This window comes from Buteo buteo, chromosome 10, assembly GCF_964188355.1.
Source record: "Buteo buteo chromosome 10, bButBut1.hap1.1, whole genome shotgun sequence".
Classification (NCBI taxonomy): domain Eukaryota; kingdom Metazoa; phylum Chordata; class Aves; order Accipitriformes; family Accipitridae; genus Buteo; species Buteo buteo.
Genome location: NC_134180.1, coordinates 14,147,569 through 14,291,747, shown reverse-complemented (window position 1 = coordinate 14,291,747; position 144,179 = coordinate 14,147,569). Strand labels below are relative to the sequence as shown.

Below are 144,179 nucleotides of genomic sequence, written 5' to 3'. Positions count from 1 at the left end.
CTAAGAAATGCAAGTTTCCAAACTCAGACACAAACAAAATATGACATTACTATGACATGTACTCAACTATAGTGACAGACTAAGTTCAGGGTTTATTATTCAGTTTAAGGAACTAGTAGGAGAGATTTGAAAATGTGTGTAAGGAAATATTTGGACATCAATTCAACTATAGCTGGTGAGGTAAATACAGTCAGAAGAAATTTATTAGTCAATAAGGTAAAAAATCTGAACGTGGGGAGGACACAGTGAAGCAAGGTAGAGAAGGCAGCCTCAGCAAGGTGCAGATAACTTAAGTAACAGCAATTGATACATCCTTTCTTTCCTGCCATGATTTGAACGCTTCACTGAAGCTAACCTGAAAAAAAAAAAACAAACCAAAACAAAACAAAACAAAACAAAAAAAACAACAAAAAACCAAAAACCAACAAGGGAAAAGCTTGTACTGGTTGCCATGCATTGATACTGAAGATTCCCATTCTCCTAGGTATACCTCCATATTACTAAAAATTGAGACTTAGGTGCTAGTGAGATCTTCAGACAGAACAAACTTTCATTTTCTTCTTACAGTGCGGAAAAAGGGGTGAGATGAAGGTTTTCCCCATCTTCACAGAAAAAGAAAATCTCTTCTTCCTTACATGGATTTTTGTTAGTCATTTTAAAAACATTTATGGGAAATAAGCCACCAAGTGAAAGATTACTAAATGTATATACAATTTATTGTAACTTCTGAAATACATTATTGCCTCCTGAATTGTTGAACTTACAGGCAACAAGAAGAAAAACAGAAAAAAGGAGAAAGAAAAACCACCAAGAAAAACACAGTCTGTTTTAAGATATTAGGATGGAATAAATTGAACAGCCCCTGGTTATAAAAAGAATGTAGGTTTTGCACTGCTGTTACAGTCCTGCCACTTCTGTAGAAAAAATGCTTCTCTGTACCAAAAGCTCAGAAGGTGCTCAGCACATTGATAAAGTAGCTATAAAACAGCAGCAAATTGCAGCTGCCCAGGCCTCTGGGGAATACACATGCAGTCAGTTTGTTACAATTTGGCAATTACTTCTGTGGCCAAGCAGTTTGTTATTAGGGATGTAGGAAAGTGCTTTTTCAGAGAACAGGAAAGACATTAACAAAACCAGCACCGTGAAGCTGCAGGAACAGCACTTTCCTACACCGCTTACCGTAAAAACAGGAAGAAAGCTCCTGATTGTGAGTGGCTATGAAGCCCTCTGTGATTAGAAAGTGAAAGACCTCTGTTGGGAATGGAAGTCACGTGAGTGTTGCATGTAAATAACTGTACAGGCGACCGGTGCCGACCTTTGGCAGTGATTGCACAGGGAGCGCAGGCAGCCCATGGCCAGGAGCTGCTCCCCTTCGCCTCCCAGCCCCAGGGGACTGGATGGGGGCAGAGAGGGGCAGAGGTACGCACTGCTGGGCTGGGGAAGGGTCTTTTTCAGCCACAGCACCCTGAGAAAACATGTACCGCGGGTGTTAGGAGAAAGAAAATTAGATATGCAGTAGTGGTGTTGCCTGTGATACTCTGGGAGAATTGGGAGCACAGGCTTTGTCACTGCAACAGACGATTCCCTTGCTTTTTCAGGCGAAATAACAAAATATTTTGTCGGATTAGGTTCACATAAACATATTGCTAACTATACACAAAGACACCGGGTCTAGCTTAATAAACACTGGTGCTCTAATTGGCAGTTTCCAAAATACAAAAACCCAATAGTGGCCACTGGAGGGCTCAAACACATCTTAAGAAATATTATCCCAGCCCATAGACTGTGCTTGGCCACCAAGAAAGGATGAGACCTAAATGTCATTGCACAACTAAGAGTGAATATTTGAGGATCTAAATATCAAGCATTGTGGCTAGTGAGATGTAATTATGAGGTGGATATTAAGTTGTCCTGAAATTTAATTTGCATATTCCTCTTTCCAGCTACCTTTTGCTAAAGAATGTTAGCAGAAGGAGGATCTTCTGTTCCTAATGGCCACCATTATTATGCTCAGTGCTTTAGACATACAGTATTATTTCTTGAAAGACTCACAATAAAAATCTTTTCCTTTATACGAAGGCCAAACTTGTGCAAATAAAAATAAAGGCAACTATATAGTAATTCTACTATTTGCACATTGCAGCAGGTTAAAGTGTAGTAATCAGAGAAGTATGATTTCTGCTAAACTAGATCATTACAAATTAACATTTTATTCATTTATTTCTGAAGAATTGTCAGAAAGTTTGGACAAACTCTGGATAAAGAGGAAGAGGTTAATGAACTAGATGTTGTATAGACTTATGACATGAAGGAGATATGTCTTGCCTAACTGTTAAAGTAATTTCTCATGTATTTTTACTTGAAAAGAAGCGAAAGATCTTCACAGATTTTTCTGGGAATTACTGTCACCTGTGGGTTATTAATCATCTTTAAAATGCAGCACTTCAGATAAGTGTTTGGATGAAGTTAAACAAGATTTAGAAAGCACATCGACAGTATCAGTTAATAATATTGTAAACTACAGAGGCTGGTAATATCGTCAGTGCAAACTAGGTTATATTTAACACTGTGGAAACTAGAAGACCCTCACTCTGATGGGAATCCACCACATCAAAAAGATACATTAATGTGTAGTATGAGAGGGACGAAACTCTCCATGCCATGTTGAAATTTTAAATGGACTCCATTATAAGCAAAAAGAGTTAAGATGGAGTGCAATTATCACTATTTTTCAGGCGAGTAAAAGAGACACACGTTAAGATTCATAGTACGCACAGGCCATATTTTCAAAAGGGAACAGATTTTGAGTGATCTCAGCATGATCAATTCCTGTTAAGATATCATTAAGGGTGCCAGAATTGATAGATCTCCTGAAACTCTGATCCATAAGAAAACTCACTAAAAACCCATGAACATGCACCTGGTTTTTAGTACACATTTACTGGCTTGACTAGGTGAAGCTGGACCATCCAGCTGAAATAGCTGAGCACACAAATGGGTTGGTTCTCAAACACTTCTTGACATTGTCAGAAGCACTGACGGATGGATTTCCATTTCCATTTGCCCCCCTGGACCACAAACATGTTCAAGGTGGTCCATGTCCCCCCACCCTCTGTGGCACATTCCCTACTCTCTTCAACTCACTCCAGCCCAGACAAGTCAGAATTTGTTCAGTAAACTTGTAAAGCGCTGATTCCAAGCCTGCATTTTCTTTAATTTTCTTTCTATTCACATTCAAACTTTTATCATGACCTTCATCATCGTTAAGTAATTTTTATTCATGCACTTTTACAAATATATGCTTATATGTAAAACAGAGATATAAATCTGTATCCATATAAGTAAAAATATTTTCTATTTATACACATTTGTAACCTTTTTAATATATAAATATATATGTATAAAGAGAGAAAAAGAGATGTTCAAGAGTCCTCTTTATGTGGGGTCCTTGAGGTACTTCTGGGCTAAAGAAGGTGGCAGGGCTTCAGCAGCCAACCAGTCCCAGGGAGTTTTGTGATCACCTGCGGCACAGCCATGGCAAATAGCAGGACTGGGCCAAACAGTGGCTTCCTTGGGGTTGCCACTGTCTTCTGTCTGTTTCATTTTCATGTTATTAAGCAGTACGGATATTCTCTTTCTCAGCCTTTCATTTGTGCCTGCAGCCAACAATGAAAGTCAGGACAAATTAATCAAATGAGATGTTTAACAGACTTCTATGCTTCTTATTCCAATTAGAAACTAATTGGCCAGATACTTCTTTAAAGAGCAAGATCAAAGATGCTGAGTACTACATTCATGAAATCCATTCAATCAGCACAACTGACAAAGAGCCAAGGTGTTCCTTACCATACCAATCACACACTCACCCCCCTCAAACCAACCTATCCAAAGAAACAAACAGGAAAAAACCAAACCAAAACAAAATGCAACCAAACCAGAATTTGGCTATATAAAATATTGCAAAGGATTAATTTGATAGGAATCTTTCTGAAAACAAACAAAACAACAGTAGCAAAATGTCAATTGCTCAACAGCAAAAAAATTATCAAGGAAGGAAAAATAGAAAAGGTCTTCAGGAATAAGTTTATTTAGATACCCACACTAAATGCATGGCCATGGTATATCTTTTAGTGCATACTAAAATAAAGGAACCTTGTCCTCATAAAAGCCCGTTTGTTCCTGCTCCGTGAGCTGGTATCCTGCTTACCTGTAAAAGTTTCCCCAGAGAAGCTGTATGAATAACCTTTTATTTGAGTATAAATGTAAGCTGCAGGGTGATCCTATATCTCAAACCCATTACTGAGGGGGAATTGCAGAGGAATTCTCTCCTTTGGACATTTCTGAATCTCATTATCACTAAACTTCAAAATTAAAATTTATGACTTCTAAGGCAATTGCCACTTGAAGGAAACATTTGTCAGCTATCTCTTCACTGTGGAATAGCCTGTTTCTCTTGAATTCAAGAAGAAACAAAAAGTGGGAGGTAGTTTCTTTGACTAGCACTGGATACTGAATAAACTATTTCTGGTCTCAGTTTTTTGTATGGCAGTACAGGTACAGTCTTTTTTGGTTGTTTTGTTCTTCATTCTTCTTTAGCTGTATTTTTCATGGTTCTCCAAAATGAAAACCTACATTTTATCTACATTTTCCCCAAAACAAAGTTCTTTCATTTAAAATGTTAGAGCAGCCTCACACTTGTTTTGAGATAGTGACACATAACTTTTTCCTGCATCTATCTTAAATGAAAAACAGTGGTTAAATCAACCACAGCTGTATCTATGAAAAAAAGTCACATTTTCAAATATGCTTCAGTGTATAGTCAAAAAGCTAACAATAGTATACTCATAGTATCTGGTACTAGATAAAGGTATATTTGAAATTATTATTTGGCTAAAGATTATAGCAAGATTAGTATAAATGGTTGTTCTTTATCCTGTATTTTGTTGGTCATATATCAGGAAGTTCCTGATAGCTACAGGTTTCCACAAATTAAGTTATAGAAAATGTCTCAGTTTGGCAATTTTCTTGTTTCACTATCAAACTTGAATTGTATCATTTCCTACACAATATGTATATGAAACACTACCTTGAAGTGTATTACTAAATCAAAGTTGATGCATAATTAAAACAAGTATTAACAACTGCTGCCACATAACTCAGACTATTACATTCTTTCCCAGAAAGAAAATAAAACTCATGTCATGCATTGCTTATCCTTGAAAGTGAAAAATTTATTATACTTCCCTTGTAATAGGTTTCAGAGCAAATCACTTTATTTTCATCTCAATTTTGTAGTAGTCTTCAGTAGACAATGCTGGAAACTGAAGTTCCATATGTATTTACAATAATAGTAATATCAATATCTTGAGGCCTTCTTGCTAGTCCTGTTTAGTGGTGTAGCACTACTTGGAGTTTAAATGAGTATGCCCAGTTTAGAATCAACTTAAAGTGGATAAATAAAGTACCAAGTTTCTAAGAAAAAAATTGTTTCTGGCTTAAGTAACTACTCTCTGTTGTAATTTGAGAGCTAAAATGGGAAGAAAAGAATAACTTTCATTCTCACATACAGAAACCTTGTACCATTCACTATTAGGTAACTTTTTTGTATTACATTAACTACACAACATATTAAAAGGAATGCTTGCACTCTCCCCCCAAACCCTGGATACATTTCTTTCTTTCTTTCTTTCTTTCTTTCTTTCTTTCTTTCTTTCTCTCTTTCTCTCTTTCTCTCTTTCTCTCTTTCTTTCTTTCTTTCTTTCTTTCTTTCTTTCTTTCTTTCTTTCTTTCTCCTATAAAGTTTAATTAGGGTATTTAATCCTGAGGATTTTACCTTTCAATTTTAAAATATAGTTTAAAAACATATTAATAGCATTGTATTCACTAATAAAATTACATACTGGCTTTTTGTTTTCTGCTGAGACCACTTGTTAGGATAGTTGGGTGAGGAACTAGAACAGCAGTTTTTCAGGCCTGTGGTTCTCAGTTTTTGATTATGCTTCTGGAAAAATGAGGAGATGCTGAAAAATTATCTTGATTTTGCATAGAATTAATTCCCATATAAACCAATTCTTCTGAAATCCCAAGATGGAGTCTCCCGTCAGGGGACAAGGAAGAAACTGTTTCTGAAAGGAATCTCTATTGAACTGTGGATACATTAAACGTCAACAAAGCACAAGCTTTTGTATCCCTGCTCATTTTGGACTTAGGTTCTCACTACAAAATTCAAATATTACTTGTTTCTTATTATTTTATTGTTGAGCTAGGGTTTTTTAATGATATTTAATATATTTAATATTCATTATCTGTATCATCCTCCACCGTCTACTTTGTTTGAAAAACAAGTAGCCATTTCCTGAAATACAGCTATGTGAAGACTCTTCTGGCCATCATACACTTAGAAGTGTCACATGTTGAATTTGAAAAGGCAATCTTCAGCAAGAAATGTGAACATGTATGAGCTTCCAAAAGCCAAATGAACATGGTTCTGGTACTGCTGTCCACAAACATATTTTTAAAATGCAGAGTGACTTCTCAAGTACAAAATGAGAACTTAAAAACTGGCAGGTAACAAATGAATGCTTAAATGCTGTAAAAGGTAATGCTGTTTTCCCTCAGTTAAATCATCATCTTCTGGCTGTATTCACAGCAGCCAAGTCAAAGAAAATAGCACTCACCCTATCCACGGGCCAAGAACATCTTGTGTTTAAGCTCAGTGAAAACTGTGCTGACCTTGACTAATGGGCTTTATCCTATCATAAAATACAAAATTAAAAAGAGAAAAAAATAGTCAGAGCAGCAATTTTTCGAAGTCAGAAAAACTCTGACTGGAACTCCTAAAAAAGCCTTATAATAATGTCCTCCAGTGTTTGAAATCAAAGAAAAAAAGATGTACAGAAGGAGTTGAATTTTAAATGGATTGTATGAAAGACATACTAGCTATCTTAAAGCCACACAAATGCAAAAGAGCCAAACAGTTAGGGCTTAGGAAAGAAGCAGCAGTGAAATCCATGTGCATGCCAGCATCTGAGTATTGCAGAAGGAGTAGGACAATGTAAAGGCATGAAAAAAGCAATAGCTATCTTTCTTCTAGGTATTTGTTCACAGCAGCTTTAGAGGTTTTAGGTCTTTCTATTCTATTAGCATTTTAGAAGCTATATGGAGTTGGTACAAATGGAAAGGTGAGAGGGAAAGCACTAGGTTAAATAATGAAAAACTAAATTAAATTTGTGTACAAAGACTTTGGTGGAACATTCTTTTCATTGTTGATTTGCCTTCCTTCACAATCTGGATGACTGTTCCCCAGTCAATTACAGATCATCAAATGAATTACCTAACTCATTTGCAGTTAAGGAACACTGAAAGGAAAAAAAATGAAACAATCTCCTGCCGGACACTATTTCCTACTCAGTTAAAGACCCAGAAGAGGACATACACAGAATAAAGTCTTCCAAGTTTAAAAAAGCACTCCTGAAAATCTCCACATGGCTTCTCCTTAATCAGTCACCTAAAGAAATAAATACATTGCTTATGGACACTGTATTTTTTAGTTCTCCTTCATTAAACATGTATTTCTCCATTTCCATCTGGTGTGTTTCAGAGTGATTGGTAGCTTGATGTGTGCCTTGTAAACATAGTACAGCAAGGGGTACTCTGGTGCTGTTTCCCCCCAGGACCGTGTATGCATACTGGGTGATAAATGTTTCAACCTATGATAAACTTCATCGAGCAGCCTGAAATTGGAAGCTGCTAGATTCCTTCTTTTCTGAATTTCCACATTCCCACTTACTTGCTGTCTTTCCCACTCTGACCCAGTAACTCTGACATTGATTTCTACGTAATGAACAGTCCAAAGTTTGTTATATGAACTGTCAAGACTGACAAAATTTGCTCCTACTCGAGAATAATTTATAGCCTGTCTCTTGGTCACTCCTCTTGAGGATTGTAGGTTGATCTCCTCAGGCAAGGGAAGATATGAACATAGTTTCCAGGAAAGCTACTGCAAATGAGTGAAATGGCTTCACTGTCTGAATTTCCTTCAGTCATATTAAATAAGAACAATATTTTTCTAGTCTTTTTAAAAACAAGCAGAGTCCTAACCGCAGGCTGTGGATACCAAGTCAGCAATAGCCTTCTTGTTATCTTTTCACAGGTTGCAGGATGCTTTTAAGTTATAACTGTGATACAAGAATGAATTTCAGGTTTGTGCTATAGTTATGACTGTGGTCTGCATACACACGTAACGCACTTAGTCACCAGTTCCCTGGGTGGTCCAGGGACTCCCCAGTGAGTCTTTGCATAAATGAGACCATGGGCTGATTTGAGACAACCAACAGATTTGACAGCATGGACAGCTTTGAGACAATGAACCGGTTTGAGACCAAGTGCTTGGCTGAACTCTTGCCACCCTCACAACAAAGCATTTGAGTAAAAGTCCCAGGATCCCTCCAGGTTGGACTTTCAGAAAGTCCCAGAAGTTCTCCTGCCAGGTCCTGTACTACAGGGGTAGACTGATAGGCAATGTTTGTATGCTTAAATACACTGATTTACACCCTGGATGAAAAATTGCACAGGCCCAGTGACTCCCCCAGGCAGTTCCAGCTGTAGAATTGACCATGCTGAACAAAAATAGATAATATTTTTGTCAGTCAGTAGAGACCTTTATTTGAGTCCACACACTCTTTTATCTTATTGCAAACTAACAGTTTTTTAATTTACTTTTTGGAAGTTGCAGCAAAACAATCCATGCATTTTTTTATTGTGGAAAAACTAAGAGTTAGCGTTTCTTCAGTTAAGCCATTGAATTGATCAAAAGTGCTTTAAGCAAAAACATTATATCTGGTAAGTATTCTGTTAGCTTCACATTGCAAGAAATATGATACTGAAAGCATTTTGGATGACTTGAAAATTTATTATATGTTACTTCATCCAATGCTGAAGGTAACTATAATAGCTTCTCATATTCACCCTCACTAGAAACTCAGCTACATTCTGTACGTCAGAGCATGACTCATTCTTTTGAAATTAAAAGAGACTTTTACTGATTATTTTCACATTAAAAAGTACAGCATTACTTTTCCCCATCTAATATTATTTCTAAAAATATTCTACTTCATGTAGCCCACTGATCAGGCTTTTTCCTCAGCAGACTACATAAAACACAGGACAGAAATTAACAGCACTTTCAGCTATCTATTAGTAGAGAGGAACTAAAAAGTCCCTAAGCATAGACTAATAGAATTAAAAGGGTTATTTTTCAAATTTTCACCATGACAAAGACTGAGACATTTGTGTCAACAGCAGCACAAAATAATTCTGTAAACATACTAAAGAATCACTTGCCAAATTTTCAGAATATTGGGTGCAAAGATATTTGGGAGACTTTTTTTTAACAAGTTATTTTGTGCAGGAGAGTTTGGGACAATACAGGGAGACTGTAAAAACCATGACTCTGCTTTTCTAATTTCATTTCAGCTGCCCTAAAGACAGCAGGACACAGATGCTTAGTTTCCTTAGTCTCCCCGGCACTTTCTAAACTCCCACAAGGCAGCTACTCAAAATCATATGGAAGACTGTAACATGAGTCAGATCTTCTGAACTCAAACCTCAGAAGACAACATTGAAAACACAGAGAGGCAAGCATTTTCAATAGCGATTTTGCTAAACAAACAATCTCAATACAATTCCTCTAGGAGTCCATCCTTATTTATTTTTTAGAGTTGTATACTGGAGTGTGAAATTAATTCAGGATTTAATCATGACAAGTATGGAGTAGACACTCTTTTGAAATGGCAAGACTATTGAATAGCAAGAAATAGCAAAAGCCTGTGATGGATTTACAGCTGGTGGCAACGCATATGACATGGCAAGGTCCTTTTCACTACCTCTCTCCACACTAGTCTGCAATGAGTGGGATAAAGTAAAAATTGCCTTCCTCTGGATAGCAGGGCTGGGACTGACTGGCTGTTTTTGTTTGATAATCAGAATATGTGTATATTGCATCTTTTTTTATCATGAGTAATAGCAATGTAACTAAGGTAGGTCTTCCCTTTGGAGAGCATGGGATGTGTGCCATTTTTTTAGACTGACTCATGTAAACCAGTGACTTTTTTGGAACTCTCTTATGAACTCTTGGACAGAACAGCTGTTTAATCCCAATGATGCATCATTGCTCCTATCAATGTAGCGACTCCTTGAGGCAGCAAAGGAACATCTACCATCCTTTAATCTGCTGAATCATATTTTTAATTTCTGTTTCTTTTAGGAGGCCAGGACATGGTGGAGTTTGTTTCTGTTTTTGTTTTAGTCTTACCAGAACATAATTAAAGATTGTGAGGAAAAAACCTAGTTTTCTCCAAAATACCATTTGCCACCTTGATTATGACTTGCATTTTTTTTTTCTTGGAAGAAAAAATCTTGACTTATATTAGCTGATGAGAATTTTATCCATTTTCCTTGACAAAACACATGTGAAGAAAACAAAAGGAAACACTCATGTCCAAGAAGTAAAAAGGAGATCCAGCTAACTACAGGCTGCTGTCCCTTTCCTTAGTTTCCTGGGAAGTTAGGAAAAAAACCCTTCTGGGGTGGGGGGGACAGCTTTCCCTTCTACCCAGTCTCTGGCAGAGGCACTGTCCAGTCCCTGTACCTGGAGACCCACAGGGCCACGTTCCCACCCAGATCTGTGCCCGAGCCAAGGCCACCGATGTGCTGGTGAGGTTTCTCCTCACCAGTCTGGGGACCATGCCCTGTAGCATATCACCACCAGTTGCCAGCAGCTTCTAACAGTCCTTTAATTCAGACCAGAGCATCAGATCTTGATCTCTTTCAACATACAGAGTAAATACTTTTCATGCAGAAAGAGGTATCGGAGTGCTTTGTTTATGTGTGTATGACTGCAAAAAATTACATAACATTTAAAACCCTTTTCAAATCATTGAAGTGTAGTTACTTGGAGAAAGGATTCTTTCAGTAATCCCTCCCATCAAATATCTCATTGTTGTTTAAATAATTCAATTTGCATAATTCAGGTACAGTGAGGACCAGCTGCTGAACCTTGAACCATCAAATGACTTACTGATTTAATAATTGCCCCTTAGGCCCTTGTTCTTCAGTGTCAGGTTTTCAACATTCTGTGAACTACCTGTGAATCTCATAAAGAATGGTTCAAGATATTGACTACGCTTAATCCCTAATTTCAGACTTTATACAGAAAATTAATTAAATCCATAATTGAAGGCTCTCCCAAAGAAACAGTTGTACACAGGAAAGAGATATCTTAACGGTCATTTAATGGACAATTTCTTGAGAAATTTTGCATCAGTAAATAAAAAGCGCAGACTAAAAATTGATCAAGTACTTAAGAGCAAAATGATGACAAAAGAGACTAAAACTGATCTAATTTTACAAGGATTTCTCAGTTAAAAACATCAACCCAAATTTACTGAAAGACTTCTGAACTAAGATCTTGAATGCTTAAGTCAAGTAGCATACCTCTTCCGTCTGTATCTCCAGGAACTTCAAGAGGAACATGGCACTCACAATTATGGATGCAAAATGAACACAAATAAAGGAAGGAAATAAGGTCCTTGCCTTAAAAATGCATCATGGTGCCAACTCAGCCAGATGAAAACTAAATGAAGTAAAGTACTATAGGAAATAGCACATGGTGCTGTTAATGTAAAATGAGTAAAAGAAAGCACAAGGGTACGCATCATTTATCATCCATTATTGAGAAAAAAAGATCAACTTACAATAATTAATTTATCTAAGAAAGTGCCTTCAGAAACCATTTAACATAAAGCCTCAGAGGAAATCCTTGTGGTTTTGTTAACATACAGGCATAGACATTCATAACATCCCCTCAGCTCTCTTGGCTTGCAGGATAGGTCAGTCTTCAGACTCAGTTTGCTATTCTCAAGTAAATTAAATTTTTAAATAAGCTTGCAAACAATTTCCTGGTTTTCAGTCTTAAGGTCCAAAGATCCAGCACAATGACATTTTTACAAGGAATGCATAGAGTCCCATATAGAAACTAATAAAAATCCCAAATGCTGAAGTCCAATATAAAGCCTTCATTCTTACTCTGCTTGCTCTCTGGATACAACCCAGTGATGTTTCTGACATACCTAATTTCATGATGATTTGAATATGTAAGATCTTATCTTCTTTGTATCTGTGTACAACGGATGCTTCCTTGCTGTGAAGGCTACCTGAGACAATTCTCTGAGTTTAGACTTTATGGAGGATTTATACTCAATACCCAGCTTAACTGCAATGCAATTCATTCCATTTGCTTTCCTTTGAAACAATACTAGTCACAAATTTCACAGCTACTCTGTACAGAAAGATAGTTTTGTGACATCAGTTGGTTTTCTGCACTTTCTGCCTTCTGTTTTTCCACTACTTTTGATGTCCTCTTTTCTTCATATGAACAGAGACCTTCTCTCAAAGCAGCAGCTAGTTGTCCTTTCATCCTCTGCTGTATTTCATACCGTACAGTTTGCAGACCAATAAAAGTTGAGCCTGAAGTAGAGGATATGTCTGGCCTTATTTATTACTGAATTTATCTTTTCTTGTTACTTTTGCAGTGAGGTTTCTCCTACAGGTAAATAAGCACTGGGAGTAATTTGGGGAAATAAGACTTTAGGCAGATGAAGATGAAACACATGAAATAAATGGCAAACTCTAGTGACACCTAAGTGTAAGATAAATTACATCCTGGGACAGCAAAATGAGTTCCCTGACTATGCCGTCCATTCGCCATTATTAGCCACTCTGTATAAGCAGGACTATTCACAGAATAAAAAAAGAGTGGGTGAGGATAAATTGAAAGTCTATAAAGCAGTAGGGAGTGCCAGAGCTCAGAAATAAGACACATTGGGGATCATCTATTTAATACTAAAATTCTAAAATATTAAAGGAATCTGACTTAAAGTTTATATTTATCATCTTAGAATCAGACATTGCCAATTATTCTCATGTGCTGTATTGAATTATTCCTCTATTAACATGACAAAGAACGCTGAGTAAGGTGAACAAATTTTCACTTCCAAATTTCCATAAGGAACATTCGTTATTGCCACATCCCACAGGACTATAATGCAAGTTTTCTTCTCTTAAATGCGTTTTGTGATAACAAGAAAACAACAACAGAACTAATCCTTACACAGCTAATTGAAATAAAGATACTGGGAAAATAAAAAAGACATATCAAGAGCAAGAGTACATGTGCTAAGCTACACATTTAGAGCAAATTTCATAGTTTCATAGAGTTTACATTCAGCATTTTTAGGCTTCTGTAAAAGACTATATCTTAATAACTATGGATCATTTTCCTATATAACAGACATCTTCTCAAATTTTATTAAACCTTCTCTCCACTAACAAAACCCTTTTTTTTGCCTAAAGAAAAAAGGAAATTAGTAAAATTAAGCTTTTTCTATAATAATACAAAATTATATATTAATGAGAAAATGTTATTATAATAACCATTTATGAAATTAAGTAATATACATTTGTTTGTAAGTTTCATTAACGTTTCGATGGTTGAATGAAATGCAAAAATTAGTGTAAGTTATAATATATTTATATTGGTTATTTGAAATGTATGCAATATCAGCAGCAACAAAGTACTTTGAAGACAGAGAAAAAAAATCCACTATAAATAATAGAAGGTAAGTCACTCTCCCTAATCCCTAAAAATTTAGGTAACTTGCAGTGTCCTACAGAAAGATGCACATTGAGTATATTGTACATTACTGTACATCACATGCTGTGATGACAATTGTGATCCACTATGAGGGAGTGCAACTTAAGCAATTTCCCTACTCTTTTGAAAGGTAAGTATGAGCAAGCATTGAACCACCCACCAGGTAAGTCATTCCAAAAGGATTATGGCAAGCGTATCTCAAAATATTGAAAGCAAAGGCAGAGGAAAAAAATGCCATAAATTCCTTGCAGATGGTAAGATTTTATTTGGCAGTCCTCTATTAATTTTTTTTTTTTTAAAGTGATTTTAGGAAGAAAATAATTTTATTCCAATTAAAGTCTTAAATTGTCATCTTAGATTTTTTTGTTATTATTAAATATTATACATTAAATATGCTACATCAAGCACATTTGCAAAGTGGGAAAGATATGCATGCATCTGTCTACAAAACTAGAATAATCCCTCTCTGGACATACTTACATGAATGTGCATTTTGCTTGAAGCACCAGCATTTTGAAAGCTATAGTTTTGCAATCTACTGTAATAAGGAATTTTAAAACAGGTAGCATAATGACTGTGGACCTGTCTATGAAATAAAATATTTCTTCTTATTGTTGGGACTGCTGACTGTGTTTTTAGGCTGCAAATTTTGAAGTCTGAAGTTAGTGACATTGGAAGTCCTTCCGTGTCAAAAAGTCAGTCTAAATGGATATCAGTCTGTGAGGCCAGTGACCTCCCAGAAAAGGTACTCAAATCTGATATCCCCATAAACTTTTGAGAGGAGTTCCCAGAGTGAAGCCATCCAGATTATAATCTCCAACAAATGCTCAGCATGTGAATTTCCTGGTTCACTCGGGTGCAATTGATACTGCTGTGGCCATTGGTTACCCAAATAATGTTATAATGAGTCCTTTAAACAGGTCTTACCAAATTCTATTCTTCCAGTTTCTCCTAGAAGTAGATATCCAGCTGTTGGCATGCAACACTGAAGATACATTATCAAATAAATAATCTGTAGCTAGACACCCACCAAATCTATTAGCAGCAAAGATGGTAGCCATTAAAGCCACATAATAATATTATCTGTATATCTTTCTAAAATATAGACATTGTTCTTTACTTGTCAGGCTTTACTAGTAAAAAATTCTGTGTACTTAATATTTTTTTTAATTTAACCTTTGTTATTGGTTAATAGGTAGCAGCTATTGCTTGTGAAGAAAATCCACAGAATTTTTTAGTCTACTGTTTTGCGATAGGTCTTCAAATGCCTAAAAAGCTTTTAATGGTAAGCAACCCTGAAACACTTAAGAAAAGTAAAATCTCATGTATAAACCCATATTTCACAGAAAGTGAATTGAAGACTTAATCCTAAAAATTCATTTGAGTATTGAATGGTATATTTCTGGAGTTAAATATTTATTTATAATGCAAAAAGCAACATGATTGCTTTGTTAAATACTTTGGAGTTGGAAAATTATCTTCCATTCTTATAAAAACCAAAGAGTATTTCAGTGTATTTTGTCACCTGTAAGAAGGCTAAGAACATGATTTTCCTCTGGTCTGTAATTGCTGAGAAAGAAAATGTCCTTTAATATTTTTGCCACAAAACCTGCTCTGTAGATTATGCTTGTAAATCCTGGAAAATATCCATATGAAATGGCTGAGCAGCCATGAACAGATTTAACATCTTTAAATCTATGTCAAATGCTGTTCTTTGGAGGCCTTCAGGACTGATGCTTTTCTCAGCTCTTCTGGGTGTATCTTCCTGACACTACCTCTTCTGGATTGCAAACCTATTACTTATTCCCTCTTATAAAATACAGAAGTACTTTGTCTAGGTTTTAAGAAATAGGAACTGCTGGAGATCAGAAACATCAAATCCTCTGGGGAAAAAAAAAAAGCTGTTAACACAAATTTTAAAAGTACCTTTGGTCCAGATTACAGGATTTTATCCCATGATAAGGAGAGCACAAGGGTCAAGCCCTTAAATTTGCTGAAATTGGTCTGCCTTAGAGGTTACTTTCAGACACTAGTCCCATGTCTGACATGAGTAACCTCTTCCACATTCACATCTCAGTTACCCAGCAACAAGGCTGGTCTATTAACAGAGCATGCAACCTAATTCTTGCAAGAATAATAATATTCTAGTAAGTATTATTAAGTAGCAAGATCTTTTCTGAATCTACCTTCTTCTGTGAAGCTATTCTTAACAGCAGTGTATCCTTTTGTCTTTATGTTTTGAGACATAAACAATATGACACATGATTCTTTAGGATGTGCTGAATAAGTAAAAATAAAATGCAGCAGATGATTTTCATATAATGAAGCATGAGGATGTATTCCAGACACAGATGCTGCAGGTCAGCCCAAAGAAGCAGAGGTTAACCATCTCTAAATCCAGTACAAAGCCTTTCTCAAAGTCTAAAGGAGGACATTTCATTCTGAAATGAAACAACTACTTTAACCAGTTATTTGCTACACCATTGCGATAAAAAAAGTAGGATTAGTAGAGGTATTAAGGGTTGTTACCACATGAACAACAGGTGTAGAAAGGAGATATAATATCTTTATGTAGATGCTTAACCAAATTTCTGGTATCAAGAGGACAAAAATGTTAGCTTCCCAAGCTAAACTTAAAATGAGGAAATCATGTATTGAACTCAGAGCACATCTAACAGGAATAGGATTGAAGGCAATGAGAGATCTTGCATAAGAAGGCATTAGCACTTCACAGTTAATCTGCAGTTCAACTTGATAGACTTGAGATCATGTAAAATTCTATTGTACTAGCAATCTCCACACACATCAGTAAGGAAATACTAGCAAAAACCATATTTTCATATAATTTGTTTCTCTTGCCCCCACACTAGATTGTTTTTTATAACAGCTTCATAATCAAAATACTTTACAATTGTTACGGTCTGACACATTATAGTCAATGTCTCAAACATTCATTAAAGAACTTCGGTGGAGAAGATGGTCTCTGTAAAAATGCTGGAGTTTTGTGAACAGGACAATGTGGCCAGAGGAGAGGACCTCACAGAGGGTGGGACTACTGTTCTATCTTAAGCGGTCATGCCAGCAGGGAGAGAGGCAACTCCCCAATGAACACACCCCAAAACTCACTGGCTGATTCCAGAGAACCCCAGGAACATGAACTGCACGTTGAGACCATCAACTAACACACTATAAAAGAAGGGAGAACGAGCTCTCAACACGCACCCTCTGAAACTGGATGTCTAAGCTGGCTGGACCAACATTGGACCCAAGGCTGGTGAAACCCCTTTCTTCTCTCTTTCTCTCTTTCTTTCCTTTCTCTTTCTTTCTTTCTTTCTTCCTTCCTCTCTCTCTCCCCCCTCCCTCTTTTTCTTCTCTCTTTTCCACATCCCCTATACCTCATCCTTTTAAACATAAACCATTGACCAAGTCTGAGACTAGGAGTGGATCCAGCTGCCCCTGGGCTCCTCATTGAGAGGGAGTCTAGAAAGCAAGGGGGTCTGCTCTGAACCTCATGACTTAATAGGAGGGCTCTCCTTCTGACACAGTTTCATGTTCATTTTTCCATCTCTTTTTCTACACCTCCCTTCTCTTTTCAAACAGGGGCTTAATGACATGATGCAAGGTTCATATTGATAAGTGCACTTGTACTTGGGCAAGGTTAGCTACGTTGAATCAATGTTGATTGTTGTTTGAACTCCCCTGGTGTGTCGTTTCACCTTAATTCTGACAAAGGAAATCCACAAACCTGAGTCACTGCAACTTTGGGACGCGACAACAATACTTGAGGCTGAAATTTTTGGAAATATATTCCAAAATACTCCTACCATTTTGAAGCCAATGTATATACTGATGACATGGATTGATAGACTGGTTATCATAAGATACTGCAATATGGTATTGTTAAAAGGTTTTCTCATGCCTAGAGGTACTTTATATTTTATTTTTAACTTTTTAATTATTATTTTTTTAGAATTGAAATAAAATTTCAGTGTGCAGATGTGCAGAAAAGTATTATGAGAAATTGTGTAATATATTGAAATCTGTAACCAGAAAGGAATTTGCTTATTTGTTTATTTTACTGTGATATTTTATAAAACATTGCACAAATATAATACGTTAAGCTTTGTTCAAAAACACATTTGCAAGCTGATTTTGCCTGGAGATTTATAGTGTTCATCTCTTCTGGTGTTCAGTGATTGTGATGGAAAGCAGAATAAACATATTCTAAGTAATGCTATAGCTTAGGTGAATTGCCTCCTCTCCATCTGTGAAGAGTAAAGAAAAGACTAAGTTATATTTTAACTCAGAAATGACATACCTAATGTATATGCATTCATATACATAACATATGAACAGGTCTGTACATAGGCACAAACAACTGCATTATAAGACAGGACAGACCTATCCGTATTGATTATATTAAGTGATGTAGTAATAAATACACACCAGTGTTCTGCTTTCAGAATCTTCCATGGGCCTTTCAGTCCCCCCTCTTCAAAAAGTTACTGCTGCTTTTCCATTAATGTATTTTTAAAAGAAACCTGGCAAAAAAAGAACCTTCACTGTTCTCCTATGTCAACATGTTTTGGTCTTAAGGATTACAATGAACGGTGATAACCATCAGATGTAAAACACATTAAAGATCCAAGAACATGTGACCTTATTTTAAATGCAAACCAGGGCTGGAGAAACTTGCATGGAGCTTGGCATTTTAGGTGTGGAAAATACAAATGTTCATATGCTGGTCCAGATAATCAGAACTGCTGTGCATGGTAGCTGAGAAACATTAATATAAATTCCAATAAGCTATGACCTTATTTAGCCTATTTTCTTAGTCCTTAAATTGTCTCCCGAGATCAGTCTCTATAGGGTGTAAAGAAACTTGTACAGGTGGGCACAGCTTTGTCCAGCAGTGGGTCCGTTGTGGAGCTGGTTGGAACCAGCTGGGTCTGGCATGGGGGCAGCCCCTTGTCTCTTCTCACAGAGTCCAGCCCAGCAGCCCATCCCCATCCCACTACCAAAACCTTGCCACATAAACCAGACAGTTTAACTTCAAATGGGATGCAAGAGTCAGCTGCACCACGAGCATCCTCCCCACTCATCAATCTGCCCATGTTCTGTTATTCATCAGTTTTGGAGAAAGCTGGAAAAACTCCATTATTTGCTGTACACTCAGTAATAACTTACATTGATGATTTTTTTTTTCCCCCAATGGCCACCTTCATCTATGAAAAGCACAAGGAGTCATTTTCAACCTACTTTCACTGACAGTCCCTGAGTGTCTGATCTGCCTGTGATTAGATACAACATGTATTCATCGAAGTTAAATTTAATCTTTTTTTACTATAAAATTAATATATTGTAGCCATAAATATAAAACCTTGATCACAAAGTTTGAAGAACAATATGTTTGCCAAATATTACATTCTGTAATCCTACAAACATCAAAATCAACACCACCTAGTATTTTAAATTACAATAAAGACTTCTAAATACACCTATCATATTGTGGAAAATCCTAATAATACCTAAAATCTTTCAGGTATGTAGGAACTAAAAAAATCAACTGCAAAATTGTTAAACACATTTTGGTGTATCACTGTAAACTAAGCTTTTTCAATCTCTTCTGGAAACAGTAACAAGTGATATAAGTCCATCTTAAGAACTTTCTTCTTTCTTAATGCAGGACTCTACTCTGCTGCTCCAATTTACTTCTCTAATAGTTCGAGGGAATACAAAGTCTACATTTCACACAAGGACCACAACAGAAAGTAGTTGTTCAAATCAGTTTTATCATCCATTTGGACAACTGTTTCTATGGAAAAGAGACTTTACCCAGTATGCAGGATGATTTAGTCTACAGTAAAGGGAAATCTAAAATTTCTCTTTTATTCAAGATCCTGGATTTGGAAGAGTACTGAAGTTACTCGATGCCAACTCTTACAGGCTGTCATCATGTAGTCATTTAAGCCAACTACTAGATTATACCAGAATCGGCTTCACAGGTCAATAAAAGAATAGGCAAACTAGTGATCTGAAAGGATTATAATCACAGTACTTCTGAAAAACATTCTGGGCATGGTATACTTAGTGTGGAGACCACTGCTCCCTGCAATCTACCTCCCAAAGACTGTTGCTTCTAGTAATGACATCTACACAGCCTTTGTAAAGACTCAAGCAAAACATCAACATATGCTTTGATTAGAAAGTAAGAATATTTATGTAAGGAATTACCTTTTTCTGTAATTAGTATATATGATTATTCTATCCTGCAACTGAATTAGCTCCAATTAGATGATTTTAAAATATTAAAACTTTCATATGAAAAAAAAGACAACTAAAAATAAGTTTGTGAGGTTTTTAATCTTTTATGCATCAAGCCTAATTTGTTAGTGCCACAAGAAGAAATACAAGTGGTTTATTACATTCATTACAGAATTAAGGTGGATAAGACTAATAACCAGCCAAAAATAATTCTTCAAGTAATAGTGATAACTGAATATGGCAATAGCTCACAGTTGTCATGGAAGAGCATGATTTCCATGATTTAGGACTGTAACAAATAAAATCCTGCTCTTACAGCTATGCCAGAATTAACCTGCAATATCAAGCTACTAGACAACTAAAGAGCCCGTGAGAATGGTCAGACTTCGAGCAATTTGGAGTTTCTTGTCCATCTAAGACTCATTTACACATTTGTGCAAGATAAATGCAAGCTATTGTGTTTATATTGTGAAATATGACCAGTTTTGCTGAAGTAAGCCGAATGGGCCAGATTCGTCATACCATTTCAAATCTTGCTGAAAACAAGTCTTCAGTGAGCCTTTAATCAGCAGACAAGTCTTAAAGACTCTCACAAGAACAAGCTGCTGGTTTTTATTTCCAGCTAACTAGGGAAAACATCCCTGTTAGACAAGTAGAAAATGTCTCTACCAGAAATGAATCTGTTGATGCAAAAGGCATACTTTAACCATACTCATAGTTGAATATATTATAGAAGATTTGTTAAAAAAATAATTTCCTTGTCATTTGATTTAATGTAGTTACTCTTGGTAAACAAAACTTCAGGTGGGATTATTTCAGGCTTTTACTCTGCTCCCTCAGCATCCTCTGGGTGTTAGGTAGTCAGGAAGTCAATGGCTGTACTAATATAAATACTGCCTTGCATTGTAAGTTCTGTATCCATGGGAGACTTATTTCAAGGTAGCATTTCAAATGACCTGCTGTACATTATTCTGCCTACCATGAGCATCACTTGAAGGGTATTTTCTAGTGAAGTTTTATGGTCTGATTGAAACTCTTTCAGCATGATTTCTAAAACTGAACCAAGGACATGGCTTGCAACAATGTGCTCAATAAGGTCAGATTTTTTGAATGGGACAAGGGTTAAATTGACTGGTTGGAGCTCTTCCAGCACAATCTGCTATTTTCTAACTTCTGTGCAACACACCAGGTAGCAAGACTTACGTTCACCTTTTGTATTGCATCTTGTAACTAGGGAAGAAGGCTTTATTTTTAACTGTGCACTGCAACAATATGTCAGCTGCACAGCCCAATCAGTAACTCACTCAGACACAGAAGACTCAAATATACATAATTTATTTCTCAAGTCCCTTGTTTATGCATGTGTTTATAGACGTGCAGATATTTTTGCCTCCTGTTTCTGAAGTGTCCTGTCATAATCTAATCAGAGCTTCATCTTTAAAAGCACTCACTGCTGTTTCTCCCCATAAAAACTGCAACAAGCAAAATCATCTATCTCCAATAGTAGCCATAGACAAAAGAGACAATACTTGGCCTAGAAATGCTGAAATTCAGTTTGAGTTGCCAGGTCTATTTCTGACAAGAGCTGAGATTTGATTTTATGAGTTTCAAAATTAATCTCTCCTTAACCTTTTTATGAAGTCTCAGATGGGATTTATGACTTCAGTATTGTGCTTCTTTTTTGTCCTATATAAATCACAGTTATGGAAAAAAAAATATGTTGTATACAGACATGCTTACCTTACAACACTTTTTTCTTACAATTAGTTAAAGTCATTAATCTCTAACGCCAACTGTCAAAATCCAGACTATTTTTTTAGGCTGGGCCTTGACTAGTTATTCTGAAATTTTTGCAGGTATTTTTATAAAGTGCAGCAAGCCTAAGCAGCTAATGGATGCCAAAGGATCAGCAGAAACAGAGGGCAGAAACTCTGCTGAAGGCAGCGTGGGACTGCTCAGCAACAGCGGTGAAGTGCCACAGGGCATGCTTCCCAGTACCCACAGGAGTAACAAACCCCGCACATCAGAGACCTCCACTAAGGCAGAGCCCTGGGTAGAGACACGGCCCCAAGGGTCTGCAATTACAGAGACTGCCTGGTGCCTCTGCCAGAGACAGAGGAACAGGAGGTGGTGTCCTCTGAGAAGCTGGGTGAAGGAGCTGCAGGTTGAGGTGAGCAGAATGTGCAGCTTTCATGAGGTGTTTCTTCCAGGAGGCATTTCTACACTTCCACAAGAATCAACAGGGTCTTCACAGAGACACTGCAGAGATGAATACCCGAATCTTGCTTTGCACCAAAAGAGGGAAAGCCAGAGGTTATGCCTGATCATGAGGCAGATGGAGGAAATTATCAATTATCAAAGCCAGTCAATCAGTTCCAGCCCTGCTATCCAGAGAAAGACAATTTTGACTTTACCCCATTCACTACAGACTAATGCAGAGAGGGGTAGTAGAAAGGACCCTGGCATAATGCATATATTGCCAGCAGCTACAAGTCCTTCACACAGGATTTTGCTTGGTCTTGCTAGTTCAAACGAGTGTCCACTCCATACTTGTTATGGTTAAATCCCACGTTAATTTCACACTCCAACATACAGCTCAAAAAGACAGTACGTATGGATTCCTTTGTGAATTGTACTTTGGTTAAACAAGTAAAAACGATAGTTAAGGAAATGAGAAGGATTGCTTAGGTCTTAATCCTCTTTATAAATGTTAATTTTGTAAACATTTGAATAAGTCAATAGAAGTATTTATGCTAAAATTTAAGCACAAAGGGAGGTATTTCTACACTTGCAAGAGGGATAGGAGAGGTTAAACACCAGATATGTTGTTATTTAGGAACTTTATAATATTTCTAGACACCAGTTCTTCTCTTCCTCATGTCTGTTTTCTTTGCTGTTGACATCAAAGCCCTACATAGTTACTCAATGAATTTATGCTCTGAGAGCAGTAAAACCACAGAAAACCATGTGGTGTGGAACCTAGTAGTCGGGTTTTTGCAAGGATGATGCAAGGCACTTCAGGAGATTCTTCTTACCCTCTAAACCCACTGGCTGGGGAGCAGGGGTCATCAGGGAACAGCTGCTGGCTGTGTTTAATCTTTTGCTTTCTTGTATGAATGTAATGGACTCTGAAAATGAGATGCTCTTCTTTCATAAAACATTATTTTCTTGATGTAGTAGGAACAGCCAAGGGTACCTTCATTCTGTTTCCCTGAAGTTCTCAAGACAGCTTGCTGTTACCTGACAAAGAGGAGCTTAATAAAGCACTCAGCACAGCTGCAATGTTCAGTGAGTTGAAATCCAAAAGGAGCGTATCATCATTTAGGATCAGCCAGCTACCTCACAGACTACACTTATGTGCCCTATTAAAAAAACTACAGTGGAGCACTACTGACTTTTCTGGAATCCTCAAGCTCATTAAAGACCATTATCCATTGAAAAACTTGTCCAAAGTTCGAAGTCAAGGCTTGCATTAAAGACTAATTAACAAAATGAATGCCCATTTGGACCACCTTGCAAAATAAAATCTACCTAAGAATTTGCCCTCTAAAGAAAGCATTGTCTAATTGATGTGCATTGTTTGTGTACCAACTTGATGCAAACTAATGAGTAGCCTGACTTTACACTTCTGCCCAACTTTACTACTCTTTCAGGTGATATTTTAGAAGAAAATAATAGACTTGAATAAATTTAGTCTGAAGTCTTTACTTTACTATGCACATAACTGGAAAACAAAGAAGATTATTAAGGGAAAGCCCCAACTCAGTGGAGTGTAAGAGTCAAAGGATTTCTCCCTTTGTTCTGCTAGATGCATCTGCTGCCATTCCTCTTTGTACTAGCCAGTAGTGAGGCCAAGTGCAAATCCAAAAGATTCAGGTACACACAGCTGTGCATAGCCAGCCACTGATACCAACACAATTCCCCCTTTGTCTCCATTTGTCCATGCTTGTTCTTCCCTCTTCCACATCAATCCCTCTCTTCTTCTGCCCTTGTCTCCTCCCAGATGAACAACCTGCCTCTAATTACTTCACCCCCCAAAAGTGGGACCACTTTTACTACATCTGTAGCCAGGGTGGGTAGTTCTCATAAGGTTACCTAAGTACTGTTGGCCTGGCAAGATGACCCCCAATACTCCCCATCAAATATCTGCAAGGTCTAGCTATTTCTCACACATCTCCTTCAGCAACTGTGAAACCCAGCCATCCCTCATGGTGCTGCCTCTAACTTCTACTGCTCTCCCCCTGTCATTTCCTAGATCCAGAAGTTTCTCATGTCACATCCAGTAGTTTCTCCTATTCAGCTAGCTAAACCACAGATCAGGGTCTAACCATCTAGCTGCATACCTTAACAAAGACAACTTGTTTTAAAGCATAATAAGCATTCTAATGTATTATTTTCAAAGTTTTTATTAATGTAACTATAGCCACTTTGACTTCTCCTTTTTCTTAGTGTTAAGGTAAGAATAAGGAGTTGAAAGTAAAAAAAAAAAAACCCTACCTCATTTGTTATTTTTACATTATTTTTCCAGACTACAAGGAGAATTTACATTTAAATCATTCCATTATCCCTGAACTTCATGTTGTGCAGTGCAACAGACCAAAATTATATCTCCAGACTTTTTTATTTCCAGAAAGAGTGAATTCTCTATACTGTTGTACTACTGTGAATGTAGGAAGAATGAATTTACAGTGTTTTAAAAGAACCTATAATCACTTTGCCAGTAGAGCTGGGTTCCCAGTATAATGCTGAATTTTTGAAACCATGGTGTCACAGAAACGCTAGGCTGACAGCAATATGTTTCAAAAGTCAATTTTCTGTAATGATATCAAAATGCAGTGGTTAAATTGAACAGGAACGTTATGTGCTATTGAAATACAACAGCCAGAGTGAACAGGAATACTGGGTTGCAAACGCTACGACAAACACAACTTACTGACGGGTTCCGGACGTCACCTGGGACGTACCCCTACAGGACCCGTAACCCGACCTAAGCTTACAACGACGACTCCGAACGCGCCGCTCGCTCGCCCCTCAGGCGAGGCACTCGAGCCCGCGGCCTTTCCTGAGGCGCCGAGCCGCGCCCAGCGTCTCCCGCCGCAGACCCGCTGCTCCGAGGGGCACCAGCCCCGCGCCGTCTCCCGGCGGCTCCACCTGTATGTACGCGGGGTCGGGCCGGGTCGCGGCTGGCGGTCACACACGGCCGGGGGGCTGGAGACTTCTCGCGGGCTGAGGCGTTTCGGCGAGCCCCGCTCGCTGCCTGGCGCGGGGCACCCTGCGCACGTGACGCCGGCCACCGCACGGGTCGGGCGGCTCGCCCCCCGTCCCCCCCCCCCCCCCCCCAACGGTGGGTGATGGTTTAACCCTCTCCTGCCGGCGGGCGAGGAGATTCGGTCCGCACCGGGGAGGGCGCACCTGCCACGGCGGGGGGGGGGGGGAACAACTAAGTGCAAAAAATATTTGACAACTTAGAACCACGTCATATTCTGATGGCACTGTTTAAGATACTAGTTATAGGCTCTCATTTATTCCAGAGAGTATATTTCTCCTTTAAAAAGGCCATTTCACTAAAACTACAAGGCCTCATGGTAAAGTGAGGTATTTTATGAATTTCTCCTTTTTTTTTGTTTGTTTGGTTTTTTTTGTTTGAACACCAGTATTGACCAATCTAAAACTGTCAGAATATCACATTTGGAAGTTTTAAAGGTGAAAACTAAGTTTGGGGTTGGTTTTTCGTTTTTGTTTTTTTTTGTTGTTGTTGTTCGTTGGTTGGTTTTGTTTGTTTGTTTGTTTGTTTTTAAATAGGATAAAGAATGTGCTAGAAAGTTAAACTATCGTATGCAAAGCAAGAGCTCTAAAGAGGGTGGGGACAGGAGGGATTTAATATAAATGCACTGCTTGATCTTTTTCCATAGAAAATTAAGAAAACCAAAAAAAGTTATGCAAGATTTTATCACTTAAAATAATCAGATTGTACACTCAACATCACCAACACAATGTACAGTTAATAAATGATCTCATACTAGATCCTTAGTTGTTATTCTTATTGAAACAAGGCCATTCCTCTACGAATACATAAACTTCCATTACTCTGTGTTTAAAACTGACTGATCTACCAAAATAAATACATTTCTGAACTAGCCAAGCAGGAGGAATGCCCTGTGTAGTAATCCATTCAAGCATTCAGATAACATCCATTACTTGATAGCAGTTTCTGGAACATTTCCCCAAAGAGAAAGCATGTACTAACAAGATAAATAAAGTACAAAATCACTAGCATTAATTCCCTAGAAAAAAAATGTTTGAAATAAAAAGCTAATTTTCCTAAAGGTGACAAAAATAAGATTGCACCTTGTAATTCTGCAGAGATTCATGGCCACGACAGGAGAGTGTCAAGAGAAAAGAATGTGAAATCCTACAAATAACCTGCAAATTCAGTTCTTTATCTAATCTAAATTACACAGTTTTGGTTCCTGATTTTGCCTGTAGGTATCTGTTAGTTTAAAATTCTTACATCTATTGCATTTTCTGTTCTACTGGAACCAAAACAATTAAAATTAAAACCTACAGTATCATACACAAGAAGTAATTATACTGCACAAGAAAACTGAAGTGCAGTATGCTTTGTAACAGATAATGTGGAAATGATCACCACAGGACAGCCTGAAAACTGTCAAATCTAGACCGATCACCTACATATTGTTATAAATCACCACGTTGTAAACTACATACTGCTGAATCAGATATTTACAAAATCCTAATGGCTGTTAAACCTCTTGGATTTTAGAAATGGTATCTCTGGGTATTATAAATGCCTGTAAATATCCTAATTACAAAACTATTAATGAAATATGCACGTCTGTTGCATATCAGCATATGTAATGAGCTAAATGTGGTTAGCTATGAGTGCTGTCACCAGTTATCAGTAACAAATAGAACAATAATGGGATTTTCTGAGTGTCGCACATCTCCCCAAATACCTCTTTTAGATTAAACAAGCCAAGTTATTTTCTTCAATAACTCAAGCACATCTTCATTCAATGAGTCTCTTTTGTGTTCTCACTTCTGCTGAAGGAATTTTGGGAAGGGAAAACATTTAATGATTTCAAGGTGCAGAAGATGAATAGTTTTATTACATATTGATTTAACACATATCTATGAACTATTTAAGTGTTAATTTTGTTACTATGAAATTAGTAAAAGCTCAGCAAATACTCCTTGCAAGATACTTACTGGTGCAGAAAATGCCAATACCTGCAAAGAATTACATAGATACTATATTTTTTATATTTGTATGGGTACACAAGGGGATAAGGAATTTATGATCTCAGTTCAACTATTTTCCTTGGTCTAATGTAAGTTCTACTGTCTGAGGAGCAAATTCATGTTTTTCTTAAAACATGTGCTAACTATGGGCAGTAAAGAATGTCTTTTACAAAATCTAAGCATTCCATAAGAACAACTTCAAATATCCACATGGAAAATAAAAATGAGGGTACCTTGCCAGTAATGAGATTATCCTTATAGACAAAATGAATCCCCCCCCTTCAAAGTGTAGAAAATGCCTCACATGGAAAAAATGAACTTTTTCTATTTTATTTGCCATGATGAAAGTTGTTTGAAAATCTAATCTACAGAGGCCTTATCTCCATTTTCTCTCACTTCAGGAAGAAATATATACAGCTGACCCTAGAGTCAAAGACACAGAAGCCAATCGTTAAAAAAAAAAAAAAAAAGAAGATATTTTCTCCATAACTATACAAATTTAAAAAATTTGAGATCCCTCCCTTTGAGGGACAGGTCTTCAAAATGTCTAAGACATACCTCTAGCATACCACAGTCCTTTATGTCCCACTGTCTCTGGGCCACCAGCAGAAAGTCTTGCATTGAAGCCCAAGGAGAAGCAATGTGATTAGATCAGGACAATGTCCTTAAATATCTGGTCTTTTCCAACAAGAGGGTCCTCCACTGCTTTTCAAACACCACTGCCTTTTCCAGCTGCAGATCCAGCAGTATCTGCAATGTTGAGACTGCACTCAAGAAACAAAACCTCACAATGTCAGAAAGGCTTTGTGTTGATGTGGCAAGTGCAAAGTCTCAGGATTTGGGTGGGCTTGCCTTGGCCTGAACTGTTTTGAGAACTTTCTAGTGTTCAAATGCCACTTGTCTAAACTCTCTTACCTTAAACTCTGGGAACAACGTATAGACAAATCACCACATAACATGAGCCCTTGATGTCAATGAAGGGTGGAGAGGCTAGTTTTCAGTGGGGAAACAATGAGAAGGAAGTACACTGTGCTGAGAGAATTTATAAAAATAATTTTGAGTGTACTCGAGAAGGAAACTCCTCTATAATGAACGTTGCATTCTTCTTCTCAGAAATATTGGGATGATGGTAAAGACTGACAACCTACTCTATCACATTTTTCTGGAGGAAGATTGAAGTGTAAACCTTAGGACAGAGAAAAGTGTGAGCATAACAACAAAAAAAAAGGTTTTTATATAGGAAGGCTTCTTATGTAATGATTTTCACTGTTACTAATGAGACTTTTCAGTACTGATTAGATCATTTGGACTATTAAAACATTTAGACTATTAAAACATTATTAGACTGTTAAAACATTAATCAGAGTAACCATAAATTTTTCACTCCATAGTGTGCCTATGGTGTGTTCCTTTTGCCTGTAATAAGATTTTGAGTGCAAGAGGATTTTAATTCACCATGAACTTGGGAGAAAACAACAGAGCTGCTGCTATCAAAGTTTCTGTGTTTTTATAAATCACAAACAAGTCTTTCCCAAGGATAAGTAACTGTGTGGACCTTTGAAGGTCCAAGTCAGTTACTAGAACAAAACCACAGCAGGTCTCCAGGGGAGTGGCAAGTCTGCATCCTTTATTATGTCTGTTTTCAGTGGCTGTTACCTTCACAGGTAATGTTACACAGAAAGCTGGGACAAAGCCCAGCTCAGAGTAATCTCTACTTCTGTTTGAAAAAAATGCTGAGGAATAGGGAGAGACTGCTGAATTCAATTCCTAAGATAATAAAAACCTGTAAGATTTTAGTGTGACACCTCCAATTTCAACGCAGAGTTTATTTCTGATGTATCCAACTCACAGAAAAATACATCTCCCATAAAGCATTTGCCATAAATGTTTATGAATCACTGGGACCTTTACAATGTTAAAGCTGGCATAAATATCTCAACAAAATCATTTTTTGTGCCTTGATGTTTTCTACATAAGCTCAGGAAGAATAAACAATATAGAAAAATAGGGAAAGTGTTGAAGTCTCCTTAAGATACTGCAATGTTGAGAATAGTAAAGACCATGGCCAGTTGTGAAGAACTGCAGGAAGCACTCATGATACTGAACATCTTGTCAAGTAAGCCACAGATGAAACTGAGTTTAGAGAAATGTAAAGCAACACCCATGGAAAGAAAAATCCTCATTTTACCAATTACTGCTACTCAGGAAGAGTTTAAAAAAAAAAAAAAAGACATTGATGTTGGGCTAGACTGGTCAGCTCCAGTATAACTGTTTGTATGTAGCATATCAACACCAAAAGAAAATAAGAATTGTATCCTTTTACAAAACAGCAATGTATGTCACTTTCATTGGTATGACCCCAAACTTGTCTCAATGCAGTGAACGCTGTTCCAGCACTTCAGTCAGCAGTGCTGCACCATTACATTTCCCCCTGTGAAGGGTCGAGCCTCAAGAAACCCTGCTTCAAGCTTAATTTACTGTGATTGGCCTTGCTGCAGGGAGCCTTAGGCTACCACATGCCAGGTTCTCAGGCATGTCATATTCCCTTTTGTTGAGCGGAGACCCTTGCAGTCATAAATTTGGCAGCTGGAAGTTCTGTACTCATTGTCACAAATTTCTGAACTGAAGAATTTCATTGAGAAAGTCTTGGAATAAAATTTCTAATTCATACAGAGTAATGAGAAACCAGAGCAGAATACAGTGATTATTTTTCTAAACCAAAGCATTTTAATGACAAATTATTTGGTTTTACTATGTTTACAGAAGTCTGAAATTAAACAGTCAGAAAAAGTAACCTAGGCTCAAAATGAAAGAAAAACAACAATCAAAAATTCAGACACCTGAGTGCTCTTTCATCTTTGAAAGAATATTGAGACCAGTATTATCTCATTAGAATTATTTTCATAATTTTATTTCTAAAGGTCTCTGCCTGAAAGTACTGTCTGGGTCTTTGTAATTTTAGGCAGTTGTGGTATCATTTTATCAAGAGATAATGGCTTAACATACCATGCAACTATCTAAAAAAGTCTTTCAGTCTTCATGATGTAAAGGAAAAAATTCCATAGAGAGATTGTTCATAGAAATGTGTCTGTTATTTAACTTTCTGTTCTTAATCATTAGATAATATATGGAATTTGGAGAATGACAGTTAGCAAAGAATTGGTTTACAAAAATGTTCATAAATATTACAGGCCAGGTGGCTGTTTCAGTCAAATAACATGGAGAAAGTGCAGTCTAAACTTTCAGAGGGTTTTGGCAATTTTCAGTCTTATTAGGAGTCAGTAGAAAGTTACTTATTAGTAACCGCTGTTTTTCAAAAAATGTGCATGGAAATCACTAATCCGGAGTAGGTTTATTTGTGCTCAGTCACATAAGAATAGAAAGTTTTGTCTCATGCTAACCAGAGATGGTACATTTCTGCTTCTTTTTTTCATTTCATGCAAAGAATTAAACAATGCTCTTATTACAGTATTTTCAGCTTCTTTTCAGTTACTTCTGAAATACAACACTGATTCCTGGGGGAAAAAAATGAAGTAAAAGAGAGAGATTGGAAATGAGTGACTAAAGCCCAGTACCTACCATTTACTGTCACTTTTCTTCTCTTTAAAACTAACCTTTCTTTCAAGTGGATTATATGGATATTCTGTGGGTCACTCTAAGCAATCTGTGCTAACCAAAGATTCTATGTCAGGGGGTAAAACTAGCTGGTCAATGTATAGTCAGCATTTGGTGAATGTATAGACAGAGATCCAAGTAGCTACATGGTACTATATAAATTTTCCTTAACACAAGCCTGAAGTCATTCATTTGACAGAATGCCTCTGAGAACTATATGCCAGTATTCACCAGATATACTGCAGTAGGTCACCATTTACTTTATAAACAGTGATGCTTAGATATGGAAGTAATGAACCCCCTCCAGCAGGGCGCGGATACTGAAAACAAAAAGAAATTCTCACAGACATCAAGACTATGAAATACATAGTCTTAGAGGACACACATGAAAAAACCATGGGAGACTAATATCCTAATTAAGAATAAAGTCTATCACTGTTATGAAAGGAAACATGGAGCAGGTCCAAATAGACACTTTCATAAAGAAAGAAAAAAAAAAAAGATACATTAGCCACACAGGACTGAAATGACCCGTATTCCTATTAGTGGAAACAAGAGTGTGAAAAGGTGCCTCCATGAGCGAAACATGAGCTACTAAGAACCCAGATGTTTAGGCAACCAGCTCATCAAAGCCAACAGCAAGGGAGTCGTAAAGCATTGAGAAATGCTGACAGGGCAATAAGCTTTGAGTAGCCTTGTAAAAGACTGGTTGATCAGCTCATGATTGCTAGACATGACAGGGAAGCAGACCCTGAAAGACTCAGAAAAAGTCCAAATTCTTCCACTATGGTAAAAAACCCAAAATAACCAGGAGGACTGCAGGGAGGCAGGTGGGGATGGACAGAAGGTGCAAGCTAAGCCTGTTCCTCATACAGGGAACTTTGCAGACTCTTTCACTGTTATTTCTAGCTGTTTAGTTAGAGCTCTTCCCCTTGGAGAAGAGAAGCTCCCTAGCAAGCAGAAGGTGAACTGTGAATCCTTAAAAAAATTGGAGGAACTGATCAATAGAGACCTTTTAAAGGGCAAGTTCTGTGCAGACTGCATCTCCTTCAATACAACACATTTCACATGGCAGAAATGGGGATTTACAGCACTTGTGAAACCTCAAGCCTGTCTTAAGCTGGGCTTCCAAAAGTCTGCTTTCTTTCCTATACAATAATTTGAAGTATTAAATATTTTCCCCTTTGCAACAAGCTTATGAACAGCAGAAGACTATTTAGTGATGTATAGCAGCTTAAATAGTCATTCTCAGTGGGAGGGGAGAGATAATAAAAGAAGTATGGAACAACCAGTTGGTCATAATGCTATGACATAGATGTCAACCAGGAGTAAAGAATCCTGCTCAGGATATTCCAAATAAAGTGAAAATAAAATAAAATAAAATAAATAAAATAAAATAACAGCAATACTATAGTTTAAAAACTAAGGGGATCTGTACACCAAATGCAGCAGAAGACAAAACTCAAATTGCTTCTTCGTACTTGTCATTTAAGTAACAGACAACTGCGTAATACTCAGAAAGGAAGCACCTACAGTGCCAAGGAACTAATGATGTTCCTTTAATTTTCCTTTCTCTGTACATCTTGAGATAATGTGATTTTCCATTGAACCTGAGACTGTAAATTTGTATTGGATACAGATATATTCCTTTTTAAAGGTTCTCATACATAATCTGTTTTCCCATGTTTCTAGCATACATAAACTAAAGTCCTAAATGATTTGGTTAAAATACATGAATTTAAATGAATGGTGTCAGCTTTTTGTGCATGTTTTATCAAGGTTCTTTGTTGGTTTTCCACAGCTTTTACACTGATAAAAATCACTCCCACTGGAGAATGCTTCAGTATAATTTTTGATATACAATATCAGAAGTCTTCAAGCATTTCAAGTCTGGACATGACAATAGATTTCAGATTTCTGTTTTCCAGCAAGGCTCTGACAAGTCATATTGACAAGAACAGAAAGAATGAAGAAAAACCTAGAAATTTGGCATTCATACATCATATTTCTGCTTCACTGTGTACAACTCCCTCTCTACCTTGGGAAGTTAAAATATATTGCAACCTAATAAATGTATGTATACCTATCAGTTAGGGAATTAAAGAACACTGCAAAGAAAGTTTTTGAAAAATTGCTATATCTGACAGGAAAATTGAAAGTAGAAATGAGATACCAAAATCTTCAGACTGTGTTTTCAGGATTATTCCAATGATTAAGAAAAAGGTTGTGTATGATTTACTCCTGTAAGCAAAAAAAGTAAAGTGAACATCAGAGAAAAAGTTCAAGCTTCACAGATGAAGACCCTGAGTCTGAGGGGGTGAAACGGAATGAATCAATACTGAAGCCTCTCAGTGGACACATTTGTTACACTATATAAGATCATAAAAATCATAATTCCTCCCAAAACAAAATGAACAATAATGAGTTAAAGGTGACAAACAGAAAATCTTACTCTTTGTGAAATATCAACCATTCAAGGCCTACATTTTCGAGGAGAAGTTTGCACACCCCCCAGCAGAGCAAGGTGATTGAATGGTGTAAAACAGTCCGATTGCTTAGACTAAATTGGAGAAGGGTCACCAAGGATCTGCCTAGAAACCACCAAGACCATTTGAGTTGGTCTTAACTGAATGGAACAACCCAGAGGAGTGGGAATCACTCCAAGGGGCAGTGCAGCGATGTGTCTGGCAGGGAGCAGACTGGGACCGCCGTGCAGCTATAAGTAGGGAAAACCCAAGCTTTTGGGGACTGCATGAGTCTATGTCAGCACGTCTGCGAGTTTTTGTGTATATCTTGTTTGTGTGAAGCTTAAGGTTCAAGCTCAAGGTTGAGTTTATAGTGTCAAGCTTGTACTTATAGTATAAGTGACCCCTTGCAGTTTTACAGTTCTGCCATGCCTCCTCATGCACATTCATCAGAGTGAATTAACAGTTGCACATGTTGTAATTTTAATGGTGTGTCCAGAGTATGGGTTTCCCACCTTGAAACACAAACTGACACCAACCAACACCCTGGTGCATTTTGCAAAGTCATTTGAAGCTAGACATTATGTACATTAAGTACGCTGAACTTATGAATGCCTATTGCACAGGAAAGTTTTAATGTAACAATATTTAAGCTAATGGGTAACTTTATATGCATTTTCCTGAGGTCAAAGCAATTAACATGTTAAAAAATAATATAATTAATAATATTACTAGGACTTTGAAGAAGTTTAAGTTTTCATGCCATTTTTAGCTTCAAATATACCTGTAACATTCAAAACCATTTTTATTACAAAAGAAATGCCATAGTATATCATTATAGCAATAAATAAATGTGACTATTAATTCCCAGAAATTTAGGAATATCTTTAGTAGACATTTTTGTCTGATCTTATGCAGTTTTGTTTACTTAATGGAGCTCAGCTGACACAAATCAGAGAAGTGAGATAATTTTAAGATCTGATTCAGGGGAAACTGTCATCAATCAATCTGATTCCTGAAGATTTTTGAGGACAACTGTTAACAGAATGAACAATCTCAACATTTTCTTTATGTTGTTTTTATTCTGCCTGTTGATTTTGTGTCAGAGAAAGCATAGAAAAGACTTGCCCACATATAATAATGTTATTTCTGTCAGACATGGTAGATGGGCACAAATGCAGGATTCCACATGTGCAGGTCAAAGTACACATAGAACTGGGATCCTAATTATTGTTCATTTTAAATTACTCAAATATTTAAAGTTTGAGAGTCTGCTTGAAATTAGTATACTTTTCTCAGAAGCATTTTAGGAGTTTCTCATATAAAGCAACACTAGAAAAAATGTTCCTGTTAGCTTTCTGCTTTGGACTTGAAAAGAAAATATGATAAAAGGAAAATCTTATGAGCCTAATTGGAAAACATTCATATTTGTGACACATATTTAATGACAGAGAGTTTTAAGAAAATGCTTCTCAAAAATATTTTTCTGAAGTTGGTAAGTGTTATCCTAATTCTTTCTTTCAACTCAGAAGCTTACTCAGGAACTCATGTTCAAATCCTGGATTTAGCACTAGCAAGTTTGACATTTTCAATAACTACTTAATGTGTGACAAATCTGCCTGCAATTCTTCATACTGCTTCATTACAAAACTTTATCTTTGACAGGGATTGCTTCTCTAATTACATCAAACTTGATTTTTTTTCTTTTTGGACAGAAGCAGCAAACAATAAGGACAACAGGTGGAATACCAAGATTTTATTACATTAAAATGCCATTCAAGGCAGTCTGAAATTTACTGTCCTGCACATGTTTTTCTACTATTATTTTGTCCAAGAGGAGAAAAACCGTCAGCAAATGTTTATGCTGTCTGAGGAATAGAAATGGTTAATGCTGAAAAAGACTTCTCACTAATCAGACTTGGAAATTAGTGCCTCACTAATCATGAAAAGAAGTCTATTAATTTAATGGAAAATGTGGAAAGAAAACATGCACCCAAAACCCAGCCAGACCTCTGTTCCAAAAACTTTCCAAAATTGTAGCAGGCCTTTTAATAACCCTTTGCCTCTTTGACCTAACCTGTGTTAGATCAACTGTGGCAGTATGAATGCTGAAATGGAGCTTTCTCAGGTGTCTATGAAGTAAAGGCATTTCCAAGTAATAAAACAACAAGGAGGCAATAGAAAGAATATGGAGAATGGGATGAAGTTGATAAGCATGAGGTAGGTAAAAGAAATAAATTGTGGGACCGGAGAATGCAATATTGATATCCCTTTTTTTAAGTGAGACCCATTGTTAGAACAAAAAGAGCTTAGAGCATGCAACTATTTTTATTTTTCCTTCATCTCTTAATCTCCAGCATACTAAAACATAGTAAAATCTGTAACAGAATTCAGCTACAGGTAAAGATAGATTGACTCAGAGTATTGCAGTTTAATTTTATCACATTCTAAGGATGAAGTAAATATCTCTGTCTTGAGAGAGAAACAGAGTTCATCTCAAGACCCTTCTCTCAGCCCATTTTTACCCCATTCATGGATGATCATAGAGAGCTCAGGAACATCTGATTACTAATCCAGTGTTCACGCCATTTGAATACAGTTTATAAAAAAATTTGATCTCTGTGAAACCTGTACAAATTCATAAATTCATACCACCACCAGTCAGGTCATTGTTAAGAAAATAAAACTGACTCATAGTAATGCAGCGCCAAAAATTCTTTTTCTGGGTAAGTGTTGTGAAAGTGTGGTTAATGCCCTGGGACATTTAAGGAAGTTTTAAATGTCAACTGTCTTGCTGGGATTAAGGGCTTAACAAAAATCATTTTTGCTCATTTAGAGAGGGTTAAAATGATTGCCTTCTTCCCCTCTGCTGAGGCCTAGCTCTAGATTTACAAAGAGATATTGTATTAAGAGAAATCTTGGAAATTTATTGCCTTTTTGTATGAAGACCTATTAAAAACTCATTCTAGATTGCAGTGATGATCTATCAATGAAGACTGGTTTCCTCTGAGGATTGCAGGCAACTGCATACAGCTTTGTAAACTCTGGTATACAACAAGCAAGTCTGAGGAACGTGAGCAATGCTTATGAAATTACAACACCAAAACACAGTAATTATCTTTTATGCTTGGTACTAACCTTCAGAAGCAAAGGTGACACAAAAGATGACTTATAATTATGCTTGTTAATAGGGAACATCTAAAGCTAAATTCAGGACTGAAAAAAATATGTATTAATTGAATGATGCTGTATATGGAAACAAAGCAGAGGACAAAACTAATTGTCTAAAGCTGTTTCTATGATAAGTATAGATTAAAGCTAAACTGAGAACAGGGTGCTTCCTTTTCAGCTTCCACAGTCTTCTGACACTTTAAAATTCAAGTAGAATAGTTTCTCCCCCTTTTTCATGTGTTAGTAATGTTATAATTAGTAACCATATGGTATGGTTAACCATTAGAAATTAAGAACATTGGAAAGGTCACTAAGGTAGATAGTATCTGCTATTTATAGAGTATGATGAGTATTAATATTTCTGTGCATTTTCTATGACATTTTTTAAAAGATAAAATGAACTGCAAACTAATTCCCCTTTATCATAAAATAAGGTAATAAGACTGAGAAAATAGTACTGAATTATGCCACTCGTTACTAGTTTGACAAGTCCTCATTTTTTCTCCCTCTTCATCCTCTCTGGTTTATTTTTATTTACCATTCTTTCAATATGTGCCTGGAAACTTGGATCTGGACTCCATTTTCCTTACTTATTTTTGTTTGTGCTACACAGGGTCAAAAAGTCAAATCCTGCCCTAGGACAGAATTTTCTTTTATTTGCTTTTGCAAGAGGTCATGCCCATCAGCCTACAACTTTGATCTGCAATGACTACAACTGTCTCAGGCACAAAAGACATCTGTAATAAGTATTTATTAGAAATACTGGGTTGACAAGTAACTTGAACAATCGTAATAGAAATAAATTTTGGTTTAGATGAGTAGACTGCTGCTAGAGCATTCAGTAAAGCATTGCCTGCTAAAGGTAGTAGTAGAAAAGAAAGACATCTATCAGATTTTGCTTTGAGCTTCTTCATGATCGTTTAGAATGACAGTGTGGAATAAACAACTCATTTTACCTGACCTCTGAACTTACTTGTATTTCAGTAATGTCAATATTAGTTTTGAAATATTCATTTCACTTTTAGTGTATACATTTCATCCCACAGAGTGTTCTGCTCAGCATTCACTTTTTCCTTCCTTACAATTACCTTTTACAATTACCTTACAATTACAATTACCTTTTACAACATCATATATATAGCGTCTGTACATGTTCTTTTAATCCAGTCTTTAAATTTTATTAAAAGTAGTCTTAGCATCGGGAAATGTTGATAACACAGGTAGAAGTTTTGAACTTTCTCAACATTTTAAAAATAAATTCTATATCTCAAGGAAACTTAATATGGGAATATGTATTGACTATATACATACGTATATGTGTGGGAATATGTACTGAAATATGTGGGGTTTTTTCAATGTACTGGGGATGGCAGTTACCTCTAGAGGTTTTTCTTTAGATAAAATCAACTCCATTTTTATCCATGCTAGAATAAGTTCATTACATCATGTGTCATTCACGCAGATTACTAATGCTGATTTTCTTTAGAGTTTCACAAACACTGAAGGGAAACAGCTTCAGAACATAATCAAACTTTTATTGACATCAGTCTGCATACATTTTTTCATATTTTCAAAGTGGCTGAAATGACCAAGGCATGCAAGGGCATTTTTTGAACTAAAATGACCCAATAAAAATGTATTCAAATTTCATTATAATTCCATAATGCTTTTTACACCACAATCAGTGGCCAGGTTTGGGTTAGGAACATAGAACAAACAACTACAGCAGCTTTTGTCCCATAGTTCAGCTATTCTCCAACAAGTATGCATCACAGAAGGTTCATAGGATAATGGACTAGTCCATTTTCACCACTACTGTTGTTCAGCATCATAAGTAACATGAACAGACTCCACTAAGAAAACTCTCTCAAGATGAGGATTCTCAGGCTCTCATCCATGCAAACTTCCTAAAAAAAACCCCTTCTTTTTTGGAAAGACAACTTCCTAGGCATCTGTCTCCAAAGGCTTCTATGAAGTTGAAAACAGACGACCAACTTTTGGTATCCATGAGGAAGGTTTATAGCAGAGCTGTTTTTATGCTGCAGGCTCCCAAGAAATGTTTCAGGAAAACAAGTCATAACTCCAACACCATCTAGAAACAATTTACCAAAACATGCTTCTGGAAGATATTTTTGTTCCAGGAACTTGACATTGTCCCATTTAAATGTTATTACAATACAAATAAAACGCAGTCAGCTCTAACTTCAGATGCCTTGTGCTTTGGTGAATTATTGGAGATGTGAGTAATATATGCTAGACCAAGCACCTGTAACTTTCCCACTGAATATTAAAAAATATTAAAGTAATAAAGGAAGGATATCTGTGCTAATACCAATTGAAAAAATATGTAGAACTTAATTTGTACTGCACTTGTATATACACTCTCTTATGCTAATGCTATATTCATTGTGTTTAAAAGTGACAGAAAGCTCATCCAATTTAAAGTCTTCCTGGAAACCTTTAAAATATTTTCCATTAATTCACTTTCTTACTGATGCTAATAATAACTGACACTTACTTTTTGCCTATTTTTACAATTGCATTTCCAGAGGAGCAAATGGTGGGTTTCATCTAACACAGGTAACTGAACTATTTTAGGTGATGTAGATATTGTGGACAAGTTAATGGCTTGTCTGTAACTGCCACTTTGTACAGACAAGAGTTTTCCATTGGTCCACTTCCATATCTGCCAACCCCTGAAGAGGTCTCAGACACGCTGAGGAAACACACATGCTATCAGAAGTCGATGTTTAGCCTGCCAATTTTCCTAAAAGATCTGTATTATACACTTCTTTTCTGTAAACTCATTTGCAGAAACAGAATTACAGATTTTTGCAATAACAGCCTATGTAGTTTAAAATATTTTGCCTAATAAAAATGTGAATAACATATAGATTAACAATTCTTTATGACCCATACAAAAACTTGTGATATGATGCCTCACATGGATCAGGGGTTTGCTAAAACAGGCTTTTGTCTGTTCTTACTGTGACTGACCTAGTAGACAATTTTATGATAGTGCTTGGAAGTCTATTAGTGCTGTGGCTCAGAAAGGGGGGCACTAATACGTGTGATAGTATACAGAACAAAGCAGAGATTTCAGCAAGGTTGCAAGTAGATGTTCACAGATTAAACTTTCATACTAGATGAAATTGTGAGAAGGGATTTTACAGTGGCAGTGTTGAAAGACTGGACAATTGACCAAAATTACTCCATGGACAATTTAAAACCTGTCTGGCAATTTGGCATTCTGTGGTGGTTTTTTTTTTCCTTAACAGGCTCTGGCCATAAAGCAGAATCAGTAATTTTTTTATATATTTTGCTATTTTGTCAGCTTCTGTGCTGGGTAGCCCAAAGCTTTTTTGCTTCTGTAGTGCTATATTTTTATATAATCTGAGAAAGGGCTGTTATCCCTCTGTTCAAAATGTTAGACCACAGAGGTATCGCAGACCCAGTACCCCTTCTCCAGTTCAGTTGCAGGGAACACCAAGTGCCCCTGAGGGCTCCTCTATCGCAGTGGGTGCAGAGGGCCTGGCAGGTTTCAGCACAAGGGTGGCAGAAGGGAAACATGAGCTTGATGTTCACCCTAACAAAAAGCTTGTGTAAAACATGCCTTTGACATGTGTCCACTTCGACTTTGACAATCCCTGAATAGACTGCCAGCTGTAAAAATTCTCAAAAGTAACTTTGGAATGTCCAAGAAGGTAGTTTTATTTTTTCGATGAAGGGATAGTGACTACTAGAATCACAGGCATTTATCCTCACTGAAAAGAGCATCTCTGAGGATCAGAGCTAAGAGGTCTGGGAGCTCCCCATCTGGTTTTGCCATGATAGTCCATTCATGCTCCCATATAGACCTGATATTAATGCGCACTGTCTTTAGGTGGTCCATATTTTGTTGTGTTGTGAAATACAAATACGTGAAGGTGGCCTCTGCCAGAGGGTTCCAGTGATTTTCACGGTGCCATCCAAACCAGCTCTGGGAAAGTTACCAATTACATTCAAAAGCTGCAACCTATGAATTACTACATAGCTGTCCAAGAAGCAGGCCCCCGCTTTGTATTCACTGCCTCATAACTCATGGCAGACTTCAGTATTCTTCCTTTTGGCCACATACATAAGTCATTGAATAGAGGGCGTCAAATATCTTTTTTCCTCTGATGACAGCCACCCGATGGGAGGCATGACACAGTGGTTTAAGAACCGTAAGTTGGTACATGGCCATGCAAGTCAAGTCCACTGCAGTATACAGAAAGGGATTTATACAGTGATACACCTTTACAATTTCAACCCTCTCTTCATACAATGTGCAATGAGTCATCACCATAATCTCATTCCTGTATGATCTGCAGGCCTCTTAAAATTTTCACAACTTCTTAGCAATAGTAAGATTGTTGCTTCTGCAGGTCAAAATGTTCTGGTGAGCTGCATGCCATGCCAAGAGATGCCTTTTTCTCCGCAAATACTGGGTTGTCCACACCACAGCATTCCAGTTGTGGAAAAGGGCCTACATAATCTTGACTTTCAGTGGTGTTAGAAAAAATGGGGGAATTTGCCATTTGTGTATACTAGTGAGAATAAAATTTTGGCAAGTGAATTGATGACAGTCTACTTTAAATTTCAAAATCAAATTCACCTGATCCATTAGTCAGTCACCTCAGGAGAATGGCAAACTTACTTATTCAGATAATATGGTGTTCCTGTAATGCATCTGGATTCTATGCTGTAATGACAGAGGAAAAATAAAACCCCAAATAAAATCTGTTCAGCAGATAAAAGTGGAGATTGCCTGTAAAAATCAGTATTTAACTTGCAATGGCATTGTGTTGTCCTATAATGTAGAGGCTAACAGCTTAAACAAGTGTGAATTTGAAAGGATTCTTAGGAATAGTTTTTCTACAGAAAGGAGTTTTACCATTACACAATTTGTTTGTTTTGTTTTAGTAGCTTTCTAATTCAAACTTCTTTGCAGACACAAAATGCCCAGTTACATTACGCTACTCTGCTATAAAGTTTAACAAGACTTGCATAATATTTTAGTTTATGAATTTCTGTGTGTGAAGTGAGATTATTACTTTCACAACATACTTTTAATTTTTACCCTTCACTTTCATTTAATTTTAGAAAGCCCAAGGTTACAATTTCTCCAGTATGCTACAGCTTGTCTTACAAATTCCCTCCTCAAAACAGCCTTTAGCCAATCCTGGCAACACTCTAATTAAATTCAGGAAAAGGAACAATGAGCAAATATAAATGATCATTTTAAAGGAAATCTGGATTACCATGCCAGCAAAAGAAATGCAGTTTCCATCATAAAAATGTTGAAACAGTTTAAGGATTAGAATTTATTCTGCAGGAAATAAGATACAACTTTAAAGATCAGCTAATTAATGTTTCCACTTGCCTACAGTTCCCATTACTTGGCGTAATTTCGGCAGATGGCTTAAATATATGTCATGGCCCTGAGTACTCCAACGGGCTGCAATTGCCATGTGCAGCCTCTCCTGAGACCCCCACCTCTACTCCTTGTCTATGGTCTAGGGGCTGTATTTTAGGCCAGACACATCACGAACTTAAAGTGTCAAAATTTACGTAATCCGTAGTTATTAAATAATTTCACCTGCAGCAAAATACATCCTAATCCTTGCAGAGACCAGTTATCTTACAATACATCAAGTGGTCAGAATGTGTCATAATTACTTGGTACTACTTGAAGAGAAAAGGCCAATATTATTCTTATTCTCCCTTTAATGGGGATTTCCATTGGCAATGAGGTTGGAGGAAGGAAATTAAATACTTTGCTAGTTGCAGGGGATTGAAGAATTACAAATGGATTATTTCTAAAGCCATTGGTTTTAGTCATTCATATTTAACTACTGTATAGCAGCTCACTAGTGACACACATTTACAAACCGTATTTGCACTTCCTTAAATAAAGAGGTTTTAAAAACCCAACCAAACAAAAAGAAACTGTATTATATGGATGCAGCGTAACATCATGTAAACAAATATAAAGCAGTAAAAGCTGAATCTCATGAAACACATCAAAATTAACACATAACAGTCCCATCATTGATTCATCACAGAGTCATAAGTATGCCTCTCTGAACCTTGTTATAGCATATGAGTGGAAAGTTCCTCATGTGGGTATTCGAATTTTAAGAAGTTTGTTGCACTCAAAATTTTCTTATTGGCTAAATAGAGACAGCATGGTCTGGAAAGCCATGAATATATTAGTAGTATAATTAAAATCATAATGCTCTATTCAAATTATAACACATGGTAGTTGTTAGTCCAGTTAAAATTGTGTTCAGATTTACAGTCCAAATTAATACAAGAATACCTCAATAATACCATTTAAGGTGGTATACAAACCGTCAATCTCCTAGGACCCATATTCTTGAATGTTATAATCCCTCAGAGGTCATCTGGGTCCTGAGGCTGATGGTTTCTACTCAGGTGGTGTGGGGAGATTTCAGGACCCTGAGGCCTTGGCTGGGAGGAGTAGGATGTTCATGGCATCTTCCTCCTTTTTGCCAGGAGGAGGAGGATGTTGATATTTCTTCCTCATCCCTCATTGGGATCCACTTGGTTCATTTATATACACTTTCCTAGCACGTGCTCCTTCTTTTCATTTGTTCCCTTCTGTCATCTCTGAAACTGGTTTTACCTGAATGTTATGAGCTTTTATCCCTATAACGACTAGTGATTGACCATCATGATTGGTATTAACAGTATGAGACTTCTGGGACCACCCTGTATATAAATCCTCCACACAACATTTTATTCTGGATGGCATAGACAATTCAAACCACATAGAATAATTACTTTTTATCTCTATAAACTAAAGTAAAATTAAAAAAAATGAGGCAACAGTTATCTGATTGCTAAACAACTGTTATCAAACCTAACGAAGCTAAAATCCACTCAGCCTAAGACAAAACCAGAAAAGTCCTGAGATCCTGCATTGTGCAGTCTGTACAAAGCCTTGGGCTTTTTATTAGTAAAGGCAAATATATTTTCTGGGATGATAGACGTTATAATGTTGTTGACAGAGCATTATTTAAGATTGTTGACAGAAGCATACCTTTTTCTTTTCATGCCAGAAAAAGGAGATTTTTTATTTTATTTTATTTTATTTTGCATTGTTATTTATTATTATAATATAATATAATTTTATTCTATTATATTGCAATGCAATAAGTACAGCCAACATTTGGAGCTTCACTGCAACAGATACTGTGAAAAGATGGACAGTTCCACATTACTTACATTTTTTATCAGAAAAAATAATGAATAACGTGGATAGGTGAAATGACATTTCACACTTCAGTGGCATAATGGGGAAGGAGTTGCTGGTTTAATTATTAGTCCAGTTTTTTAGACATTACATTTCATTCTTCTGCCAAAGCAAATTCACTGTAAGAGTATTAGCCTATTCTTTCTTAATCATCATATTAACCAGCAACCAAGAAGTCCAATGTCAGATACAATGACTTCTGGATGTAGAACTACTTCTTTATGTTATGAGTGGATATTATTGTGATCTTGTACTTACTCTATTACATAAAACAATACTGATGAGCAGTAGTGAAGAACAGAATCTGAATGGCAAACTTTTCACATAAGGATTTGTGCAAAAGACCCATAACTCTTAAGCCTTTCTTTCAGAGGGATTTATGATAGTCTGTAAGCACAGCTTGTGAAGGAAATCCATCCTTTATAGGTGGGATATTTTATACACACTTAAAGGGTTCATTGCAGTGTTCTGTAAAATAAACTGCTATATTAGAAGCACTGCTTGAGCCTTGTCTTTCAAAAAGGATGCTAATGGAGAGCAAACAATATAGTTGCAAGTATCTGTATTTTAAGAACTGTCAGGAAGTACTATGTAGGCTTAAAAGGATATTATTTTTTTTGGTCTTGATTAAAAATTATTGTGTTAAACAATGCAGTTGCTTTCTAAATTATCCTCCAGATGGTATCTGTAAGGAGATTATTGTGGGCACGATAAATTGCATATCTCAACATTGCTGACTCTATGAAGGCAATGAACTCAGGAAGTTACTTCAGGTCTGGTTTCGTTTCCTAGAATGCATGACAAAAAAAAAAAAAAAAAAAAAAGCCCCAAACCAAAAACAACCCTAATTTTTTCTTCCAGATCAGTACAACAGAAAGAATCTATCTTTTAGACAATTACATTTTGTTTTATAGAGGGGGAGAGGGATAAAAGCAAGGGTAAAATGTTTCCACATGTTTTCTAGCAAAATTATTTTGTCGTGTATTTTGGTAGAAAATGGCATTTCTTTCCCCTGACATTTATTCATAATTTCAGTCTCTTCAGTACATTTCCTGGAACAGGCGTTACTTCCATTTCAGAATATATGAAAGACTGAAGCCACTTTCAACTTCTTGCATGGGGTGGATGCAATCCTTATTGTTCTGTGTGAATATCTGGAGGGCAGAAGAAATCATTCTCTACCTATACCACAGACCATTAACTTTGACTTAATATTTCTTTGAGTCCAATATTCTGTGTTCAACTGAACCATATGTTCCTGTAAGACTTATTCTGAAGACACCGTGAAATGAAAAAGACCTACTGTTCTACTATTTTTCCTGATAGATTGTTTCCTTTATAAACCATTTTTGCTCTTACTTCCTCTCTCAACCCCCAACGCATTTCCAGTTTGAATCTGTCTGTCCTGAGCTTCCAGCTCTGGTTTTCACTGTGACTTTCTCTGCTAAATTAGATTCTCTAAAAATATCTACTATTGGAAAGAATTTGACTTCTTGATCAAGTCACATTTCAGTCATCTTTTAGGTAAGCTGAATAGATCATACTGTTTAAATCTCTTATGTTAATGCAACTTTTTTATGTTTTCTGTAGTTCCTTTAAAGCTCCATTTTTTTCCACATCCTTTTCTTTACATTGTAAAGAATGTATTTGTAGATGGTATTTCAACACCAAGGTAGCCAATACTACACTTTCAGGTAAAAATTACCCATTAAATACTATCTTCTCCCATTCACTCTCCTGTATGGACAGATAGATAAAATTAGTTTACCTGTCAAGCCATTCAAAATCAGACTAGGAGGCTCACATTTACTTTCATACAAGGTCACCTACACCTCTTACCAGATTATGATTACCCATTTTGTAACCTAGCCTCCATTTTTGCTCATAGTCATAGAAGTATATTTTCAGTGTATCAGTAAGAGAGATCATGTATATCTATATATACGACTACAAACCATGTTTGTTTTTTATCTTTATCCTGCACAAAATGATAAAAAAAATCTCTTCAGTTGTAATGAGTTACTACTGTGGTCCTAGAACAAAGCATTTCTACAGGCTGTGTACCATCCATGGTGCAAACCACCCTCAAAAAACTGTGCCAAGAGCCAGCCCACTTGAATGAACTGCTTTGTTCTGATTGCCTCATATGCATAATTTTTTTGTCCGAATAATCATTTCTAACTCTCCACTTGCCTTTCCCCACAATTAGAACTGCAGTGCCAGTTTAGCTGCTGTCACTGTGTTTCACTGAAGCAAGGTTTTACTTATCCACTAAAAAAGGAAAAAAAAAAATTCATTAAACCACATACAAATAAGAACTGCAGATGCCTGTGATGCAAGAATACTTACCTGAAGACAGTAGTCTTTCTAGTCCCATTAAAAATTGCTTATTTTAGCATGTCTAAAACAAACAAACAAGTCATTTGTCAACAAATAGAGTTTTAACCAAAATCATAGTTTACTAAGTTAATACCTAATAAAACGAGCATGAAATTCTCTCTAAAATATTTTAAGGTCACTATGCATTCACTAACACAATGTTATACTACTTGAGTCAAGGTTCCCATGAACACTTACCTGACTCAGTGCTTCAGATTTAGAAAGGAAATACACAATTGCATGCAATATTATCTCTATCCCTTGAAGTGTATGAGATTCTGCATACTCAGACATCAGAAGATGAAACAAAATGAGGACTACTTTACTATGCCCTTTCAAATCATAGCATCACGGGGTGATAAAGATTGGGAAGAGCCTCTGGAAGTCACCCATTCTAATCCCTGCTCTGCACAGGGCCAGCATAAATCAGGTTGCTCAAGGCTTTGCCCACTCAAATTTGGAATATCTCCAAGTCAGGAAATTCAGCCCCTCTGGCAACTTCTGCCAGTGTTTGAAGCCTTTTTCAGGCTTTTCAATATGTGAATTGCTGCAGAGGTTGTAACCATAAGGCATATTTTCTGTTTTGATACATAAACACACAAATAAAAATGACTCGATGTAGTATTAATTTATGTGCCACCTGACACTGGTCCAAGCCAAAATCTCCCAAGCCAGTTAGCATTGCTTTGGTTTTTTTTTCCAAGACCATCACAGAGAATTACAATCATGGAAAACAAAGCTAAAAGGGACTGCTACTAGTCATCTAGTCCGATTTTTTGTTGCAAGGCAATATCAGCTGTACGCAAGTTATTTCTAACAGACATTTCCCTAACATGCTTTTAAAAGTCTTCATAATGAAGTAATTCATACTAAAACAAATTAGCTGAAATCTGTCTGACTATGGAAACGTCTAACTTAAACCCTCAGTAAATTTACTGGTATCTCTCTTACCATGTACCAAGAAAAAGAGGTTGCTCTCCTCTGCTTCACAAGGATCCCTTACCTAATTAGTTAAGTACTGCTTTCAATATTTGTTCATTATTTGCAACTACTTGGATAAATTAAAAAATTCTATAGTTAGGAACTGTAACAAACATGTCAGATTTGTTTCTGTGCAAATGATGTTCTCTCATATATTCAAAACCACAACCTTCTCTGCTTTCTGTCCAATTGGAACTTGCAAATGGTTTTAAAAAACTCATTGTCCAGTATTGTCGCGGTAGAGACGGACACGACAAGTAATAGATCATGCAAAATGGCTACTTTATTGTTCTAACACACCCTTTTATACCCTTCTTTTGAGTATGTGTTAGTATATGATTGGTTTGGTTAGTAACTAACAATTCATGATTGGTGAGTTCGTTAGGACGGTTCTTCTTATCACTATGTTGTTTTTGTACTGGTCTTCTAGGATCTTTCCAGACTCTCAAGGATACACTACAAGCTGCTCAAGGTCGCGCTGTTCTCGAACTGTCAGGAATTCCGTAGGCTCGTTGCATCCCCCGACAATTCCCCCTTTTTGTATTTGTGCTAAAGATATTGTCCCGGCTGCCCTCTGCAGGGCCCTTTGCAGAAGGCTGAAAAGACAGGGTAACATCAGGAGCATAGTTATCACAACCAAGATCACTACCCCCACAGTCTTGAGCAGAGATATCAACCATCCAGACAATCCCCAACCCTCGAACATCTTCGTCAGCCAATCTAATTCATCGCTTTCTGTCAGCTTCCTGACTCCCTTCTTTAATTGTTGAATACTACTGAAAATGGATTCTGAGTGATCGGATAAATTCATACGACACATCCCTTCAAACTCATCACAACCATGTCCTTGTGCTAAAAGCAAGAAATCAATTGCAGCTCTATTTTGTAGCGTAGCATGTCTGACACTATCAAAGGCTAGCAGTAAATCAGATAATACTACACCAGTCTGTATTCAGGGACCCCAGAATTTGTGATTCCTAGGGTGGCAATGAGGGTGAATGCCCGATTCGTGGAAACCAGACATTCCCATCCATTGAGTCCATGACCTGCTGCACAGGGGTCTCCATCAATAAGTTCTTAAACTCTGTTGATGTCAGTGTAACCCCCTATTAAACCTGCAAAAAAAGGATTGCTTGGTGTTACTGTACTAAGGTATAAGCAATCTTGTCCGGTCACGTCAGCCAGGGTCATCCAGATGTTTTCTTTGGTTTGCGGCGGTATCCATGACTACGTCCATCTGAGGACTGTGAGGTAGATGAACCATCTGTACATTCTTGTGCTGTCTTGCTCAGCGAACTCAGCCCAGCAATCGGTAGGTGCCAGCTTTGCGTGGGCGTCCCCATGGAGGCAACGATGGCCTTGCTGTACACCAGCCCGATGCTCTTCGGAAAATCCCGGTATTTATACATTTGCAGAGGAACGGATTTCAACACACGTGGCCAGCGGGTGCCAAAATCTGCCTCAGTTGCAACCTATGACGCATGCGCTCGCTGGCCAGGCGCGCTGCACGAGTCATAGCCATCCTGTCTATTGGTTCATGGGCTTTGTGATGCGGTTGCAATGCACAGAGAATCTTGACCTGTTATATTGGCCAAGGTGACCTACACTTAGTTTTTTGGTTGAGGTGGTATTTATATTGCCGCACCCTCTGGGACATTCCAGATGATGACGGTCGCACGAATCGAGTGGGAGTCCATTGTGGGCCTGTATCTGTGGAAACACAAGCATAACCTCGCCCCCAGGTTAATAGCTCACATGGTCCATTCCACTGACCAGTAACTAAATCTTTAACATGTACTTTAATACCCTTCTGTAAATTCTGTGTTGAAAAGAGAGAAGTGTTGAGAAAGAGGAGGTAGGGAAGAATTGTCCCCATAATGGAGAAAGTTAAGAACATAAACTGCTTTATCTAAGCATGCCTATGGTGGTTCCCCAACCATTCCCCCTTTTTGTTTTTGAAGCTGCTGCTTCAATGTGCCATGTGCACACTCAACAATTGCTTGTCCTGTTGGGGAGTGGGGAATTCCTGTGACATGAGTAACACCCCACAGATTAAAAAATGTTTGAACTTTTCGTGAAGCATATGCTGGGCCGCTGTCTGTTTTAATTTGGTGAGGCACCTCAAGCATAGCGAAAGCCCTCTGGAAATGTCAAATTACATCTTTTCCTGTTTCTCCATTATGTGCTGTTGCTACCAAAGCATGAGAATAAGTATCAATAGAAACATGAACATATATTTGTCCGCCAAATTCATTGATACGAGTAACATCGGATTGCCAAATCTGTAAAGCTTGTATACCTCTGGGATTAGTACCAAAATACACTGGAGTGTGAATTCCTTGGCAATCAGGACAAGCAGCTACAATAGAGCGAGCTGCAGCATGGGACAAATCAAACTGCCTTCGTAAAGCTCGAAAACCTAGATGAAAAAATTGATGTGAAAATATAGCTTGTTGTGTGATGTTAGGAACAGCGGTCAGAGCCACAGGAGAAACAAGAGCATCCACTCTGGCATTACCTTCTGTATAAAAACCTGGTAAAGTGGTATGACTCTGGATATGCATGATAAAATAAGGTTCTGTTCGTAGTTGAATACTTTTCCAGAGTTCTAAAAGCACATCAGATAACAATTGATTGTCTGACATGGTCAAAGCCACTTCGTCTAGTCGAGAAACTAAATTAGCTACATACGCTGAGTCAGTTACAATATTTACAGGAGTAGAATAAATAGAAAAAGCAACAGCCATTGCACGCAGCTCTACCACTTGTGGAGAACCATTTTGATGTACTACTTTGCTGTTCCAGTTGTTGTTTTCATACCATACTACTACTGCTTTACCTGTTATTCCAGAACCATCCATGAAGACAGTAGGGCCTTTCACAGGTTCCGGCTGGCTTAAGTTTTTCTGACCAAATGGTATTTCTTGAGCAAATTTCAGGAGCGGGTGCGACAGTAGATGATACGAAATCTGTCCTTGAAAACCCACCATAGCCGCTTGCAGCTCGCAATTGTTTGCCAGACACCATTCAAAGTACCAATTTTGAACAGGGAAAACAATCGTAGCTGGATCACGTCCTATTAGTTCTACACAGCGTTTTCTGGCTTTTATGATTACATCAGCAATAAGTTCAAACAAGCCAGGAGCAGTTTTTCATGGCCGGAATGACAAAAACATCCATTCTAAAATATGTAATGGGTCATCCCACTCAGAATTCCACTGCACCAAAGCACCAAATGGCACAGTTTTGGCAATTAGCACAAAGAATTGTACCAATTGAGACAGATCAATTTGAGAAAAAAATTTCTAGTATATACATTGTTCCACCATGTGAATTACATTTAACGCTTCCTTATTCAATATTCTGGGTTCTGTTGGATCATTGGAATGTTTTAATAAGTCCAAGAGAGATTGTAACTGCGAATTGGTCAGTCCAAGATAGGGCCTGATCCAGTTCAAGGATCCCATTAATTTCTGTACATCATTGAGTGTCTTAACCGCAAGGTTAAGTTTCACAGGTTGGGGCACAACCTACATGTTTGTAATTGTCATTCCCAAATATTTCCAGGGTGCTATTTCTTGCACTTTTCCAGGGGCAATAACTAACCCATATTGTCGTAGCGAATTTGTGGCCAAATTTTTCATGTCATTCAACTGCTCCTTGTTGTCTGATGCTAACAGAATGTCATCCATATAGTGATAACAATAACTAGTAGGGAATTTTTCTCTTACAGGTGACAGAGCTTGTGCAACAAACCATTGACAAATGGTTGGTGAATTTTTCATGCCCTGCGGCAGAACTCTCCATTGATATCTTTTTGCTTGTTCCGCATGATTGATAGAAGGCACAGAAAATGCAAATATTTCTTTGTCTCGGGAAGCTAATGGAATTGTAAAAAAAAAAACAATCCTGAAGGTTCATGACAATGATTTCCCAATCTTGAGGGATCATGGCAGGTGAAGGCATACCTGGTTGCAGAGCCCCCATCATGGCCATGACAGCATTGACTTGCCGCAGGTCATGCAAAAATCGCCATTGTCCTGATTTTTTTTATCACAAACACTGGAGTATCCCATGGACTGTAAGATGGTCCAATGTGTCCGGCAGCTAGTTGTTCTGCTACCAATGCTTGCAGGGCCTTTAATTTTTCAATTGGTAGGGGCCACTGATCCACCCACACAGGGTTATTTGTTAACCAGGTTAAAACAAGCGTGGGTTGCCTAACACCCTGCAGCACAATGGCCCCTGTTAAAAATCCGTGGTAATTCTCACCCCCCACTGCGACAAGCAATCCCTCCCCCATAAATTGAGGGGAGCTGCCGTCACATATGGTTTAATAACTGCTTGTTGGCCTTCAGGATCGGTAATTAGAACTGGTGTGGCTGCCGTCTTTGCTCGCGCAGAGCCTCCCAGCCCCATTACTCCCATACCAGCCTCCTCTGTGGGCCAGGTGGATGGCCACAGACAATCGACAGTAATAGTCACATCGGCTCCGATGTCCAGGAGCCCTGCAAGCCTTACTGTAGTCGGCGATCTTCCGTGATTCGACAGCGTGCACGTCATATGTGGTCGGGATGACAAGACAGTCTGAGACCAGCAGAACTGAGGGGGTCCCGTAGAGCCGAAGCCTCCATCGCATCGCAGGTGCTGTACTGCTCTTGAAATAGAACTTGAAAAAGGAACAAGTTGAGCAATACGAGTACCTTTAGGGATTGTTACTGGTGGGTAGGGGGTCGAAACCATGGCGCAAATTTGACCTGGTGATGTTTTGTGTGGAGAAGTTACATTGATGTGCCCTTCACTGCCACACCCACAGCACTTTCCAGAATTTCTCATAGCATTGGCTATGGTGGTCACCGTGTGTTCCAGTGTCCCAGCTTTAGAACATGCAGCTACCATGTCAGGGACAGAAGGATCTCCTGGTAAAGCCTGTATGATCTTTTGACAGGCCTCATCAGCATTATCTCTTGCCAACCGTTTGCATAGAATTTGCCTTAAGACCTCATCTTCTACCTGTTTTTCCAGGGCGGCAGATATTTTTTCTACAAATTGTAAAAAGGGTTCTGTGGGGCCTTGGCGGATAGTGGCATATTTTTGCTTCGGAGCTGCCATGTCCATGGGTCGCTTTATTGCCATAAGGCCTATATTTTGTGCTTGTTCGAGAGCCATCGGAGGCCATGTAGCCTGCAGCTGAGGGCTACTATACTGTCCTGCACCAAGCAAAGCATCCTCTCCAAGGCCTAATCTCAGGTCACCCTGTAGCAGTCGTAAATTATGCTGTGCTGCTGTGCATGCCGTCTGCCTCCAAGTAGATTGAAATACGTGCAATTGTACGGGCTGAAACAGCACTTGTGCTAGATGCATAATGTCATATGGACACAGCAGTTCTGTGCTGATTACACGAATAAGTTGCATCACCTCAGGAGAATTGAGTCCGTATTTTTGTACTCTATTCTGCAAAGCCTGCACTACTCTCCGGCCGATTGGATTGTGCTCATCGTGCCAGTTTGTGCCTGGAGCAGCTTTGAAAACAGGAAATGTAGCAGGAGCCTCTGCTGCTTTATCTAGAGGCTTTAGAAACGCCGGTGTTAGAGAGCACGGGCTGAGGCGTTCTACTAGATCCCAGTTGCCAGAGTCAGCAGCATATTTTCTAACTCCCTCCCAGAACTGATCAAGGGATCTTGGGACCACAGTTATTGTGGATGGAGGGAGAGTCCACAGCAGGGGTTCTTTTGGTATGGTTCCATCTGCGAGCTGCAGAGATCGCATAGCGTCAACTAGAGATTTTTCTGCCTCAGTTTCATTTCGGCTCTCACTTTCCGTTTGGCCCTCACATTCAGTGTGACTCTCACCGTCCCTTTGGCCCTCAATTTCAGTACGGCCCACACTGTCCGGCTTGGCGTTAATCGCCACATTTTTCTCTTCAAGGGGGGGCTGATGGAGTCACCCCTTCTGCCACCGCACCAGTAGGTGAGGAAGGCCCCTCATCGCCCAGTAAAGTAATTAATGGCATAGGAGGAGGAGGAGGTGAATAAGGGTACGATCTGATTTTGCCCGTGAGGGGATTTCTGCCCACAACTGCTGAGATTGCAGCATTGGCTGCAGCTGGTACTTGAGCAGAAACTTTTTCATTGCTAACATTGTCAGATTTCTCAGCTGTCTTTTGCCGATCATTCGCATCACATTCTGCTTTCCATTCTTTCAGAGTCTCAGTTAGTAAACGCCATCTGACCGCCAACTCGCACAGCTCTTTCTGCCCTTTAGAGATCTCATCAAACATTTTCAAGGCCACAGATTGCCATGCACCCACACTGAATGCAGTAACTGTTGTGGCTTGAAAGCCTTGCATCCTACACCATAGTAAAATCCTTTTCAAGCTTTGTTCTGGGGTTTTAACCCCTTTTCTTTTTAATAGGGCTTTCCAGGTAGACAAAATCGTCTCCTTTTCTTTTGTTAATTGCTGCCCCATTCTAACAGTTTTGTCCCCGGTGGCTCACCTTATTAGGTGTCTAGGCTCAGGTCCGGACCAGGCAGACTCCACTGCTCTCAGCTTCACTGGGCTCCGTCTCCGCAGCTTGTCTCGCTGCCAGTATACTCTTTCGCAGCTCTCGTCGCTGTCGGTATACTTCTTGCTAGTGCTGGATTTATTGCCTTTAAATGATCTGTTTGCTCAGATGCATCGGGGTCACCATTTGTCACGGTAGAGATGGACACGACAAGTAATAGATCATGCAAAATGGCTACTTTATTGTTCTAACACACCCTTTTATACCCTTCTTTTGAGTATGTGTTAGTATATGATTGGTTTGGTTAGTAACTAACAATTCATGATTGGTGAGTTCGTTAGGACGGTTCTTCTTATCACTATGTTGTTTTTGTACTGGTCTTCTAGGATCTTTCCAGACTCTCAAGGATACACTACAAGCTGCTCAAGGTCGTGCTGTTCTCGAACTGTCAGGAATTCCGTAGGCTCGTTGCATCCCCCGACACAGTATGTTTCATGACTTGACTTGAACTTTTACAGAGTCGCTTTTCTTACTGGAGTCTATATTAAACAATATTTGTTTAATAATTGCTTTCCTATCTCATTCAAGCCATGTGTATTACCATACTGCTGTTTGGCCAAGGAAATCAAAAAGAGCTATAGTCTGTCCTGGTAAATAATATCTTGTACAAAAGGCAATGTCACAGCATGTTATTCTTGCCCACCATGTTTAAAGTTAAGCATATTTACTACTGTTCTGGGCTGTTAGAGGTATAAATAACAACATTTTCCCCACCCTATCCATCCAAGTAAATAAGATAATGCAATGTTAAAATAACTCCTTTGTGTAATGCTTCTTGAATATCTACACAAAAATACATATTTTTAAGCAAATGAATTTATCTGTGGAGCACAGTTGCATTCTTGACTTGGACCAGAGTAATTTTTCAGCTTTCTGTTTCTCCCTATAAGAGGTACATACCTGGTTTAGGTATATACAAAAGTGAACATCTACATTTGTAAGGATTCCACAAATTGTAGTCGCCCAAATTTAAAAATTCAGTCAATATTGCTAGAGCATACTCTGTTGAGACAGAAATGTCACACTGCACAAAGAAAGAGGGTTTTAGGAGCATACAATCAGGGTTTGAACTCAGGTGAAGTATGACCAACTAAGGTTCTTTTCACCTCCCACTGGCATTTGTGTGCTTTTATTCTAGAGTTTCCTTTTTCACACACACTTATTTACATTATCAGGAAATACTCTCATTTCTACATATTTATAGAATTTCTAGAATTTTCCATCTGAAATAAACAGACAAGGAAACAAATCCAAACCCAGTGATTTGGAAATACCACCAAAGCCTGTCAGTCAGTGCCATGCACATTAGCATCTGGGATGCAATATCTACATTAGAATGTGTGTGTGCCACATAACTTGAACTATGATTCTTCAGTATCACAAATCAGTTACTGTTTCATAAGTTACTGTAGGCAAAATTATAAATTTTTCCCATTAACATAACTCACAGAATTTCCCTGAGAAGGTTTACAATTATTGGGATACTCTTTAGTGTGTACACAATCTCGCTAGTGAAACCATAGTTTACAAACTTAATTACCACACCCCAACATTGATGACTATTGAGCTAGTGATGCTAAGGGCAGTAGTGTAGGATTTATCTACACTACTGCACCTCTTCTGCCTCTACAAACTGATTGTACTTTCTCTTGAGATGACAGAAACTGGAATCATATCAAAGTTAAGTTACTGTGTTTGACTACAAAATGTCTATGATATATTTGACTTCATACGTACCCCTAACAGAATAGATGACATGACCAAGGAAAAATCAATGAGGTTAAGACTGACTGTAATTTTAAAAAATAGTGATGAGCTGAAAGTGCAATGAAACATCTATGTACTTTAATTCCAGAAATTTAGTTTCAGCTTTTGAACTTGAAAAAAACTGTAGCATAGTTTCCTTGTTACTGCTTCCTCCCTTTCCTCATCCCCCACCTCCAAATGCCACAAAGCTGTATTTACATCCTTCAACACCAAGACAAATGCTAATATTTATGAGTTGGTAGAATTTATATATGTAAAAGAAGGCATAATCTAATGACATAGAAAGACTTTACTCTGAAAAATCATTGGTAGGTTATTAAAGAAACAAAAGTACTTACATTTCCAGAGAAGCACAAGAAAGAAGAAAATCATCAATTTGTATTCATATTTAGGCTACATGAATCATAAAATGTGCTATAACATGCTGTATGTTATAAACATCTTGTTTAAGCAGTTTTCTTATTTGCAATAGGATTTGTCATTACACAAGGAACACATTCATTTAAACAGAACTTCAGCTAATGCAAAACAAGTTTTAAAATTGATTTTAAAAAAAATGTTTTAAGAGAGTAAATTTAAGTTTACCCTTGTGGTAAACTGTTAGCAAATAGTCATTCCTCGAGCTTCAGAACTGAACACCAAGAATCATTAGTCGTTACATACATAGCTATCTGACCTATATATGCATTTTTCCGTTACATCTTTTTCTGTGTTGAGAATAGTCTTTCTTGAATATTGTATTTAACAATGAGGTTACTTCCTTTAAAAATCAGTCAAAGCTAGCATGTTTCAATTCCTTTTAGGGACGAGCATTGATTAGGATTTTTCACCAGTAAGAAATTTGAGTTACCATCTTCAGAGTTCCATCCACCACCATTTATAGAGCCTGTAGATGGAAGCTCTGCCAGGTGAACAGGCAATTGGAAAGGTTCAGTGGTCATGCCAAATTCATTCTGACCATCACCAAGGTGGTTCCCACTCACACAAAACTGCTGTGTTACTGAATCTACATTATACCTCTTGTTCAATCCATAAATGTGTTAATTAATGAACTCCTTAACAATCTTTGAGGTTTTAGTTCTAAATTTAATAGCTTCTACAAATTTTAATGTCATCTTGTTTGATTTAGAATGAGTTTTATGTATCCAGATAACATTTTGTTTACCTATTGCAATGATTATTGAAACAACATTATAACCAAACCTACCCAAAGAAATTAATAATCTCAAGCAGAATGTTTATTCAAATGCAGAAAATGGTCTGATCATAATTGAGGTCCTTATGCTAGAACTATTCCAAATACCACAGATAGAGTAACATCCCAAATTTGTTCTGCTTAAGCTTTTAAGTCAGTAATCTGACATGTAAATATGAATAGGTAGCTACTTTTGTCCACTATGTGTTCATCAAATACTCTACTGAGGTAAGGATATGATAGCAATCCATGGGAGCTGATGTTGCTCCTACTGGAGATCACTGATCAAGCCTAATGCTACTGCAGTCAGTGAAAACATGCAGCACTCCTAAACTAATGAAGTTTTTGCCCACAGACTTAGGAGGCTGTGGTAAAATCTCCCTGCATAGACTGGTAACCTTCATGTAATCTCAAAACGAATGTAATTCAGGGCCATTTTGTACTCATAAAAGGTGAGAGTATTGCAAAGAAGAATGGCATAATAATAAATTCCATTTACATCACTCTCATACTCTTCTAGTTCCTCCACCATGATACTCCCATCTTCTTCTGTACTGACAATGCTATAAAACTTGGTGTTCTATGAAAACTGATTTCAAAGCAGTATTTTTTCCTACATCAATATTGATATATTATATCAATATAGCCATATAAAGATGTTATACTGTGGGGGGTTGACCTCGGCTGGCTGCCAGACACCTAGCCAGCTGCTCTCTTGCCCTGCCTCCTCAACAGGGCAGGGAAGAAAATAAGATGAAAAAGCTCATGGGTTGTGATAAAAACTAAAGACAGGGAGATCACTTACCAATTACAGTCATAAGTAAAACAGACTTGACTTGGGGAATATTAATTTAAATGATTGCCAACAAAAATATGTTTGGATAATGAGAAACAAAACTAAATTAAAACAGCACCTTCCACCACACACACACTTTCCCAGGCTCAACTTTACTCCTTCATTCCTAACTCCTCTACCTCCCCTGCTCCCAGATGGTACAGGGGGGGAAGAGGAATGGGGTGTTGTGGTTAATCCATAGGAGCCCCTCTCTGCTGCTCCTTCCTCCTCACACTTTAGTAATTTTAGAAAAGATTAACAGTTGTACATGTTTACCAATAAGTACATTTAGAAATTGCATGGGAAACAATCCCTAACACAAGCCCATGGGCAATTAGCTGACATTTGTAAGAGTGATGCAGACCCCCTATTAGTATACAATGCAGTCTTCAGGGCAATGCTGGTTCCTGAGCCCCATGTATTTCAGAGCAAGACGTACCTGAATTTTATAGCACAACTGAAAAAAAAAAAAAAAAAAAAAAGGATTACTAAAACCAAAACCCAAATAGTGCAGATATGTTCAACTTGTAGAGGACAGCAGTCAATCGTACTTGTGGGAAGAAAATTATTCTGGTGCATTTCAGGAACAGGAAAAGAACAGACACTAAATTAGTAAACGTGATTAGGATAAGAAAGCAGGATCTCTTAAGTTTCTGAAAACATTGTAAGAACTGCTGTTTTGTTCCTTATTTTTCTGTTAAATTAGTCCTTGTAAAATAACAATACTGTTGTCATGAAATATCTGGGGATGTTAAAAAAGAACACTTTGCATCTATCTATTTCTTCTCACTGAAAGAATCTTGGATGCTTCCTCCAGCTGTGAATGCTGAATTACCTTTTTCTCTTCTCTTTGAAAGAACATTTCTGTAAATACTATGTACTTATCTACCACTCCCACTTCAAAAGAAAAGTGCCAACTTATAGTACTATCTGGCTCCTCTAAGGCATTTCATCACGTTTACGTCAAAGAAATCAGTTCCAGCATGGAGGAGAGGAAGGCTTTAGAAGGTGTTACTTCTCAGTGTACAACACTGCCATGATGGCCCATCCCAGTACGTACAAGTTTTCCCAAAACATAACAGATAAGGCATTCTCAGGCCTAGTAGCCCTGCATTTGTCTTTCTCTTGGTTTAAAGTTGCTTGGACAAGCTTGCTAACCCTGCTGGGGGTTACCATAGTAATCATCCTTAGCACGGAAAATTATCTTAGTTTTCACTCACTGGATGATCAAGAAGGCACAATGACATGTCCAGGGGGTCCTCTATCACTGCTGCAAAGAGACAACTAGTACATATTTTCACTTACATGACAAGTGCCAGAAGAAACAACAGCAAGCACGCTGATATATATATATGTTCTTTTTTTTCAGTTACACTCCAAACTACACAAAAATCAGTATTTTATTCAACACTGCCAAAAAGAAAACAAACAAACAAAACAGAGCAAGCCATCAACAACAACAAAACAAACAACAAGCAAAAAAGCTGTTTCTGTTTTAATTAAAAAAAAAACAAAAACAAAAACAAAAATCTATCTGAAGAAATAAACAAAAATTCATGTGTTCACACTAAACCTACCTCATGGTTTAGAGAAAACAGAAAATGCCAGTTTTGCCACGCACAGCATGGCAAAACCTGTGGAGCTTTTAATTTGCACTAAAATTACAGTTGTGATGTAGCAGTGTGTGAGGGCGTGAAGGTTGTGCCTGCACTGTTACCCATCACATGTAGTCCTCAGTCCCTGGATCACACAGGAGCCCTGCAGCTAATCGCTGCACAGATGAAACAAGGGACTGGCCTGAGACAAGGGACTGATGTGCAGCAAAGAGATTGACTGGACATCTGGCAGATTCACAAGAAGGTGATTGACTCCAGTCCACAACAGCTCTGCAACAAGTCTTTGTGAAGAATCTGAGGCGATATTGCCCCAGGTAGCTTCTCCTGTGCTTAGAGGAGCTGAGAGGCACTATTTGCGTACCAGGATATGTTGATAAGCTCCCTGGAGGGGAAAGGAGATGGGGAAAGTTAGAAGACACCATGCAGTTCCAGCTGCAGACCAAAGAAATGGCAAAACTCTATGCACATAATTTTAAATTGTTACTAGAATCTGTTCCTACATATCAGCAGAACAACAGCTTGGTGAGTCTAAACTAATCCAGCTGAAAATATCATTGCAAGGATGTTAGAGGTGGAGATTCCCATCATTCCCCGGACAACATCTGGAAACCCTTTTCAAGGGATTATATTCACCATGTGAAGGTTAAGCCTATGCCAATGATCCCAATAAATTAGCTGTGTGGGTTTTTCTAGTCAACATTCTGTCCACGAGCATCTGTGCAATGAATCCCAGAACAGAAGCTGCACTCACAATCAAGGAATGGGCCAGGAAACACAATCTGCACTAGCAGCTTTGCACAATGGTCTTATACCTCCTTGGATCTTAAACCTCTGGGGATACTATCATTACACCTTATATGTAATCCTCTCTATTATATGGTCAAGCACTGTTTTTTTCTTGCCTCCACAAAAATTTCCAGCTGAGGGGCATAATTTAAATACCTAAAAATTGAATATGCTTAAATTTTTGCAGATTGAGTGCCTGAAATGATTTTACCATTATGTAATCATTTTTGATAGAATTTCACCTTGCACAAAGGAGACAAAGGAATCTAAAATGTTCTCTCAGGTACATTTGAAGAGAAGTCTATGCATTATTTTAATGTTGAAATTAATAATATGGAGTCTTAGACAAAATTTGCATGATTTTTGTAACTCCTAATATTTATATGCTCTGAAGATTAAAATGACTATGGTATAGACTATTTTAATGATCACTCAATCAAGAGAGGTCACTGACTTTTAAGTCAACCTTGGGAATGAAGAACAGAATATCACAGTCCTTGTTTTACATCTGCCTAGAAAATTAATGATGCATTAAAACTTAATGGCAGTAGAGTCCATCACCCCTCATAAATGGTCCATCTCAATGTGTCAGTGTGTACATGAAAACGATGTGTCTTAGAGTAAATGAGAGAGTGATCAAAAATTAACCCAATCCTCAATGTAATTACTGTGAGGCGATGATTGGACTAAGCACTCTAACTTCTGACAGTGATTGAAATGCTATTATGCTTCCCCACTGCAGACCTCTATTCAGGAATGAGTTCCATATGGAGGACCAAAGTCACCCCACAAAGCTCCACTAGCATCAACAAAACATGAATCAGACTCCATTAGGATTTTATAAAACCTCATTATAAGGTCAATTAGAAGAGTGTCATGAGGTGGCAAAAAATATTTTATCTTCTGTTAATATTTATTCTATACATGACAATTATTTATAATACTTCCATTCTTGAAGTAAGCAGTAGTAAATAAAAGGGTTGTTTAAGTGGTTTTCTTTGAAACGCATATGTCATACACAGACTGAACACTTCATCTGTTACCTGAGGCCAGACAGCGTCTTTCACAGTATAAAGGCATCTTCATCTCTGGCTCTCCCTTAGGGCCAGTGTTAGGATCTACAATGTGGAGCTGTCCTGGTTTAACCCCAGCCAGCAACTTAAGCACCACGCAGCCACTCACTCACTTCCCCCTCACCCAGTGGGATGGTGGAAAGAATCAGAAAAATAAGTAAAACTTGTGAGTTGAGATAAGAACAGTTTAATAGAACAGAAAAGAAGAATCTAATAATGATAATGATAACACCAATAAAATGACAATAGTAATAATAAAAGGACTGGAATATGCAAGTGATGCACAATGCAATTGCTCACCACCCCACCAATCGACGCCCAGTTAGTCCCCAAGTGGCAATCCCCCCACCCCCACTCTCCCCAGTTTATGTACTAGACATGATTTCACAATGGTTTGGAGTACCCTGTTGGCCAGTTTGGGTCAGGTGCCCTGGCTGTGTCCCCTCCCTACTTCTTGTGACCCTCCAGCCTTCTTGCTGGCTGAGCATGAGAAGCTGAAAAATCCTTGACTTTAGTCTAAACACTACTGAGCAACAACTGAAAACATCAGCGTTATCAATATTCTTCTCACACCGAACTCAAAACATAGCACTGTACCAGCTACTTGGAAGACAGTTAACTCTATCCCAGCTGAAACCAGGACAGGAACTCACAGATTTTAGCTTCAACCATAAAACAGACTAACTTCAAAAGACTTTAACAAAAAAACCCAATAAATAAATAAAGATTTCCTCTCAAGTGGTTAGGAAACCAAAATTACTGAGAAACTTTTTACTGCAGACTGACCAAGACACTTGTATGGAGGAAGTTGTTGAACATAACACTAAATTTGTTCCTGGGAACCACCAGAAAGCTACCCAGAAGGATGAAAGCCCACACATCCTCAGAAGACTGCAGGACATCAGCCTACACTGACACTGAGAAAAATTTTACAGTTCCCTTGGCTGTTCAGGCATACAGCTTTTTACAAGTAGAGCCTTTCACATTCTCAAATGTTCTTCCAGGAAGCAGGGTGTGCATTTGGGATATTCTGGACTCTTGGGACCTATAATTTTCTATGGATGTTTTCATTATAGGATGGCAAAAGCAAAACTTTTCAAAGAGAACTCATTAAACCAAAAAGGTTTAATAATGGACAGCAACACACCAGAGGCAGAGTAGTAAGCTAGGGGGTAGTCCCAGATTTCATAGAACATGAAATAGTTTGTGGTATCAAACCTATCCTCAAGGATCAATAAAGGAACCAATATTCTTTAATGTTTCACAGCCTGGGATAATAGGATGGAGTGCACTTTCAGCAAGCTTGTGGACAGCACCAAGTTTGGTGGAAGTCAATATGCTGCAGAGCTGCTGTTCAGAGGGACCTGAATATGCTAGAAACTGGAGAAATGGCTGTCACAAACACCATCAAGTCCAACAAAAGCAAATGCAAAATCTTACATCTGGGAAGAAATAGCCCCATGCAGTAGAGACTGGGAGTGACTGTCTTGGAAGCAGCTTTGTAGAAAAGGATCTGGGGGTCATTCTGGACAATAGGATAAACTTGAGTTAGCCCTGTGCCCTTGCAGCAAAGAAGGCTGTGGTGGGTTGACCTTGGCTGGATGTTAGGAGCCCACCAAGCCGTTCTATCACTCCCCTCCTCATCAGGACAAGGCGGGGAGAAAATAAGAAGGAAAAAACCTCGTGGGTCAAGATAAAGGCAGTTTAATAAAGCAAAAGCAAAGGCCACGCATGGAAGCAAAGGAAAACAAAGGATTTATGTTTTACTTCCCATCAGGAGGCTATGTCCAGCCACTTCACAGGAAGTAGGGCTTCAGTACACGTAGTGGTTGCTCTGGAAGACAAACGTAATAATGAATGTACCCCCTCCTCCTCCTCTGTCTTAGCTTTTATTGCTGAGCAGAAATCACATGGTATGGAATATCCCTTTGGTCAGTTTGGGTCAGCTGTTCTGGCTATGTTCCCTCCCAAGATCTTGCCCACTCCCCAGCCTACTGGTGAGGGGGGGAATGTTGGAGAAATAACCTTGATGCTGCATAAGCACTGCAAACACTGGTGTGTTATCAACACCTTTCTAGATAGTGATAGAAAGCACAGCACTATGAGGGCTGCTATGGGGAAAACTAACTCCATCGCAGCCAGACCTAATACAAAGGCCAAACACACCCAAGGGCGTGTTATTAAAAGTGTAGTCAGAAGGTCAAATAAAATTATCTGGAATTCTGCATCCAGTTTGGGACTTCCCATTACATGAAAATTATTGACATACTGGAGTGAAACCAGAGGAGGCCTCCAAGATGGTCAGGGGGCTGGAGCACAGGCCCACATGGAGCCCCATGGAGCACATGGATAGGTTGAGAGAGCTGAGCCAGTTCAGCATGGAGAAGAGAAGGCTTAGGGGAGATTTTTTGTTATTTACAGAGGATACAGAGAAATGTAGCCAGACTTCTCAGAGGTGCGCAGCAGTAGGATGAGAGGCAACAGGTATAGAACATGGGCAATTCTGATCAGGTATAAGGAAAAAAATAAATTTACCATGAGGTTGATCAAATACTAAAAGATGTCTTGTATGAAGTCTCCATTCTTGGAGGTGTTCAAGACTCAACTTGAGTCCCTGATCAACCTGATCTAATTTGATTTTCTTTGAGCAGCAGATTGGAGGGATGACCCTGGAAGGTTCTTGCACCCTGAACTTTTTTATGAATCTCATTAGAGGAACACTGAACACAGAATATGATCTGCTTTTGGAGATTTTGGAAGAGTAGGTTTGTTCATTGACAAATTCACACTCAAATAGATCCTTGTTCTGTGGGATTGACTTTACCAGGAATGTTCAGTCTATCTTGTGTAAGTGCTTGGATAAGTACTGGTATGGTCCATGGGAAGGCAAAAGTTAGAGCCAGGTTCTCTTCCCTGTGGTCTAGGAGACAATTTCTGTTCATTGACTGCTTCCAAAAGACAATTACATTGAGTATGTGGGAAGCAAAGCTCTAGTGCCTTTGGCTGCCTAAGTACTTAACAGTTGAGGCTGTCAGGCTGATTACAAATGCTGATCAAGCTCAGGTACAAATCACTATTCCATAGTAAAAAAAGAAAAATCACTGTCAGATCTTCCTGTCCAAAGTCACACTGTTTCCCCAAGGAAGTGAGCATTTGAAACTACTCCCCAATTCTTTCCTGTGGGTCAAATTGGCAACCTTCCCTTTCTCCCTCTGGTAACACCTTTTAAAAGAGGACATATACAGTACAGTTGTTCCTTCCATCATGTCCATTTTCTTTCTTTTTCTTTAATATAATGAAGCTACTGGGGACACTCCTGTAAAAAGAACTTCTCAAAAATAAGAACTAAGTCAAAATATCACAGATACATGTCATGAAAGCAATGGATTATTGATACTAAAGAGCACTGAGAATTCTGTGAGAGTATATTATAGACCTGACAATGGGAAAATCCAACACATTTCTCAGAAATAATTTTGATAGAATTTAAGAGCTATGAGCACAGAAAAACAACAAGTTGGTGAAGTATTATGGATCTGAAGTAGACTATAATTTTGGAGAAAGTCCCAGAAAAATAATGCTGCTTAAAACCGTGTATTTTTTAAGAAAATCTTTGGGTACTGCAGGTTTGAATGTCAATGCTTCTGAGCAGTTGTCACTCCAGCAGCATTTAATGAAAGATATGCATTTTTAACAACTTTGGAATGGAAAAAGCACCAAAGCCTCAACTGTACTTTGTTCTAAGTGGTCTACTGTAGGTGGAAAAAATTAAACCATGATTGAGAACCCAGTTTTCTTGATTATATCCTGCAGAAACTCTTTAATTTTTAACTGATATTCCTACACAAATCCAACTGCATGAAACAAATCCTTAATAATGTAAAAGAGAAAATAATATTTATACCTTTTACCTTAGGAATTTAAACATAGAGAAAAAATATTCTCATAAAACCCCTAAATATTCTGGAAACTTTTGTGGTTTTTTTTTTAAACTTGTCATCAAACCCCTAATGGTTGCAAAATTTGTCAGTCTCAAGCAGAGTATCATTATGATTCCTACTGAATGTATATGTAGATCTTCAAAAACCTATTACTCATATAAAACAGGTATGTAGCTTCCAACGTGAGGTCATTACATAGTTTGACAGATTTAAAAACTGTTTATATTTCCTATTGAAATATGAAAATTTTGGAAACTTAGAATCATAGAATCATTTAGGTTGGAAAAAAAACATGAAGTCCAACCGTAAACCTAACACTGCCAAGTCCACCACTAAACCATGTCCCTAAGTGCCATGTCTACACATCTAGATGTCTTGTAAATAGCTCCAGGGATGGTGACTCAAGCACTTCCCTGGGCAGCTTGTTCCAATGCTTGACATCCCTGTCTGTGAAGAAATTTTTCCTCATATCCAATCTAAATCTCCCTTGACACAACTTGAGGCAGTTCCCTCTTGACCTGCCACTTGTTACTTGGGATGAGAGACTGACCCCACCTCACTACAACCTCCTTTCAGGTAGTTGTAGAGAGCAATAAGGTCTCCCCTCAGCCTCCTTTTCTCCAGGCTAAACAACCCCAGTTCCCTCAGCTGCTCCTCATAAGACTTGTGCTCCAGGCCCCTCACCAGCTTTGCTGCTCTTCTTTGGACATGCTTACTACATGGAGAAGGGTGTGTATGTCAGTGTATCCAGGCATCTGAGAAATTCCCATCTGAAAACCAACTCCTTATATCACACAGTTGTTACCTCATATAACATAGCAAAAAGTACTGAAACAAATTTTTACATAAAATTGAAAACTAAAATTCATGGACAGAGAATTTTCCTGAACATAAACATACAGAAATATAAAATTGACTGATTCATTACCAAAATAGGAGTTAAAGGAAACGAAGCAAAACATTCACAGAAATATCTCAGAAAACTAAAAAATCATATTACTAGGAAAGATCTTTCTGTACTGGATTGTTAGTGTGTTTCAGCAGAAGTCTAGCAAAAAAAAAAACTCACAACCAAATGCAGGAACTTGTTCAGAGCAGCATATCTTAAAAAAAAAACAAACCAAAAAAAAACCACAAAAAAACCCCAAACCAAAAACAAGGAAGAAAAAGACGTCTCCAAAGCAAAAAAACACATACATTAAGACATACATAATTCCCCCCCCCCGCCAAAAAATTTAAAAAAACTGGGGGAGAGAGAAAAAAAAAAAAAACAAACCAGAAGTTAATATTACTATGCAATTGTCTGTATCCAAGGTTTAACTGAATTAGAGGAAAAATAAGGTAGCTGCCCAATACAGTTTCAAATCAATTCAAGATGGTGTGATAAAATCTTGAACTTATTAAACACAAAAATGCAAACACAGTAGTAAAAGTAACTAATTCAAAACTTAGATCCACATCATATGCAGAGTGTTGGTGCCATGCATATAAAACCCACCAACAGAAACTGTGACAGTAACATGACGGAAGTTACAAAAATTTCTTTCATATCTTTTTAAAGCACTTTTTTGAATGAGCAAAGAATGAAAAATACTTTGAAATAAGGCATTGTTTTATGTGTCTTATTTTTCATAGGAGTAGAAAATCTTTCCCAGAAGACTTTCAATAACACCTCTTGACCTCTTCAGATGTATTTCAGACTAGTAGTCCCAATCTATGGCTCTAAAATCCTTTGTTGATAGGGGGAATAGGAAAGCAATAACTTGCTCAGTATTGTTGCCCATGGGCTGGTGAATATCAGGCACTACTGTCTGGAACAATAAGAAAGTATCACTGGTGTAATTTAATTCATTAGAAAAGATTTATGGTTGATCATCCATCCCTTGCTTCTGCTTAAAAACATCCCTTACTGACTCTGCTAGACAATACTTGCAGTGAATTGACAGAAGAGAAACATGAGAATTATATTTCCAAGGAGTTTACATCCCTCCATGTGTCACACAAGATGGAGTGAGCATCAGAACTGTGATTCAGTATCCTCCACAGCGCTCACTCCGTTCAATATAACTTAGGCAAAATTCCATTCTAGCTAAATGGAAATCAATTGCACTTTTCATATGGTAACTGCAAGTCACCAGTTTTAAAGGATGAAAATCCAAAATTTAGTACTAGTTTCTTATTAACAAAGATATCATTAAAAAACATCCTAAGTCCTGAATATTCTGTGAGTTAATCATTTGAAAAAAACTCAATACATTCTGTTAACAATTGTGGGTACAGAAGCTTCATTTATTATTTAAGCCAGAAGATTCAGAGATTGAATTCTAGAGATAGACTTTAAATTATAACCTTTTTTTTCCCCCATATATATGTTCCACTGCAAATCATGGAGGAGTCTTGCTACCAAAGTAAACAAAAAAGGAGTCATTCATTACTCTGAATATGACCTATACAGCAATTTTTACTGATAGCAGTTTGACACCTGAAAACAGGGGTCATTCACGGGCTAGTTGTCTATGCGATGCACAGATATACCTGCCTCTTCATACAGCAATGCTCTGTAGGTCTCAGAACTGAGGCATCCCCTTCCTTGTCTCAATATGTCTATTCAGCTTTAGTAGCAGATCATGCTCAACTGTAATTTTTATTTCATTGTGTTAGGTTTTAGGAACAACGTGGCATTACCTGCTAAGTGTTACTTTTTTTCTTTACCTTTGCAAACAAATGTGCTTGTGACCACTAAATGAATTGCTAAAACTAAAAGCTATTCAGAAATTATTTCTCTCTTTGCAAAATGAAGTCTACTTCTAATGTAAAGGAATCTCTGGTAAAAAAAAGAAAAAAAGCCTCTAGAGCTTAATAGTAGAAAATTTGTTTCAGTTAATATTGAATTATTGACCTTCTTGTATAAGTACTGCTAGTTCAGGTAATTTCTGTACCAGCAAGGAAGTTTAGAATTTAGAAAAAAAAAACCAGATTGAAAATAGGTTGACTGCAGAAGTTTGCACATTTGTGATTTCCAGGTATAAGCATATATTTTATGTGCAAAAGCACATAGACAATCACATCAATCATTGCCTAGCAACAATTGCAGCTGTGCCTTCAATGTCCCACTAACTTAAAACCAATGTAAATGTGGGCTGCTGCCCGAAGGGGTGGTTTCTTCTGAGACTTGTACTCTGGTTCATTAGCTTTCAGATAGACCAGTTTCTTTGTACAGCTTCCCGTATGAGTGTCAGCGCTGGCACAGTGGATGGGGACCATGCATGTGATCAGTGCTGAGAGGAAGAGAACTACCTTTCCCATTGAGAATAACCCACACATTGTTCACTTTAAATAAATCATGAAATCAAAGCATGAATCCTATGTTAATACTATATATTCAGATGTATATTATGAATAATTTACTGTAAGCAGCTAAATTCTTCTGTATCTTTTCTTCAAGAAAAGTTACTTCAACTGGGAAAACAACTTGCCAGTTTCTAAATTAAGTTGTCCATGATTCTTTAAAAATGTATTCAGAAAAGCCAGATGTCAAATTTTGCCAGGACCTTTAAATATCAAATCAGGTTCCTTGTAAAACAGGTTATTTTCATTAGTATTTATTTTCTTTCCTGTAAATATCATTGCAGCTAATTTTTCTCGTAAGCTTTATCTTATGTCTTCCTTACAATGCTGCTTTACATCATTGTCAAATTCTCATGCACACCCATACAGGATTTAAATCTAAATGGATATGTTTCTTATGTAGTTTTCAAAATAATATGATTGCCTGCAAATTAAAATATTAAAAGGATACATTATGCTTTTTTACTCACAAATCCCCAGTGGATCCTGGTTATATGCTATCTTCTACCTGAAAAACTCTATTCCAAAGAAATACCACCTGAATTTTGCACATTTTGGAAGCTTTAAGAAGTCTCTACTTGCAAGTCTCAATCAAGCTGCCAAACTGCATAGATTTTTCTAAATTATTAAAAATATGTTCAAGGTTATAGGAAGTGTGTATATTGATGTACCCTAAGACTAGATCAAGGTCAGATGCTCTATGTAATTGTATGTAATTTTCCTATAAATATCTGCCAGTTTTAGCAGTATGTTTAACTTTGGCATTTTTTTGATAACAGGTTTATTAATCTGTTCCTTTTAATTTGATACGGGTTTAAATAATTACTGTGGCATATTCAACCTTTAACCTCTTCACAGTACAAAACCATCAACAACATTTTTGTTAAAATAAATTTTTTGCAAAAATAAAATTTTCAGTGAATGACCATATACTGTCAAATAATATCATGCATAAGTAATATCTCAAAACAGTTTATGAATATTTTTCTGTATCCTTAAAAAAAAAAAAAAAAAAAGTTGTGCCATGCAACTCTTTCATTACTTCAGTCCTGGAAGTAAAAAAAAAAATAAAATCTTCTGCCACTTGAAAAGATGTATTAGTTGGCCTTTGCAAATTATGCCAAGCTTTTTTTAGAGCATTATAATGTTTAACTGGATAGAATATTCAAACTAAAAAAGGAAGCAAAGAAAAAAGACAAAGTTATGATAAACAGAGCAAAACAAAATGAGAACAACATCAGAACAAAAAATTGGCACTAACTGAATGAATTTTATACCAGAAATTAAAAGTTTATAACTTTTAAAGGAGAGAAGTTTTGAAATGGTTTCTCAATAAGATCGCTTGCTAAATTATTCATGGAACTGCATGTTGTGGCTATGTGCACAGTAAGTAATTTTTATAATAAACCAGTGATATTGATGCAAATAATAGTAATAACAAGTAGTTCCCAAAGTATGATATTTCAAGTATATTATATTTGCGATATTAACATATATAGTATATTCTTGCTGATTGTTACTTTTGTGGAGTGAACTGTTCAAGATGTATGTGTCACTAAGTTGTACTAATTAAAAATTAGCTTTGTTATTACAAAAAGTCATCTTGAAGGCTGTTTTTAAAAAATAGGATCATTGCAGGGAACGCCAAGAGTACAAGCGCAACATGATAGGAGAGGCCTTGAAAGTGCAGGTACAGGAAAACACTAAAGCCTCAAGAGTATGAACACAAATGATAGATCATAATTTCCTGGTCCTTACAGAACGCAAACTTGACATCTGGGTAGAACCAGCTTTAGGGCATAACCTAACAGTGTATAGAGGCATGTTTACAATCTCTTGTAGCTACCAAGATCAACAGCACAGGCAGAAAGAACTTCAGATTATACACAGGAGGACTGCAATGAACCTAGTTGTGCAGGACTTGCAGGCATCTGACTTCAAAACTAGGTACACAGTTGATCACTCTGGTACCTTGTATTGCTACAGAAGTATTACTTTATGATGATTAAATTGAAATACACCTTCCCTCACTGTATTTGATCTTATGTTCTGGTATTATTTTTAGTCTATTATTCTGCTCTTGAGGATTGGCTCTGAATGGAACATCTGTGATTGCATCAAAATATTGAATTCATTTAATCAAGTGGGATTTTTTAATCTTACAAAAACCCAAAATAAATATTATCTCCATATTCAGTGTTCATTCTCAGTGCTTTCTTCACTAAAACTGTCTTGGAGCTTGTCAATATACATTTCATGTTCTGGTCAGTGTTGGAAAGCCAAAACTTGCTATGAAAATTATCACGGAAAGAAAACAAACAAACAAACAAACTTATCTTCAAACTATAAACTGTCTATCTTGCAATGGGTATCATGACAGGAGAAACTACAGAGTTACCACAGCTTCAGAAAACTACTGTCATGGATTTTAATGCTGGAAAGGACCTTCAGGATCATATATCATATATCATAATATACCACCATGGATTCTTGCAGCAAATCTATTGCATCTCAAGCAGACAATAATGTTTAATCAGTCAGAAGACTATAAGACCACCATAACCTTAAGTCAGTTGTTCAAATACCCTTAGAAGTTTTCATCCAGTTTCTCTAGTGAAGTTGACTACTTTTAGTTTCTAGTCATTCAGTTCCATATGCTTTCCCAACAGAAATCCCCTCCCCAAGCCAGTAACTGATCAAATAGTTCCTAAGACTACCTTGGATAAAGAAAGTAAGTCTATATGGTCTGCTCTTTTTTCAGCTTCCAATTTTTTATTTTCTTACAAGATGGGAAAACAGTCTTAAAAAATGTTGGCAATGTAAGAACAAGTAATCAGTTTCATAATTTACAGATTGGTTAACAGTTATCTGAATAACAGTTCACCAAATAAAATCTCCTAAATCATAAGTATATTAAGAAAGATTAGGAGTGGGTTTGTAATATTATTTAAACCAGATAGACTAACAAACATTATTTCTAAGATGACTGCTTTCATCATCTGTGCCTAGGCATTTAAGTGCCTGGCTAAATAGTATTAATGTTAGGCTCTATGCTAAACATTAAGATTGTATGGTAATGTGTCTTTCACACTCTTTACAGAGTGCTTAGTGGGGAGAAGATGTAAATTAATCTCATTCTCTCTTCAGCTCACTTTCCATTTGTTCAAAACTTACAGAATCTTATTATTACAGACAAGAGAATACTGATCTTCTTGTAAACTTTCATTTATGTCCTCATACCCACAGAAATAGATTTGATTTTAAAGCCACTCAGAACATAAACACATTGTGCTCATTGCAATAAAATACTCATTTGCATAAATAAATATAATTCCTATATCCTAGCTTATTATCCAATGTTCTTATCTGTAATCCTCTCTTGCTGTCCAGGGCTAAAATGAATTTCTATGCAGACTAGAGAGGTTTGAGTTATAATTGAATTATAATTAGTAAATAAAAACTTTATATTAGAAGGAAAGGAAAAAAAGCAAGATTAATTCTTTTTTTAGAACCATAAAAAGTTTAACTTATGTGCAATAACAGTAAACAAATTGTTAGTGGTAACTGGTGACTTATAGAAGAATTGCAACAAAATTTTATCTAAAGACCATACAAACTGTCAATGCCTACTTGACACTGAGAGTTCAGATTACAAGCATTGCGTAATCTCAAAATTTCTCTCTCACTGCAGTATCAATTGACATTATTTGCACTATACAAAAATTAAGAGAATTTTATACAAAGAATAAAGGTGAGTGTAACCTGACATTCAAAGCATTTATTTTCTTGTTATTCAGTTTATAATGAAAAAAACTTCATTGTTATCATAACAACTGCTTCCACAAAAATACATCTATACAGTGTGCATTCCTGAGTGTAGTGCTTCACACTGTTTTCATAAAAATGGCTTTAGAAGACTTTTGCTTCTCTTAAATGGTAGATTCTGTATTTCTGAACTGCAACTCAATGTCAAGTCTTGAAGTTGACATGCTACGAACGGTCATCATGATTTCAACATTTTGCACCAGGAATATTTTGTCCCTGGTGCTTGAAACTACCACAGGATCAGGGAAAGAGTATAGTAAGAACTTCAATCAGTCATACATTAAATCATTATGTAAATTCTAGGTATTTGACTGAAAACACTGAAACCTGGTGTCACGGTTTAAACCCAGCCGGTAGCAAAGCACCATGAAGCTGCTTGCTCACTCCTCCCCCTGGCCCTGGTGGTATGAGGAGAAAATATAAAGAAACACTCATGGGTCTACATAAGGACAGGGAGGGATCACTCACCACTTATGGTTACGGGCAAAAGACAGGCGCAACTTGGGGAAGAAAAAATACCAATTTAATTTACTACAAATCAAGTGAAAACAAGGATATTAGGAAGCAAAACCAAACCTGAGAACACCTTCCCCCACCCCTCCCTCCTTCCCACCTCAACCCCAGTCCCAGTTCTCTCTCCCTCCTCGCAGGGGAACAGGGGATAGGGGTTGGGGTCAGCTCCCCACCCCTGGTCTCTGCTGCTCCTTCCTCCTCAGGGGAGGAGGACTCCTCACTCGGCCCCTGCTCTGCCGCAGGGTCCCTCCCACAGGAGACAGTCCTTCACGAACTTCTCCAACATGAGTCCTTCCCACCGGCTGCAGTCCTTCATGAACTGCTCCAGTGTGAGTCCTTTCCACGGGCCACAGTCCTTCAGGCACAGACTGCTCCAGTGGGGGCTTTCCCATGGAGTCACGGCCATCTTGAGGGACATCCCCCTGCTCTGGCCTGGGCTTGTCCCCCGGCTGTAGGTGGGCATCTGCTCCCCTGCTCCCCTCCACTCTTCTGCTAATGTTAAATGGATACAGTTTCACCTGTACACAGTCACAGCAAACATTCAGATTTCTATTTACATCTTGAAAAGAAGTGGCTTTTCAGATGATATGCTAATCTTTTTACCAACTATTCAAACACACCAGTGAAGTCTGACTACCCTCTCTGTTTGAAATAGTCTCCCTTGAACAGTTGTTATAAGTATTGATGCAATCAGAATGCATTTTGTATTTCTAGAAAAGGAGAAAACCACATGACTATGTGAACTGGCTGATCTATTGATCAACATCAGAGAAGGAGACACGTTCAAATTTTGTTGCTGTCCTTGGGGAGGAGAAGATGACAGACTTGCACAAAACTTTTTTATTTCTAATTTTTTATTTTTGTATTTCTAAGGTGAAGACATCTTTCTACATGGGAATTAGTTAACTAACACACCACCTAAATTGTCCTGCACCATAACATTTATGGAAACATATATAAACTAGGTCTCTGGATATGTCACATACAAATTCCAAATCAAGCCACTGTAGTAATTTTTGCCAAAAGATGGACATTTTTTAATTATAAAGTCCTTCAGAAATTATGTTTTGAAATAGAAAGACTATCATCTTCATATCCTTCAGGGTCCTATCAAAATTACAGCTCTATGAATTGCATAATCATAGTTTTGAGTTTTAATAGTTTCAAAATGATGCTGCTTGGAGCTCTAATATACTGCAAAGCTGTCTTACAGTTAAGTCAGGATTATTCTAAAAACAGGTCCTCTTAACAGAAAACTAAATTTAGTTACTCTCTTGGTTTCTTAGCCCAAAGCAAACTTTGCCTCATATCAAAAAACATGCTAGGAGTCAGAGAGAAATGGAGCAGCTCAGTTATTTGAGGAAATACTAATAAAAAAAGTTCGCCTCCTACTGTGAAGGTATGAAAGTACCAGAAATAGTCAACGTGGATATAGGACTACTTAAAGGATTTAGGAACCATTTTCTTCCTACGATATGGATCTTCTGGTATTGAAAACAACCAAGGTCTCAGCTGCATGAAGATGAGCTGCCATATAGCCCATGGTAAGAACATACCCTGAAAGTACAGATATGTAGCTATAACTGTGCTAAGCTCTTTCTATTTCAACCTTTAGCCTCAAGGAAAAAAAAAGTCAGGAGGAATCAGAGGTGCCTCCCCAATATCTGTAAAGATAAATGAAGTCTTTTTGCCTCTTTCAAGAGCCCAAGTCCATACTACTTCTTCCTCTTGAAGACATTTCACAGATCTGACGGCACAGCCGCAAAGATGTAAGCCGAACTGAAGCTTTCTTTCTACCCCTCACAACGATTAGCCTTTTCCCTCAGATCTCCAAAGGCGAGATGAAAGATCCCTAAAGATCAGAATTCCAGCAAGAGAGTGTGACCCACTCTATTAAGGGCTTTAAACATTAAGACTGAAACCTTGAACTCCATCAAAACGCCAACAAGCAGTTTGTGCACAGTAAAGCAGCAGGAAGTATCAAAAAACCTCCACCCAAACTTCATAGTAATTGCCCTACTGTATTCTGCACAAGCTGGAGGTAATTGCTAAGCTTTTTTGGCAGCATAGTTTAGAGTACATTTGAAGTAGTTTGACCGTGATATAACAAAGACATGTAATAATGTTATGTCAAAGGAGAAGGAGTGCTGCAGTCCAGTGACACTGTAAGGCTAGTAAAGAAACCAGCCTGAGCAGGACTTCCTCTTGCTTGCTCAGTGGTCCAGCAATGAGCTGCACACCTTCTGCCAGAAAACCAAAGAGACCTGCTGAATGGTCTCTCTAATTTCCCACATTAATTTGCCTACAGTTGGCCATAAGCATTGTGGTTTAGGCCCTGCACAACACTATTGGGATGAAAAACATTGCTCAGAGTAAGTTACAGCTGAAGGATATAATTATTATCCTGCCTTATGGTTTATGAGATGATGATTTTATTTGGCATTTAACCTGGATTATTGATAATATTTAAATGATTTTTTTTTTCAACTCTTCACATGATTCCTGTTGATACCAGCGGAGACCAACTCTGTGAGCTGAAAACACCTGTACTTCTGGCATATTATAAGCAGACTACTTAAAATAAATGTATTATTCTTAGCATTGTGGAGAAGAAGAAATACAATATCACAGTCTAATGCTTGATAAAACAGCAAAAATCAAGGATATTCCTGTACAACCTGTACAAGTCTAATACATATTTTACTGGATGATGAGTGCACTCATTTGGGGTGAAAAGCATATGTTATTTGCAAATGTATAGCACCCAGAACAGAAATTTTATTCATGATGTAAGCATTTGGGCATTATCATGCTGCAAACATGTATCAATATTATTTAAATGGTTGCTTTTAAAGTACCAGTATAAATTTTTAAAAATATTTCAGTGGTATCTGCTAATGCTATAACAGTCTTATTACTAATAGTCTCTATGCAAGATAAAAATTCAGGTAATATTGAATACAAGGAAAGCCTTAGTCCCTGAGAGGTGTACACAACAACAGCCAAAAACCTCTGTGGCAAAAAGCCTGCTAATCTGCTTAGAAAAGAGGACTCTGACATACAGTCTTTATAAACTACTCACAGGCTACTATATCTTCATGACCACTAGTTTCTACAAGCTATCTGGAAATTTTGCTGTTCACATTAACAACATCCTTCAAAGCACAGCATTTTTTTCTAAATACGGAGCAAGAGATATATAATTACATGATATACAGCATATATGCAGGAAAATTTAATGGTAGCCAGTACAAACTCAAAAATATTTTATGGATGTAAAGATTTTGTAAGTTTTAGCATTATTTGGCTTAACAGACATTATAAAAACCAGACTATGGTAAGTGATATCTATCTATCTACCTATCAATCTATCTATCTAAATACAAGATAAAAGTTAAATCTACATCTTGAGCATAAAATACAATTTCATCTTCACACACAACCAACCATGTAGAAAGAATAGTTTACTTTCTGACTTTATTGCTAGGCTAATTCCTATGCAGGTGAAAGCATAACACTTGGGAACTGAAGATAATAAATTTTCAGCTATGAAATGAATCAGTTTGCCATTGATTTATACAAAGATTAGCTCTGCAGTGGTCATCATTAATAAGAAACCAAACATTAAAGAGCTACATCAACTGCAGTATACAGTTTCCCTGGACAATGTTTTGTATTCATGACTTCTGAAATAAATGCTGCTCAGGATCTTCATCTTTCACTAAGTTTAATTGTGAAATCCAAGTTTTAGTCAACTGACATCAGCTGAAAATATTTTTCAAGGTAAAAATGGAAGTCAGTAGGGATCTTGCAACTATTGAAATGGAAAAAAATAAGTCCATTTTTAAAGATTATTAATGAAGGATAGGATATTAATGAAAGATAAAGACTTAAGATACCTTTATAAATAAACTTTTCACTGTGATCCCCAAACTTAAATCACATGCCCATTTAGCTGTTTGCTGAATATCCATAGTTTTTGCCCCAGAATTAAAAACCAAGCAATCAACCAAACAAGCAAACAAAACAGAAAAGATGGTATATTCATTTTTAATATGACATATCTTTGCAAAGAGTGTTGGAGAGGAAGAATTGCTTTTCTATAAGCAAAAAATCCTCAACAATGTATATTTAAATATGTACTTTTTTCCCATATTTAATAAATATACAGTGTCCTTTTGCATAAAATACCATTCTGATTGGAAGGACATCATACAGCTTTTAATAAGCTCAGTCTGAAGAAAACATGAATGATGAAAGCTGGAATAAGAACTCCAAAAACCAAAGATACCTGCAGTCATTCCCATAAGATTTATGCACCGCATCCTCTTTTTTGTCTCCTTTTAGCCTCTGAAGGTAAATGGCACATGAACCCAGCTAATTTCACCATTGTCAAAACTGCCATGGAGTGAAAAGTCCCCATGTGGCACAAGAGTTTTGCAGAATCTGTCTTCAAATGCCTCTTATAGGAAGGACAGAAGAGCCTGCTTACATCAATAAAGCAGTAGAAATTAGAAGCAAAACCTCAGCTTTTCCTATGTTTGCAGGAAAACATAGGAAGGAGATCACCAATGCCATTTTGTTTTTTTCTTTCCTGTATGGATAAGAACCAGAAGAACTGTGTGTCCAATGGAGAGTCTTCTGTGCATCACACCCCTACTACTACACAAGAGCTAAGCCATGGTTCCTACACCATTTCCATACTATTGCAGACCCTCATTTTGCTGAAGGAAAATATATAATGCAATCATAGATAAAAGTTTGTTTAAAAGTGTAAATAAAATCAAGTACTCTCAAAAAAAAAAAGAAAAAGAAAAAATCAAAAGAGAGCAAGAAAAGAGCATTGCACTGTATGGCAATTCTCATAAGGAAATTCTGTGCAACATGTTTTACACAGACAAAAGGGAAAGAAAAAATTATGCTGAGAAGCCACACACTTTTGAAGCCTCAAAAGCAACAGACATGAGTTGTTGTAGTCTAATCACTAGGACATTTTAAGTAGTATTAGTAAACTGAAAGAGGCTTTACTGCAAATAGCGTTTATTAACTCAAAGACAGCTCTACTATTCAGGATCTAATGCTGTCAAAAGGCACAAAACATCGAAGAAGACTCTACAAAATTATCCCCACCTACATAAACAATACTTTTCCAGACAACCTGAAAAATATTTGTCCAGAGTAGTTTTATCCCAATTTAGCATTACAGGCTTTATAAATTCAAACATATGGAGCTTTGGATTGTTACCAGTAAGCTAGAGAAAAAGCCAATACTCTTATTTCTGATTAATCTGTTTATTTCTTCACTTTAAAATCCAAAGAAAAAATGTCATATTTACTTTTTAAACACTTTGTCAGTGTTTTTCTCCACCAGAAAAGTCAAGGGAATTTTATGGCCTCACCTTAGCAGCTCTGATAGGAAAATATCAGTATTGCATTTATTCTGTGTGAACTATCAAAGGTTATGTGAAATGATGGTGACTATTGCCATTTTCAATATTTTCACTTTTTCAAATTATTGATTTAATAAATTTTCATAGTGATTTTGAAACATTTTAAAAAGACTCCACACAAGCTTCTACTTTGCCTTCTGAACTGCAGTGCTACCTTTCAAACATAAGCAGTCAATGCAATGGTTTGCCAAAGACAACATCAGCAGGGTTATTTCTAAATTAATCATTAATCAAGGCAAACTTGACTTGCTTATTTTTTAGTTTTCAAAAAAACCCCTTTTTTTAAACAGATCTAGTTCCAAGCATTACAATCACACATTTCTTAAGCTTTTTCTCACGGGTCAAATGTGCGTAATGAATTGAATGTTTCTTCCAAGATAGAGAGAAAAATGCTCCAAGGCAGACAGAATTTGAACAAAGCATCAATCTGCTGCCGCAGTCAACCAAGCCTGACAAGAATTCGTCATTAATTTTAAAAGGAACTTCGACACATGGACTGACAGGTTGAAACTTCCATATATATTCTCTGTTAGTGGTTTTAGGCTGAAACGCTGTATTTTCTTCCAGGCTTTTGTTTTCCTCTTAATCAGGAACCGCTACACTGTTGTCAAGCATGCTAACAATACTTTTGAACAACTAGTGTGTTTGTCACTACAATTTCTTCATCAATTTGTCTTTGTTTCATTAATTAGAACACCTATAGGTGATGACCTTAATACTAGTATTTTGAAGAAATAGTAGTTCTGGACAAATTAAAGAAACAGTTGAAAGGATATTGATATTACTACTGTTGAAAACTTTACTGTTCCAAAGCCAGTAGCCCCAAAACATCTATGTACAAAGTAGTTCAATATGTTGAAAGCTGACTAAGAAAATAGTTTCCTGGGCAGTTTAAATGACACTAAGAAGAAAGTAATAAGACTGTAAGTCTTATTATAGAAAGCAGAAAAATAAGGCTCTTTATGAACTTTGAAGCTAAACTTTGTTATTATGAAGACAAAGCACCACCTGTGACCTTTAAGAGATTTATTTTGTTCCCTCACCCCTTCTCCTGTGCAAAGGATTAAAACATTATTCATTCCATAGCTATAAAAAAATCTGTCATCTACACTACTTTTTATTTTCTTCTCAGCACATCCATTATGTTGCAAATAAACATTTTTTCCCAACTCCTGGAGTTCTTAAATAACTTGTTCAAACATTCAGGAGAAATGTTGACAAAACTGTGAATAATGTTCAGCTGAATCACATGTGTCACAAAGAAACACCTCACCTACAAGCACGCATTTCCCCTGAGACAATATGTTAAAGTAATGCAAACTTCAATTCTACAGCTTCCAAGGACACCCATCTTACCCAGGTATGGCAAGTATGATCACACCACAGTGCCCTTACAAATTAAAATATTCACAGCTTAGCAGTTATCTGGCCATTTCAGCGAAAGTGCTGAGTATTTTAATTGGAGCATGCTGGGATTCATTTAGCAAACATTTAGCATTTTATAGGTATTTTTAATCAGTTTGACTCATCTAATGCTTATATCACCTTAAGTATCTATTAGTCATATTTTAACAGATTATATTAGATATATAATGCATAATTTCATAGTAAGCTTATTGCCATCTTAATAGTTTAACTGTCATTGCTGGATTGCTCCCTCATGATCTGATCTTTAAGTATACACTTACTTGCTTACCCATACTTCTATCTTGGATGATTTCTGGAGGCTTCTTCAGTATGGGCACAGACATACTGACATGCTGCTGAATGTTGCATTTCCAGTAAACCTGCAAAGCATCTCTTGGTTGTTCACCCTCTGCAGCTAAAATGAGGAATGAAACACCTTTTCCTTTCTCCTGCAAAGATCTGCTCAGACATTAGGAACAGATAATTGTGAGTGAAATGGTGGCTAATATACATTTGCATGTACAGATTTAAGAGATATTGTCCTATTCCCATCTATGACCTCTCTGCGTACCTTTGCAGATTTTACCTGTTGGACCTCCTACTTTCTTTCATGGCTTCTGCTATTACATTTGAGCAATACATACACATAGACCCTGTTGCCATTCAAAAGAAACTAAGAATGGAAAGGTTCTTCTGTGCTTTATCAAGTGCAGAACTTATCAAAAGCAAAAGGAAAATGGTTTCCTACTCTTTGAATTAAAGAGACACAGACATCTTATGCCTCAGCCCATGTAAGAGCAAATAATCACAATGCTTTGATCTAGCTTCTATCAGAAAGAGAAAACAGAATAGGCAAAACTAGCCTTTACACACTGGACAAAGGTTCCCAAATTGTTTTAAAAGCTAATGTCCCAGTGCTGGCCTGGCAGTCACTGAACAAGTTCAGTCTCAAAAATAAAATTGTAAGAAGAAAAGCAAAAACAAAAACAAAAGCCCCAAACAAATCAGAACAACAATAACGAACAGATAAACTAGCCATGTTGCTTTTAAGAACACAGAAAAGGAAGTTTCAGCCAGGGAAATGCATTGGAAATGAGGAATTTGCATGAAGTTCACTGTTTGAAAAACAAAACCTCCAAGCTAAAACACTGCTAACACAGTCTGTGAAAACATACTGTCTTCAAAGTCCTAAAAGTGATGATTACTTACCCAACAGTCTTACTGCCAGGGGAAATGGATGGCACACCAGTCAAACAACCAAAACAGTAAACAGCTTCTGGGAATATGTTCTTTCATTCTTTTAAAACAAACTCATTCAAAACAAACTCATTCAAAACAAACACAATCTGATGTACTCAGGCATCTCCAAAAATACATACTACTGTGAAAAAATCAGCAGCAAAAGGAAAGCAAACTGAAGACCAATATATCATGCAGAAAAAAACACTGATTCACACCTTTCCATAGCATTAAAGATAAAGCCAAGTACACTTTTTGAAATGTTAAGAGGTTTTTGTTTTCAATCTACAGAGTTAAAAGAGGCTAAAACACTGAACCAAGCAATGCTCCCAGCTGGAGGTGTACTTGCTAAATAATTGTGGTTTTAAGTGGGTAAGCTGTCTCCAAAGCAGGCAATTTACTGGCATCACTGTGATGGCTGTGCTTTAAAATTCATAATAGTAGTAAGCTGTCTTCATTTTTCTGGTGTTTTGAAATACGAGCCATGTGATGTGCAAGAAAGAGTGACAGATCAGCATCACTTTCATCAAGTGACTGAGCTATTCCCAAGTTACTCAAATCAATGTGGCAGAGTTGATGCAGGGGCCTTTTTCATGCATAAAGCAGAAGCAGCCTAAGCAAAAGGTGGTTAGTATTTGCTTGCCTTGCATCAAGGCGTAAACACACTAAAATAGTGTAGCTAGCAATGTTACAAAATGTATTTTGCAACATTTTTTGTAAGAGTGTAACATTCTTCAGTCTTTTGTGATGCAGCTAAGCATACATACATTTACATAAATAGATGCAACCACAAAGGGGTCATCAGAGAACTTGGAAACAGTAAAATCAGCAAGATACAACTACAGAATTGAGAACAAGGAGAAAAGCATGCTGGAACCAGATAATCCTACAGAATAAGCAAGAAAAGAGCCCAGTGAAACCAGAAAAGGTCCTGGTCTCCAAAATAATTTAATGTATGTCAAGGACAGATGAGATCATCCCCTTTTGTGTGTGTGTGGCGGGGGGGGGGGGAGGAAGCAGAAAACATCAACGGTGGGAAAGGAAAGCTAGGGAAGAAAGAAGACTTCAACTCCAGTTCCTGCTTTCCGGGTGGCTCTGCCACAAGCATCCTTGCAATATGTTCTGCTGGGCCAGCTCAGACTCACCAAACTGTTCTGCTGATTTCTTGTCATTTGGCCAGCCCGTGGGCCTTTGTTGCATGTGTTTCATCAGTGTGTATCAACTGGCATAGTCTATGCACAAAGCATATGTGAACTAGTTGCAAAAGACTCTTCTCGTAACCTATCCCATATGGACTTTATCCTTACATCAACATCATAACTAATATCACAATTATAACTTAGATCGTGCCTCACTATCCACCAGAATGATGCTCTCTCACAATATCTTCCCACTTCCATATGACAGAAGAGAAATAACTGAAAAGGCATTTTCTTTTGGCTTGTTCTTTGGACAGGGTGTGCTGCATAGAGGGGTCCCTTTCAACTGACTGCTCCTTTTGAAAAATCAGCAGGCACAGAATATGACAAGATACTCCAACGACTTATAAAGACTCCAGTAAGACATAATGGTCTCTCTCAGGCAAGATGACTGATATCTATGTTCAAAGAAACAACTTATCATATAAGAGTAAAGTTTCATTAAATGGCTCCCAAGTCTCGGAGCCAGAAAACAGAGAAGTGAACTGGCCTCAGGCAATCAGCATTCCCAAAATTTACCTTTGCATTCACCACAGGGAAATCAGTCCCGTATTTTTAGGAATATAAAAATATTACATTTGAATTAAATAAAACAGTCCTGACAGCATAAGCCAAATAATGTTTATTTTCCCATAATCAGGATAATGAGAAATGAACTATTTACACTAATAATCTCAGACTGTTAGGAGTAAGATTAATTTGTTTGCAGAGGCATTCCTAAACAACCCCAAGATACCGTACTATATATATGCCACGCTTCTGAGATTTATGAATTGAGGGAGCTAAGAAAAACACTGTAAATGCTTTTAGATTCATTGGAACAGAAAAAGATAACAAAAAGTAAACCTCAAGATTTAATAGTAAATTTGTTCCCCACAGTCCAGTGCTAACTCTGGGAACTTGACTCAGATCTGTGAATTGCAGGGGCATGTCCTGAATCTTACTGCAATTTTCCATTTAGCAACCTACCCTTGAAATGCTATTATTAGCATTCCCCCAAAACATACATAGCAGAAACATGCTAAAGCATACATTTTTCAGCAGATGCAATAATAGTAAATTTATTGCCCAGAGGAGGCAGCTTTTGTAGATTATATACATTTTTTGTACACAGACTTCTGAATGCTTTGGTAATTACTTTATTTATTTGCTTTATGAGAAATAAGTGACCACTGCATCTATTAGCTAACTATTTGCCACCACTTTTTTTGTTCTTATTTCAAGACTTGAAGTATTTGCTCTTGGCTAATTGGCTAATAATTGGTCAAAGTGATTTCTGCTTTAAATCACTTCCAAGAGTAAGAATTCTGGGCAGAATGGGTTTGATGATTTATTTTTTAACAATATGTAAGAAACAAGCTATTAGATAAATGATGTTACTGATTTTCTTTTCTACAGGATTCTCACTGGATTTCATTGTCCTTCTTGCCTGCCTTTGCTTCTCTTGCCGAGATGCTATTTCTACAGTAAAGAATGTACAATTTTTGTGAATGATGTCAGCATGTGTTTAGATCACTGCTCTACATGGAGAATTAAACTATTCACTGAATCCTGAAAAGCTGCACAATCTTTAAATCCAGTCCCATTGAAATAAATCAATATAATTTTAAAATTTGAGTATTATTAATAAAAACTTCCTACAGGAATTAGTGGTTTTCCCAGCATATAATAAGATGATACTCAAGTATGTCTATAAAATGCTCCATGTTGATCGACAAAATGTGACAATACTTTTTAAGAGAATGAGTTTTAACTCCCCACAGGAGGTGTCCTTCAGACAGGTGTCCCTCACTAGTTTTTTCTCCTCTCAATGTCAACAAGATTATAAGACCAGATCAAAAAAACCCCCCTGAATACTCATCACCTGCTTTCTGATGTACATCAGAGGGAGAGCAGGTGTTTACTGTAGCACAATAGTGAAGAGTTGCATGACTCATGCAATTCAAAATTTGAATTTCACCACAATTTATGGACTCATTCATTCAGCCTGCACTAGTTGCACTGCACAAACAGCCAACAAAAATTCTTTTTTTTCTTGTATTTCTAGTTGAGATAGTTCAGTTTAAACACTAAAGATATTCTTTTTTTAAGTACTGAATGTTCTGGTTGTCTAGACCTTTTGTATGTCTTTTCTTTTTTTCTTTTTCTCTAAATGTGAACTAAGATTTTTGGAAAGCTATTCCACTCACTATGAACGTTAGGAAGGCCTGACCTAAGTTATAAATCTTTTTCCTTGGACCATTTGTATTTACTTGAAGCTTTTTTTTGTTTTAAATACTGAGGTGGGTCTCATTTCATCACTGTGATATTGTTATTTTTTTTTTAAGCGCAATAATGTATTATATATATATACTTGTATAAATACAACTGATTTTATTATATATGTATAAGTGTACATACACATATATGTATGTGAGTATACTTTATTCTGATATATATAATATTACATATATTATATAAATATACTTCTGTTTATGCATATACAGGTGTTGTCTTGAGAAAGGGGTTGTTTGCTTGTTTGTGGAGGGTTTTTTTGTAGTCAGTACTCTCAATTCTGGTAAGTCTGAGTATTCATGTAGGTAAAAAGTAACCAAAAATAAAAATTTCCCTGATCCAGTGAACATGCTAGAGCTCATTCAATCTGGGGTCTGCATTCCAGTAAGTCTTGAAAATTCTGCTATTTATAAATTCAGAAGGTAAAATATATAAGAGACTGATTCAGTCCCCTTCCACCACTTAAGGTCCATTTCCTACAAATAAGTAATGTCCTGGTTTCAGCTGGGATAGAGTTAATTGTCTTCCTCGTAGCTGGTACAGTGCTATGTTTTGAGTTCGGTATGAGAAGAATGTTGATAACACTGATGTTTTCGGTTGTTGCTCAGTAGTGTTTAGACTAAAGTCAAGGATTTTTCAGCTTCTCATGCCCAGCCAGCGAGAAAGCTGGAGGGGCACAAGAAGTTGGGAGGGGACACAGCCAGGACAGCTGACCCAAACTGGCCAACGGGGAATTCCATACCATGTGACATCATGTCTAGTACATAAACTGGGGGAGTGGGAGCGGGGGGATTGCCACTTGGGGACTAACTGGGGGTTGGTCAGCAGGTGGTGAGCAATTGCACTGTGCATCACGTGTATTAGAATCCTTTTATTATTACTATTGTGATTTTATTAGTGTCATCATTATCATTATTAGTTTCTTCTTTTCTGTTCTATTAAACCGTTCTTGTCTCAACCCAAGGGTTTTACTTCTTTTTCCGATTTTCTCCGCCATCCCACTGGGTGGTGGTGGGAAGTGAGTGAGCAGCTGCGTAGTGCTTAGTTGCTGGCTGGGGTTAAACCATGACAATTTATCATCAGGGTTGCCTTTCTATCTAACACTATATTTCAGCAACATACTGAAGAAGATCTACTTCACAGAACATGGAAGGAGTAAGCAGATAATCATAGTTTTGGGTCATATAATCTTCTTCCCCAAAAAACCTCTTTTATCATTAGTAAGTTCCTTTAAAGCTTACACATAGTGTCGAACTGGCAATATGTAGTAAGAAAACAATATTTGTAACTCTTCTAACAAATGAAAATACATTGTTTGAAAGTTTTCATTATACATCAATCCTGCTGTAATATTAGGTTATCTATGCTTTATGGGGCCTTTAATTCATTTGCTCTAGGTGGCAATTACCAAGAAGAACTCATAGCTATTATTTTTTAATCTAATCAGATATAGTCTAGTTTACTTCCAGATGTATCCTATTTACTAAAAAAAGAAAACTAATATTTCACAGTTTCTCTAGGATTAGTTTGTCATCATTTGATTAATTCCCTCCTCGTCTTCTTGCTTTCTAATGTAATAAATCAGCCTAATAAAGTTATTGTCACTTTCTTCATATCAGACAGAAAAAAGACTTTTTCTTTACTGTCAGCAGTTGGCAGAATTCTAACATATGAAGTTTTTTAAAACATATGAACAAGTGAAAAATACAGACTACAAAAATGACAGCTTCTTTCCAGAGCTAAACAGATAGGTCTTAAATTAATCATTCATAAAATTTCATCTCCTTCCTATCTTCTGTCCTACCTAAATGCAGATGTTTTGAATCAAATTTTTCATTGTAAATAACCAGAATGGGGGGAGAAGAGGACATTTTTGCAAAAGCAATGATTCATGAGGGCAACTTTGATTTTGCTCTATTTGTCTTGTCTGAAATTCTTTTAAATTGCTTGGTCTGGAGCAGGTATTTCATTTTGTTTGCTATTTAGTCTGGAACAGCCCACAGTGCTTCTACTGTGTAGAAAACATAGAATGCCAATGTTTCTTCCCCAGAATCAAAGGCAGTACTTCCATGGTAAACGATGCCTTCTCTGATGTGCCTTTGGCTCTTATAATATTTCATGTGTAATTTATTCTGAGAATCATATCTTCCCTCATTTTATAACCTCAAACTACTCTAGTGATTAATCTGGTTAATTTAAGTTTGGAAGAACATGCTTAGGTAGAGCTTTTGATTTTACTGAGTGTGCATATGACTTTTCTAAGGAGCAAATACAACTAATTAAGAATCTTTTTGCTGCCAATATTACATAATGAAACTAAATCATGAAATTATATCATAACTGGGAATATACTGATTCTGCTAATGTCATGGTTTACTTCCCCGAAGATGAGTGGAGTTCTAGGGAATAAGGGACAGAAACCTCACCTGGAATTTTTTGCTATTTATAATTCATGTTGGAGATGACAAAATAAGATTGTAACAGGTTGTACAAAAGACAAGGAAAATACTTTAGAGTTTTATGCAAGTGTAGTTATGCTTGGCTTAAATCTCACACAAAACAAAAATGAGAGGAATTGCAATCAATGTCATCAAATTAAAAAAAAATAGACTGATACAATGTTCCTGATGAAAGAGTTGAGATTGATGTGAAGTGGGAAACTTTTTCATAGAATGAGAAGAAACTTTGTGTACAAAAAGCAAATAACATAAGAATAAAACACTACAAGTATTGTTAATTTGGGGAGGGGGGGGTGGTGGTGTAGGAAATTGCTATCCATTACTTCCAGAAATTGGATCTGCGAACAGCAGTTCTTCAGATTAGTCATTAGACAACTGCTTACAAATTCACATAATCAAATCAAGTATTTTTTAAGTCTTGCCTCTGATGAAGTATAGTTTGCCTGCAAACTTTTACATTACTTGTTCATTCAATTTAATTACAAGAACATATTTGATTATGTCTTTCCTGCAGATGTAGTTCTCGCACTGATATTTTACAGTTCTGAACACAGCATTAAGAAAACTGTCAAACTTGCCAAGCTATTAGAGTATAAAACTTTTATTCTCCCATTAAACAGATGGAAGATGAGCCTAGACCAGACTGTCCAATACTAAGTGCTATAGAAAGGGATAAATCCAGGTAAATATAGTTGCTCCAATACATAATTGCAGCGTTATAATTTTCTTCTGTTCTGCTTTGCTGCAAAGGGACTCCAGAAAGGTGAATTTACTCTCTTCTGTTTATCATGGTATGATGTATATTTTCATCTCAGCACAGCATTGGAAAGCAAAAGGCAGATCAACAGTTTCTTGAACTCTTATCCTCACCAAATATATCCTCTGTTGTGACCATAATGAACACTGCTGAAGAATTAGCCTTCAATGAAAGAATTAACAAAGATATTATTAGTCTCCCTCTTTTCTCCTTGGAGATGGAGCAGAAAGTTTGAGTGAACATTCTTTGACAATTTGCTAACTCATTTCAGAGATGTGCCTACCAGGATTTTTTAATCTTGAAAGCTCGCACCCTAAATTCTACAAAAAATAATTGTGTGAAGGATTCCAAAGGCTTACTCATGTTGAGTAACACCATATTCACTTTATTTGAATGGAGCTATTAATGGATGTAAATGTTTTATACAAATGTTTTAAACAAAGTCCCTGATAACAATAGAAAGCATTGGAGAGTGAGGTGGTAAGATCAGAAGAAACTTAACAGTGGAAGCTAAATTTAACTCCCTGTGGTGAATATTTTCTCCCTCACATTCCCCACAAATATATTTTTTTACAAGTCTCTTTTGAAAAATCCAGGTAATTCAATGGGAAAACCATAATTCTGAAACAACCAGCATTACATATTTGAACCACTGAAGTGCCACTCTGTGCACACCACAAAGTGTATTTCTCTAAGAAACGTGAATCTGCTGCAGCAAAGCAAGTTTGTTTATAAAAGTGCATACTGCTGATTATAAAATGATTCCATGGAAATAAGATGTTTCTATTAAAGCAGAATTCATCTTTAAAAAAAAAAAAAAAGAAAAGAAGTAACAATTTATAGCAACTTATCTTGAGTCCTGACACTTAAAAATTCAAACACATCTAGTCTAAGTCAGAGAAAGGGTGATCTAGACATGAAATGACAGCCTAGTCATGAATGAGACTCAGGTGACCTAATTAATGTTTCCACTTTCAGAAAAGAGGAGAATACCACACTGTAGTTGTGGATGGTCCTTGTATTCTGTATGGAGTAGATTCTGTTGCTGTTTGATTGCTGTTTAAACAGTACATGCCTAACGGGCTTCATGTTACACATACCTCTCAGCAAAAAACACAGGGCATTTGACAAGAAAAGGGTGCAGGCCAATTGTAGAACAGCATTATGAGAACCAGCTGAGAAAGCATTTTTTCTATCAATCAAATGTATTTCTACTACATCTTGTATAAGGATGTCTACACTCCAGTTGCTAGCTAGACTAGCAGAATCTAGTCTGTTTCCCCTAGGCTTCAAACATCACTTTAAGTCATGTCTTAGTGCTTTTAATGGCTAGTTACCAATCAATGAAAGAAGGGCAAATTAATTGTGTGCTGAAGGAAAAGCAAGACCCAATTTCCAAAAAGAGGATTTTTTTTCATGTTATTAAATAAAATTCATTAAAAGCAAATTATTAGTAAAATAATTGAACTTCTGTGGATAAAATTAGAAAATTACTTCAGCACATCTCAGTACACAGTAAAACAAGGAAGTAGGAAGTTATACTCCTTTGAAAAGCTCAGAGAAGTGATAATTTTAAGCAAATCAATGAAAAACAGTAGCAAACAGCTGTCTCATTTTCAGACCTTTCAAATGTCAACCAGCCTTGTCATGTCAGTCAGAATGTTTCTCTTCTAATGGTCTTTGAGGTTCAGAATTGTGATCTGTTGCATCTATACTGGCCAATTTTAAGCTCTAAAACCAAACTTCACCGGATTCATTCATTCACAACACACTTCACGCTAACAGTTAATTGTTACACATTATTAACATCATCACAAGTGCAAAACTATTAGCTTTCAACACTCATATTCTGAACTAGCTCTGAGTATGCAATATTATGGAGCCAATGCTGTAGAGCTGGTGATGATTTTACAAAATATTGTATGAAAAAAACCAACAAAGAGAAGAAAATAAAACCCAGGACAAACAAGTGTCACAAAAGAAACCGATTGCTCACCACCAACTGACAAATGCTGAGCCAGTCCCTCAGCAATGGCAGACTGACCAACCTCCACCCTCCCCAGTTTTATTGCTGAGCATGATGTCATATGGTCTGGGATATCCCTTTGGTCAGTTGGGGTCAGCTGTCCCAGCTGTGTCCATTCCCAGCTCCTTGTGCACCCCCAGCCTACTCGCTCGTGGGCAGTGTGAGAAGCAGAAAATGCTGTGTAAGCAGTGCTCCGCAACAACTAACATATCAGTGTGTTATCAACACTATTTTCAGCACAAATCCATACAGGACCCCTACAAGCTACCATGAAGAAATTTAACTTTATCCCAGCTAAAACCAGTATATGGCTATAGTCCTTGGCATTTTTTAGTCATGGGGTCAAGATGGTCATGCTGGAGATCTCTCTGACAAGAGAAGTGAGAACCACAGTATGCTCATCTTCTTCCTTCTCCAGTCTTCCTCGCTTGTGCTTGATATTCTTATGCCACTTCTTCCCCTCCTGAAAAGGAAAATCTCATTTTCTCCTGATATTGTTGACATTTTTAGTTTTTTTTCTTGCTGGTCATCTTTTTAGGTATTCAGCGGGATTCAAGTTGTAATTCCTTGTGATCGTCTTTTCCTTAGTAAAATGCATATACACAGCATCTGGCTACACCATCACAGTATTACCAATGCTACCAGTGGTGTACACTGTAGCTGCTGATTACACTATTAATTATAACCTCATTAATAAACTTTAAGGTGTTACTCTGCTTTAGCGGCAAACAGAAGTCATGTGATACTTGTTGTGGTAGATGTGTACCACAGCCTGCTGTTTGTAAACAGCCCTGTTTCAGGGTGATCTGTGCTACTGATTGTCCTGGGTTCAGCTGGGATAGAGTTAATTTTCACAGGAACCTGGGAGGGGGCACAGCCGGGACAGCTGACCTGAACTAGCCAAGGAGCTATTCCATACCATATGCCATCATGCTCAGTATATAAATGGGGAGTGGGCTGGGGGGTGCGCTCTGGGCTTTCGGTGGGGGAAGTGGCAGAGCATCAGGTTCCGGGTGGTGAGCAGTTGCACTGTGTATCACTCGTTTTGTATATTCTTTTATTACTACCATTGTTGTTGTTGTTGTAACTTCTTTTTTTTGTGTTGTCCCAGTAAATTGTCCTTATCTCAACCCTCGAGGTTCCGTTTTGGTTTTTTTTCTCTTCTCTGTTCTGCTTCTCCTCCCCATCCCACAGGAGGGGGGTGGGAGGAGTGAGCGAGTGGCTGCGTGGTCTTTTGTTACTGGGTGGGCTGAAACCACAACACTGATGCAGGCATATTTTCTGTTCCTTTTGAATATCATGTTATGTCTTTTGAATTCGCCTCACAACTTCATCTCAATATGATAATATATCAGCAGCAAAAATTCTAATAAATCTTCCTGTATGTTAGTCTGACTAATGAGCAGAGTTCACTCAAGAGAAAAACGTGGCAGAATTTCTACAGTGCTGTACTACAGATGTATCACGAGAGTAAAGGTTCTCTTGTTCATTGTTTTTCTTGTTTCTCTTTGAGGAAAGTAACTTTAAAACAAATATATTTTATATTTTTTTCTTACTTCCTGACCATCTGTTTTCTTCTTTGTGATACAAAACTGTTCTCAGAGCTGCATTACCGTTGCAATTGCTGTAACTGCTGTTATAGTTATTGGGTGAACTTCTCTGCCATTGAAGCAAATGGCTATGATGCTCTCATGAGGAATATTGGATAAAGCAAGGCAGTAGCTGGGTGTTTGTTTTCATCAAATTAAGTCAGAGAGCAGTGAAGGGCAGCTGCTACCTAAGGGACAGGGAGTCAGGTGGGATAACGTCTGGCAAAGTGGGGTCCTTGCCACAGGTCAGGGGCAGGATCAGGTCTACTGAAAGTAACCAGTCAGACCCATCCCTGTGATCACCAGTCAGATCTGGGTCAGCAAGCTCTCTGCCAGGCCTGGGAATGGCTGTGGCTGAGCTGGAGACTCCTACAACGTATCTTGGGCAGGCACCCCATGGGCATGGAGTGGATGGAAGCCCCAGATGAGGTTCATCAGGGCCGTTAAAGCCTATAAAGGCATCAGGGCCATGACACTGATGAATTTATGCTGTTAGACTCATTTTCTATCTATCATGACAAATCTCTGAAATAGTTTAGCACAATTCAGTGCAGACTACTGGAACTTTTACTCTAACATTGGGTATTATTTCCTATTGAGCACAGAGTTTGTTTGGAGAGAAGATAACACATGTCTATAGTGTTTTGGAACCACCATTTCACCCCATTTCAGAAGAGTCCTATGGTTTCACATATTTAAGGTGGAATTTTCTGTGTGAAATTTCTTACACAAAGTACAGAGACATGGAAAATATATATAAAAAAAAATATAAAGAAGCTACTTTCTTACAATTCAAGCTGTAGAAACATAACTCTTCCTTTCCTTTATTCCAATACACACACTAGTTTCTCCCCCTCCCAAAAAATGAAAAAAATCTGTTGATCTTCCTACTAAGCTGGGACATGAAAACATTAAGTAGGATTGCTTTCTAAATCCAAGAAATAGGAAACCATTTCTTGCACCATTAGGAATGATATTTCAAAGACATACAATCAAATCATTACAAAGACTACATGTAAATCTGGTTGTTCACTGTAAAAAGCAATGAAAATTCAACTGTTTATCCTGTTTAAAAGACTGACTAGGTATTTCTTCAGTTAGCGTTTAAGAAGCCCCCAAAAGAAAAGCTTAGACTAAACCATCTACTGTAATGAGCTCCCTTCAGCCTCTCATTTGATAATCTCCAGTTTTGCTAGCACACTGGTCAGCAGGCTGGTTTTAGGTTTAGGGTTAGTATTAGGAAAATTATGCAAGATTCTGGTCATTTACACTTCACTATTTCTACAAGGACAACAGTTTAGATAAATAGTCATACAGCATATAGTTGTCAGCAATAGGCAACTGTTTGCAACATATGATATGAAATTCAGTTACTTTATGGACTTAAAAAAAATCCCCAAAACTGTTTCACATAACTGAAGACTCTTACCTGTACACTGATCTAGCTATTCCAGGTACATATTAAGGCCTTGGCTTTGATATTATATTAGCAAAACTAAGACAGAGAGAAATAAAATAACCTGCTGAAGGTTGCACTGTGTCTGTGACAGGAGACAAAGTGCAAAAAGTATCAGTGAGAAATAAAACTCTGATTATCTATTATATTTGTGGTCTATGAAATACTAGTGATAAACGGAAAACACTACTTCTTTGTTTCCTTACAGTCCATGTCTTTGTAGCTGGAAGGAATAATAGATGATATAATGATTCCTCAGCAAATTTAACCTATGAAAGTCAGAAAATTCTACACCTGCCTGAAGTCAGTTTCATACTGTTTGAGTACAGAAAGAAGATGCACAGTCTGGTTGATCCTAGTTAAGCCTGATTGAGCTCAAACATGAATGATATTAATATCCAACTGAAATAGTCTATTCTATTCTATTCTGCCCTTTTTCAATCTCAAGCTTCACTCACTCTCATAGCTTTTGAGTCGTGTCCATGACAGTCTTCCTTCTGCTTAGTAAGACTGATGAAAAGCCCATCTGCATGCAGCATGACTGGGAAACTACTTCCTTAAGCTTAAAGAAATGTTTGCATGTTTGAAATGGAGTGATTATTTTAGCATATAGCAAATGAAGCCAGAGATAAACACTGATTCCTTTCTCCTCTATAGAAGGAATTTCTTATTGTTAAGGGTTTTCAGTACTTTAGTTTGTATTTCCCAGCTACATGACCATCATTTAACACTGTAAATGAACAGCTAGAACAGCACTGCTTTTTGGATAAGTATTGATAATCCTGTGTCCCGTTTCATGACATTCATCCATACAAATGTGTGCAAATCTCTTCCAGCTCTGAAGTCTAATAGCTTAATTGAAGGCCAGATCTAAGGCCCAGGACAGGTTCACCTTTCCTAAGCTTACCCATTTTCAAACCTGTGCCTTCTTCCCCCTTCACAGACCTCTTTTCATCAGACTAATCATTTCTTAATTCCTGCATTCTCTGTCCTAGTCTTATGAAGGCCAGCAATCAATTTGCCAATGCTTACAGCCCTTTCCTTCACCTGAATTTTCCTCCAGGCTTTTTTCCAAGTCTTAGAAAGGGTATGGTACAATGGTCCCAGATGATAGAAAGAAAGAAGCTGCTTCTTGCTGGTCAGCAGTTCTAGACTTGTCACTGCTCCCACTGTGTAGGACTTCTGTGAGCAATCAGGTAGATGTATTTCTGGTGCTTTCCTCCAAGGATGTCTGCTTTACTTTGTTTCTCAAGGAAGATCTCCCAGAGACAGGATTTTGTATACTTGCTCCCAGCTGTCCTGCTACTATTGCAATCCTTCAGTTTGCTCTGCAGTCTGTTTTAGCAGACCGTTTTCCCTCTACAGATGGAACTATTTTGCATGTCTGCCAAAGAAAAGGCAAAAAAAATTATCACAATTAATGTAACTTTATAGAAGCCAGGACCAAACCTGTTTGTAATGCATTAGCACAAACAAAAATGTTAGCAGCTTAAGTAAGTGGCAGACAGAACATTACTTTATTGCTGTAGTTAAGCATGCTTCTCTGCAACTCAATATAGCTTAATAAATTACAGCTAAATATTGTTGCACTATGTTTAATTGTAGTTGAGTGCTGAGCAATTGTGTTAGACTATGAAAACCTGTTGATATAGACTTGGAAATTAATGGAACATTTCTAGACATCTTTTGTAACAGATGATATATGTGCAATGCAGCTTTGCTGTTGCTGCATGGCACACCACAGTAGGAAACACAGCTCTTCCAAAAATTGAAAAATTATTGCAAAAGTTCTTGGGACATGGAAGACTTCACAACATAGCTTTCCCATGTCATAGTCTCTGTACATGTCCTGCCTTATATTTTTAAGAAAGTTTGCATGAAAAGTATCTTTGCTACAAATAACTCTTAGATTCCATAATGCTTTTTCTGTGATATCAAAATTACTTCTAAAGTAAACAATTATGATGGCTAAAACAGGAGTTTGTGAATATAAGTAAAAAATAAGCAGCAGACATCAAACTTTTAGGCAACAGAGATCACACTTTCATGCAAATGTACCAAGTGTTAAAGGAATAAAAGATGCTTGGAGGGGAAAAATAACACAAGCAAGGTTCAATATATCACAGAAAAAGACGCCTGGCAATGTCTATGATACAATTTCTTTAGTTTATATCTAAATTACAGAGTGTATCCCCAAGTTTAAATCTTTACTTGATTATCTGTCATGTATGGTAAGAATTGTTTTGGCACAATCTGAGACATACTCCCAAAACTTATATCACAGGTATGAAAAAATGTACGACACCTCTAATAAATGACTGGCTATATTATGCAGTCATAGCTATGAAACCAGTTCTTAAGCTTTCCTACCCTGTTATGCTAAATTATTTACTTGTTAAAATTAAATCTATAACCTACTTTAAATTTGGCCTGAATGGCCTAGAGATTACGCATGATCTACTGGAACCTACAGCTCTGTGTGACCGAGAAAACAAACAAACAAACAAACAAAGAAACAAACAAATTCAAGTACCTTAAAAAGTGTGAAGACAGTCTTTCCTCTTGCATAGGAATTCAGAAAGTGATGACAATAATGGTTATTTCCCTAACACAAATAAACCTTAATTTTATCTACTATAACTGAAGATGAACAAACAAATCTATTAAACTGAAATTAACTGTCCTCCCTGTACTGTTATAACAGAGATGACTCGGAGGTGAGGCAGGGAATATATATGTAATATATTAAAATACCAGACGCTAAATATTAAAAGATGAAGAAACCCCCTACCAGTTGTTATTTTCCAGCTGCTTCTCTCATTTACCCTTTTTGTCTCATTTAGCCTCATTTTATAGATTCTACATTGAAACGAAGGTTCTCTGCTCTGCATCTGCTCTATTATTTTGATTCGTTACCTTTTTCACACCTAGGAATTTAATTCCCACCAGCACTTCAGAAAGCACAATCTTACTAACATAATTCCATCAAATGGAAAAATAAGCAAAGAAATTCATAGCAGCTAGAATACCTTGAATCTATGTATAAATAAGAGACCGATTTAAGTCATAAAAAATTTCCCATGTAGCTTCTTAAAATAACAATTTGACTTTATGAGAAAACAAATTAAATTGTGTGATTGTCATATCCCCCCATATTTAGCAGATCCTGAAGGATATTTAGCTGATGCAGATTGTTTGAAAATAAAATGTTTTACATTAGGTGCTCATTTCAGTCTGACAGGGAAGAAATAGAAATTACAAGTGTTTCACATACATGAAAGTACACAAATTATTGCAGGCAGGAGGGTGTCTGCGGGTTACATCCTTTAAAATCTGTGTGGCAGTTTTGTCTCAGAAACATGAAGGTTATTAGGTTGTATTTTCACTGGACTGGTGTGCATTAATAAAAGTCAGGAGGAAAGTAAAAAAAGTGTACCTTTATCCATAGATGTACCTGCTAGCATGATGTTAGGATGGTAGAAGGATGTTGATATCATCAGGCCTGGAAGAGGCACTGACACATTGAAACAGGGATGCTCAATGTAGAATATATTTGGAACAACGGCTGTGGTTCATTGTCCAGTTCCACGTTAGGGTTGATCAAATGCGTAGCTGCCTAGCAGGTACCTCTGAACAGTTTGGATTGCATTATTACGTGCCTTATTATTCTTTCTAATATTTCTTGACCCTTTTTTTCTCCACCCCAATTCCCAAATAAAAAACTGCCCCTAATTAATTTTCCTTCAGTAGTCCAGTTTTGCTACATCTTATCCAAATTTGATATTTCCAATAGCTTTATCTAAGTCATCTCAGTCTTAAATGATATTAATGATGTTGGTACCATTACCCTTGTGACACTGTACTGCTCAGAAGGTCTTTCTCAAGTTATTTGTGAAGTCTGGCCACCTCTCACATAATGCCCCATACTTAACCAGCTACAAATTTAGCCATCCTTCTTGGCACATCTGTAGCTTCTGTCATTTTATCTGTCATGTCCAGCAGTTTTCTCATGTCATGTCCAGTAGTTTCTACATTCTGTTCCCTTAGCTCAGCTTCAGGCCAGGGCATAGCTCTCTGCCTGCAATCCTAACAGTATCACCATGGGCAACTGCTTAACTCTGCTCATCCAGTTTTTCATTTTCTATATTTTAGTGAGACCCAGTGTTTTCTACACCTATACAGAGGAATACATTCCCTGGTTTTAACAATTCATAAGGACTTGGATTCCTCCTTAATCATAGAATCACTGAATCATTTAGGTTGGAAAAAGACCCTTAAGATCATGAAGTCCAAGTGTAAACACAGTACTGCCAAGTCCACCAGTAAACCGTGTCCCTGAGTGCCACATCTACACACCATCTCCAGCTACGGTGACTCAACCACTTCCCTGGGTAGCCTGTTCCAATACCTGACAACATTTTCAGTAAAGAAATTTTTCCTAATATCCAACCTAAACCTCCCCTGCCTCAACTTGAGGCCATTTCCTCCCATCCTATCACTAGTTACTTGATAGAAGAGGCCAACACCCACCTCACTACAACCTCCTTTCAGGTAGTTGTAGAGAGTGATAAGGTCTCCCCTCAGCCTCCTCTTCTCCAGACAAAATAGCCCCAGTTCCCTCAGCTGTTCCTCACAAGACTTGTGCTCCAGGCCCCTCACCAACTTGGTTGCCCTTCTCTGAACATGCTTCAGCACCTCAATGTCTTTCTTGTAGTGAGGGCCCCAAACTGAACACAGGACTCGAGGTGCAGCCTCACCAGTGCCGAGTACAGGGGAACAACCACCTCCCTGCTCCTGCTGGCCACACTATTTCTGATACAGGCCAGGATGCCGTTGGCCTTCTTGGCCACCTGGGCACACTGCTGGCTCATATCCAGCCGGCTGTCAAACAGCACCCCCAGGTCTTTCTCTGCCGGGCAGCTTTCCAGCCACTCTTCCCCAAGCCTGCAGCACTGCATGGGGGTGTTGTGACCCATGTGCAGGACCCGGCACTGAGCCTTCTTGAACCTCATACAATGGGCCTTGGCCCATCCATCCAGCCTGTCCAGATCAATCACCTGCTTTAATGTAAATAAATGTTGCATAGTTTAATGAATTAATTGCAAGTCTGTATATAAAAAGACAGAATATTGAGCAGCAGGCACCCTTCTCTTTTTTTTTTTTGGAGAGAGTGGAAGGCATGATTCTGACCTTCCCTGTTTCGGTGACTGTCGGGGGATGCAACGAGCCTACGGAATTCCTGACAGTTCGAGAACAGCGCGACCTTGAGCAGCTTGTAGTGTATCCTTGAGAGTCTGGAAAGATCCAAGAAGACCAGTACAAAAACAAGATAGTGATAAGAAGAACCGTCCTAACGAACTCACCAATCATGAGTTGTTAGTTACTAACCAAACCAATCATATACTAACACATACTCAAAAGAAGGGTATAAAAAGGTGTGTTAGAACAATAAAGTAGCCATTTTGCATGATCTATTACTTGTCGTGTCCGTCTCTACCGCGACAAATGGTGACCCCGATGCGTCTGAGTGAACAGATCATTTAAAGGCAATAAATCCAGCACTAGCAAGAAGTATACCGGCGGCGACGAGCGCTGCGAAAGAGTATACGGGCAGCGAGACAAGCTGCGGAGACGGAGCCCGGTGAAGCTGAGAGCAGTGGAATCTGCCTGGTCCGGACCTGAGCCTAGACACCTAATAAGGTGAGCCACCGGGGACAAAACTGTTAGAATGGGGCAGCAATTAACACAAGAAAAGGAGACGATTTTGTCTACCTGGAAAGCCCTATTAAAAAGAAAAGGGGTTAAAACCCCAGAACAAAGCTTGAAAAGGATTTTAATATGGTGTAAGATGCAAGGCTTTCAAGCCACAACAGTTACTGCATTCAGTGTGGGTGTGTGGCAAGCAGTGGGATGGAAAATGTTTGGTGAAATCTCTAAAGGACAGAAAGAGCTGTGTATGTTGGCGATCGTATGGTGTCTATTACGCGAGACCCTGAAGGAATGGACAGCAGAATGTGATGCGAAAGATCAGCAAAAGAAAGCTGAGGACTCTGACAATGTTAGCAATGAAAAAGTTTCTGCTCAAGTAACAGCTGCAGCCAATGCTGCAATCTCAGCAGTTGCGGGCAGAAAACCCCTCATGGGCAAAATCAGATCATACCCTTATTCACCTCCTCCTCCTCCTATGCCATTAATTACTCTACCGGGCGATGAGGGGCCCTCCTCACCTACTGGTGCGGCGGCAGAAGGGGTGACTCCATCAGCCCCCGCCGAGGAGAATGATGTGGCGATTAACACCGAGCCGGACAGTGTGGGCCGTACTGAAATTGAGGGCCGAAAGGACAGTGAGAGTCACACTGAATGTGAGGGCCGAACGGAAAGTGAGAGCCAAAATGAAACTGAGGCAGAAAAATCTCTAACTGACACTATGCGATCTCTGCAGCTCACAGATAAAACCATACCGAAGGAACCCCTGCTGGGGGCTCTCCCTCCATCCACAATAACTGTGGTCCTGAGATCCCCTGATCAGTTCTGGGAGGGAGTTAGAAAATATGCTGCCGACTCTGGCAACTGGGATCTAGTAGAACGCCTCAGCCCGTGCTCTCTAACACCGGCGTTTCTAAAGCCTCTAGATAAAGCAGCAGAGGCTCCTGTTACATTTCCTGTTTTCAGAGCTGCTCCAGGCACAAACCGGCATGATGAGCACAATCCAATCGGCTGGAGAGTAGTGCAGGATTTGCAGAATAGAGTACAAAAATACGGAATCAGTTCTCCTGAGGTGATGCAACTTATTCGTATAATCAGCACAGATCTGCTGTGTCCTTATGACGTTATGCATCTAGCACTCGTACTGTTTCAGCCCATACAATTGCACGTATTTCAATCTACTTGGAGGCAGATGGCACGCACAGCAGCACAGCAAAATTTACGACTGCTACAGGGTGACCTGAGATTAGGCCTTGGAGAGGATGCTTTGCTTGGTGAAGGGCAGTATAGTAGCCCTCAGCTGCAGGCTACATGGCCTCCGATGGCTCTCGAACAAGCACAAAATATAGGCCTTATGGCAATGAAGCGAACCATGGACATGGCAGCTCCGAAGCAAAAATATGCCACTATCTGCCAAGGCCCCACAGAACCCTTTTTACAATTTGTAGAAAAAATATCTGCCGCCCTGGAAAAACAGGTAGAAGATGAGGTCTTAAGGCAGATTCTATGCAAACAGTTGGCAAGAGATAATGCTGATGAGGACTGTCAAAAGATCATACAGGCTTTACCAGGAGATCCTTCTGTCCCTGACATGGTAGCTGCATGTTCTAAAGCTGGGACACTGGAACACACGGTGACCACCATAGCCAATGCTATGAGAAATTCTGGAAAGTGCTGTGGGTATGGCAGTGAAGGGCATATCAATGTAACTTCTCCACACAAAACATCACCAGGTCACATTTGTGCGATGGTTTCGACCCCCTACCCACCAGTGACAATCCCTAAAGGTACTCGTATTGCTCAACTTGTTCCTTTTTCGAGTTCTATTTCAAGAGCAGGACAGCAACTGCGATGCGATGGAGGCTTCGGCTCTACGGGACCCCCTCAGTTCTGCTGGTCTCAGACTGTCTCGTCATCCCGACCATGTATGACGTGCACGCTGTCGAATCACGGAAGATCGCCGACTACAGTAAGGCTTGCAGGGCTCCTGGACACCGGAGCCAATGTGACTATTACTGCCGATTGTCTGTGGCCATCCACCTGGCCCACAGAGGAGGCTGGTATGGGAGTAGTGGGGCTGGGAGGCTCTGCGCAAGCAAAGACGGCAGACACACCAGTTCTGATTACCGATCCTGAGGGCCAACAAGCAGTTATTAAACCATATGTGACGGCAGCTCCCCGCAATTTATGGGGGAGGGATTGCTTGTCGCAGTGGGGGGTGAGAATTACCACGGATTTTTAACGGGGGCCACTGTGCTGCAGGGTGTTAGACAACCCATGCTTGTTTTAACCTGGTTAACAAATAACCCTGTGTGGGTGGATCAGTGGCCCCTACCAATTGAAGAATTAAAGGCCCTGCAAGAATTGGTAGCAGAACAACTAGCTGCCAGACACATTGAACCATCTCACAGCCCATGGAATACTCCAGTGTTTGTGATAAAACAGAAATCAGGTAAATGGTGATTTTTGCATGACCTGCGGTAAGTCAATGCTGTCATGGCCATGATGGGGGCTCTGCAACCAGGCATGCCTTCACCTGCCATGATCCCTCAAGATTGGGAAATCATTGTCATGAACCTTAAGGATTGTTTTTTTACAATTCCATTAGCTTCTCAAGATGAAAAAAAATTTGCATTTTCTGTGCCTTCTATCAATCATGCGGAACAAGCAAAAAGATATCAATGGAGAGTTCTGCCGCAGGGCATGAAAAATTCACCAACCATTTGTCAATGGTTTGTTGCACAAGCTCTGTCACCTGTAAGGGAAAAATTCCCCACTAGTTATTGTTATTACTATATGGATGACATTCTGTTAGCATCAGACAACAAGGAGCAGTTGAATGACATGAAAAATTTGGCCACAAATTCGCTACGACAATATGGGTTGGTTATTGCCCCTGGAAAAGTGCAAGAAATAGCACCCTGGAAATATTTGGGAATGGCAATTACAAACATGCAGGTTGTGCCCCAACCTGTGAAACTTAATCTTGCGGTTAAGACACTCAATGATGTACAGAAATTAATGGGATCCTTGGACTGGATCAGGCCCTATCTTGGACTGACCAATTCGCAGTTACAACCTCTATTGGACTTATTAAAACATTCCAATGATCCAACAGAACCCAGAATATTGAATACGGAAGCGTTAAATGTAATTCACATGGTGGAACAATGTATATACTAGAAATTTGTTTCTCGAATTGATCTGTCTTGATTGGTACAATTCTTTGTGCTAATTGCCAAAACTGTGCCATTTGGTGCTTTGGTGCAGTGGAATTCTGAGTGGGATGACCCATTACGTAATTTAGAATGGATGTTTTTGTCATTCCAGCCATGAAATACTGCTCCTGGCTTGTTTGAACTTATTGCTGATGTAATCATAAAAGCCAGAAAACGCTGTGTAGAACTAATAGGACGTGATCCAGCTACGATTGTTTTACCTGTTCAAAATTGGTACTTTGAATGGTGTCTGGCAAACAATTATGAGCTGCAAGCAGCTATGGCGGGTTTTCAAGGACAGATTTCGTATCATCTACCGTCGTGCCCGCTCCTGAAATTTGCTCAAGAAATACCATTTGGTCAGAAAAACTTAAGCCAGTTGGAACCTGTGAAAGGCCCTACTGTCTTCACAGATGGTTCTGGAATAACGGGTAAAGCAGCAGTAGTATGGTATGAAAACAACAACCTGGAACAGCAAAGTAGTGCATCAAAATGGTTCTCCACAAGTGGTAGAGCTGCGTGCAATGGCTGTTGCTTTTTCTATTTTTTCTACTCCTGTAAATATTGTAACTGACTCAGCATATGTAGCTAATTTAGTTTCTCGACTAGACAAAGTGGCTTTGACCATGTCAGACAATCAATTATTATTTGATGTGCTTTTAGAACTCTGGAAAAGTATTCAACTACGAACAGAACCTTATTTTATCATGCATATCTGGAGTCATACCACTTCACCAGGTTTTTATACGGAAGGTAATGCCAGAATAAAAAAAAACCAAAAAAACAAAAAGGGGGAATGGTTGGGGAACTACCATAGGCATGCTTAGATAAAGCAGTTTATGTTCTTAACTTTCTCCGTTATGGGGACAATTCTTCCCTACCTCCTCTTTCTCAACACTTCTCTCTTTTCAACACAGAATTTACAAAAGGGTATCAAAGTACATGTTAAAGATTTAGTTACTGGTCAGTGGAATTGACCATGTGAGCTATTAACCTGGGGGCGAGGTTATGCTTGTGTTTCCACAGATACAGGCCCACAATGGACTCCCGCTCGATTTGTGTGACTGTCATCATCTGGAACATCCCAGAGGGTGCGGCAATATAAATACCACCTCAACCAAAAAACTAAGTGTAGGTCACCTTGGCCAATATAACAGGTCAAGATTCTCTGTGTATTGCAACCGCACCACAAAGCCCATGAACCAATAGACAGGATGGCTATGACTCGTGCAGCGCGCCTGGCCAGCGAGCGCATGCGTCATAGGTTGCAACTGAGGCGGATTTTGGCACCCGCTGGCCACGTGTGTTGAAATCCGTTCCTCTGCAAATGTATAAATACCGGGATTTTCCGAAGAGCATCGGGCTGGTGTACAGCAAGGCCATCGTTGCCTCCGTGGGGACGCCCACGCAAAGCTGGCACCTACCGATTGCTGGGCTGAGTTCGCAGAGCAAGACAGCACAAGAATGTACAGATGGTTCATCTACCTCACAGTCCTCAGATGGACGTAGTCATGGATACCGCCGCAAACCAAAGAAAACATCTGGATGACCCTGGCTGATGTGACCGGACAAGATTGCTTATACCTTAGTACAGTAACACCAAGCAATCCTTTTTTTGCAGGTTTAATAGGGGGTTACACTGACATCAACAGAGTTTAAGAACTTATTGATGGAGACCCCTGTGCAGCAGGTCATGGACTCAATGGATGGGAATGCCTGGTTTCCACGAATCGGGCATTCACCCTCATTGCCACCCCAGGAATCACAAATTCTGGGGTCCCTGAATACAGACTGGTGTAGTATTATCTGATTTACTGCTAGACTTTGATAGTGTCAGACATGCTACACTACAAAATAGAGCTACAATTGATTTCTTGCTTTTAGCACAAGGACATGGTTGTGATGAGTTTGAAGGGATGTGTTGTATGAATTTACCCGATCACTCAGAATCCATTTTCAGTAGTATTCAACAATTAAAGAAGGGAGTCAGTAAGCTGACAGAAAGCGATGAATTAGATTGGCTGACGAAGATGTTCGAGGGTTGGGGATTGTCTGGATGGTTGATATCTCTGCTCAAGACTGTGGGGGTAGTGATCTTGGTTGTGATAACTATGCTCCTGATGTTACCCTGTCTTTTCAGCCTTCTGCAAAGGGCCCTGCAGAGGGCAGCCGGGACAATATCTTTAGCACAAATACAAAAAGGGGGAATTGTCGGGGGATGCAACGAGCCTACGGAATTCCTGACAGTTCGAGAACAGCGCGACCTTGAGCAGCTTGTAGTGTATCCTTGAGAGTCTGGAAAGATCCAAGAAGACCAGTACAAAAACAAGATAGTGATAAGAAGAACCGTCCTAACGAACTCACCAATCATGAGTTGTTAGTTACTAACCAAACCAATCATATACTAACACATACTCAAAAGAAGGGTATAAAAAGGTGTGTTAGAACAATAAAGTAGCCATTTTGCATGATCTATTACTTGTCGTGTCCGTCTCTACCGCGACAGGTGACTATTTAACTATTTTACACAAATCCATGGAATCTGATGGGATACACCCACAAGTGTTGAGGGAGCTGGCCAATATTAGTGTGGGGCCACTCTTGATTACCTTTGAAAGGTCATAGGGATCAGGGATCTGAAGATTGGAAGAAACCAGATATCACTCCTGTCTTCAGGAAGGGCAGGAAGGAAGATCCAGGGAGCTACAGGGTGCTCAATTTTACCTAACTCCCTAGGAAATTGAGGGAACAAAATAATCCAGAAACTATTTCCAAACAGAAGGTGATTGGGAGTGATCAGAATGTATTTATGAATGGGAATTCATGCTTAGAAAATCCAATAACATTCTATGATCAGATGACTAGTTTGGTGGATGAGGGGAGAGAATGGTCGAGTAAAAAGGCTGCAGGCCAGCTGGCTGGAAGGCAGCTCTGCAGAGAAGGACATGGGGGTCCTGTTGGGCACAAGATTGAATGTGAGCCAGAGATGTGCCTGAGCAAGGAAGGACAGTTGTAACTGAGCTGCATTAGGAAGAGAGTTGCCAGCAGGTTGAGGGAGGTGACCTTTCCCCTATACTCAGCAGTGGTGAGACACATCTGGAGTGCTGTGTCCAGTTTCGTGCTCCTCATGAGAGACATGAGCATATTTGAGCAAGTCCAGTAAGGAATTACAAAGATGATTAAATGACTGGAGCATCTTTTGTAAGAGGAGAGGCATAGAGACCTGCAGCTGTTCAGATTCAGAAGAGAAGGGTTTGGGAAATCTTAACCGTGTGTATAAACACCTGATGGCAGGGAGTAAAGAAGACATATTCAGACTTTTCTCACTGGTATCCAGTGAAAGGGCAATGTTAAGGGAGAGCATTCACACACCATTCAAGGGGTCAGACACACACCACCTGAGACTTTAACTGCTAGGACCAGAGTCCTGTTGCAGCCGGTGGCTCCAATGAGCTTACGGGTTCCCCTTCTGACTCCTCACACACACACTTAGTCTTGGGCACTTCATATTCCCTCAGGCTCGACCCTGGGTTTCCCAAAGCAGAGCCTGTGACACGACGTACACCAGGCAAATTTATTGAGTGGTACAGCAGTACAGAACAGCTTGAGCTGGGTGCCTCTGGAGAGGGACCTCGAAGAAAGATTTCTCTGGGCAATCATACCCTTACAATCTAAGTTCCCCTCCCCTCACGTGACAGTTTGGTCTGACAGTAATATTTGGGTCTGGGGTCTTCTTATTCCTCATTTGATCCTTTCTCTGTCTCCAGGCGGGCTGTCTCTTTTCTTGTCTCAAGGATGGAGCTTCTGCTAATGGATGTGGCTACCTTATTTTTCTGGTTTGCACCTGTTTCAGGGCCTTCCTTCATGTAACTAACTAAAATTTCAGCATAAGTTCAGCAGCATCTAAGTGAAAAGTTCACATCTTGCAGCCTAAGGCTTTAGCAAGTCTTTCTGCTAATGCTATACAATGGATTCTGTTTAAGTGAGAAATTTAATTCCACAACAGCAATGGGCACAAACTGAAATAAAGGAAATTCCACTTAAACTTAAGGAAAAGGTTTTTTTTCTGTAAGAGTTATCAAACACTAGCACAGGTTGCCCAAAAAGGTTGTGGAATCTTTACCCCTGGAGGTATTCAAAAGCTTGGACATGGTCCTGGGCAACCTGCTCTACCTGACGCTGTTTGAGCAGGGGGATTGGGCTAGATCATCTCGAGAGCTGCCTTCCAAAATCAACTCTTCTGTGATTCTATGGTGCTAAGAACATTAATTAATGCACAATACATGAAATTGTAAATTAAAACTATTCCCTACTGCTCAGCACCATTGTAACTGATTCTAAATGTTAGCGCTCTATTAACCAACTCCCCAGTAACTGTGTTTAGTGCAGAAGGATGCAGCGTCCAAGTTACAGGCTGAAATCTGATTGTCGCCCACATGTAATGCAGCAGTAACTAGAACTAGCTACTTACATCTTGAATGATAATAGCACTTCAAACATATTTTATCCACTTTTCTTAAAAAGGTCTGTTAGATCTTGTCCAAGCTTTTGCTCTAGTAGGTAATTTTTCCACTTCAACCAGCAGAGATCTGGGAAACAAAATATAGCATCAGTGTAGTTCATTCCTGAAATGGTCATGATATTATCATATTTCTAACTTGACAGAAACTACACTTTCTATTCTATAGACTGTTTCAATTTTTCAAAAAAGTTTCTTCAATTTAGGAGAAACATTTGTGGCAAAGAAGTTCTCAGGAACTACATTTTTGAAATAGTAATAAGAAATCTTTGACATTTTGACTCAAACAGTTCTAAAAAATCCCTTTTCCTAAAGGTAACCAGAAGTGGGGAAAGGATGGTTCAGTGAAAATGTCAGAGGCTGTGTTCTCCTGGAGGCCTGTCTGAATGCTGACAAAGTCCTTTTCCAATTTCCTTTAAAATGGATTTGGGAAACGTTTATTAGTTCTTTCTGAAGTGCTTGTAATTACTTTTTCTTTGCTGTTCAGTGTATGCCTTCCAGCTGTTTTGCAGACACTATCTATTGCCATTTTGTGCAATGTGCTTTGACAGTGGATATTAAGTCTCCAATATAAAAAAGCTTAGATGTACTTTGTGATCCTAATCCATACAAAGTTGCTACTGCTGATTTTGAAAATTCCTTCAGATCAAATTTTACAGAAGTAGTAACTGATGTTCAGTGTTAATATGGCTTTACTTACTTTGCTTAAATTATAATTCTACTTATACCATACTACATAGTGCTTAAGGACTAGGTTCTGGTAGCCTTAAATTATGTGGGATAGCTCTTTAGGCAAAACCTCACTCTTTAGTAGTGCTGGCTGGTTTTCATAGAGTATATCTACACTAACTTTGAGTTTGATCAGGAGAGTACTTCTGAAGTAACTCTTCCTCATCCCCACTTAGCAATTCAGTTCATGTTTTTAAGTCTGGGAGCACAAGAATTCCATTCTTTTCAGAAAAAAATCTAAATCAGAAAATGTTCTCCTGGAGTGTATCTAAGGCACTCCAGGCACTAACAGGCATTCAATCCATGGTATCAGATTAGAGCCAGTCTAAACCAAAATCCTCAAAATTCTGAGTGCATATTATTAATCTACATTGCTTCGCTGTACAGATCTGTTCCTATCTTACTGTACTATTTGGTAAGATAGACATAACCTTACATCTAAACCAGGTATTTCCATGTTGTATCACTCCAGCTTGAAATAAAACCACATCCGAAGGTTTATGGGGGAGAAACCCCATCTGGCATTCAGAGATTTTATTAACATTTTTCCAGTATCCATGTTAAAGTAACAGTTACAGGCCAAATTTCAAAAATAGTGTCTGTGATTGTATTTACTTCACTAATGATTTTGAGGTGTTCCATTTCTTTCCACGCCTGTACAAAACTATTCAGAAAATCTTTTCAGGAAGACAGCTAATTTGTTAAAATTAAACAGTTTCCTTCCGTATATTCATTCATTTTAGAATTCTCCTTCAGCTTCTGATCTGCAACGTCAACATAAGAAAGAACTCTGCAAAAAGTTACACTGTAATCAGTTTTCTTAGAAAAAAGGCATTGCAAGAAATTGTCAACTTCAAGTCCTGGTCTCTGTTAGTTTTCGCTCGGCAAATAAAACTATTTTCCAAAGGAGAATTTAATCAATATAGTATGATAACTATTTGGAGCTGTCATTCAAATGTTTACCACATATTATCTTTGTGACATGGCACAGGTAATTGCAGAGCAGATAAAGTAGCTATCTTTGCTTCTGATATCTACAGCCCAGTATCCTAAGAGTATAACCCAGTCCAGCCTTCAGATTTAAGCGAAAGCTACTTTGTGAATTTACTTTATGATTCCTTTTAATGTTATCCCTAATATAAAAAATGAATACTTACAGATATTGAGCATTAATTTATTTTTTTACGAAGCTAATAAACCTTGGGATATTTATTCTCCTTGTAATTGTATTAAGTAACTACAACTTTCATTTCTAAACATAAAATCAACATAAACTGAATGAAAACATTAGAAGAAATGGGAGTTTTCTGTCAAAACTGCTTGAAAATGACTATTTTATTATTTTGGATCAGTTTAAATAAGACAACAAGGTATTTAAAATACTAGTGCAAGGGGTGCAAAAAAATGCATAGTCAAAAAACACAGCTTCAATTCTTCTTGACCACTTCAAGAAAAAACAAACATTGCTCAAAGTTATAAAACTTTGTAGTATTTTTATTTTCTATTCCACAATAACTTTGAGCTATCTTCTGAAATGAAACTTGAAAGCACAGCACTGATAATGTTTTAGAAATTTTGTATTCCCAGAATTATTAAACCGGAAACAAAAGCAAAAATTATTTCAGCAGAGATCAGATTTTACATGTTTTTTAACATGAGTTAACTGTTCATGGTCAGAATGAATGGAATGAAATACTCCAACTTTTCTAGTTTTTTTACTAATTTTCTCATTATGTCTATTACTAGCCTTTGTCTGTTTCCATCTAATTACTTAGGCAGTTTGGCAACACAGCAACTAAAGAAAAGCCAGGTTATCAATAGATTATTTTAGTTGTAATACTGTAGAGTATATAAGATAAGAGAGAATTGAAAAAAGAGACTTCAGAGAACCAAGTTTATTGTCTTCTATCAAGGCAACCCCAGAAAAATACTGGAAGTAGTTTACAAACATGACAAGAAAGACCAGCTGTTCCTTGGTTTGCCATTTTGTTTGTAACTTATTTTTGCAGATCTCAGCCTAAGTACTTTTGTGAAGAAATGTTATTCTTTTTCAGGAAGTAGTTCTTTTAACAGGGAAACTTCACTCAGCCATAAGACTCACCTAAAATCATCCATAAAAATTTTGGAAGACTTCAGTGATTGGGAATTTATCTGTTTACTTGATTTTAGTGGCCTAGAAATCATTAAGCCACCACCTATCCCCAAGGAAAGGGTCTTGCAATATAGCAGTTTGAATTCTGGGCTATTTTTTAAATACATCTATTATTTTAAATATCTTTTTAGACTACAGAAATGCGCTAGTTCAAGTATATCTCCAATATCAGCATCTAATGTTACCTAGTAATAAAGAAAACATTCTCTAGGAAGAAAAGGTCAAGTATACGGATGATTGTTGGATCCCCCTGAGGTGATTATTGAAAGTTTAGGCAATTGAGGAAGATTTTTATGCATAAAAATGAGTTATTTTCTGTATACCAGAAAACATTAAAAAGAAGAGGTTTATATCATCTAATTTCACTGTTTTCATTCTGCACCTAGATTATTTTTTAAATTTATCTAATAAAGCTCCTTTTCATTAAGATTTTCCAGACTGATTTCTATTCCTTCCCAGTTGTAACATAAAAGAAAAATTGTAAATAGGATAGTATGTCATAATCATTACATCATTCTAGTGGAGTTATGGCAAATTACATGAATTTAGAGTCTTCTATAAGAATATTTTACTATCAAACAGTAATTGCCTGCAAGAGGAATAATATCAGAAAATAGATTTTAATTGCAGTATTGGTAGAAGGCACAATGTAGACTTCTATTTTATTCAATTCACCATCCCTTTTGTCTGCTAAGAAAATCTGAATAACCATATTGGTTCAGATCAACCATCTATCCACATCAGTCCTCTGCCTCTGAGATTCAGAACTGGAATTCTGACTTAGCAGGATTTTGGTACACTTATTGTTATCAAGTACTTACCTGGAGATGCTCTGAAAAATTTCCTGAAGATATGAAAGCAGCTAAGTTACAGGAGGACAAAGAGGGACAAAAGACCTTTGTTGTTCATTTTTCATTTCAAATAGGTCTGGCAAAATATGTTCCTCAATAATTAAAATTAAAAATTGTTGTATTGAGAAAAAAATGAAAATTACAGTTATCAAGGAATTTAAACTGAGAGATACCAGTTTAAAAATTCTGAACGACTGAACTCAATCGGTTGACCAGTCATTCCAGTGTCTTCTAATTTGAATTTGCCATGAAGTTTGATCATGGAAATTCATTAGCCATGTCTCCCAGTTTCCCAATACATTTATCTGGAATTTTTAATGAGCTAGCAGATACTGTCATAAATTGAATATACAGGGAACTGGAAAAAGAGGAAAAATGAATCAGTTTAGTCCTTTAAGAGGTATCATAATATTTTCTCTAAAGGTCACATAATACTTTAAGATTATGCTTAGACTGTGCTAGCCTTATATAGATCTAAAAGATCTTGTCTTGGTAGGAATCACACAGTAAGGTCTGTTAAAAATGCCCATTCCTCAGCTCTGAAGGGCCAAAGGAAGTTTCTTGGTGCAAGAGGCAAGCACATGCTGTATCTAGTAATTGTGCATTAATTCTCCTTTCACACAGAAGAGTATTTCTACAGGAATTTCTGCAGCATGTAAGTATAACGTGGACAGTTTCTTAACACTTATTGTCTTCCATGTAGTCAGATTTTGAGCTTACAATAGATATCTCACAAAGATAAAAGAAATAAATCCATGATTTAAGAGAAAATAACATTCTATCCAAAGAGACAGTTAAAAATCAACAGAAAGTCCTTAATACAAGGAAAGGAAAATGATACTGGAAAAAAAAAGACATTCTTTGATCAAAGAGGTCATTTAAAATACTGTGGCATGCAGTTATTTTTAATGAAGTTTAAAAGTATAAATGATGTTTAGCATTATAGAGAATAAAAAATTAGCACTAGACTAAGTCATGTATTTTCTTTAACTTTTGGAATAAAATTCTTCCAAATGTCAGTAGTATCATTAGCATTTAAAATATAGGTCAGTTTTTCCACAGATGGTAGATGAGAATCTAACTGGGTCCTACCGGTTTTAAAATTAACAATGTATTTAAAATTCTCAGTTTTCTATTTTTAAAGAAAACTACCAAATTAATTTTATTTTAAAATATTACAGGAAGCTTAATAATTAATTATATAGACTAAAATATTAAAATATAAAATAATCAATTCCAAATGAACTTTTAACACTCATTACAGCATTTCTTGCCTTTGTCCAATAATTAAAATACAGCTTATGAAAAGGACCTACTCCAGCTTCATCTCAGATGGTTTCAAATCTGAGGGGATTTTTTCCTATTTATTTTTAAGGAAACAGAGAATTGTTATTTCCAAGACATTTAAAGGACATTTTCTTTTTAATATGCCAGCTTTTGGGGGAATAAAATGCCTCTCTATTTTATGTAGCCCCTCATCCTGCAACAGACTGGCATCACATGCAGCTTTTTTAGAACAACCTATGCCACCAATTGGTTTGTCTTCTACACAGAGTTTTGGTGACTAATATCTAGGTCACTTATAGGAGGATTTTGTGATTATTCCTTTACAATCACAAAGAATTTTAAGTTTGTTTGTGTCCTTATATTAGACAACTGGTTCAGTTGCAACGTCTCCTATGACACTGTGTTCAAATTTCATTTTTTTTGCTTGTTTCCTCTCCATAAAAAGGATACGACACCTCCTTTCTTCTGGATTTGCCCCTTACTATTAGTCCAAACAGGAAACTGAATACGAAATGTAAACAGTGCCAAGGTATGGAAAAACCCTGATCCTTGCTTTTGTCTCTACATGACTATATATATCTGAAAGATATAACATATAAATAAAAATAGGACATTGAAGAAGTTTCTCTTTAAGTAAACGTACTTGTAGCTCTCAAATGTGTTGTATTTTCCAAGTTATTCTCCATTTAGTGATACACTACCACATTAGACAGAGAAAATCACACAGTCAGTCTATGGATTATGTAAAGTAAATGAGACTAGTGAACAAAAATGTCCCATGAAGCATCTTGTCCCATGAATCCTTAAAATCCTACACACTAAGTAGTGGCATAGATGAAAACTATTCTCACTAGAATTGGAAAAAGTACTTGAACTCAGACTTTTTTTCAGCTGAAGTGGAAAGCCATTCAGAATTGAGGGAAATAATCATTGATAGCTCCCTATGCTGTTAATACTTCCATTCTCATTTCTTGCAATAAATTATTTATATAAGTATTTACTAATTTTTAAAAAAAAAAAAGCTGCTTTTTTACAGTTCCTCATTTTAGGTAATATCTATGTTACCACACACACTTTTTTTCTCATTATCTCTTGTTGCTGATTCATATTCATCATTTCAACTCAGATCCTGAGAGATACATTGATAGGATTCAGTCAGGAACTGCAATGTTATAAGACATAAAATGGAAGATATGCTGAAACTGGCTTCAATCCTTCAGTACAGAGAATCAGCTCTGCAACATCTTTTGCCACTTCCTTACATGATGTGATTTTTTGTGGACACATATTTAGCTAACGGTCACAAGAGCATTCCAGACGCTTTCAGAAGGCCTTGAACAGAATAAACAAGAAGACAAAAAAAGAAAGATGCCAATTAGAAGAACATAGGTATGCATTCCATGTAAAGGGAACTTGGCACAAAGAACCTCAATTCGGCAGTTTATCTTGACCAATTAGACTGAGACAAGTTTCACATGTTTTAGTTGATATAACCAATTATGTCCTATGTTTATGCACATGTACAGAGTTAGTATAACCAATTATATCTCATGTTTATGCGTGTGTACAGTGTCGATATAACCAATCATATTTTATGCTTGTGCGCATGTACAGTGACTTTGCAGAATATGTGACTATAAGCATGTGTGTGTTTTAGCAATAAAGGGTCATCTGTCATCTGCTTTCAAGATTACAGGCGTCCTTCTACTTCAATCTCCTCAATTTTTGTTCTAGCAGTTTGGGTGCTCCTCATGACAGCAGTTCAAGCTGGCTTTTTTTCCAGCTTCCATCATTACTTTAAATGCTAATGATTTAGACTTTTTCCTGAAGTAACAACATACTATCTTTTAGTAGCAAAGGACAGTAGTCTCTGACATAATTTAGAGATTTCTGTTAGGGAGCAGCAGGAATGGAAATGTGAGCCCGGGGTAATGAGAAGGTCAGCAGGTCAGTGTCCTCACCGATCAGGGTGCCATCCCACCGAACCCAAGCAAGGTGAGTAGAGGGGTCTGGGGACAGGAATGAGGTCCAAATGATGCTGTGAAAAGCTGAAATCAGCCAAGACTCCTGGGATCAGCGTATAATTCTGTGAGAAGTCAAGCTTTGAAATCAAGCCAGCAGGGCAAGGCCAGAAGTGATGACATGCAAGACCAGGCACAGTATTTCTAAAATATTGCTTGGATAGGAATCAAGGACAAGGGCTTGAGTTTAAGCAGCTTCCAAACCAATAGGTGGATGCTGCATAGATGGAGAACTCCTAAGAAGTGCCTCACAGCTCCCTCTCATAACTTAGCTGTGTTCACAGAAGGGTGCTGCAAGGAGACACAGATGCACCCTATACTACAGCAGACTAAACAACTACCCCCAGAGGCAATGGGGAAGAGGTTGCAAGGGAGGATAACAAAGATGGCTATATAGGCTGGTCAAGGCAATTACAATGATGCATGTGGGTTCCTGATGCTTTCAATAGTAAAAGCTTATGTCTTTACATTAGGCTAGTCCTTTGGACTGTAGTAACCCAGGAAAATGTGAATTTTCTCTGGATCTGCAAATGCTAAGGAGTTCTAAAGTGGACAGCTGAGGACTGTTCTTAAGGGAACCTTTTCCAGAATTGTATGTCGGCTGCAAGCAATGATATAAATAAGTGTTTTGTTTCTTCTACTCTGAGAACATTAATAAATACAATCGTAGAAAAATTTAAGTTGGAAGAACATCTGGAGTTTTTGCACCAATCTACTGCTAAAAGCAGCTGTAACTTCAAAGCTGGGTTAAGTTTCTCAGGATTTGTCGAACTGACTTTTGGAAGTCTCCAAGAATGATAAATACATCTCTCTTAGCAATCTGTCACAGTGCTTAGCAATGCTCCTTATGTCCAATCACAAATTCCTTTATTGTAACTTGTGCCTATTGCTTCTTGTGCTTTCACTGTTTGCCTGGCCCTGTCTTCTCTAGAACCCTCCGTTACACAGTCAGGGACAGTAATTAGACTCTTCCCATCCAAGTTAAGCCAGGTTAATCCAAGCAAGCTCCTTCAGCCCTTTCTCACGTATTACACTTTCCCACCTAATGACGTGACCTTCTCCAGCTGGGAAAATCTCCCTTGTACAGCAGGAGACCCAAATCTGGATGCTATATTCCATGTAAAATCTCACAAATGCCAAACAAATGGGAGTATTTACTTCACTCATCTTGCTTTTGATAGTACAGCACAGAATACACTTTGCCTTCATTGCTAGAAGGATACGCTGCTGATCACATTCAGAGATTATGTATCTGGGTGTTTTAAAACATTAGTTCATCTAAGGAAGATATTTGGTTCAAAAAGCAGTTCCATGTTTCACAGCAGAGCAGAGCCTCCAACAGATTCTTGTTTTCATTTGTAAAGTATGTATGTCACCAAAGATGGTCAAAGCTAGTTTACTAATTTCAAGTATTCCTGTCTATCATAGACGTGGAAGTCCACTTCAAATTCTGGACCAAGAAATTTTGGATTTATACCAAGAAAAGAGAACAAAAAATTGAAAAATTAAATTTAACTATAAATGGCTGGAACTTGCTGTTCGTTCCCCTGATATTTCAGTTATGTTGATATAGCTGTCTTTAATACACTTCAGCTAATTTAAAGCAGGATAAAGACAACAAGAATCAGACACTATACAGCTAGTGCATTACTACACATTTTTTTACAAAGAACTAAGAGAACCTCAGATATTTAGTATTGAGTTTTATGTGATTTTTCTTTTTCTTTCCCTGTTCACCATTGTGCAAAGTACTCACCTAACCACAAACATCACTACAATGGCTATACCTAAGGTACTGGGGTAAGGTAAGGCTGTAGCTCAGAGAACTCAATGGACTATGCCAATGAGGCTTTCATTCCACTTGTACACTTACACATTTCTCTAATGCATAATTTAAAAATAAAATCTCCACTAATTTAAAGAGGAGCTGAATTTTTACATATAAACGTCATGTAACATTAATGTGCTAACTATCATGCCATCTGGAAACCCTAGAACAGGAAGCTTTAAAAGCAGTGTAAATATCTCTATAGTATCCCTCATCCCCACCATTTCCATGTTCAAATCAATTTCAATCTTTGCTCAGTTACCTTCTCCCTAGCCTACAAATACGTTTCTTCAAAACATATGATACCGTCTCCAAATCTTTGGCTGCTTACCAAAAAAAACATTCTGCTTCAATTTGCACTTTTTCTATCCATTCTAATGACTTCTAAATCCTACCTAAATTTTGGAAAATTAATTGTAACAGGGAAAATATGTTATTTCAGTTCTTCCTAGACTACAATAATGGTAGATTTAAGCTGTTTAAGCAATTAGCAAATTTTCATTTAAAAAATAAGGGAAAACACAGATTTTTATGAGTCTAACCCTAATTCATTATTAGCTTTGTCTGAAAAAAGTGGAAAAACACTTTATAGATTATTGTTTGGTCTTCTCATTCTGACATGGTACTTCTTGAGCTGTTTTTAAAAATACTGAAGTAAGAATTAAAAAACTCAAAAGCTGAAAACATAAATTAGAGTGAAATTCTTCATTTAAGGATCAGCAAAACATGTAAATTTACCTAAAAGTATCTCAATGTAATGTGAAATGAAAGAAAAAGTGAATTAAAATGTAGTATGTTTCCACTTACATTACTCCAAACAAAGTTTTTGGTTTTCTTTTTCATATGAATTATATTGCTTTGGTGAGCCTGTTATGAACATTTATAGAATCACAGTAAAGTTTAGTTTAGAAAGGACCTCAGGGAGTCATCTAATGCAATCCTGTGCTGCAGGTAGGTCCAGTTAGATGAGACTGCCCAGGACCATATCCAGCTGAGTTTTGAATAGCCCTGGGGCAGCTGTACAGCCTATTCTATATCTGATCATCTTGGGAAAAACAATTTCCTTATATGTAACTAAAATTCCCCATGTTCCAAGTTGTGCCTGTTTCTCCTTATGCTGTCATTGTGAACCTTCAAGAGGAGTCTGGCTCCACCTTCTCTATTTCCTCCTATTAAGTAGTTGTAGACAGCAATAAAGTCTCTTTCCCTTTAGTCTTTACTTCTTTAGGCTAAAATGGCCTAGCTCTTTCAGCCTCTCTTTGTACACCACAGGCTCCAGGCACCTAACCAGCTTGGTATCTCACCTCTGGACTCACTCCAGTATCATTCTTGTACTGGGGACCCCAAAGCTGGAAGCAGGACTCCCACTGTGGTCTCACAAGTACTGAATAGAGAGGAATTATCTCTCTTCCCTGGGCCTGCTGGTTACATTCTTGCTAATATAGCCCAGGATGCTGCTGGTCCACCTTACCACAAGGACACACTGCTGACTCATGTTCCATTTGTCCTCCAGGACCCTCAGCTCCCTTTCTGTAAAACTTTTTTATGACCAGGCAGCCCCCAGAGTATGCTGTTGCACAGGCTTTGCATTTATCTTTCTTGAACATCGTAAGGTTACTGACAGCCCATTTCTCCAACCTGTCAAGGATTTGCAGCTATAGCAATGTATTGACTACTCTTCACCAGTTTGGTGTGAGAAGTGACCTTGCTAAGAGAGTATTCTAACCCATCATCCAGGTCATTAATAACGACATTAAACAGTACTGGCCACGGTATTGATCTCAGAGGGATATCACTGGTAACCAGCCATTGTAACAAAATTTTCATAACCATCCCTTGTGTCTGGCATTCCAGGCAATTTTCCACCCACCTCATGGCCTATTTAGCCAGTCCACATCACTCCAAATTGGCTTTAAATATCCTATGGGACACTGTGTATCAACACTTTGATGACTTTGCTAACGACAAGGCTTACAACACCCACTGCTCTACTTCATCCACAGAGGAAGTCTTCTCACCTTAGAAGGCTATCAGGTTGGTCAGTTAGTGCTGGCTATTCCCAATGAATTCTGCTCTTTGTCTTCACACTTCTCTCACAGTCCCATGACTACTACTGCCAGCAATGCCATCCACTCATCTGAAGTGTTGTTCTTCCCTGTTTGTGAGTAGAAGGAACAGCAGAACACCTCCTCTAGTTGTCTTACCTACTACCTGCACCAAGAAAGATACACCTTTGGTCCTAGTGCTGTTATTTTTGACACTTGAAGCTATAAGAATTGCCTCACTGAGAACTAAAGAAACTCTAAACAGGGTCTTAGCAACAAACATTCAGCTCCAAATGGTTGCTACGCATGACCTCAAGATTTCTGTCCTTCCCCTTCTCCTCTTTCTGTTTCATTTCCAAGAGTAAATAGTAGAAGAGTTGATGTTTGTGGTTACTCTTTATCATAAGCCCCCAGCTACAAGTCCTTAATTCCTGTTCTTAATGTTTTGTCCTATCTCATTAGCCCTTTTCCAGACTTTTTTATTATTATTATTATTATTATTATTATTATTATTTTAATTTCTAAAGAAAGATTGAATAAATTGGGATTGTTCAACATGGAGAAGAAAAGAGGGAACACTGTAATCTTCAAGCACATAAAGTTTCTCCAAAAATGAAAGAAACAGTATATTCTGAAAATAGAAATAATGATGAACTAGGATTGATTCCTGGGATCTTTATAGCTCTCTACTGACAGCAAATTGCATTTGTTTGAAGACTATTACAGTATAGATGCTTCTATTGGAAAAGAAATTTCTGTATCCACTTAGAAATGTTTCTGAATAAAAGTCCAGTGATAAATTATCTAGAGCTAAGGATCTTGTGAAAAATGTGGATTTTGACTCTGTCTCCAGTCAGAAACATACTTTTTACATAATAGCCTATCACTTAATATTAAGCCAGATGAGCATCTTGAATTGCAGATGTTTTCTACCTTTCAGCTCACAGAGTCAAAATTTGTTTCTCAGTGCTAAGAAGTCAAATATCCAGGATAAAGCAGTGTAATTATCTGCACTGTCCCTGGCAGTGCTGGCAGTATTCAAGTTGTAAATATAGGATGTACAACAAAAGAGCAACTGCCCTCTGAACTCATTTAAACTGGTGAAAACTGTGCATTGCTGTATTTATCCAGAGCTCTGGAATATTATTCTTAAAATGAGCAGGTGCAAGCTTTTTTTTTTCTTTTTTTTTTCTTCTGCAAATCATTTTGCTTGCTTATTACACCCTTTCTACAGCTGCAATAGGATTTAAAGCACATAATTACTAATTTGACAGCTTTTGTCAGAAGTTGTTAGAGTCATAATAAAGCATTATCAAAATACACACTTTATGTTTTCTTATTTCATTCTGTGCAAACATTATCCATAACAACATTAACTTTAATAATTTGTTTTCTCTCAACATTTTAGAGTTCAGATTTTGAGACAGCAGGAGTGTTAGCAAGAGGGCTGCATGATCTTCATTACTTTCACCCTATAAGCAGCAACATGTTGCTCATCAGGGGACAGGGAACTACTGGCTGGCTGTCACTTTGGAATCCAAGCTTCATACATAATCATGCTTTAAAACTAAATTACCAATTGTCAAATGTTTAAAGCATAATGAGATTCAGCTCCCTTTGATTTTCCAAGTCAAATTTATTTCTTCCCCTAATCTTCATGCTACTTTAACCTAAATTAACTGGTTTAGTTGGCTAAGCAAAATTCAGAACTAAACTGCTTTTTTAATTCCATTGTGGACCAACTTTCTAAATCTGAATGAAAACTTGTTCTTAATAGGTGTATGATACACATGGGACTGCATTTGAGCCATCTGTCCCAGTGTTTTAGAGTTCAACATCTGTGTTATGAAAATGGATTCTACTTTAACTGTAAAGCACCTGGAATGGAAGGAAGTCTGAGACAAAATTTTCAATACAATTTGGAGACTTTCATATAGTAGGATATAGAGGAAAGCTGCCAGATGTTTAGGTATGTTTGGGACAGGCCGTAAAATTAGCAGGTGCTAGGAATGGGATGAAAAGCCAAGAAAAAGAAATTAATGCTGAACCATTTGTTCCCAGAGGCACCTGCAATTAAACAAAATGTTGAACTACCATCAATCCAAGCAAAAGCAGAGCTGTAACTCATTCAGCTTATTTAATAATAATTGCTGTGGAAACAAAAAGCTTGGGGGAAAATATTCAAGAGTAGAATACTTGCAGTGGAATACTTAGCTTTGGGAGTCCAGTTACAGCTCTGCCAAAATTTGAGGTGATTTTCAATCAGTCTCTTTTTTGAAGGGTTCTACAAATCCCTTCCAGACAACTCCATCCTAAGGCTTTGTTTTTTAAGAATCAGTATTTAACATATGGAATAATTCTGTCTCAGGAAGCATGTTCTAAACAACTTCCTCACAGAGGGTATACACAGCAGTCACAATGAATCCTTCTCTCAAATTATACAGCCAAAAGGCTTTTAATTTTGCAAAACCTAAGATATCAGGAAAACGTGAGCATTTTCTAAAATAATTAATCTCTTTGGACAGGTTATTATCCAGGATCAGATAAATCTGCTGCCCAGTACGAAGGATCACCTCCCTAGTATATGTCTCCTTGTACTGGGTCCAGCTGGGATGGAGCTAATTTTCTTCATAGCAGCTTGTATAGTGCTGTGTTTTTAGATTTGCTAGCAAAACAATGCTGGTAACACGCTAATGTTTTAGCTATTGCTGAACAGTGCACAGTGTCAAGGCCTTCTCTGCTTCTCACTCTGCCCTGCCAGTGAATAGACTGTGGGGTACACAAGAGATTTGGAGGGGACACAACCAGGCAGATAACCTGAACAAACCAAAGAGATATTCCACCTATATAACATCATGCTCAGAAATAAAACAGAAAGGAGGGGGTTTAAGGAGGTTAGCCATCTTTTGCTCAGGAACTGGCTGGATATCAGTCTACCTGTGGAAGGTGGTGAGTGATTACCTTTGCATCACTTGTTTCAATCTGTTTTCTTTCTCTCTTCTTCTACTTCTCATTCACTTATAAAACAGTTTTTATCTCAACTCACACATTTTCTTGCTTTTACTCTTCTTTTCTTCTTCCCCCATCCCACTGGGCATGGGGAGGGGAAGGGAGCAAGTGGCTGGGTGGTGCCTAGTGGGGTTAACCCACAACACTGCTCCATGTCTAAGTAAAATAACTGTCATCAGACACAAAACAGAGGTGAAGAGCAGCCCTGTCTCCCAGGTCTTCTAGTCCAGCATCACCCCTCAGCCCCCTGGAAAAAAAAATCCTATTTGAATTTATTATAAATATAGAGAACATAGTCTTCCAGTGTTCATTATGGATTATAAAGTCTTTTTTTATAGCTAAATCTGTAAGAATGTGATGCATTTCTTCAAAGAATTCTTGCAACATATAATCTGGAACTGCCTGACATAATAGTCATGATAGACCTTCCCCTAAATTTCCCTTAATACAAGCAAGGTTGTCAAATGCAATTGCCTTATTCATTCTTTACATCTGTGACTGAGTGATTTGGGCTAGCCAAAGAAATGCTTACTTGTGTGCTAGTGTTACCAGTTTGCTGCATCAACTATGCAGAATGCATTTCTTAAATTTCCACTAGTTTGCTGCACTCAAAAATCTCACTGTAGGCAAGAGAAATGCATCATATATGCAAAAGCAAGAATTGTTATTCCAATTAACAACAGCTTAATCAAAGAATTATTATTAATTTAACTTAAATGATTCTAATTTTTATACTTCAGATCTCTTAACAGTAAAATATATATATATATATATATATATATACACAAAAACTCTAGTATCAGCCCCTGTTTCTGATGTTACGTTTGCCTTTCCCCTGTCCTACCGTCTCCTGGGACCAATGACTTCAAACCGGGTGTGGAGTACAGAGAGTCATCAGCATCCCAAGTCTTTCAGTAGGAGGCAGATGATGATGATGATGATGAAGTTGCTAACTTCTTTCTCCTCACTTTAGGGTCATATTTTTATGATTGCTAACATACTACACCTTGATTTTTCTTATTGGTCTGGAAGTGCACATTACTTCTGAATTTACAATATACGTGCCAAAGCTCCAAGTGCACTGATAGACCTTAGCAGCCCTAACATAGCCTGACCGGGAGCCCCCACTGGCCCCCTCTGTCCATTGCCCAAGAGCCCCATTTAAGCTCAGGCCTTCAGTCCCTGCCTGGGTCGTGTATGTTGTAGGTGTACCTGCCTGTGGCCCTGCCTCTTCAGTGGACTTGGACCTACGATGCAGGTAGCTTGTCTCCTGGGTGGACCCCTGGAATGTATATTGCAGCTAGTCTCCAGCCTTGTCTCCGGACTCATCTCCCGCACCTCCTGCCTGGACACTGCACCTGGTTTGTCATGTCAATGGACCTTGTCACCAACACCTGTCTCTGCCCTCTCTGTTCAGGCCTTGTGAGCCTGGGCAGTAAGGGCACAGTGGATACTGGGTCACCCTCAGCTCTTGGCTCGTCCTCCCTTCTGGAGCCTCCCTGCTTCTGCGGCTACCTGATAATACAATGTACTTACATATACATTGAAAACCTGTCATTTATTCTCTCTGTTACCCCTAGGGTTGGTCTTGCCCACTTCCCAGGGCTGCAGCCCTTTGGTGACCAATAAAGGACTACAGACATACTGTTTATAGCCCTGGGGCCTCCAGTGAGGTCCTGTGTCTGTACTTTCAAGGATCCTGTTATCCTCTATGCCTGTACTCCTCTATGCTGTTTTATTCTGGGATCACTGTTGTTTCTACACAAAATAATTATTACTGTCTATTAATTACAAGATATGTACAGGAATCGGTTCTACACCACACAACTGTACAAAACTAAACCAGGGCTAGAACTGTATATGTAACAGTTACATGGTTATTAGTCAATTACTGTTACAGATAAACAAGCTAAAACAAATCTCCAAGCAGACCAAGACATATCCAAACAAAGCCTGACATGTCCTGAGAACCGTGTTTTTAGTTTAACATAAAGCTTGTGGCATGCTAAAAGCTACAGAAATACTGTATTTACTGGGCTATGAAAGCTATGCTGGGTTTAGCAAAGTCTAAAAAAGACACTCCATAGGAAATTGTGAGGAAAATGTACATACAAGACTTGTATCAGCCATGGACATATTTCAAGCAAAAGAAATCAGGAAACTGCAAGCTGATAAGGAAGATCTCCAACCTGAAACCATAAGCAAGAACAGTTAATCCTGTGCCTGACACAAGAAAAAGAACTAAGATGAAGCCGAGTGTATTTTAAGACGATGAAGCAATGTGCCAGCCCTCTTCATAAGAACATTTAACTGCCAAGTTAATCTAGGTAGTGATGGGATGATCTGAACTGCTGAAAGGACTGCTGAAAAATAATTATCATTAAGCAAATGTAACAAAGGAAATTCTTCTAAATGCTTTTTCAATAGATTCACATAACATAAATATCCTACAAGAATTATGGAGGATGAAACTGCTGTTCATCCCAGCAGATCAGGATAAAGGGTAATGATCAAGTGTAAATGTGATTGTGAAAACACAGGTATTTAATGGTCATTATGGCACTGGTAAAGGAGGAGTGAAGCATAAGCCAATCTAAAGTCCTTCTCTACTCAGAAAAGCTTTCAGGCACATGTGATGTTCTTTTGACTTGAATGGCAGCTAAATGTATTTTTAGTTTTGAAAATATACCAAAACCTGTTTTTCCTTTTTTAAAAATGATTTTGAATAAAAAAATACTCGATAGTTAAAATTTATAAAAAATTAATCTTAAAATTTAAAGCAAAATCAACCCTACGGCACCTCTGTGGCCACCTCTTCTTCCTGCATTAGACCTTGTGGGTTGAACAGAACAGCACTGAAGCATGAAACATTTCACTGAACATAGTCACATAAAATTCAACTATATTGAACACAGAAATTGTTCACTGCATTCGAAAAAGTAATTGGGTCTCATTAAATACAGATAATTTTCTGTCCATCATAAAGTTCTGCATGCCACCCAGAAACACAGATTCTAAAAAAGTCTCTAAATAGCTGATCAGTCAACGGTACATACAACTCCAGTTTCCAGTATCCTTTAACACAAAGCAGGACAAAAAGTCCCAAAGAAAGAAAAAAGACAGCAAGGATATAAATATTTAGTTTATGAACAGCCAAAGTAATACCTAAGAAATAACCTGCCAGAAACAATTAGGATATTGTTTTTAATAAAAAGGAATAAGGAGAACAGTAAATTTGTGTTATCTGTTAAAATAGGGTCCATTGTAAACCCATCAGTGGATTTAATCAGACAATGAGATGCTCTGTAATGTCTCCTGTGTTCTGCTCTGCCTTGTATAAGCACATTTCAGTAATTGTTTCCACTGCCCTTTGTACCTACTAAATGAATGATGAATAGTTATTAAAAGTATGGCTCAGTAGGATTATTTATGTGACATATTTCACAAAATACATGTTTAATTAAAAATCAGCAATGCAATTATGAACATCATAAAGGAAATAACAAAAGCAATATTAAACAGTTAATTAGGTGTTTTTTTCTCTTAGAAATGAAGTCAAGGCACTCCATGTGCATACATAAAATCCTTCATTGAAGGTATTTCACTTCTGTTGGTATTAGCAAAAATATTAATTGAAATGTGTGAGAAAAACAAGTTTCACTGAACATCACTTTTGGGAATGAAGAATATTCAACTCAGATTAACACAGCCAGACTTCTCCCTTAACTTCTCACAATATGGCAGAAAAACGTGCCATTTCCAGGAAAGCAATCTGTCCTCCTCGCCCATCTGCATTTCAGCCTCCTCCAGGAAGAGCTGCCCAAAGTGGCCAGGTGTGTACCCCACTGCCAGGCTGGGCCAAGTCACCTCACAGCCACCTGCGCTGCTGGACATGGAAGCCCCTCCCCCATCCTGGTCACATGACGAGTTTCCCACCTCCTTTTGCCCCTGGAGGATGCCTTTTCTGCCATTGTCATAATCCATGTGTTCTCAGGCTGCCCTGTGATTGGATGGCAGCTTTGGCTCTGTCTTCCTGTTCAACCTGGAAGCCCATCACAGCCAGAAAGCCTCCACCCACATTCCCTCTTAGGGACTGCCATTTTCCTTCAGCTGCCATTTTGGGGTGCCCATTTGAGGCAGCCGTCTTTGTCACTGGGGTTGTCATTTCTCGACAATGTCATACCCCATGTGATCTTAGAACATCCATTGATTGCCTGGCTGCTTTTCAGGCCCAGAAAGCATGTCCCTTTCCTAAAAGGGGCCATTTTGTCACAGGGGCTACAATTTTATTACTATCATACTCTTATGTGATCTCATTCTCTATGAAAGTTGTCATTCAGACACTCTCTTTTTACTGTGTGTGACTGCTGTGCAGTAAAATGTGAATTTAAACCTCCTTCAGTGTCTACTATAATCAGTCTTATTTCACTAAATCTGTAATTAGCCTAGTCAAAAATCAGGTAACCAACAATACAGGCACAAAGGACTTTACCAGCTGCTGAGGGAAAAGGTTAGGGTTATGACTTCCTTCATGGGCCTGTTGTGATAGGACAAGGGGTAATGTGGTTTTAAACTAAGAGAGGGTAGATTTAGGCTAGAGATAAGGAAGAAGTTTTTTACAATGAGGGTGGTGAAACACTGGAAGAGGTTGCCCAGAGAGATTGTAGATGCCCCATCCCTGGAAACATTCAAGGCCAGGTTGGACGGGGCTCTGAGCAACCTGATCTAGTTGAACGTGTCCCTGCTCATTGCAGAGGGGGGTGGACTAGATGACCATTTTAGGTTTGGCAGGGTTTTTGGTAGCGGAGGAGGACCTGCAGGGGTGGCTCCTGTTAGAAGCTGCTAGGAGGTTCCCCAGGTCCAAGTCGGATGCAATGACCTTTAAAGGTCCCTTCCAACCCAGACTTTTCTATGATTCTATGCTATCATCCATTTTTCAGAGAGAGTTGTGTAGCTTGTATAAGTGTCTGTTTTGTAAATAGATTATGTAGAATATAAAGGATCCTAAAAGGGAAAAGCAGGAAGTTCTTAGCATATTTCTCTATCCCTTAATCCACATCACTGCAACATTTATTCAAAGCATCATATAATTTCTCTCTAATTTGGATTTCTTCTCTTATACCTGCTCTTTCCATGTAGCATGTAATATAAGCTATGATGTGGCTTTTGAAGCGTTACAAAAATTAAAATTTTGACTTTCCACATTTATTTCTTTACAGTGAAATCACTCATCATCTATCTTTATGAGCTAAAAGAATAATTCTGAAATAGCTTTTCATATGATCAATATTTCTCAGATTAACTGCCCTCTAAAATGCAAATCAAGAAGTAGTAAAAATTCATTTCAAAATTAAAAGATTCAGACAAATGCAACATAATTGGTGAATCAATAATTCTATTTTTTTAATTTTTAAAATTAAAAAAAATAAAAATTTTATTTTTTTTTAAATTTATTTTTTTTCCAACCGCAAAACAACACAACTCGTTAGGTGTCTTTGGGCTCACCAGCTCCCCTACTTCCAGTTATCATGAGTATTATACTTCAAGTTTTTATGTAATTACAGTGTTTTTAATTCCACTTACATTTAACTCTGGGTTTCTTGTCCCATCTCATCATAAAGACATACCTCTTCAAGTATTTATTCAAAGTTGGTAAGCTGCATAAATTTTTGAAGAACCATTTTCTGCACCTGTTAACAGCAATGACACACTATCAATGCAACAGTGATATTCCATACACAAAAATACATCCTAATCATCAGAAAAAAGAACTGATTTCTATAGCTAAATATGCAAACAAGAATCTACAGATCTGTACGTACCAAAGCTGCTTTCAGAATTGAACCTTGCAGCACTATGTATATTTGAAGTCACATTTCCATCGTGCTCCAAGCACTGACAGTGCAGATGCACCAAACTCAGCCCTGCAGCAGGCAGTACACTGCATTGGCAGTCTCTACCGCTGGACCACAAGCTACTGCAACCCAAGTCACAAGGGTGCTAGTTAGGAGGAAGATATTAAAGCTGCTGAAAAAATGTTGTTAGCTGAAGATAGGCTAGGTCAGGTAATGATAGTGTCTCCTCATACAGTAGTTTCTTTTTGTTTTTCACTAATAGGGCTATGGATTAAAGCCAGTAAAAATAACTGGCAGTGCTTTAAGAAGAAGTTGCAACTAAATATGCATATACATGTCAGCTAGAGGTCACTGTGATGGGAGTATTTAGATTCACCAGGCCAGTCCTAATCTTTAAAAAAAAGAAACCAAACCAAAACTTTAGTAAATTCATTCATTAGCAACATAGTCTGTGCTAATGTCTAGTTCTTAATTATCATCCCTACAAACACAAAAATGTCCATTTTTGACACTCATATTCTAATTTAGCCATGTGTTTACAGTACAGTTAATGCTGTATAATTAGCACTGACAGCTACGGTCTTTGCTGGGCCTTACTTCTGGCCATGAAGGTGATCAGAGAAGTTGGAAGAGAAATGGGTTGTCTTTCTACTCCATCCCTCCTTGCTTATGCTTGATTTTCTGTGCTGCTTGTCCCTCTCTCAAAAGGGGATCTTTCCTGCTGTGGATACTGTTTATCTTGGGTTTGGTTGTGTTAGTCATCATTCTCACACATCTGGCATGATGCTCTGCCACGCCTGATACTTATGTGGTTCCTTGTTCTTTATCTTGCAACTTTCTGTCATTCAGATGCAACCGCACCTTTCCTTTTTTTGCCTCTCTGGAGTCAAATTGCTCACGTACTTATGTAAAATATTTTTGCATTGTGTCTGGCTATGCCATCATGGTATTGCAAAATACTTACATGCTGTTACACTATTTTAATAATGTTTGTGTTGGAGGCAAGCTAACACTGCTTAATTATTATTAGTGTACTTGGAGTTTATAGGTGTCACAGACTTCTGCTTTAACTACAGAAGGTGCTGGAGAAACAATGACAGAAGACTTGGAACTGAGGCGTTCCTGGAGGTCTGAATTGTGGGCAAGCCATGCACCTGTTTTGGTGGGCTGGGTTCAGTAAAAAGATACAGCCTGAAGGGATTTTTCAGATGATTCTGGGTCACTAGAAGAAATTGAGTAGAACTTCTCACCCATCGTGCGTGGGAAGTATTGAAGATGGCTCCTGTTGCTTTTTAAAAATATTTTATAGAAAGCCCTATATGAGTAATCAAATTATGGCTTACCTCTATTTAAGTCTCTTACACTAACATTTCCTTCTCATGAGGGTAAAGGAAGATTCAGACCTTGTTCACAAAAGAAGACGCAGGAGTGCTTGTTCTTTCTCCATCTTCATGTGCCGGATGAATGTGAAAACTGAGCATCCTGTATCCGCATAGTAATCAGTGAACCTGAAACTTGCACCTGGGGCCTTGAGGAAGGGCATCTTATTTGTCATATTAATGGTAGATTACATTACTTGCCATCACTGCCAGGGTAATATTAGGCATGCGTCTCCTAGTACCTTGGAATCACCAGGCAAAATACCCCTGACACTCCAGTTTTGCTGTTACAGCTATCACTAATGAAAGGAGCATACTTATTAAGAATAGCAGGCTTCCAAAGCAGAATCACTTTCTGTTTCATCTGTGCTTGCTTATGGCACAAAAAGGGAGGGGAAGAAAGTGAAGGAAAAGCTTCTTCAGAATGACACATTTTGGATATGTTGATATGGTACTCTAACTCTTGAAACATAACACTTCATAGAATTTTATTTAACAACAGGAAAAAATGATGAGTTTTGCATTTCTTTACTTTATCAAAAGGCTTTTTTAATTGGTGGAAAGTGACTGTGGTCCAGAAAAATAATGTAATACCTCTGCTAACAGCTTGCTTTTTCTCTGGCACTTCCAGTGTTGAAAAGCAATAGCTGTGTGAGTCATCAAAAGCCTACAGAATCAGTTTCTTCACTGTGGTTATGAGATATTGGATGGTGCCTGAAAATTGGAAAGAAGAAATTTTATACGTTGTTAAAATCAGATGAAATAAACTTATTGGGTAACATTTGAAGAACAATGATCCCATTTGAAAAAACAAAGAATATACCAAAACTAATATTTTCAGAGTGTCAGCTCATATATTTTGGCATTTAAAAATCTTGTGCAATGTTGCTAAAGACAAAAATACTCTACTTTTATTGTGACTTGTGGTAGCGTGTCCTTGATATAATTTAACTGAGTTACACACAGTAATGGGCAAACTTCTCAGTTAAAATGTGGAAGAGAACTCACAGAGAGGGTTTTTTAATTTGTTTTCATTACTGATTGTATCCAACTGTATTTGAACAGTTAATAGAAGAAAGTTCATAAAGTCTTCATCATTCGGCTTTGAACCAGAGTCTGTTCTTTGATTCCTGTGTTCAGTGGACCCATATCCTCTACAGTGGTTTGAGACACTAAAGGTTTCAAAAAATCATTTTAACATCAGAGTACAAATACAGAGATTTTACAGATACAGAGTACCAGTGATGTGGTGTTCTATAGCACTGCAAAAGGGCCAAGAGGACTTCTTTCCTATTAAAAAAATCTTTTCTGTAGGGCAGATTCTCAGATTCTTTTCCAGGCAGTGGTATCCTTCTTTAGCATAAGCATTCAACTCAAACTAAAATTGTCTTGCAAGAATACACTGACTCATCTGGGTGAGAAGAGAGAGATTTGGTACAAATGTTTATGGGTAGATAAAATAAGGAATAGACTTCAAACTATGTTAGGCTCAGGTGAAGAGAAAAACATTTAGAAGGTGAAGGATAAAACACAGAGTAAGTGAGAAGCTCAGAAAAGTCTAACCAAAGGATGGGAGGGCTGCTACTAGAGCCAACTCCAGTAGAGTTGTTGAACAGGCCAGTCCATGTATCCATTTCATTAGTCTCTGATCTCAGGTTTCTTCTAAAGGAAACACCAAGGATTAGCAGCTCAGGAGAAGCTGCCTAAGGAAAGGGAAGCTGCTATAAAAATGCATTCTCTTGGAGGTCACAGTGTCTCATAGCATCCATCAAAGCCCAGGCTTAGGTTTTTGAATAGGTGCCATGCAAGACGTACAAGGACAGCAGGACGAAGAAGACGCTTCTAGTGGGAAGGTAAGTCTGATACCTGACACAGATTTCTAGCACTGTTTGCTCTAGGTAATTCGTGTGTCCCATGGCATTTGTCACATATTAGGCTCAGGTGCTTGAGAAGGCATTAAGCAGAAGCCCTTGAGATGGGATCAGTAGAATCTGTCCAAGGAATGTGTTGGACTGCTACTAAAACTAATACTCCTCGGAAGTGGTGTCTCCAAAGACACTAGACTCAACAAAGGCTTAGGTGAGTGACGGGGAGGGATCTGAAATGCTCAGTGAGAATGCATTCACTCAGAAGAGGCTTGAAGAGTTAAGGGAGAACTGCTTGAGCTCACCCCCAAGTTGTGTCTTGCCTGGACATCTCTGTAAGGTCAGGTTTCTGAGGAGACATCTGAGACATTCAGCAATGGAGGGGCTGAGAAGACATTGCCTATGGAAAGAGAGGGCTGTTTCTAGAGCTCCCTTTAAATCAATGTTTCCAGCTGACCAACTGGAGTGTCACATGTCTTCAAGCACTTCATACGATTTAGAGATGGAATTCATGCAGGAAGTGGGAAGGTCAGAACAACAAAGTGTGAACTGTAGAGAAAAGCTGAGGCCTGCTAGTAGTTTGCATCCTCAACCAGTGAGGATCTGTGTGTCCCATGGTATTAGCCTTTGCCGAGGGTTAGGTTTCTCAAAAGAAGACATCAGCAACATGCACTGAGAGAGAATCTCAGAAAATATTCCCAAAGTAAAGAGAGATATATTAATAATATTCATGTTTGTCGTGGTTTAACCCCAGCAAGCAACTAAGCACCACGCAGCCGCTCATTCACTTCCCCCTCACCCAGTGGGAAGGTGGAAAGAATCAGAAAAATAAGTAAAACTTGTGGGTTGAGATAAGAACAGTTTAATAGAACAGAAGAATCTAATAATGATAATGATAACAGTAATAAAATGACAATAGTAATAATAAAAGGATTGTAATATACAAATGATGCACAATGCAGTTGCTCACCACCCCACCAATCGACGCCCAGTTAGTCCCCAAGTGGCAATGCCCCCATCCCCACTCTCCCCAGTTTATGTACTAGACATGACATCACATGGTATGGAATACCCCGTTGGCCAGTTTGGGTCAGCTGCCCTGGCTGTGTCCCCTCTCAACTTCTTGTGCCCCTCCAGCCTTCTTGCTGGCTGAGCATGAGAAGCTGAAAAATCCTTGTCTTTAGACTAAACACTACTTAGCAACACCTGAAAACATCAGTGTTATCAACATTCTTCTCACACCGAACTCAAAACATAGCACTGTACCAGCTACTTGGAAGACAATTAACTCTATCCCAGCTGAAACCAGGTCAATGTTACACTGAAATAATGTGTTGGCTAATAAAATAGCTCTACCTTAACAAATCTACACCTGGGTAACAGCTGGAGGACTTGTCAAAAGCTCAGTGTAAGGGCTAAGAACAATAGAAAGACCGCTTCTGCAATCAACGTAGTCTGGAAAGGGTCTGCCAAAGGGAGCTACAGAAGTAAGTTCTTCCGTGAGGAGTTTAATTTGGGCAACAGTTGGAGTTCTTGGCTAAGCCTTAGATGTGAGTAAGGGTTAGGTTTCCTGTTGAAGGAAAGAGAAAGCCTAGAGCTTCAGTAGGAATGGATCTGGAAAATGACTGCCAAATAGGTGCCCACTGTAGAAAGAGCTGTTCCCTGAGGAACTTTTTATCTGGGAAATGACTGGGGGGTTACAGCAAAGGCTTTTTGAAAGATTAAGGTTAAGGTTACAGTTATGGAGAGAGCAAGAGAAAACACAGAGCTCCAGTTAGACTTAGTCCAGAGGCATGCTCGTGGAGATTGCATGGGCTACAGGAAGAATTAGCCCTGCAGAATTTCTTTCTTTGGTCAATGGCTCGGGGTCATTGGCAATGGCTAATCTGAACAGTAAAGTTGAGTTTGAGAATAGGAAAAAGCTCAAGTTCCAGTCAGAGGTGGTCTTCAAGGGGGTTGCCAAGGGAAGGTGAGGCTGTGAATTCTCCTGAGAACATTTTTATCTGGGTAATGCCTGAGGGATCTTGTCTGTAGTGTAGCCAAGGGTAAGGGTTAAGTTTAGAGCTTCGGTAAACCCTTAATTGTGGGAGCAAGAAGTATCTAGAGCTCAGGTCACACCAGAACTGTTGCAGGGCTGCCAGAGGCAGATGTAAGCTACAATAACAAAACTTCTCCTGAGAAATCCTTCATCTAGGCTATGGCTGAGTTGTCTGGTAAAGGGTTAGGCAAGCATTGGTGTAAGGGCTAGGGATAGGTTTATGGATCAGCTTGAGTGGAAACCCCCCCCCCCTTTAGGTTCAATTGAAGTAAGATTGGAAGAGGATGACAAGGTTACTTGCAAACTGCAAAAAGATTATTCCCCTGAGAAGTTATTCATCTGGGCAATGACCTGAGTGCCTTGTTTAAAGCTCAACTGAGTGTTCAGGCAGGGTCAAGAGAAAGGAAAAACCTTGAACTCCAGTAGCAGTGTCTCTGCTGGAGTGAAGCTGGCAAGATTCCTTCCATTTTTTCTTCCAAAGTAGGTAATAATAACAAAACTGTGTATGCCAAGCTAATTCTTATAAAATAAATGGATTCCCTTCTCTGATTCAAATTACTAGTCCAAGATGAGCTAAGGCATTAAGACTCTCTTCTGAAATAAGCTGTGTGTCCCTTTGCCATATTTAATGATATAACCTATATAAAATCTGAGGCACAGGGAAGAATCAATGCTCCTGACAGTTCAACTAAGTGCATTTTTTCACCAAGGATCCAGTGCATACTATGGGATAGAAGAATAATGTAGTTGTGAGAGAGAGAGTAGCAGTTCTGCACTCTTAATGTATTCCTCAAGTAGTCCATCTGCCACACATCGTGGGCACTTTCAATATTTGGAAGTAATAAATGCAATCAATCTTTTTTAAAGAGTGTACAAAAAGCTTAAGCAGGACTTCAGGATATGAAATATATACAGTACATACAAAAATTAGGCATCTAAGTGCCTCTCACCATCTGCCATGAAGCTTGCCTCTATCTTTTGTACCCAATGGGTATAGCTACCTGTGCTACCCTGACTGTGAAATGAAGGAAAACTCATTCCCTCTACAAAGAAAGAAGCTTCACAGTGACTGCAGTTTTGATCATTGAATTAGTCAGTCTGTCTATATTTTGCATTAGTTTCTTTCTTAACAAGAACACTTTCTCACTTTCCAATAAATTATATATTTGAGATATTCCTCTGTTGATAACTACATCTTCTACATTTGTGATAAAATATCACAATTATTTGGTAACTGAAGGTAATTTGTTTTGTAATTTATTTACTTTCCCTTGTAATGTAGTGTATACTAGTCCCTACAATGAATCGTACCCATAAATATAACTTACTACACAAATATTTACATAATAAGAATGAGTCTTACTCTTAATGTGTAAAGAATAAGAGAGGTAGAAATACAGAGACATTACCTGACTTGCTTCAGGACATGTAACTAGTAAAGGCTACTGGTGGGAAACTAACTGATGAATCCTAAATCAGTCTGATTCATTAGGCTACATTGCTATTTTCCATAAAGATAATTACTTACCTTTCTTTTTTTTTTTTCCCAAAGCAAGTTCAATTACAAGAATTCAGTGATGGACATCAACAATATTAACAAGCAAGCAACAATTAGAAAGTTCAGATAATTTTGTATCCCTTTTTAATTCAGAAGTGAGAGAACTGTCATTAGACAATTTAGGAAAAAACATCTTTTCATCAAGCAATCCTAAATCAAGAGTCCTTGCAGTATCAGTAAATATCCACAGTGCTTGCAAACCTTTAAATATCTTTTTCCCTACTCTGAACCTGACACGTAACAGCTATCCAAATTTCAACTCATTTTTTAGAGGTTATTTTTTCAAGTGTCCGAGGCAACTTGCAGCAAATATTTCTTTCTCAATATTTTAGCATAAATATTTTTGATTAAAACTCTACATCTTTGTTATGAATGTTCATTGAAAGAAAAAGACTGTCAGAAGAAGCTGTTTATAAAAAGTGCTGCAAACGGGGTTGAGTTACAGAACAGTGTTCCAACTTTTTCCATTATATTGTCACTGGCATACTCAAAAATGAGCTTCTCAAGGGAAAATAGACTGCATGATCATCAGGTCATGATGAATTAGAGTAACAACTGGTGTTTCTTTGTTTCATTAACTGTTCATTATTATTTTAATTAAATGAAATTCAAATCAAAGTTCATATTCGGTTACCATTTTAAATCCAGCAAATAAAATTTTCTGTTTCATACTGTTAAAAATGTTTGTATAAAAGATTTAGTCCCAAAATATATTTCACAAAACCAAACACAAAAAAAACCCAAAACAACAACAAAAATGAATTAGTATAACAAAATGTATCCGTGTTTGTCATGGAAAATAAAAGCTTTTTCTCATACCTTTATGATGTTTGATCTGCCAATCTTATGTTACATTGTTACTACTTAGTGTACACCTTCATTGATTTATATATTTACAGTCACTTAAGAAAGTGTTCTTTGGAAAAACAAAACCTGTCCCTTAGCATTTTGTTCATGTGTTGCTCACTCACTTGTGAATAGAAATTCTGATATACTTCTTACAAAGTTAATAATGACTTATTAACCATTATACAAAGTGAAATTATGGGAGTCAATATTTTTTGAACAGGCTTTTAAGGCCATTTTAGTTTTAATTTGCAGCTTGAAGAGTTATGATATTTTTCTGATGTTTATTATGTCTTTGACATATGTAAACTAGAAAGCAATTACAAAACAGTGTCTAGAGCTGAGAATTTCCTTTCACTATGTGTAATTATTATAGAAGATTCCACTAATGCAACTAAGAGCAACACTACAGTTTGGTCTCTAATGTTTGCTGCATACCATATATATATATATTTATATATATATATATATATATGGGTTATGTAAATCAGTTAAGCAACAACTGGTATGTCTTTGGAAGACCATAATGAAAACCCACTTTAATTCTGTTTCTCTCTTACAGTTTCACTGACTTGGGAAGATTTCTTCCTTTCTGTCCACATACTTTAGCAACAGAAGAGAGCATTTATGGTATAGTTCACCCCTTTATGCAGAAACCACTAGCTGGTCAAATACTCAGGAGGACCTCAGATCTCTGATTAATAGCTAGAATCTGCAAATTTTGTCCATATTAAATTGGACTGTAGTGTCCTGTAGACCTGTATAAGGTTATTTCAGCAAGCTCAGTTATGTAGCTAAATGTTGTCTTCTGTCTGAAGATGTGCCAGTTCTATATTAGGCTGCACTGCTATTCCTGTCTACAAGTCTGACTTCTGATCTAGGTTTTTCTTATTGTGGCTTATTTGACTCTAACAGAGTCAAAACCTGGAGATCAGAGAGAGTAAAAAGCTCTGTTAGATAAATGGCAATAAGCACCTTGCAGCAGATTATGGGTGATATGCTGGCTAATAAAATGGCTTATTAGCCTATTAGTGTACCCTAAGCTCCATATTACTGTAGCTGATTATTTGTTTGTTACTGATTTTCAGGTGAGTGTACCATTTCCATAACTAAGAGGTTAGAACTTAGTGAGCCCTTGCAGGGGATTGAACTGCTAGCCTAAACACTGATTGAAGAACATTTAAAATAAACTCTGATATATCTATGCAGTGCTCTGAATGTGCCCTAAATCAAACAAACTGCTTTGATGGTGTCAGACAGGGGACTATAGTTTGGAAGATAAGCTATGGGGAAAAAAGAATTTCAATAGCATTCAGCCTTTGTTCCTTACCTAGAGTTCCTAGTATCTCATTTTTCCCATCTAATAAAGATAGAAGAAGTTTCTAAGGGTTGATCCTGCGAACTGTGTTGTGCATGCATCTTAACTTTATGGCAATGACTTAAAAAAAAAAAAAAAAAAGAAAGAAAGAAAATTTAGCATTTAAGCAGGTGTTTTAAAGTGGTCTGTAAAACGTCAGCCTTTAAGATACCTTTCCATACTTGAGAGGACTGCACTCTGCCTGATAATTTGTCCAAGCAATTGTTATCATATACTTTCATAAATTAAATTTATGTTCATTAGTTTATTGCAATGGAAAGTTTTTGATTTTCTTCTAAAATTGTTCTTGAACAGCCAAAAACTAAATGGGGAGGGGAGAGAAAAGACTTTTTGTCATACTTGCACTTACAGAATTGACCTGTTTCCTTCTGCTAAAAACCCAAATCAAACAAAAAAGTCAAATAAAGCCCAACCACACTATTCTGAAGCATTTTTTTCCTCCCTTTTTAAAAAGCGAGTGCAGTACTGGTTTGGTGCTGCTCAATGCTTTTCTAATGAAGCATCAGAAGCTGACCTCTGTCTTCCAAGCAGATAGGCCATGTGATTGCCTAGGACAGTAAAATGTTTACTGAATTTTATTTGTGTGAATGGCTGAGGGATCTTGCACATTTTCTAGTCTGCCTGTGGAAATGCCTAATTCTGACCATAATGAAATACATTTCCTTTCTAATTTAACAATATGTTGCAGCAGAACTATCATTTGAAAATTTGTAGTAAGTTTGCTCCTAAACTTGAATAATGTGTAATCTTAAGAGCAATTGTTACTCAGCACAATATTAGATATGTATCTAAGGGATTCAAATGACAATGGTCTGATAAAGGTATACTGCACAAAATGAAATTAACTGCTATTACAAACAGGTTGACCAATTGTTAAAGCAACAAAGTTGTGTGGCAGAAGAGTTAGACCCATCTAGTAGATGCCGTATGGAAACAAGAGTCGAGCCGCTGAAGAACATCAAAACAACCAACAGGTGGATCAGGCTGCCAAGATTGAAGTCGCTCAGGTGGACCTGGACTGGAAACAGAAGGGTGAGCTATTTATGGCTCGGTGGGCCCATTATACATCAGGCCATCAGGGAAGAGATGCAACATATAGGTGGGCTCGAGATCGAGGGGTGGACCTGACCATGGACACTATAGTGCAGGTTATCCATGAATGTGAAACATGTGCTGCAATTAAGCAAGCCAAGCGGTTAAATCCCCTGTGGTATGGAGGGTGATGGCTGAAATATAAGTATGGGGAAGCCTGGCAGATTGACTATATCACACTCCCACAAACTCGCCAAGGCAAGCGCTATGTGCTTACAATGGTGGAAGCAACAACTGGATGGCTGGAAACATATTCTGTACCCCATGACACCACCCGGAACACTATCCTGGGCCTTGAGAAGCAGGTCTTGTGGCAACATGGCACCCCAGAAAGAATTGAGTCACACAACGGGTCTCATTTCCAAAACAACGTCATAGACACCTGGGCCAAAGAGCATGGCACTGAGTGGGTGTATCATATCCCCTATCATGCACCAGCCTCTGGGAGAATTGAGCGATACAATGGACTGTTAAAAGCTACATTGAAAGCAATGGGGGGCGGAACTTTCAAACATTGGGATACACATTTAGCAAAAGCCACCTGGTTAGTCAACACCAGAGGATCTGCCAATCGGGGTGGCCCTGCCCAGTCAGAACTTTTACGTACTGTAGAAGGGGATAAAGTCCCTGTAATGCACATCAAAAATATGTTAGGGAAGGCAGTCTGGGTTACTCCTGTCTCAGGCAAAGGTCAACCCATTTGTGGGATTGCTTTTGCTCAAGGGCCTGGGAGCACTTGGTGGGTGACGCGAAAAGATGGGGAAGTCCTAAGTGTGCCTCAAGGGGATTTAATTTTAGGTGACAATAGGCAGAATTAAACTGTATGTTATTAGTTGCTATATAACCCTGCTACTGTATGTAATCATTACTATAATTGTTATATGCTATATCCATAGTACTATAGTAAGAATCACTTAGATCAAGCAAGAATGAACTGTGATAAAACTGAAGGAAGCGCAGTAGTGATGGAACGAGAACTGACTCCAGCATGCAACAATGCAATGGTGCACACCATCCTCCTGCTGCATCCAATGTCACCTGCTCGTCACACCGCACTGAAGCCCAATTCTGGTCTACCGACTGAGAGGACTTTGCACCATCCCTCCTGCCCAGGAAGACTGGTATGACAGATGGAGCCCAGAGTTGGAAACTAAATGAACTCAAAGAACATTTTATGAATATAACCCATAAACTAAAGGAATGATATCTTTGTGTGTGTATACATATATGTATATATCATTGTTCATATGTCTCAAAGGGATGGAAAAGGTGATGATGATTGACCAGGATGTAACTAGAGGTATGGGAACTGAGCATGACATCAATGGTATAGAATAAGGGGTGGATACTGTCCTGGTTTCAGCTGGGATAGAGTTAACTGTCTTCCTAGTAGCTGGTACAGTGCTATGTTTTGAGTGCAGTATGTGAAGAATGTTGATAAATGCTGATGTTTTCAGTTGTTGCTCAGTAGTGTTTAGACTGAATTCAAGGATTTTTCAGCTTCTCATGCCCAGCCAGTGAGAAAGCTGGAGGGGCACAAGAAGTTGGCACAGGACACAGCCAGGGCACCTGAGCCAAAGTGACCAATGGGGTATTCCATACCATGGGACGTCCCATCTAGTTTAGGAACTGGGGGGAGTGGGGGCAGGGAATCGCCACTTGGGGACTAGCTGGGTGTCGTTTGGCGGGTGGTGAGCGATTGCACTATGCATCATTTGTACATTCCAATTGTTTTATTATTGCTGTTGTCATTTTATTAGTGTTATCATTATCATTATTAGCTGCTTCTTTTCTGTTCTATTAAACCGTTCTTATCTCAACCTGCGGGTTTTGCTTCTTTTTCCTGATTTTCTCCCCCATCCCACTGAGTGTGGGGGGAGTGAGTGAGTGGCTGCGTGGTGCTTAGTTGCTGGATGGGGCTAAACCACGACATCTTTATAATGTGCTAATCATATCCCAAATCTGTTGCATCACAAAGAAACTCAGGGCCCATTAGAGAAAATAACTCAGCAACAGCCAGAAATAATCAAGAGAATATTCAAGTGTTCCTTTTTTTGTTTGCCAGACGGTATTATTATGGAAATTATGGTAAAGCTGATAGTTTCAGAAAACATCAGCCAGGCTGAGTAATTCTGTTATAATCATAGTAATTTGTCACATCAAAAAAAGGCTTCTGAATGGTGTTAGAGGTTGCTGAGTCTAGCAGTTAACTGATAGATACAAGGCTACTGGGGCTGCCTGTCTCTGGTTCAGCTGAGCGCATGCTCCCAATAGGCTCACACATATGTACACAGTATGTATGTATACATGACCAGACATACAGATCCATTCAGGCAGAAAATGCTGCCTTTACCAGCATCCACCTAAACACACAGCACTCAGATGAACATGAACAACACAGGTCGTCCAATCCAGTTCTTTTTCTTGAGGTGATCAGAATTTTACTCTGCTAGTGAAAATATTATATATGTGTGTATGAGTGTGTTTGTATGTGTGTACGCTCACTAGAGGTTCCTCCAACAGCTTATCCAAGATCCCCTGTTCTCACTGGATCTACAGCCCCTGATAGTCATGGTCCCACTCCAGCTGCTGGCTCTAGTTCAGCCTGAGGTTTGCCAGCACGTACCCATACCCACTCGGACACCATACGCACGCAGATGGCAGAGATAGTATTTACTGAGAATATACGATAGACTGCAATGACCAAGGTGCAGGGCTTAGTAGGACAAGCAAACTGACCTGCAACCTGTTCACATTCAGCTGGTCCCTTTTAACCCCTTATCCCTCTATTTTCCCATCTTTGTTCCTGCCAAACCACCTTGATCCCTCCCTTTCCCCACCTTCGCTGCTTCTCCTGAATGTCTCATATTAAGTCCCACACATGTCCACAACCCCACAGTGAGTTTTACACACTCCCCAAATGTTCTGCCCTTGCATCTCATGAGTCCTATACCCTGTAGGTCATACCTTACTTCAGGTGCTCAGGTGGAGAGTTTATCTCCTGTCTCATCTGGGAGGAATCCTTCTGCTTGGAAGGGCTAATCTAGCCCTACCCTGGAAGTGGATCAGTCGGGAGCACTGGTTTTCACTGGTTAGGTTCCCAGCATTCCCCCACTAGTCCCTGTTCCTCTGATCCTTGTGGCTTTTGTGTGTAAGGGATATTAGTCTTCGACAGCACACCATAACTAGAGGCCCTTCATCTAAGCAATACTGATCTTTGTCTTTTATCTTGAGAGACTTTCAAAGCAATTTCTGCCATCTTCAGTTAGCAAAGAGCAGTTGTTACCTTCAAATAGTGTGTAAAATAGCTTGACATGTCTCTTAGATGTGGACAGAATTACAGTCCAGGTCAGAAGAGGATTTTAAGAAAATTCCAGCAGTCCAAATGGGAGGATGTAACATTTTGTCACTGAGCTAACATTGAAGATGAAACACTGGCAATGAAGTTAAAATGGCATTATACATTGTGAGACTAATCCCTGTCATCTGTAAAGGAATATAGAATCTTTTAAATCAGTAGAAATTAAGGAAGAATAATGGTATGTCTAAAACATGAAAAGGATTTAGTATTTTCTTTCAAAACCTACAATGATGAAAAAATACAACAAGCCCCTTCACAAAAATAACTTGAAAAAAAAATTGTATGGCATACAATGATTTTCTTTATTTGATAGTCAGGTTTCTAACACACTAATTTAATTTTTGTGAATAATGGAAATAGTTAACTTAGACAAGAGCATTTATAAAACTCCAAAGAACTATTTTTGTCTCAAGTTAGAACTCTATTAGCTTTCCATGATAAATTAGCACAGGAGATTATTTTTTAAATGGATCTCTAATTAGACTTCATTAATGGCAATGTTATCTCTTGCAAATCCCTTTCCGTCATTAAGGAGATGTTTCCTACTTTTCATATGAAATATTCAAATTAATTATTTTAAAATGAATACAACTGTAAAATAATATAGCCTGAAGATGGATGGTATTTTCAAAGGCAGAATAAGAATTGGGTTTGCACTTTCATTAACAAATGACCTGACTGATTGTTTTGTCTTTAGCAATAGCCTCTTTATCTCATTTAGTATCAAGTAAATAGTGCCTAATTCACTAAGATAAATTTCTAGGTATGCCTCAACTCTGCAGGGTCTAATAAGGACAGAGGCTATGGTGCAGCCTTTATGGTAAAAGTTTGGCAGGGTCTCTCTCTTTGAAACCTCTAGTAACCCATTGCGATACCTTTACATTTTTGTCTAATTTGGACGAAGGATTCAAAATTTAGCAGTAGTTCTGGGGATGCACAGAAAGTCAGACATACGTGCCCAGGCAGCCACTGATTCTTTGAGACTTTTTTCCCTTATGAAAACAAGCTAAAAATCAAATTAACTTAATTTGTAACAAATGTTGTAACAAACTCTGTGATAATGCTACTAGCTCATCCAGAGCAACAAGATTCCACCTTTGATGCTAGATGGATGGTTTTTCCTTCTGCTCTGTGAAGCATAGCAAAAACCTGCGTAGGTCTACAATATCTCCCCCATTTTGCTCATTAAGTGATGACACAGCAGATCAATGAGCAATTGCATGTTCTTGAAGAAATCTAAGAGCTGCAACAAAATTATTTTGGGTTTTTTTTAATAGAAGAGACGGGACAGGGGGAGGGGGTGGGGAGGAGAAGGAAAAGCGGTATTAATGTTGTTTGTTTCCTGGTGATAATTCCCATGGAGATTTGAGTAAAATAGAATATATGCTTCCCTTGAAAAAGCATATTTTTTCAATTTCTTTTTCAGTGTACAAATTGTAACAAGATTTTGTATAAACTATCGAAATAAGCTGTGCAAAATGCTATTATTATGTGAAGGAATAAAGGTGGAGAGACAAAAGAATTCAATGCTAGAGTACACAGTGCACATGAATACAAAACTTCTGAATATTCTATATATTGCTAACCCTCTGAATATTCTTGTTTGTACAGAAGAATGTTCCTTGTCTTCTGACATAAAAAGAGTGCCATTCAACTGTCAATTTTGGCAGAGATTATTTTTTAAATAAGATGTTACAGATGAAGGACTAAATACCTCTTTTGATTTTAGCTTCAGCCGTTCTTAGGTTTTTCATGTTGTTTTTGTTTTGTCCTATTGAATTTGTTTTCTGACTATCTAGTCTGATGAGCTAAAGTAAATTCCATTTTCCACTTGTGTTTCTATGGCCTCTTTTTTATGTTGTTTTATCCAATACTGAACCTAAATATGCTGGTGCTCAGTACTGGCACCTTAGGAAAAAAATAATTAATGTTACAACAGGATAACTAAAATCAAGGGATAAGTAGAATTCCAACCATATTTAGGCAGGACTAGCTCATTTGTCTGTCAAAAACATACTTCTTTCAATGAACTGATTTTGGAGAATCTGAATTATTTTGTTCTCTGTAGCCCCAGGTCATGTAGACCCTTGGAAAATGGTGATGGAACTATGACAGCAAAGGTAAATGGAAGGAATTCTGAAAATACCTGAAAAAAGATTAGTCTTTAAACAGACCACCACCTAGAGAACAGTTGTCCTTCAGTGCTCCACAGGCCTCAGAAATTCCTTTCAGACTATCCAGTTTAACCCATTTCACCCATCACCAGTTTATAATTCCTCTTTCATGTGGGTTGGATTTGTCAAAGAATTTGTCCAATTTCTTTGTAGGTAATGCTGGTGCCTCTCAATTTGGGAAGAGTAGCCTATTTTTTCAGTTAAATATTTAGTTATGGCCATTATTTACCTCAAAGGGTTAGTATTTATAGAACCTTCACAGATTATAATACTGTGAACCATTCCAACTTTTTGAGCTAAAATTACAGTATAAATGGCATTCACATGTATTAAGTTCTATAGTTTCTTGTGTGAGACAACACTTAGTAACTGGTAAAAAACTAGAAATTTTCTACAATAGAGCTAGGCACATTCCTCATTTGCTGCAATTGTATAGAATAAGGGAAAGGTTTTATTAATATCAGAATTATCACCTAGTAATAACATGATCCATTGGTTTTTTGTAATGAAAACTTAGTAAGCTTCTCTCTTTAGTTACTCAAGGATTTGTACACATTGGTAATTTTCAAATGCAGAATTTATTCACATGACTTTTAAAAAATTAGTTTGCTATGGTTTGTTTACAAAAATGGAATAAATAACAAACTGAGAGGAGGGCATGGAAGAAAAATGCTCTCTAGAAAGCAAACATAAAGCTACTGTCATCAGAGAGAGATTTAGACACAAGCTTTCTTGAACAAATTTTAAAGATGAGCCAAGAAACAACATTACACATTTTTGGCTGAACAAGGGGAACAAACTGTACACATCAGGAGAAAATTAAGTCTTAAACCACAAGATATTAATAGGACAGGGCAATAATTTCTTATGTTGGCTCAGGCACCTGTTGCAGATCAGACTGAAAAGGAATTGGATTCTGTTCTCCTGCTGTCTGACTAAGAACTCCTGATTTTATTAGCTGCTAGAAGTTAGCTGGTCATAAAAATGGCCACACTGGATCAAAATCAAAGTTGAATCTCCTCCTGGATCTTGTCTTCCACAGTGACCAAAACTGATGCCTGAGGAAGCTACAAGATAAGCATGAGTACCAAGTGAAGTTCTACTGATGGCTCCCTCAGATTCCTGAGCCAAAAGAGGACCATGTAAAGTTATGTGGAAGGAGAGTGCCTGCTCCTTTAAGAGCATCACATCAAGGACCTTTTTCTATGCAAAAAGGGATAATAAGAAAAGGAAGAAACCGTAAACAAGAACATGCCAGAGACACAAACATGAGAAACTGGTAAGGGAAGCAGAACAAAACTTGGTCAGTCAAACTAATTCATGAGGGCAACTGAGGGTGTGAGAATGTTTATTCCAGTGAGGTTATCTGATAAGAAACATTGTCAGTTGGGAAACTAGGGGAAAAAAGGGGAAACAGAAACAAATTATTCAGAGACATAGACCTGACAAAACAAGCATGGAGGCAATGACAAAAAAGAAACCTCATCAGTCACACTGATGGGCTATCAGGAAACTACAGGTGTATCATGTTGATGTCCTCTGTGTGTCTGCGTCTGTGTGTCTGCGTCTGTGCGTCTGTGTGTGTGTGTCTAGGATATGTATTCAGCTTCGTTACTGGTCAAACCTGCAAACCAGCAAGCGGCAGCTGTGTCCCTCAGCCTGTCACTGCACCATTCATTCTCCATTCTAGATTATTTATGAATATGCTGAAAAACACAGGTAACAGCAGTTATCACCTTGCATTGTGAAAACTGACCTTCTCTTTGATTCTATTTTTAATGGATCTTATCTTCTTGTCCATCTTCTTGATGATTGAGATTGTAAGAATTTCAAAAATCTTTAATTTGAGACCTTGCTTGCAGAAAACCCTTGAAAGTCCTGGTAGACTGTATCTGTTCAGTCTACTTCATCCAGACCTTTTTGTTTTATTCATTAAAGTAATCCAACCATTTCATAGTAATCCTACCTTTTCTGTGACAAGTCAGAAAACTATGAAAAGGTTTGACTGCGGTTATAAGAAAATAATCACAGGACCATAAAAACTCTTGTCTTTCTGTTTATTCTGTGTGAAACTCTGACTTTATCCAGAGCCATCTATTTTTGATAAAATTTTATTGACAAGGTTTGGTTATTTCCTCTCCCTTCATCTCCTCCAAATTAAAAGTGATGTTACTTCAAAAACCATTATAATTCCACCTAATAGGACCTCCTTATCTCTTTATCGGTCTCTTCTCTAACGTGTTAAAGATAAGAATTTTTTATCAGGTGGTTGTGCTTCTCTAAGTTACTTTTGAATGCTGGCAGGTAATTAGTCATTTAAAACCTAGATTAGTCTCAGATTGTTTTTTTTTTTCCATTGGACAGCTTTGAGGTGGTGTCCTGATCCAATATTGGGGAGGGTTCTTAAACGATCCCAAGAGCGAGATTAAGACACAAACGAGGTCAGATGCCATATAACCTTACAAGTTTTATTTCCTATAACAACCGATAATAGCGACAGGACAGAGGGAAGAAGAAAGGAAAAGGAGGCAGACCTAAGCAAGAAAAAGGAAGAGATGCACCAAGACTAGTTACCACCACCACGAAGCCAGCAACATCCTGTTGGCTCGGTCTCGGTGCAGGTGATGGGGGTCCAAGCTCCAGGTTCCAGCAGACAGGTGATGCCAAAGTCCAAGTTCCAAGTGCTGCAGTCCCTTTTCAGTCCTTTCAGTTCCCTTTTTGTTTCTGTCCCTTTTTTTTTTTTTTCGAGGGAGGAATACGCAGTTTCTTTTATTGTCCCGGTCCCCACGATTTCTCCG

General features: G+C 38.0%; 1 long non-coding RNA gene across 1 annotated transcript; it reads left to right on the top strand.

Annotated features, from left to right (window-relative positions):
- Window positions 1-24,916: 24,916 nt before the first annotated feature.
- On the top strand, window positions 24,917-83,381 carry LOC142035455 (uncharacterized). Its single transcript, XR_012651883.1, has 3 exons — window positions 24,917-25,128; window positions 82,167-82,267; window positions 83,308-83,381. It is a non-coding gene; the product is annotated as an uncharacterized LOC142035455 (long non-coding RNA).
- Window positions 83,382-144,179: the final 60,798 nt, after the last annotated feature.